At 42.5% G+C, this 144179-nt stretch overlaps 2 protein-coding genes across 8 annotated transcripts in view; both read left to right on the plus strand.

The window, feature by feature from the left end:
* Window positions 1–22104: 22104 nt before the first annotated feature.
* LOC135504302 (vitamin D3 receptor A) lies at window positions 22105–107615 on the plus strand. Of its 3 annotated transcripts, XM_064922725.1 has the most exons (10): window positions 22105–22198; window positions 22679–22820; window positions 74357–74504; window positions 79597–79727; window positions 88149–88333; window positions 88549–88648; window positions 89218–89401; window positions 97280–97434; window positions 100349–100465; window positions 100624–107615. In XM_064922725.1, exons 3-10 carry the CDS (start codon window positions 74359–74361, stop codon window positions 100875–100877), a joined length of 1272 nt encoding a protein of 423 aa, XP_064778797.1. In that variant the 5' UTR covers window positions 22105–22198; window positions 22679–22820; window positions 74357–74358; the 3' UTR covers window positions 100878–107615. The 3 variants fall into 3 exon arrangements, with proteins under 3 accessions (XP_064778797.1, XP_064778798.1, XP_064778799.1); XM_064922726.1 differs by lacking the exons at window positions 22105–22198; window positions 22679–22820 and adding an exon at window positions 31837–31892; XM_064922727.1 differs by lacking the exons at window positions 22105–22198; window positions 22679–22820 and adding an exon at window positions 60015–60126.
* A 36063-nt stretch (window positions 107616–143678) lies between these two features.
* Window positions 143679–144179, plus strand: part of LOC135504303 (histone deacetylase 7-like) — a 76631-nt gene continuing 76130 nt past the window's right edge. For 4 of the 5 annotated variants that reach the window (XM_064922733.1, XM_064922728.1, XM_064922731.1 and 1 more), the window contains exon 1: window positions 143680–143910. Coding sequence is in view for 4 of the 5 variants with exons in the window: in XM_064922728.1 (XP_064778800.1) it covers window positions 143892–143910 (19 nt within the window). In the remaining variant the exon portion in view is untranslated. Of the gene's footprint in view, window positions 143911–144179 lie in introns of all 5 variants that reach the window. The other variant, XM_064922730.1, reaches the window with a different exon arrangement.

A 144179-nucleotide genomic window follows, 5' to 3' on the forward strand; every position in this document is an offset into this window, starting at 1 on the left:
TGTCTTGACCTGCCTCCTCAGCCGACATCTTGGAATCCCATGGCTCTTACAAAGCTCTCAGACTCACAATAAGACATTCAGACAAGGGCAAACCAATTCCACAATGGACCATAAGCAGACGACAAGAAGACCAATTCTGATATTTTCTCCACTAATTGGTATTTTGACCAATCACATCAGGTCTTTTCACATCAGCTCTTTTTCAGAGCTGATCTGGTTGATCAAAAGACCAAATATTTCCTGTCTAAATGCAGCTACAGAAACACAATGTTTACATTTGCAGGATGAATGGCTTTCTGTCAGAAACCTTCAGGTCTATTCCCAATGTATACATTTATTTGTAATGAAGACTTCTATATCTATTGAATGTACTTAGACATACACTTACTATAGATTAATCACACATCAGTGAACTGCCAGCGAGTAAAAATGTCCTTAGAAAAAGCCATTCTCTCTCCAGAGAATCTCAAATTGGGATGGAGCTACATAAAGGGTTCATATTCAAATTGTGGATGGTAATTAATGATGGACTTTCTCATTCCCCCTCACTCCTCCCCCCTCCATCTCGCTCTCTATCTATCTCTCTGGACACACCTCAATAGAGCAAACAAAAACAATCCTTTTTGTGGGATTTTGGTACAGGGAACAGTTTGTGGACTTAGAATGTTAGCTGTGTCAAGTCAGGTCGAGAGCAAACACAACAGCTTTAGAGATTTATTGCAAGCCGGGCTTCAGGAATGAATGAGGAGTATTTGTGCTGCAGAGTCTCAATAGTGCTCTTGTCAAATGTACCATGCCTATGTGGCCAGCGGGGTGTGAGGATGCATATCTATTTTCATCATGGGTGAATCGGTCATGCCGATGTAACGGTCATCTGATGAGGAAGGATCGGATCAAAGTGCAGCGTGATAAGTGTTCATGATTTTTATTAACATTGAAAACTAGAACAAAATAACAAAGTGAGAAACGAAACCAAAACAGTCCTGTCAGGTGCAGAACACTAAACAGAAAACAACTACCCACAAAACACAGGTAGGCTACTAAGTATGGTTCCCAATCAGAGACAACGATAGACAGCTGTCCCTGATTGAGAACCATACCCAGCTAAAACAAAGAAATACGAAACATAGAAAAATGAACATAGAATGCCTCTAGTGCGGGGACCTGGGGACCCTCATTTCCGGCCCCGGACAGGGCACCCTCGCTGCGTGCCCCGGACTGGGCACCCTCATTGCGGGCTCCGGACTGGGCACCCTCATTGTGGGCCCCGGACTGGGCACTCTCGTTGCGGGCCCCGGACTTGAGGGCGACTCTGGAGGCTCCGGACTGGAGACCGTCGTTGGAGAGAGGAGACGCAGAGACAGCCTGGTGCGTGGGGCTGCCACAGGGCCCACCAGGCTGGGGAGACCTACAGGAGGCCTGGTCCTTAGAGGAGGCACAGGATGAACCGGTCTGTGGGGGAGCACTGGAGATCTGGTACGCAGCCTTGGCACCATTCCTCCAGGCTGAATGCCCACTTTAGCCCAGCACCTCCAGAGTGCAGGCACAGGTCGAACCGGGCTGTGGGGGAGCACTGGAGATCTAGTGCTTGACAATTGCACCTATCCACTTGGCTGAATGCCCACTTTAGCCCGGTACGGGCAGAGCGCAGGCATAGGACGCACTGAGCAGTCCCAGCACACCGGAGACACAGTACGCAGAGCTGGCGCAGGATACCCTGGGCCTAAACGAAGCACCGGAGACCAAGCTCGCTGAGCTGCCACAATCTGCCCTGGCTGGATGCCCACTCTCGCGTGGCACTTGCGAGAGCTGGCATATTGCGCACCGGGCTATGAGCACGCACTGGAGACACCGTGCGCTTTACCACATAACACGGTGTCTGACCAGTTCCACGCTTCCGGTAAGCAGGAGGGAGCCTCTCATGCCTGCTTCACTGACTTGCCTCATATCGCCGCCTCTCAGCTTTAGCTGCCTCCAGTTCCTCTTTCGGACAGCGATATTCCCCAGCCTGTCTCCAGGGTCCCTTTCCATTCAGTATCTCCTCCCAAGTCCACCAATACTGAACCCTCTGCTCCTCCAAACCACGCTGCTTGGTCCACTTGTGGTCCACTTGTGGTGGGTAGTTCTGTAATGGTCTTCTGATATGGAAGGACCGGACCAAAGCGCAGTGTTCATGATTTTTATTAACATTGAACACTAGAGCAAAATAACAAAGTGAGAAACGAAACCGAAACAGTTCTGTCAGGTGAAGAACACTAAACAGAAAACAACTACCCACAAAACACAGGTGGGAAAAGGCTACTTAAGTATGGTTCCCAATCAGAGACAACGATAGATAGCTGTCCCTGATTGAGAACCAGACCCGGCCAAAACAAAGACATACAAAACATAGAAAAATAAACATAGACTGCCCACCCAAATCACACCCTGACCAAACCAAAATAGAGACATAAAAAGCTCTCTAAGGTCATGGCGTGATAGCCGTTTCAGACCCGTTTCTATTGAGAATCAAAGGTGTAGTACAAGAAAGAACGAGACAACCATTTCACACTCATTTGAACAAATTAAGAGAATTTGCAAACACGATCATGTTTGACAGAAATGTCTACCAAGGAACTCAACTATTTATTTAACCAGGTAGGCTAGTTGAGAACGCGTTCTCATTTAAAACTGCGATCTGGCCAAGATAAAGCAGAGCAGTTCGACAAAAACAACAACACAGAGTTCACATGGGATAACCAAACGTACAGTCAACAACACAATGAAAAAAATCTATATACAGCGTGTGAAATGTAGTAATAACTATCACAAAACATTGCTGCAGTAGCAATAAGTGTAAAGGGGAGGGAACAGGGAAAAAGAAAGGCCAGTGGCCTCCAGGGGGAGGGAAAGGGACAGCTAATCTGTGACGTCTGTTACATAAGACCTACTACTTGGGCACTGCAAATTATGCCAGAACTCTGGTAGGTCGCAGTCATAAGGAGGCCACCTCCAAAGGGCCCCTGTGACATAAATAGCAACGATGGACACACAGTTAGTCAAACATTTACTCATCTCGGGCAAGAAGCTAATAGCGTTGCCTGGAGAGTTTCACAAGGCCTGTTTACTTATTTTACGAACCGCCATTTAAAGATTGGACGAGTCCACATTGCATCACTGGTTTGGCAAAGAGGCCATCTTTCTACTGTGCTGTCAACAACCAGGGTAAATAAGACAGCAGAGTGCTGTTTTATTTACTTGTGTTCGGTCAAGATGTGATGGGAGCCCTCTTATTTTACCTCTCTGTCTCATCATCCCTTGTACTTTTCAAGGGCAGTGTCGGCAGGGTTTGGCAGGGAAGGGTGTAATTTTCTAAGTATAACCCTGGCTAAGGGGGTAGTTGGACATGAGTTGCCAGCTTATGTTTGCTTTTTTAAATTGGATCCAAACACAGGCTCAGACGTACAATCCAAAATCCTCCAGTAGCAGCTCAACTCTTCCTTCCCACCTCTGTCTATTCTCTCTTTTTCTGCAGGAAGGAAGTCTCAGGAGAAATGTGAAGCTGACTACAGTGTTGAGAGGAGTAGGTGACGTCTGAAGGTCCAGCAGGATGACATGCTGTTGTCATGACTGTCCTGATCAGGTCAGGTTACAGGAGACCACAACCCTACAGATTATCTCTCAACCCCAACAGAGGAGGAGAGATCTAGGGGTCTGAAGATGTCTGTTTTTTTATTACCCCTCACACCCATGGTAAATCTTAGGCCACAGACAAATTCCTTTGTCCTGTTACTATGGAGAACCAGCCTCAGAACATTAAACATGAAATAAAGGGATTTGAAACAATGGTTTCTGTCAGCCACAATGGTGGTCATGACGATAGATGGAATATGAAAATGTATGTCATTTTTGTTTTGTTACTAAAGGTTAAATAGATGACGTCATTACGGAAACATTGTAACTTGAAGAGTTTTCCAAGTATATGTTTGATGTTTATACATTGTACGTTGTATGGAAAATATCCAAATCAAAGAGAATATTTTGGGAAAGATTAAATGTGAAGTTAGTTGTCTAAAATTGGATTTGAGTCAAATCTAGACCTTGCCCTCATAACTTGGTACGCCCAGAGTATTGCCCTAAAGGCGGTTACGCCCACTTCTGACCCAAGGGTATAAAACCTGTGAGTAAAGAATTTACAGACAAGACTACGTGACCCAAGCTGCAGCCAAGGTCTAAAAAGTCAACTAACCCAAAACGCAACGCAAGTTTGAAGACAAACCTTTTTCTACCCAAGCTACGGATGAGTAGCTGTGTCTAAGCGGGTGAATTCAAGTTGAACCACCTAGCCTCCATCTCCCATCGAATCGTGGTATCTACGCTGTTTCATTCAAACGCTATGAGCTCTGAGCTACAGAGCTGTCTGTCCTCAGAAGACCCCAGAGAAAGAGTGAGGGAACAGACTCCTAAGCCAAAAGGACACTGACATCGGGAGGATGATCAGAGAGGTGCGCTGGAGAAGTGCGTCATCGAGCAGCCTGAACGGTATACGCAGAGAATCCTCGGAGGTCCTCCCCACGTAATTACATCATTATATTCTGACCCATAAGAGCGGCAGTGGGGGGCAAGGCTAGGGTTAGAATAGCATAGCTGACAAATTCACCCAAATGTATATTTCTCTCGTGTACTTTCTTTTTCCTCTCTCTCTTTGAAATCCCCATTTTGGGTAACATGCGCCATAGTGTGTTGGCCCGTTATACTAAGTTCTAATCAATAGCCTATAATGTGTATCTATCATCAATTTAGCTTTTTAGTAAATAAATATTCAACTAAGATTGGTGCGATACGAACTCATTGGTGAGACCCGGGTCCGTGCAGATTCACGGACTATACGACGTTCAGAACGATATTTTAGAGGTAACTGGTTAATTAGCGGCTGTTGTAAAATCGATATTCTGATATTCTTTGAGTTCATTTGGGAAATAGAAACTCAATAAAAACTAGTTTTCCCATGGTGCCCCAGGTTAATGAGTTAATAATTGCTTGATTCAGTTAATCACGCAATTAGAAACTTTTAATAATTTGATGAGCAACAGTCGTCATATTAACTAATACAACGTCACGACACTGTGATGCCTCATCATAAGTCAACCCTAAGGAGAACATGGCTGACTATACCATATAATCTCATCTGCATAAATCAGGGCCGTTCAAAGAGCCGACCCTCTACAATAACAAACATAATGGTCTGCATCTAGCTTGGATACTAACTTTGTGTTATTCCACCTGTAGCCTTGATAACTACTTTAAACGCTGTTCTGTTTAACTGAGCAATACCAAGCCATCTATTCAGGACATATTCAGATGTTCCATGATCACAGTTATGAGAGGCTATGTGTAACAGTTTTCTTGAGGTGAAGGAGAGGCGGACCAAAACGTAGCGTGGTGGTTATTCATGTTTAATATATAAAGATACTATACATGAATAAACTAACAAAACAAGAAACGTGAAAACAGCCCTATCTGGTGCAAACACAGAGACAGGAACAATTACCCACAAACACACAGTGAAACCCAGGCTACCTAAGTATGATTCTCAATCAGAGACAACTAATGACAACTGACTCTGATTGAGAACCATACTAGGCCGAAACATAGAAATACCCAAATCATAGAAAAACAAACAGACTGCCTACCCCAACTCACGCCCTGACCATTCTAAATAATGACAAAACAAAGGAAATAAAGGTCAGAACGTCACAGTACAACCCCCCCCCCCCACCCCCCGGAAAACCTTCACCTATAGGGGAGGGTCTGGGCTGGGCATCTGTCCTCGGTGGCGGCTCTGGCACAGGATGCAGACCCCACTTCACCAACGTCTTAGTCCGCCTTCTTGTCCGCTTCCGTGGCCTCCTAACCACAGTGACCCTACTAAATGACCCCACTGGACTGAGGGGCAGCTCGGGACAGAGGAGCGGCAGCTCGGGACAGAGGGGCGGCAGCTCGGGACAGAGGGGCGGCAGCTCGGGACAGAGGGGCGGCAGCTCGGGACAGAGGGGCGGCAGCTCGGGACAGAGGGGCGGCAGCTCGGGACAGCGGGGCAGCAGCTCGGGACAGAGGGGCGGAAGCTCGGGACAGAGGGGCGGAAGCTCGGGACAGAGGGGCGGAAGCTCGGGACAGAGGGGCGGAAGCTCGGGACAGAGGGGCTCTGGCGCCTCTGGGCTGAGGGGCTCTGGCGCCTCTGGGCTGAGGGGCTCTGGCGCCTCTGGGCTGAGGGGCGGCACTGGCGGCCCCTGGGCTGACTGGCGGCACTGGCGGCCCCTGGGCTGACTGGCGGCACTGGCGGCCCCTGGGCTGACTGGCGGCACTGGCGGCCCCTGGGCTGACTGGCGGCACTGGCGGCCCCTGACTGACTGGCGGCCCCTGGCAGACTGGCGGCACTGGCGGCCCCTGGCAGACTGGCGGCACTGGCGGCTCCTTGCAGACTGGCGGCACTGGCGGTGCTGGGCAGACTGGCGGCACCCTGCGGCGCTGGCCAGACGGGTGGCTCAGGCGGTGCTGGGCAGATGGGTAGCTCAGATGGTGCTGGGCAGACGGGTAGCTCAGATGGCGCTGGGCAGACGGGAAGCTCCGGCAACGCTGGAGAGGAAGGCTCTGGGAGCGCTGGACTGAGTAGCTCTGGCGCCTCTGGAATGAGGGGCGGGAGCTCTGGCAGCGCCGAACAGGCGGGAGACTCCGGCAGCGCTGGAGAGGAGGAAGGCTCCGGCAGCACTGGACAGGCGGGAGCACCTGTAAAGATGAGACGGAGAGACAGCCTGGTGCGGGGGGCTGCCACCGGAGGGCTGGTGCGTGGAGGAGGTACCGGATAGACCGGACCGTGCAGGCGCACTGGAGCTCTTGAGCACCGAGCCTGCCCAACCTTACCCGGTTGAATGCTCCCGGTCGCCCTGCCAGTGCGGCGAGGTGGAATAGCCCGCACTGGGCTATGCAGGCGAACCGGGGACACCGAGCGCAAGGCTGGTGCCATGTAAGCCGGCCCAAGGAGATGCACTGGGGACCAGATGCGTAGAGCCGGCTTCATGGCACTTGGCTCGATGCTCACTCTAGCCCGGCCGATACCCGGAGCTGGTATGTACCGCACCGGGCTATGCACCCACACTGGGTGCGCTCCACCGCATAACACGGTGCCTGCCCGGTCTCTCTAGCCCCCCGGTAAGCACAGGAAGTTGGCGCAGGTCTCCTATCTGGCGTCGCCACACTTCCTGTGTGCCCCCCCTAAGAATTTTTTGGGGCTGACTCTCGGGCTTCCATCCACACCGTCGTGCTGCCTCCTCATATCTGCGCCTTTCTTTTTTCGACGCCTCCAGCTCTTCTTTGGGGCGGCGATATTCTCCAGGCTGTGCCCAGGGTCCTTTTCCGTCCAATTCGTCCTCCCATGTCCATTCCTCCTCGCGCTGCTCCTGCTGCCGCTTCTCCTGCTGCACCTTGGGGCGGCGACACTCCCCTGGTTTTGCCCAGGGTCTTTTCCCGTTGAGGATTTCTTCCCAAGTCCAGAAGTTTTTATCGCGCTGCTCCTGCTGCTGCCCGTTACCACGCCGCTTGGTCCTGTTGTGGTGGGTGATTCTGTAACAGTTTTCTTGAGGTGAAGGAGAGGCGGACCAAAACACAGCGTGGTGGTTATTCATGTTTAATATATAAACATTTACATTTAAGTCATTTAACAGACGCTCTTATCCAGAGCGACTTACAAATTGGAAAAAGACACTATACATGAATAAACTAACAAAACAAGAAATGTGAAAACTCAAAACAGCCCTATCTGGTGTAAACACAGAGACAGGAACAATCACCCACACACAGTGAAACCCATGCTACCTAAGTATGATTCTCAATCAGAGACAACTAATGACACCTGCCTCTGATTGAAAACCATACTAGGCCGAAACAAACAAACATAGACTGCCCACCCCAACTCACACCCTGACCATACTAAATAATGACAAAACAAAGGAAATAACGGTCAGAACGTGACACTATGGTGCCATGGTAACTAGAGACCATTCTTCTCAGCTGTTGCAATGTTTCTGAAAGTGCATCTGACAGGGTGATGATATCCCACTTTATTGTTTCTGTGTCACAAATCTCACTCTGTACTATAAGGGATAAAGGTATTTGGTTTACTAAACATTTGAACATGTACAGAGTATGCACCTGTTGTTTTTAGAAGATAATAAGACATAACTGCGGTTTGAGTTATAAGGGTGCCCAAGCAGGCAGGGCAATCCCATAACAAATCAGGGCACCCCCATGAGATAATGTATGCCCATTTCTTTCCACACACCCATTAGTCTGTGTGGCAAAGGTCAAATGATTGGGAAATATTAAAAGTTGGTCCAACGTTTTACGCACACCGTCTAGAATCAATGTGCAACAAATATCCTGCATAAAATAAGTCTTTATTTATTAACATTTAAATATATCCTGATATATTTAAATATATATCTTCATTTCATCTTTCACTCATCAATGTATTTTATTTCCTATGTAAAAAAGCTAGTACAAAATTACAGTATATCAACATGTGCTGCATGTGCTGCCAATGCATGTTAATATGAACACGTGCAAACAAAGTAAATTAACATTTTCAAACATATATCAATATGAACATGTGCAAACAGAGTATATATCAACCTCCACACCCAAGTGACAACCCACTGGGCATAAAATGGTTGAATCAATGTTGTTTCCACGTCATTTCAACAAACAAATTCAATTTGATGGATATTAAATCAATATGGAAAATTGATTGGATTTTCAAAAAATCATCACCGTAAAAACCTTTTTGGGAATGTTTGTCTATTTTTCACCCACATTTTTAACCTTCATCCAATGACATTGTTAAATGTTTTGTTGATTTCACATTGAATTCACATTAGTTGACACCTCAATTAAATGTAAATCAAAACTAGATGTCTGTGTCCAGTGGGAAGCGCTAATCAATTCAAAACAGAAATCACTTACACACTTGGGTCTATGACTGACATGTCTCTTTTATTTCCGCTCTCTCTTTTGTTCTCTTCGCTATACGTTTTTCCAGGGACGGTCACATGTTGTGTGTGCTCCTTAACCTCTGATCTGGGGAGGTTCTCACATGCATGGTGCTGTGCTGTGTGTCCAACCCCTCCCTTATCTCCACACAGAGCCAAGTGGGGCAGAGGTGGAGGAACAGCGAGGGCAAGGGGGTCGGGGACGTTTTTTTCCCCCCAGGGCCGGTTGTTGTGCAACACTTGACATTGATCTGGGGCTGATGAGCAATAACACTGCAGTTTACTGGTGTTAAACAGCCGTACAACATGCCTCCTTCCTTTTCACTCTCTGCTGTGCCTGGATTCTCTAGTAATACACACATTGTTGTTGTTTTCCTCTTTCTCTGGTGCATTATGAGTCGTCCCACCTCCTCTCTCTCCTCTTTTCCTTTCCTCCCACTGCTCCTCTTTTCGTCTCGCTCACTTCTCTGTATGTCTTTCACCCAACCAATAATTTTACTGCAGTTAATAAGGAACCTGCAGTATATGTAGTATTTTGCGTCAATATTACATTCCAGTGTTCCACAAAACAATTACATAATATTACAGTTTCTCTGTTGATATGGCCGAATGTGTAGTGGGTTAACAGTTGGAAGAAAATATGAATCAACACTCATGAAATGGGCTTTATGTAGAGACTGGCTGGATATACAGTTGAAGTCGGAAGTTTACGTACACTTAGGTTGGAATCATTAAAACTCGTTTTTCAACCACTCCACAAACTTCTTGTTCACAAACTATACTTTTGGCAAGTTGGTTAGGTCCAACAATTGTTTACAGACAGATTATTTCACTTTATAATTTACTGTATCACATTTCCAGTGGGTCAGAAGTTTACATACACTAAGTTGACTGTGCCTTTAAACAGCTTGAAGAATTCCAGAAAATTATGTCATGGCTTTAGAAGCTTCTGATAGGCTAATTGACATAATTTGAGTCAATTGGAGGTGTACCTGTGGATGTACTTCAAGGCCTACCTTCAAATTCAGTGCCTCTTTGCTTTCCAAAAGCCTGAGGGTACCACGTTCATCTGTACAAACAATAGTACGCAAGTATAAACACCATGGGACCAGCAGTTGTCATACCGCTCAGGAAGGAGACGCGTTCTGTCTCCTAGAGATTAACGTACTTTGGTGCGAAAAGTACAAATCAATCCCAGAACAACAGCAAAGGACCTTGTGAAGATGTTGGAGGAAACAGGTACAAAAGCATCTATCTCCACAGTAAAAACGAGTCCTATATATCGATATAACCTGAAAGGCCGCTCAGCAAGGAAGAAGCCACTGTTCCAAAACCGCCATAATAAAGCCAGACTATGGGGACAAATATCATACTTTTTGGAGAAATGTCCTCTGGTCTGATGAAACAAAAATAGAACTGTTTGGCCATAATGACCATTGTTATGTTTGGAGGAAAAAAGGGGAGGCTTGCAAGCTGAAAAACTCCATCCCAACCGTGGAGCACGGGCATGCAGCATCATGTTGTGGGGGTGCTTTGCTGCAGGAGGGACTGGTGCACTTCACTAAATAGATGGCATCATGAGGAAGGAATTACACAAACAACAACACAGTGTTGAATAAACAAACATACAGTCAATAATACAATAGATTAAGTCTATATACAGTGTGTGCAAATGAGGTAGGATAAGGGAGGTAATAAATAGGCCATAGTGGCAAAATAATTATAATTGAGCAAATAAACACTGGAGTGATAGATGTGCAGAAGATGGATGTGCAAGTACAGATACCGGGGTGCAAAGGAGCAAAATAAATAAATAAATAACAGTATGGGGATGACGTAGTTGGATGGGCTATTTACAGATGGGCTATGTACAGGTGCAGTGATCTGTGAGCTGCTCTGCCAGCTGGTGCTTAAAGCTAGTGAGGGAGATATGAGTCCCCAGCTTCAGTGATTTTTGCAGTTTTTTCCAAGGCGGCTAAAGTAGGAATTGGCTTTGGGGGTGACCAGTGAAATATACCTGCTGGAGTGCGTGATATGAGTGGGTGCTGCTATGGTGACCAGTGAGCTGAGATAAGGCGGGGCTTTACCTAGCAGAAACGTATAGATGACCTTTAGCCAGTGGGTTTGGAGATGAATATGAAGCGAGGGCCAGCCAACGAGAGCATACTGGTCACAGTGGTGAGTAGTATATGGGGCTTTGGTGACAAAACGGATGGCACTGTGATAGAATGGGGCGGCAGGGTAGCCTAGTGGTTAGAGTGTTAGACTAGGAACCGAAAGGTTGCAAGTTCAAATCCCCAAGCTGACAAGGTACAAATCTGTCATTCATGCCCCTGAACAGGCAGTTAACCCACTGTTCTGAGGCCGTCATTGAAAATAAGAATTTGATCTTAGCTGACTTGCCTAGTAAAATAAAAGAGTGCATCCAATTTGCTGAGTAGAGTGTTGGAGGCTATTTTGTAAATGACATCGCCGAAGTCAAGGAACAGTAGGATCGTCAGTTTTACGAGGGTAAGTTTGGCAGCATGAGTGAAGGATGCTTTGTTGCCAAATAGGAAGCCGATTCTAGATTTAATTTTGGATTGAAGGTGCTTAATTTGAGTCTGGAAGGAGAGTTTAGAGTCTAACCAGATACCTAGGTATTTGTAGTTGCCCACATATTCTAAGTCAGAACTGTCCAGAGTAGTGATACTGGACGGGCGGGCAGGTGTGGGCAGCAATTGGTTGAAGAGCATGCATTTAGTTTTACTTGTATTTAAGAGCAGTTGGAGGCCACGGAAGGAGAGTTGTATGGCAGTGAAGCTTGTCTGGAGGTTAGATAACACAGTGCCCAAAGAAGGGCCAGAAGTATACAGAATGGTGTTGTCTGCGTAGAGGTGGATCAGAGAATCACCAGCAGTAAGATCGACATCATTGATGTATATAGAGAAGAGAGTCGGCCCGAGAATTGAACCCTGTGGCACCCCCCATAGAGACTGCCAGAGGTCCGGACAACAGGCCCTCCGATTTGACACACTGAACTCTGTCTGAGAAGTAGTTGGTGAACCAGACGAGGCAGTCATTTGAGAAACCAAGGCTGCCGATAAGAATGTGGTGATTGACAGAGTCGAAAGCCTTGGCCAGGTCGATGAATACAGCTGCACAGTAGTCTCTTATTGATGGCGGTTATGATATCGTTTAGGACCTTGAGCATGGCTGAGGTGCACCCATGACCAGTTCGGAAACCAGATTGCATGGCGAAGAAGGGGTGGGATTCGAAATGGTTGGTGATCTGTTTGTTAACTTGGCTTTCGAAGACCTTAGAAAGGCAGGGTAGGATAAATATAGGTATGTAGCAGTTTGGGTCTAGAGTGTCTCCCCCTTTGAAGAGGGGGATGACCGCGGCAGAGAGGTTGAATAGGCTAGTAATAGGGGTTGCAACAATTTCAGCGGATAGTTTTAGCCCAGCTGATTTGTAGGGGTCCAGATTTTGCAGCTCTTTCAGAACATCAGCTGTCTGGATTTGGGTGAAGGAGAAATGGGGGAGGCTTGGGCAAGTTGCTGTGGGGGGTGCAGGGATGTTGACCAGGGTAGGGGTAGCCAGGTGGAAAGCATGGCCAGCTGTAGAAAAATGCTGACAGTGGGGGGTGACAGTGTTTCCTAGCCTCAGTGCAGTGGGTAGCTGGGAGGAGGTGCTCTTATTCTCCATGGAATTTACAGTGTCCCAGAACGTTTTGGAGTTTGTGCTTCAGGATGCAAATTTCTGTTTGAAAAGCTAGCCTTTGCTTTCCTAACTGCCTGTGTATATTGGTTCCTGACTTCCCTGAAAAGTTGCATGTCGCGGGGGCTATTTGATACTAATGCAGTATGCCACATGATGTTTTTGTGCTGGTCAAGGGCAGTCAGGTCTGGAGTAGACCAAGAGCTATATCTGTTCCTGTTTTTTTTTGAATGGGGCATGCTTATTTAAGCTGGTGAGGAAAGCACTTTTAAAGAATAACCAGGCATCCTCTACTGTCGGAAGGAGGTCAATATCCTTCCAGGATCCCCGGCCCAGGTCGATTAGAAAGGCTTGCTCGGTGAAGTGTTTTAGGGAGCGTTTTACAGTGATGAGGGGTGATCGTATGACCGCAGACCCATTACGGACGCAGGCAATGAGGCAGTGATCGCTGAGATCCTGGTTGAATACAGCAGAGCTGTATTTTGAGGGCAGGTTGGTCAGGATGATATCTATGAGGGTGCCCGTGTTTACGGATTTGTGGTTGTACCTGGTAGGTTCATTGATAATTTGTGTGAGATTGAGGGCATCAAGCTTAGATTGTAGGATGGCCGGGCTGTTAAGCATGTCCCAGTTAGTTCACCTAACAGCACAAGCTCTGAAAATAGATGGGGGTCAATCAATTCACATATGGTGTCCAGGGCACAGCTGTGGCAGAAGGTGGTCTACAGCAAGCAGCAACGGTGAGAGACTTGTTTCTGGAAAAGTGGATTTTTAAAAGTAGAAGCTCAAATTGTTTGGGCACTGACCTGGATAGTAAAACAGAACTCTGCAGGCTATCTATGCAATAGATTGCAACTCCACCCCCTTTGGCAGTTCTATCTTGTCGGAAAATGTTATAGTTCGGGATGGAAATTTCAGGGTTTTTGGTGGTCTTCCTTAGCCAGGATTCAGACACATCTAGGACATCCGGGTTGGCAGAGTGTGCTAAAGCAGTTAATAAAACAAACTTATGGAGGAGGCTTTTAATGTTAACATGCATAAAATCAAGGCTTTTACGGTTACAGAAGTCAGCAAATGAGAGCGCCTGGGAATTGGGAATAGAGCTAGGCACCGCAGGGCCTGGAGTAACCTCTAAATCACCAGAGGAACAGAGGAGGCATAGGATAAGGGTATGGCTAAAGGCTATAAGAACTGGTAGTCTAGTACATTTGGAACAGAGTAAAAGGAGCAGGTTTCTGGGCACGGTAGAATAGATTCAAGGCATAATGTTCAGACAAAGGTATGGTAGAATGTGAGTACAGCGGAGGTAAACCTATGCAGTGAATGACGATGAGAGAGATATTGTCTCTAGAAACATCATTTAAACCAGGTGAGGTCACCGCATGTGTGGGAAGTGGAACTAAAGGGTTAGCTAAGGTGTATTTAGCAGGGCTAGAGGCTCTACAGTGAAATAATCACTGACCAAAACAGCAATGGACAAGGCATATTGACACTAGGGAGAGGCATGCGTAGCCGAATGATCATAGGGGTCCCGTGAGTAGCTAGGCGGGCTGGAGACACGGCGATTCAGACAGCTAGCGGGCCGGGGCTAGCAGGTTAGCAGAAGGGTCTTAGAGGGACGTCGCGGCGGAAGAAGTCTATTGTAGCCCCCTCGTGCGGTTACGTCGGCAGACCAGTTGTGATGGATCAGCATCACTTGAGTGACTGAGGGATACAAAGTACATTGAAAGCAGGTGCTTCCACATAGGTGTGGTTCCCTGAGAAATTCCTTAGCAATTAATATCTCATCATGATTAGGGTCATGAATAAAAATGGCTCAAACCCCATATGAAGACAATGCCCCCATCCACAGTGCACAAGGGGTCACTGAATGGTTTGATGAGCATGACAACGATATGAGCCATATGCCATATGCCATATGCCTGCAGTCTCAGTCACCAGATCTTAAACCAATTGAACACTTATGGGAGATTCTGGAGAGGCGCCTGAGCATTTTCCAACACCATCCACAAAACACCAAATGATTGAATTTGGTGAATTTGGAAGAAGAATGGAAGAATGGTGTTGCATCCCTCCAATAGAGTTCCATATACTTTTCAAATGTATGCAAAAGTGCATTGAAGCTGTCCTGGCTCGTGGTGGCCCAACGCCACATTAAGACACTTGGGGGCGGTTTTTTGGACAGAGATTAATTTAAATCAGGACCAGGCTAATTCTACTTAAATTAATCCAGATTTAAAAAATGGCTTTCTGAGACTTTGCTTAACTTCAGACTAATTAGTTCTAGACTAGGGTGTCCCAGGCTAAGGTAAATAAGGACTACCCAGTTAATTTTTGTGAAGCCTAATTAGATTAAAAAAATGTGGATTGTGTGCTAACCTAAGGATGCTTCTAAAACCAGGGATGGGACATTAATACATAATCTTACTGACACTTGTGGCTGCTTTGCGTGATGTATTTGTGGTCTCTACCTTTTTGCCCTTTGTGCTGTTGTCTGTGCCTAACAATGTTTGTACCATGTTTGTGCTGCTACCATGTTGCGTTGCTGCTTTGTTGTCTTGCTGTGTTGCTACTATGCTGTGTTATGTGTTGCTGCCATGTTGTATTGTTGTCTTAGGTCTCTCTTTTATGTAGTGTTGTGGTGTCTTGTCATGATGTGTGTTTTGTCCTACATTTGTATTTTATTTTAATCCCAGCCCCCCTCCTTGGTAGGCCATCATTGTAAATACGAATGTTATTGACTGGAATTGGAGCAAGTCATCTAAACCAAACAATGGACAGAGGTAAAATAAAACTTTGAAAAAACCCTCAAAGTGAATTGTGTCAAATCACCCAATTATCGAGAACAGAATGTTTCATCAACAGAAAATAAGAAAAAGAATGCCTGGACCACCATTTGTAATGAATTGAACTCTAATAAAGTTTTTTTTTTTAATCACAAAAGGATGCTACAATAACTTCAGACAAAATGCTATATTTATTGTTGCCTCACTTTTACAAATCACTTTGAAATGTTAGTTTTCTAGCGTAATAACACAGTGGGGCCTACATGTATTTGTGACAATAACAAACTCCTGAGTGGTGCAGTGCCATAGGTGTCACTACAGACCCGGGTTCGATCCCAGGCTGTGTCGCAGCCAACCGGGAGACCCATTAAGTGTCGCACAATTGGCCCAGTGTTGTCTGGGTTCGGGGAGGGTTCTTGTCCCATCGTGCTCTAGCGACTCCTAGTGACGGGCCGGGTGACTTTGTGTCGCCAGCTGTACTGTGTTTCTTCTGAAACATTGGCGCTTCTGGGTTAAGCTTGGAGGGGTTGTGTTTTGGAGGACGCGTGGCTATCGACCTTTGCCTCTCCCGAGTCCGTACGGGAGTTGCAGCAATGGGACAAGACTAACTACCAATTAGATATCACTAAAAAGTAATACAAAAAAAAAAAAATTTTTTTTTTTTAATGTAACAAAACAATATCATACAATATCATTAAGAATAATTTCTATATTATCTTGTCTTTCTAAGGTCCTGTGGAAAAACATAAAAATCAACTAAAAGAAGACAAATGCCGTTGCTCATAGGGAGTGTTTCAAGACTGGTGGCTGACCCCCTAGTAAGACCACAGACAGGTCAGATTGGGGACCATTCCAATCCTCATTTGGTAGGAAAAATTCATTCAACATGTACCATCCCCGGACTGCAGGGAATATGTAATGTTGTAAGTCATGTCTTGCACGCCCATACTAAAACATAATGCAAGGAACTCAACTCTAGAAGAAATATTGTTCTCTAATGCAGCAATTTCATCATTTTCTAGAGGCTGATGATTACCTTAGATTGTAGGGGACAAGACAGGATGAAGGGCAAATCTGTAACGGCTTTCTTTATGTGAAGGAGAGTCGGACCAAAATGCGGCGTGGCTATTTAGAGTCATGTTTAATAAAAAAACAACTAAACACAAACACTACAAAACAAGAAACGTAACACGAAAACCGAAACTGCCTATACTGGTGCAAAGTAACACAGACAGAAACAAGGAAAATCCCCCACGACACACTCAAAGAATATGGCTGCCTAAATATGGTTCCCAATCAGAGACAACGATAAACACCTGCCTCTGATTGAGAACCACTTCAGACAGCCATAGACTAAACTAGAAAACCCCACTAAGCTACAATCCGAATACCTGTGAAAAAACCCCAAGACAAAAACACACCACATACCAAAACCCATGTCACACCCTGGCCTGACCAAATAAATGAAGAAAACACAAAATACTAAGACCAGGGCGTGACAGAACCCCCCCCCAAGGTGCGGACTCCCGGCCGCACACCAAAACCCATAGAGGAGGGTCCGGGTGGGCGTCTGTCCACGGTGGCGGCTCCGGTGCGGGATGCGGACCCCACTTCAACAAAGTCTTGGTCCATCTTCCTTGCGTCCTTAGATAGGCGACCCTCGCACCCGACCTTGGCCGAGTAGCCCTCACCAAGGACCCCACTGGACTGAGGGGCAGCTCGGGACTGAGGGGCAGCTCGGGACTGAGGGGCAGCTCGGGACTGAGGGGCAGCTCGGCACTGAGGGGAAGCTTGGCACTGAGGGGAAGCTCAGGCAGGTAGTTGGCTCTGGCAGATCCTGGCTGGCTGGCGGTTCTGGCAGATCCTGGCTGGCTGGCGGTTCTGGCAGATCCTGGCTGGCTGGCGGTTCTGGCAGATCCTGGCTGACTGGCGGGTCTGGAAGATCCTGGCTGACTGGCGGATCCTGGCAGACTGGCGGATCTGGAAGAGTCTGGCTGACTGGCGGATCCCGGCAGACTGGCGGCTCTGGCTGCTCCATGCTGACTGACGGCTCTGGCTGCTCCATGCTGACTGACGGCTCTGGCTGCTCCATGCTGACTGACGGCTCTGGCTGCTCCATGCTGACTGACGGCTCTGGCTGCTCCATGCTGACTGACGGCTCTGGCTGCTCCATGCTGACTGACGGCTCTGGCTGCTCCATGCTGACTGACGGCTCTGGCTGCTCCATGCTGACTGACGGCTCTGGCTGCTCCATGCTGACTGACGGCTCTGGCGGCTTCATGCAGACTGGCAGCTCTGGCGGCTTCTTGCAGACTGGCAGCTCTGGCGGCTCCATGCAGACTGGCAGCTCCTTGCAGACTGGCTGCTCCTTGCAGACTGGCAGCTCCTTGCAGACTGGCAGCTCCTTGCAGACTGGCAGCTCCTTGCAGACTGGCAGCTCTGGCTGCTCCTTGCAGACTAGCAGCTCTGGCTGCTCCTTGCAGACTGGCGGCGCTGAACAGGCGGGAGACTCCGGCAGCGCTGGAGAGGAGGAAGGCTCTTGCAGCGCTAAACAAGCGGGAGACTCCGGCAACGCTGGAGAGGAGGAAGGCTCTGGCTGCGCTGGAGAGGCGAGGCGCACTGTAGGCCTGATGCGTGGTGCTGGCACTGGTGGTACTGGGCCGAGGACATGCACAGGAAGCCTGGTGCGGGGACAGGAAGTTGGCGTAAGTCTCCTACCTAGCGTCGCCATACTCCATGTGAGCCACCCCCCATAAATTTTTGGGGTTGACTCTCGGGCTTCCACCCGCGTCGCCTTGCTGCCTCCTCATACCAGCGCCTCTCCGCTTTTCCACCTCCAGTTCTTCTTTGGGGCGGCGATATTCTCCAGGCTGTACCCAGGGTCCTTTACCGTCTAACTCATCCTCCCATGTCCAGTCATCCAAATAATGCAGCCTCTCCCACTGCTGCTGCTGCCTCTGTTGCTTCTCCTGCTGCCTCTGTTGCTGCTGCTGCTCTTCACCACACCGCTTGGTCCTGTTGTGGTGGGTGATTCTGTAACGGCTTTCTTTAGGTGAAGGAGAGTCGGACCAAAATGCGGCGTGGCTATTTAGATTCATGTTTAATAAAAAACAACTAAACACAAACACTACAAAACAAGAAACGTAACACGAAAACCGAAACAGCCTATACTGGTGCAAAGTAACACATAGACAGAAACAAGGACAATCACCCACGACACACTCAAAGAATATGGCTGCCTAAATATGGTTCCCAATCAGAGACAACGATAAACACCTGCCTCTGATTGAGAACCACTTCAGACAGCCATAGACTAAGCTAGAAAACCCCACTAAGCTACAATCCCAATACCTGTGAAAAAACCCCAAGACAAAAACACACCACATACCAAAACCCATGTCACACCCTGGCCTGACCAAATAAATGAAGAAAACACAAAATACTAAGACCAGGGCGTGACAAAATCACTACATGTGCAGCAGCCAGGAGGGAAGATTGTGTCTCTAACTCAGGCTGGAAGACAAAGACAGAAGCTGAGCATGCATGAAAAACTGACCATGGAATTTCATGAGCGCAAACTAATGTATTTAAAAGAAGAGCATGACATGAAGATGCACATCCTTCATGTTGAGTTGTCTACAAAGGAGGAGGAGAGAAACATGAAGCAGCAGTAGTACCAATCTTCTTCTCAAATAAGCACCAGTTCGGGGTCCCGGTATTTCCATTTGTGAATAAAAAATGTTTTGGATATTACTTGTTTCAATCACCTGAGCTGTCTTTGTTGGGAGAAGTGCTGCATAGCAAAAGCATCTCTGCAGGCGAGTCAATTTCTGTCAGTCTCTGCCTCAACCATGGGAACCATCCTCATCTTCAATGCGAGGATATGGGCAGCCATGCTGTTTGGGGTAATTGTAAAGCACTGCTGTTGGAATTATGACAATGCAGCATCTTCTTGGTAGAAAGCGCAATGTGTTTCTGAGACACTGGAAACAACTCTTTCATACACCAAACGTGCGCTCCACTACACCACAGGTGCCGATATGAGCTTGGCTGTAGCGTTGTTGCTAAGGTCCTATTAAATGAAGATGATCCTTCCCTTAAGAAAGTCAGATGAAAGCCCTGGCTCAAGCAAATAAATTATGTCAACAGCATTTTCTTTGTACATACGGAAATTGTCACACAAATTGATTTCATCAAAATCATTCAGAGGTTTGCTCCTGTCTCTATAACTGCCTTTCTGCCTGGCCTTGATGGTGCTCTGTGATAATCATTGAAGGTCCAGGCAACCAATTTTCCTCCATTGCCAAGGTCAACCTGGGAACCAACATCCATTCATGTGAAGTTTAACCTGCCTCTGGCCAGGTTTCATTTAAGGCTTCACTTAGATCTAGATTAAGGCCATTTCAGTTAGTCCAGTTTAAAAGTGCAATTTAGTCTATGGTTAGGCTTAATCTGTGTCCGCAAAACCGCCCCTTTATGTTGGTCTTTCCTTTATTTTGGCAGTTACCAGTTTTTTTTCACATAGTTGATTATGTGTTTATTACCAGGATGATTTGTGTTGTATTGTTTTTCTCTATACTTTATCTCAGAGGAAGGGTTATACGTAGATAGGTGAGAATCCTTTTCAGACAAAGCTGCTGCTTGTTAATGTTCCTCAAATAAGTGGAAATTGTCTATCAAACATTTCCCTTGGGTTAAGTGGGCTGGGAACTCACCAAAGCCGCCTACAGGCCTGTATAAAATGAAGTCAGCTTTTGTAAATAAGTCATAATGCAGCAAGAGGTCACAATAAGTGCTAGGATTTATGAATATGTCATATCATTGATAATTAAATGGTAAATTATTACTTTTATAGCGGATAGAGCCTCTATTTCAATTCATTTTAAACTTACTACATTCACCATGAGTTCAAGTTCAAGACAGCATTCATAGAGTCATGGGCCTGGTCAGTGAGCTTTTATTTGCTTTTCCAGCTGGACTCACTGTGGCTCTGGGGCTTTTTAAATAGGACAGTCTGGGATATGTGCCCTTGTGGTGAACACAGTAAAAGCAGAACAGTAAACATGATGGACTGAAAATTGCAAACGTCCTTTGTGCATCATCCTTTAATACACATTTCACTCACCATCAAGAGCACTGGGTAAACGGGAATTTCCACCAATGGAGGTGAATCCAGAGAATTTGTGGCTTGTTTATGTTCCAGTGGAGTCTGCATTCGGGAGAGAGGATGCCTAGTGTATGGAGGGGGTGTGAGCATGGGGTGGAATTTGAGAAGGAGAGAGTGTCTCCTGTTCCTCAGTTGCACTGTGTTTACACAGTGGACACACCCCTGACCCAGGAACCACCACACACCCCCATGCCTCACTTCCCCCACATACACTGATCCGCCCCTCAGACACAAAGCCACAGGGATGGCCTAGATTCCTGCACGTGCAGACGCAGGCACATAAAGGCACAGGGAAAATATTACATGCCTGTTCTGTTGCACATACGACCCACATACCTTGCCAGATGTTAATTTACATGTACACATAGCACAATGGTGCTCACGCCAGATTCACACACTCCATCATATGCTGTGTGTATGAGCATGTTGAAAGACTAGACTACTAACAATTGCCTACACATTCACACACATGTATACGCCCACACAAGGTATGCAGACAAAGCTTCATGCGGTCACTGTTACACACTGAGCCCCCTCCTCCACACTACACACATCTCGCCATCTGCAGAGTGCTTTGTGAGGAGAGTTCTGGTAGGTTCGATTTAAGAGACACACCCAGGTCGCAGGAAACCATCCGAGTGGGGCCCATGTGACTCTACAACAACACCACTTTCCAATGAGTGATGAGTGAGCATGTGTCCTACTGTTCACAATATGGCTTTGAGGAACCACTTGGTGCTATAACAAAGCGAATAGCCTACTGGTCAAAGATGTGGCTCTGGTTGAAAGGTCTGAAATTCTCTATTATTTGTAAGTGAAACCAACCTACCCAAGCTCAGCTCGCAGCCTCACACATGATCACTGACAGACAAAGAGGCCTGACAGTCATTCCTTCAGACTACCTCCAGAAAGGCATGTGCCCCAAGTTAAACTCTATATCAACAACAACACTGGGCTGCATACAAAATCAGCTTCCCTAATCTCTTGATCCCCCTCCTCTTCGGGAGTTGGCATTCGTTTTCAATGCAGAGAGGCTTTGATGCAGCCTTCGACAATGTATAATTCACAACCAGAAACACTTTACATTTTTGTATCCACATTGTTAATGTCTCTTTCTTGCGATATAATCATAGATCACTGTAGAAAAACAACAACATTCTCCAATTCTCCTTTCAGTCATTATGAGAAATCCCCAAATACACATACATAATTCCAAACTTCACAACAGCCGAATTGTTTAGCGCTTATCTGGTTTTCTATGACGTCAGGACACACCCCTACATGGCAGGGGGGCATCGTCTTCAATAAATTCCGAGGAGTTCTATTCGACCAAAAAGATGAGACTGTCATGCTCCTGTCCAATAAAAATATAGATTATTCTTACATGTTTGGCATGATTGGTTGCTTGTGGTGATATACTTACAGATATGCCTTTCTGCTGAGCTATGGGGCGGGACAACGCAGAAGTGGTGGTCGTAGCTATTTATGGGTAGATTAAAGATTTGCCTCCGTATGGATTAATGTAAGTTGTTTTACTAATAAGCTTATAATTAGGTCCTTATAACATGCAAACGTTTTAAATACATTTGATAATGATCCACTGACTTTTAGTAATATGTGTTTTGATGCGTTTGAGACTGAAAAAAAATGGTTCGCTCGCGCAGCGCTGCACGCTTTGCTGGCGCTTCGCAACTGCGCGGCGAGCTCGCGGCATTTTAGCCAGCTCGTTTGTTAATATTTTAACATGCTGACAATGTAGTTAGTTAATGTAATTTTACTGCGTTTAATTTGGAAATGTTGGTGAATAGTATTGTTATATACTTTACGAGCTACTTAATATGGCTACCTAGCTATCTTGCTACAATATTACTTGTTAGCGAGTTATACTCCTAACGTTAGCTGTTTTGTTCTGCATAATACATGTTTTGATTTATCGTCTTTAGTCATAGCTAGCCCGTTACGGTTACGTAAAGTTTGTGTGATCCATTGCCATTTCTTTCAGTTTAACACCAGAAAAGTTTCCATTGAACGAAGAATACGTTTACCAGCTACCAAACATTTGGAAAATTCTCGACTTGGCTTCAAGTTTAACAGTCCCGGAGACCCTACCCAGCAAAGTAAAGAAACGTGACATGCCACATCAGGTATGAACATAACTAGCATTATGCAAACTTGGTAAAAAGCTAACTAACGTTAGTCAAAAACTCGATTCATCCAATACAGCAGGGACTGTGATGCAGCTATTTGAGGAACGCTCTACTCTTTTCTATTATCGAGGCTGAATTGAGTTTTGATATCTGGTCGCGGGATTTTCTAGCAACAACATTCAGTGCGGTTACATGCACACAAAATAGATTATTTTGTATAGTCTGATTATTATAATAGTTAGAATAAAACGTTTACTTTGCAAGAAGAACCTAATAATCATTTTTACATGAACACATCTGAAATCAGGTTACCTGATGGTAATCTGATAAATGCAGAAAATAGTGCTGAGTGATTAGTGCTTTTTGGTTTCGGTTCGATCATTTAAAAAAAACATCAAATGCATTATGTGGGTTGAATGCTGTTACAAGACAGAATAAAACGGGTAATAAAAGTCCCATGATGGTAGTGACCGCCCATTACTGCTTATTACTTATTAACTATTTATTCACATTACTTTACTTAATTCACATTTTTCAGTTGTGTATATTATATTTGTTTTATTCACTGACTATTTCATTCCAAGTCATCTCACCTCTATAGAACTGCTGCCTATGCTATCTGACAAAATCACTATTTTGTAGTTCTTCAAAGTAAATGAGACATACTTCTGAATATCAACTATCAATCACTGAATACCAACTATCAATCGCTTAGATCATGTATTTTCAAGTAGATGCTTCCCAAAGCAACTGTTATTAGTTGTTTGAAAACCGAAAAGTAACTTGCCCGGCACTAGCAGAAAACTGGCAAAATATTCCACCACAGCGAACATGTTATTTTTGCTAAGCGTATTTGATTCGGAGTTCGTACTTATATAAAGTGTGTATGTGCAAGCTACTTCTAAGATGCATGCATTCAGTTCCGAACACAGTTCTCACGCTGAAGATGGAGATTTGCTCGGCTGGTGCTAGCACATGCGCAGATCAAATGCACCGCTGGTATGTTGATTTTAAGGTCATTACGTGTCGAAATCATTTTGAAAGATTGCTTAGAAATCCAGGTGTTTTAATCCGCGAATGCTCTCTTGATTTTGACCTTATGCAGATTAAAGCTGCAATATGTAACTCTTTGGGGACCTGAGCAAATTCATGTGGAAATGTGACTTATCGATCTGTCATTCGGGGCGGCAGGGTAGCCTAGTGGTTAGAGCAGTTGGACTAGTAACCAAAAGGTTGCAAGTTCAAATCCCTGAGCTGACAAGGTACAAATCTCTCGTTCTGCCCCTGAACAGGCAGTTAACCCACTGTTCCTAGGCTGTCAATGAAAATAAGAATTTGTTCTTAACTGACTTGCCTAGTAAAAAAAATAAAAAATTCTCATTGCAAGCAAGTCTAAGAAAAGGTACATCTGTTCTACCTTCCCGTTCTTAAGTTTTGTTTTTGCATCTTTTAGTTTCTGTTTTGTACACCAGCTTCAAAAAGCAGAAAAATACAATATTTTTGGTTATTGAAAAGATATTTAACAGCGATTTAAATGGTACAATGATTCTTTACATTTGTTTTCTCACAAACTGAAATTAGGTAAACTATTTGAATTTTAGCAACTAGGAAATGGCAGTGATTTTTCTGCCTAGTGTACCTTTAAGATAAGATAAGCAGAGTATGGTGTTTACATGACTATTGCATAATCGGTTTAATATAATTTTTATTGGGTAAACTTATTAATTGTAAACCTACTTATTGAGTTACTATCAGTCGATCCTTGTGAAAACGATTCTGTTTTTCCTGTACAACTGCGGTCCTGCTGAAATTCATATCTTTAGTAACTTTTTGCTAATACAATCACAGACTTAAAAAACAATCTGACATTTAGGTAATGTACTTTTAACTTTGCTGCTATTTCCCATAGAAACACATTGAATTACTCATTTGTACATGGCAAAACAGACAGTCAAAAAATAAATCATAAGTTTCTGACAGGTCTGTCCTAAATCGAATCAAATAGGCTTTGCAAAAATGTGGTAGAAAGTTTATTTTGATTGGCGATTTTCTTTTACATCCCATCAGGTAGCCTGCTTTTAAATGTGTCCATATAAACAAGATTATTAGGGAAATGGTTATTCTTGAAAGCATGTAGATATTTTTTTAAACCATTATATTAAAGGGAAACTCTACAACTTCATATTCACTATCTCTGCACCAAACCAATTGTCTACATATGTGAAAAGGGCACGTTTCTATCATCTGTGGTTAAAAAAAGATCGGAAAGTTCCTAAAATGCAGGATAGGATTTAAATGTAAGAAAAACAATGATTTTCAAAACCTGCCATTTGTTTCTAGCCTTACGGATGGTATTTCTTTCTTCCCAAATCACTGTGAATCTGTTTGAACATCACTGCTTTTAAAATGTTTAAACTTTTGATATCAGTTAACTTCTTTACGTTCAATTTTTTTTCTTCTGCAACTTAGAAATGTGACATTTTTTTCTTATGTAGACACTGGTTTGATGATGGATGGAGATAATGAATATGAGGTTGAAAAGTTGAGTTGCCCTTTTTAATGAGTATCCACAAACCCTAATTACTCACTAAAGTAGCTGTATGGGTACCAAAAAAAGATAAGGGAACTAAAATGTAACATTTTTTTATTTCAACCCTTTACTTTAGTGTCTGAAATATCTCCATATACTTCTATTCATTTAAAAAAAACTGGTTCCAGGGACCTTCATACGAGTCTTGTGGGCATCCTAGATCAAAGCGGAGAACACCTTTGTGAGAGTCTCTGGTTTCAATAGTGGTCATAATAGGCCAAACTGTTTTGATGCTACAGATGTTTTCGTGAGAAGACCAATTTTTGGGAAGTGTATGGTCTGACAAACACCACTGTAGCTCTGCCACCTTTCATCACAGATGCGGAAGGGCGATATTGGCGGATATAGTGGATTGAGACGCTGCTCATGCAAAAAAACACATCTCTATCTAGGTTTGCAAACAGTCTGAAACTTTCCACTAAATTACCTGGAATTTCTCCAGAAATTTTCCATGGGAATTTAAGCCCTGGAATTTTGCTTTAAATTCGTCAAAAAGTTAGCTTGTAGCAGTGAACTTCTTTTGTGGGATACGATACACATAAGGAAATCTAGGTATTGTGGCTTATTTTGGTTAAACTATCCCCAATTTAATGGAATTGCAACCCTCTGCATGCACAGTGCATTCTTCCATCACATGTGCAGCTGATTCTCAAGATCTTGCACACTAATGAGATTCTATTGAGCCCACACTACTACACTGTCTGAGCCAAGGACTACATGCTTTCTGGTAAGTTTTGGTTACAATACTGGGTGGGGTGAATATATTTTATGACATATGATTTGTTGTTAACTAGTAAATAGTAGCCTACAGCAAAGTGTGTTTAAATAATTTACAACTTGTTAACAATTTCTGCTGGTCAGTTTTTGCTACCATGTGGATTTTTAGCTTGGTTGAGCCTGCTAACTAAGTGTTAATTCACCTGTTTACATACATGTTTCATTTTAAAACATTTCTCTTATAAAGGAGTTGTTTAATCTAACTGCTTAACTATTTATCTGTACATGGAATTATATATATTTTTTACTAAGTTTTTATTTTATTTAATCTAATCTTTACAGGAAAAAGCCACAGGCACTATCTGATGTGTGGAGACATTTCACTGCAGCTAATATAGAAGGAGAAAAGCTGTGTACATTTGCTAATACTGTGCCAAATCATATGTGAAGAATGCAACAAAGATGCAGAATCATCTGGCCAAGTGCATAAAGTTCCCTCAGCACTCGCAACAAACAAGCTCTGACAAAAGTCCCTCTACTTCTATTCGAGGTGAAAATTATGAATCTGACAGCTTATTGAAAGCAACAGCTCAGGGTCCTCCTGGAATCAGAAGTTTTTTTTGACTCATTGGAGGAATGTAGTCAGAGAGATGCTGATGAATGTCTTGCTTGAGCCGTGTATGCAACTGGTTCACCTCTGATGCTCACAGGCAATGTGTGTTGAAAGAGATTTCTGAATGTTTTTCGCCCAGCATACACCCCTCCAACCAGACATGCTTTATCAACCAAGAGTTCAAGTGAAGGTCAAGCAAATCATAGAGAAAGCAGACTGAATTGCAATCATCTTCGATGGGTGGTCGAATATTCATGGGCAAGGAATAAGTAACTACATCATCTCCACCCCTCAACCAGTATTCTACAAGAGCACAGACAAGGGACAACAGACATACCAGTCTCTACATTGCAGATGAGCTGAAGGCAGTCATCAATGACCTTGGACCACATAAGGTATTTGTACTGGTGACAGACAATGCTGTGAAAATGAAGACTGCTTGGTCTAAAGTGGAGTAGTCCTACCCTCACATCACACCCATTGGCTGTGCTGCTCATGCATTGAATCTGATCCTCAAGGACATCATGGCACTGAAAACAATGGATACACTACAAGAGAGCCACGGAAATGGTTAAGTATGTGAAGGGTCATCAAGTTATAGCAGCAATCTACCTCCCCAAGAAAAGTGAGAAGAATAAGAGCACAACATGGAAGCTGCCCAGCAACACCCGTTGGGTTGTGTTGTCATCATGTTTGACAGTCTCCTTGAGGGGAAGGAGTCTCCCAAAAAATTGCCATATTACAGTCTGCCCATATGGACAGCCCCATCAAGAGGATCCTCCTGGATAATGTATTTTGGGAGAGAGTGTTAAGCAGCCTGAAACTCCTGAAACCTATAGCAGTAGCCATTGCACGGATTGAGGGAGACAATGCCATCCTGTCTGATGAGAAGAGAAGAAATCTGTACTCTCCTGCCCAGTTCACTGTTGCTCCAAGCAGAGGAAACTGCAGTTCTGAAATACATCAAAAAGTGTCTGGCGAAGTACACTTCCAAGCAAGGGCTTTGGGATGGAGATGCAATATGGGATTCGTGCCAACATATCTCATCAGCCACCTGGTGGCAGGGACTTTGTTGATCTGAGGCTCTTTCCTCTTTTGCCTCCATCATCCTCCAAATCCCACCAATGTCAGCCGCCTCAGAGCGCAACTGGTCCTTGTTTGGGAACACACACCAAAGCAAGGAACAGTCTGACCAATACTAGGGTTGAGAAATTGGTGGCCATCCGGGCAATTTTGAGGCTTTGTGAGCCTGACAACGAGCCATCCTCGACTAGTTTGAAAGATGAGGCCTCGGAGTCTGATGTTCAAGAGGTGGACATTGAGGAGGTTCAGGAAGAAGACATGGAAGTCTGAGAGGAACACAACCAAAGCTTTAGTTTCTGGACTATCATTTTACAGATGTATGTTGAAAATGTTTTTGGGAGATGCGATGGATCATTGGGGATCATTATTCCCTTATCAGTATTCCCATGTGAAGCGTCAACTCATTTAATTAAAGTTCAGTTCTTAACTAAAATTTTTTTTTCTTCTATTGGAATAATTTGCAACTATGTCTACTTATGGTAAGGTAAAAGGGTTCTGTCTCCATATGACATAAAAACCTCTACATTTAAATGGTATCTTAATATTAATTGCATATATTCCCATGGAAAGTTTCCACTTCTGAATATTCCCCAAAATGTGCAACCTATCTTAAACAGATGGATTTAAAAAATGTATATATTTCAAGTGTTAAAAGTAAGAAAAACAATGATTTTCAAAACCTGCAATGAGAGAAGGTATTTTCCCCCCCCCCCCATATTACTGCAAATATGTGTTTGAAAATGACTTACTTTTTAATGCACTTTTTGTTTTCTTCCTACAACTTACAAATGTGCCGTTTTCACACAGACACTGGTTTGATTCTGGAGATAATGAATATTAGATTGAAAGGTTGCTGAGTCGCCTTTTTAATCTGACTATCCACAATACTCATTATTGTGTGCATGTAACCCTACTCACTAAAGTAGCTATGTGGGTACTGTTACATCCTCCTGTATGTGAATCTATAGAGACATTCTCTGTTGCAGACACATTTCTAGTGACATGGCCGTGTTCATAACTTTACCAGACTATTAGCTTTTTTTTTACCTGAGTGGTTAATTTAATTTATTTATAATTTATTTCCCCCCCCAAATTCTGTTCTCTCTGTTTTGTTGCTTCAGGTTTTCACTGTCAATCACTTGTTTAATAGAAAAAACAACACTTGCTTAAACCACAGACTACTTTTGAGGCCTGGGGAAAAATGTTTTTTTTTTTTTTTTTTTGAGTAGTTCCTCTTTTAATGGAAGTGTATAGCAGCAAGAGACTGTTTCATTGGCAGTGTTTCTGTAACCCTCATGTGATTGCAGAGTTTGCTAAACAAATGGCCACTGGATTCATAGGCTAGTTTGTAGTTCACATTTAATTGAGAAGGTTTTGGGAAAGCCTTTCCGTTTGATTCAGAAGATGGTTATCGTTAGCATTGTCGCTAATGGCTACACATGTAGACATGCGTACGCACGACACACAGACGATCATTCCTGTGCTTTTGCATTTTGTCTTATGATGCATTTTATTCATGTCTTATGTTTAACTTGGGAACATTTTATGCATTTTCTTATAAGTTAATACATTTAGTTGATTTCAATAAAAGTTAAATATATTTTAAAAAATATTGTTAATTTTAATGTCTGGATTCTGTTAGCGTTCTCTGCAGCGCAGATTGTTCCTAAATGTTGTAGTCTGGCCTTATTTGTGGTCTGATGTATGGGTAAATTTGATGTTTTTTAGCACCATTATCCCATAGGCTAAATCTCGTACCTCTGTGACTCAGTGACTCCCATATTACGTTGGGAGTCACTGTATTGTTTCAGAAGCCATTACCATGCAGAGATCTTGGCTGGCATGGTTGGGCTGTTTGATGTGGTCAGATTGTGAGGCACTCCATGCTTTTCTGAGGCAGTGCTGATAAAACCCTTTACCCCTCACCTCCCCAGAGCAGAACAGAGGTTTACTTCGATAGGGAAAGAGCCAGAAGATTTAGCACTGCCAATGATCTTTGTTTACCCTCAAACTGTAGGCAAGAGTTGTTATCAAAGAGATTTTATGTGATGGTGGAGTTTGAAAATAATCATATCATTCTGCCAAGTAAGCATAGGCTACTTTGTAGTTAACATTTAATTAAGAAGGTTTTTGGGAAAGAGTTTCCATCTACCAGAAGACTTTCATTAGCATCATTGCTAATGTCTACACAGTGGTACACTCGCGCACCACACATACCCAAACGGGGAATTGTCAATGTCTCTTCAGAAAGTTGCAGGAGATACAAGTCACTGATGCATTCTGTTCATGTCTTATGATAAACTTGGGCAAATTAATACCTTTTCATTACATTTAGTTGATTCCCTAAGTGCCAATATGTTTTTGAATATTGTTGAATACGATTTTAATGTCTTGTATTCCTTCCGCGTTCTCCACATTGTGCATTTTATATGGCCCTACATAATAGGCCCCCATTCAGGCAAGTGTTCCCAGCTCATCTGAGTTCTGCCCTAGTAGCTGGTTAGTTCAAAGTGCAGTACAAACTGTCAAGCAGAAATGTTTCCAACACCATAAACAAACACGTCCAAGTATCTTGGCTATTGCTGGTCTACAGCAATTCCCTGGCTTGTGGTGTGAGTGCACGTGTTGCTGTACAGACAGTGAGCTTTCTCTTGACGGCTCCCATATGGGCAAGGCTTGTGAAATTTTGTGTACATGCTTTGAAAACAGAACTGAAGGTGTATCATTTGTGTTCCCCCAACCACACATTGCAAACAAATAACTTGCTGTGCAGGAAGGCCCCTTGCGCATTGCGTAGGACCACCCAGCTATGAGTGACACGAGGGAGATCATTCAACAAGATAAAAATTGTCAGTTTTTTTTAATGAGTGGAGACCCATGCCATTATTAATTAATACCCTTTGCCTCGCTGTCTTTCACTATTTTCCTTGAAGATGCGGGTTACGCCTAAGTATTTAACTGTTAAATCACTACACTCCAGTAGCCTTGCAGCCTGAGTAGTGGATTACTTTGAAAAGGGGGCTAATGGTTTCCACATGAGTGTAATTGCAATGGAACAAAATAAGTGTAGGTATAATTCAGGCCTTTAGAAAAATCGCTGATGTTATAGTTTTGTGATTAGGCCTTGGCCTTAGGGGCTTCGAGATCCCCAGGGGTGGCCAATGTTTGTAACAGGCAAGCCAGGCGGCTTTTTTTGACTGATCTGTACACCTTGACACTGTTAGTCTCCAAGCACGTTGACAGAAGCCACATGGCTGGTTAATCCTGTGCTAGCATTCAATGCCGACAGAGAGAACGACAAGTTGAAGTACTCCATTGAACTATTTAAGTTTTAACAAAACCGCTCTTGGAGAGGACATTGACTTTTTCAAAAGGTTTTCATAGTGTTAATTTTTTTCTAAATAGGTGACTCGATCAATTGTAAAGGCCTTGCACAGTGCATACAACATGGAATTAAAGTTACCAGAGAACAAGGATTACTTCAGATTTGTTTTACTTTTGGCTACTCGATTACACTAGTTTAACTACCATTACCTTAATGTTTTTACTGCTACAATAACATTTGCTCGTAGTGCTCATTAAGCCTTAATGGGCAGTGTTGATGTGCTGCTGTGTAAAGTGTATCCCTGGGGCTTGCAGTGCAGGAATTCACATGCTTTTGTCCTGTGCAGGGTATGATCCCTGGACTTGGAGAGAGCATAGCAGTAGGGAGGGGCTGTGTTTTGTAAAGGACTCTGGTCTGAGCTCTCCCTCTCTGACCGGTTGTCCTCACAAAGAGGCCCAGCGCAAGGGGGGTATCCACTCCTCCCTCCCGCTCTCTCGCTCCCCTCCTTCCTCTCTCCGCAGCTCATGGGTCGAGTGGATCAGGGAGGGATGGGGTGTAAACTGAGTCCACTGGATAGGATTGGTTGAGAGACAACAAGCCCCCCACTGCAGCCTCCTCCCCTTCCTGTTTGTGTCCTAGTCATGCGCACCCCAGACCCCCACCCCTCATCCTCACCACTGCCACTACTGCACAGAAGAGCTGCTGACTCCTGTGGATCTTCTGTGAATACAGAACACAGGGGTAAGCCCATGGAACAGGACTGAGCATGTTTGGCTTGAAGTGTTCTTCTCCACACTCTCTCCCTTTTCCTACCACTCCTGTCTCCTCTTCTCTCCTCCTGTTTTTGAATGGTTCTGATTTTCATTTTGGTGTCTGTCTCAGAGGTGTGTAATATGAGGTAGCTTGTTGAAATGTTTTTCTCGCTCTGGGTTTCTGTCTTTGTTTTCCTGTTGTTCTGGTCCTTGGTAGCATCTGTTTGGTTCTGTGCTATTTTTTGGGGCCATTCTGAGGTCTTCTCGGGTCAGATTTGTTTTGTGTCTGTGCTTGTCGTCTGCCAGCTATAGTATGCTTTAAACCAACACCCGCGTTCCTCTCTCTTAGGAACTCTGTCAGATCAGATGACAGATATTACCCAGTGACGCAGCACGCATTAGAGTGACTTAATGGGGTAGTTAGATATTCTTTTTTGTTTGGTTTCCTCTGGCTTGATGTATTTGTCTGATTGCAGTATGTGGGGTTCCCTGTATGGAGGTGAAAGCTGACACCACTATGCTTCAGTGACCTTTCTGCCTACACCACAGGCTACAGTTATGCTCATGCTGCGTTCCTGTGTTCACCTTTCATCCCAGGGATGTTATTGACTTAACAAAATGCTGTTGACTATTGAAATGGAGTACCTCTGGAATGCATATGGGAAACCTAAAGAGAACGGATACAATGTGATTGCAAATATTGTGCGAATGAAGGACATCTGACATTTATGCTTATTCTTTGATGCTGTTCGTTAACACAGGAAACCATGAAACCTTAGATGGTGGCTATTATCTCTATTGCATAATGTGTCTGTAATCTCATCAATATTTTTTAATGCTCAATTGCACTGTTGTAGTGCGGGGTGTTAACATTTAGATGAAATTTGGATCCTTAACGTTATGAAAGTCCTAGACTGAAATGTCCCCTCCACAAAATTAAAATCACAGTGCAGTTATCACAAACATTATTGTCCGTGTTATAGCCCAACTAGACAATAGGCTATAAAGGCCTGGGAAAAGTTGTGTAATTTAAATAAAACCAGAGCGGAAAAGGCGAACTTTAGGCTACTTTGGTGAATTTTGCGAAGCATGCAAAACAGATTACCAATGCACACCCAGCCTGCCCCTCTCTCCGTCGCACTGGCTCGCCTGGTGCGTATTCATTATGCTGATTATGTTACAAAACGTTTCTTAAATGGGTGCAAATGGGACCTTCCTGAATTTGGCCAATAGAAACTCATTTTAGATGAATGATTACACCCCTGCTCTTTCTCTTTGCTAATGATGTAAGTGTATGTTGTGTGTAGAATATCCTTGCCTATTCATTTTTGTTTTCACCTTTATTTAACAAGGTAGGCTAGTTGAGAACAAGTTCTCATTTGCAACTGCGACCTGGTCAAGATAAAGCAAAGCAGTGTGACACAGACAACAACACAGAGTTACACATGGAGTAAACAATAATCAAGCTAATAACACAAACCAGTCAATGACAGTAGAAAAAAAGAATCTATAAACAGTGTGTGCAAAGGCATGAGGAGGTAGGCAATAAATAGGCCATAGGAGCAAATAGTTGCAATTTAGCAGATTCACACTGGAGTGATAAATCAGCAGATGACGATGTGCAAAAGAGCAGAAATTTAAATCAAATAAAAACAATATGGGGATGAGGTAGGTAGATTGGGTGGGCTATTTACAGATGGACTATGTACAGCTGCAGCGATCGGTTTGCTGCTCAGATAGTTGGTGAGGGAAATAAGTCTCCAACTTCAGCTATTTATTTATTTATTATTTAATTTTTTATATTTTTAATAATTTTATTTATTTTTTTGCAATTCTTTCCAGTCACTGGCAGCAGAGAACTGGAAGAAAAGGTAGCCAAATGAGGTGTTGGCTTTAGGGATGATCAGTAAGCTATACCTGCTGGAACTTGTGCTACAGGTGCGTGTTATCGTGAACTGAGATAAGGTGGAGCTTTACCTAGCATAGACTTACAGATGACCTGGAGCCAGTGGGTCTGGCTACGAATATGTAGCGAGGGCCAGCCGACTAGAGCATACAGGTCGCAGTGGTGGGAGGTATAAGGTGATTTGGTAACAAAACAGATGGAGCTGTGATAGACTGCATCCAGTTTGCCGAGCAGAGTGGTGGAAGCTATTTTGTAGATGACATCGCCGAAGTCGAGGATCGGTAGGATAGTCAGTTTTACTAGGGTTTGGCGGTGTGAGTGAAGGAGGCTTTGTTGTGAAATAGAAAGCCGATTCTAGATTTGATTTTGGATTGGGGATGTTTAATATGAGTCTGGAATGAGAGTATACAGTCTAGCCAGACACCTAGGTATTTGTAGTTGTCCACATACTCTAGGTAAGAACCCTCCAGGGTGGTGATGCTAGTCGGCGGGCGGGCAGCGAACGGTTGAAAAGCATGCATTTGGTTTTACTAGCGTTTAAGAGCAGTTGGAGGCCACGGAAGGAGTGCTGTATGGCATTGAAGCTCGTTTGAAGGTTAGTTAGCACATTAATGCTAGGTCCTACTCTACTGAAGTTGCGATACATTGCAAGCTAAGAAATTGTGAGATTAAGCATTACATTGCAAGATACAGCTTTTGATTGCCAATTGAAGGCCTAGTACACAACTCTGACTGTCTAGCTGGGGGCCTATACTGTGCCTCTCTTTCACTCTCTTATGAAAGATACAAGTGTTTGATTAGCTGCCGTACTTCAGAGAACAGTCTCCTCCGTTCCAAAAATACTGAATCTTAGGTGTCGATTCCTAGCGGAAACTAATCTCGACTCACCACCACTACGTTGTTATCCTTTGGAAAAATAGCAGAGGAAAGGCAAGCAACAGCAACAAAGCCCTGTATGGCAGTTTAATGAGAAGGAAATGTAAACTTTGCGACGTGGAATTGAGGTAGGCCTACAATAATGTTAGTTGAGTTGCAATGCTTAACCATCTGAAAGAGACTCATGAGACCCAAGCACAGAAAGTCTGTGGCACCTTAATTGGGGAGAATGGGCTTATGGTAATGGCTGGAGCAGAATAAGTGAAATGGTGTCAAACACATGTTTGATGCAGGGGCGTAGACAGAATTCTTTGGGGGGATAGGTCTAGAAAAATTTGAATAGGCATTTTTTTCCTACTTGTTTATTACATTTATTTTGCGATGTGCACCGTATATTATTTCGTAATCCAATCGTTTTATACTAGTGCATAGTACTTGGAGCAAACTTGTTACATATACAAATAATTACTTATCCCAGCTTATTAAAATAAGACAGTTGCCAACAACATAAAACTGATCTTCAGACACTTTAATCTCGATGGGCAAATGTGCCTATATTTGATGCTACCATGTATACCACGACGGGCAGTAGTACTATAAAAAGGTACCTTGCGTCTACTAAAGGTGTCATTAGGCGTGACCTACATCACAAGGTGCAGACGGCGAGGCTTTGAGTTGACTATAGTGATGATTTCATCATAATCCAATGTATCTGTCAGTTCACACTCAAAAGACAGCAAACTGAAGTGGATCAGCCGGGCGCTTGTCATTGATGTGCGAAGACTATTTAAAAAAAGTCCTAGTTGTTGAGAAAAGTCTCATCAGGGCAGCTATCAAGTACACTCATTATGAAGGAAAAGTCACTCGTTCCCATGTTCATTTTGTTTATTCAACTGCTGAATAAAAACAGTGAATTCAGCATCCTCAATTGATATTGCACAATGATCGCATATGGTCTTCAGCTGCTCTTTAATGCCGCAGGTTTGGGATTCTTTGGAAAAGGAGACGCTTGCATGATCCCATATGTGTCTTCTTGAAATCTTGAGTTTAACTCTGTAATCTGTCTGTCTAGAATATTGTTCCAAAGTTGCCTCAGGTCACTGTCACTCTTGATGCTGGATGTTTTCCCTAATGAAGTTGTGACTACACTGACTACAGACAGTTTTCGCTGCCGTGATGCGCTCACATCCCAATTACTAATATCATGCTTAATCATCATCTCTTCAGTTAGCTTGAACTTTATCAAAGTCTCCCCCGAGTTATCTCTGAATGGAGAAAAGCTGCTTTTAAGGATTTCAATTAAACCAATACAGTCCGTCACAGATAATGTATAGCTTTGTAATCCCTTCGTAGCAAAATCACTAGTGTCAAACAATTTGCTAAACGTGACTAACAGGAATATAAACATATTTTTCTGGCTTTGTTGTAAGAGGGCATCGGCTTCTAGTTTGGTTTGTCCACAAGCGTCTGAAAAATCTGCAAGAACCTCTAAAAGCACTTTACTCACAGACCCTGATTTTGAACTCCAAAGTACATCTGTGGATATTTCTAGTTCGATACAAGTTCTATCGGGATGCAACTCTTTCTGTGCTGCTATGAATAGAGCATGTCAGTGGGATCCACTCATAAATGTGTATAGCTGGTTTATGGTGTCAAAAATAGTACTGACATGTCCCAACACTTTTGCCGCGGTGCACAGAACCAAATTCAAATGGTGGGAGTTGCAATGCACATATTCCTTTTGCTTTAGTAGGACATGTTCCCTGATATGACTGAAGCGCCATCAAAACCCACACACATATTGGGATCCAACTCTAGGGGTTGAAACACTAAGTATTTTCAGAGAAATTCCTTGTGCAGACAAATCAGCTGTTTCCATAAACCCAACAGCTCTTTCTTTAATCATTCCAGCATGAATGTATCGGATGCAGACAGCAATAAGTTCTCATTTAGATTGCTCTTTATATTCATCTGCTAGTATGGCAAAATACGCAGAAGGTGCAGAATGAACTTCATATTTTATCCTGCACAGTAACAATGATGCTGCACACTCCAGCAACTCATTCTGAATTTTGGGGCTCATAAGTGTGGCATTGCGAGGTAGCTCATTAAGCAACTCATTAAGCTCATTTTTATTTTGTATTTTTTAAAATTTTACCCCGTTTTCTCCCCAATTTCGTGATATCCAATTGTTTTTAGTAGCTACTATCTTGTCTCATCGCTACAACTCCCGTACGGGCTTGGGAGAGACGAAGGTTGAAAGTCATGCGTCCTCCGATACACAACCCAACCAAGCCGCACTGCTTCTTAACACAGCGCGCATCCAACCCGGAAGCCAGCCGCACCAATGCACATGGCAACCTTGGTTAGCGCGCACTGCGCCCGGCCTGACACAGGAGTTGCTGGTGCGCGATGAGACAAGGACATCCCTACCGGCCAAGCCCTCCCTAACCCGGGCGACGCTCGGCCAATTGTGCGTCGCCCCATGGACCTCGCGGTCGCGGCCGGTTACGACAGAGCCTGGGCGTGAACCCAGAGACTCTGATCTATTTTGTATTTCTGAGTCTTACTTTGAGATGAAATTGAAGATTTCTAAAAAGTTACCTCTTGTTGATTGCCTCTTTGGTTTCTCTATGCCCTCTGAGTGGAATATCCTGCTCTGCATACATTAGAACAATATCTATGACCACTTTAACATGTGCACTGTTTTTTTCTATAAAATCCATGTTTGCATCACCATGTATTTGGTTTAACAGTCCCACGACTTCTAGGCTCATGGGTCGCCTTGTAGGATTCAAATTTTGCAAGGGCACTAGCATGCAATTTTCTATTCTCATGTTTGCAGCAAGCATTTCTTGTGAGTTTCCAGTTTTTAAATCCATCTCGTACAAATCTGAATTTGACATTTGCCCCAGGAAAGTGACTGCAAAACTTACATCTTTTGCTTTGCTATACTCAATCCACACAAACTGGTCATACCACCTTGAAGAGAAGCAGCGTGATTTATAATACTTGAAGGGAACTTTGCTACCTTTGGTTGACAGGCTGGTTCATCAACGGCAGACATCTGTCGGTGGACCTACTGCAGGTTCACCCCCGCCCGCAGCATCAAGAACGAGAGGAGACGGTGGGGTAGGCAAGCATGCCTGGTTCAACATGGCATTTGTGGTTGTGATGACTTTTGCGGTTGTTTCTATCCTGGTGCCACCTGTTAATGTCTCATTCTGGAAGATTTCGGGAGATTGAGCCAAATTATTTTCTGGCACACACTTTTTCCTCCAGTTGTTGTTTTTCTAAAAACCCAGCGGTCAACATTTGGTTTGCCATTGCTAGAACTACTAATTTACCTTAGCTGGTGAGTCAATTTGAGTAAGCTAGCATGGTAGAGCTTGCTAGCTTATGCGCTACAAAGTTTATCCACGTGACGTTCAGGTAAACCACCGTATGAGTTTATTTTAAATGTAACCAATAGTCGGAAGCCAACTTAATCGTCGCGGACTATTGCATTATATTAAAATTACCCATAAAAAAATAAATCTCACATGCATTTCCTTTAAAGATTTAATAAAATAAATACAAATAATGTATATTGAATAATAACTTTTTTGGGGTGTAGGCCTGAGATCAAACACCCAGGCCTACCTGTGGCTACGCCGCTCGTTTGATGCCATTCGCTCTGTTCCTGCTGTTTTACTATGAGCCGTCCTCCCCTCAGCCTCCACTGGGCCCAAGCCATTACAGGCAGCAACGCAGCTGCATTGTGAATTTCTGGAGTTCTATGATTTTTTTTTTTGCATTTTAATGGACAAAGTGTCTTAAAGATTGTCAAATTGTCATATCCCTAGTTGTAGTCGTCAAGTCATACTGAATATAACAAAAGTGAATTGACTGAATGGTCTAAGATCTGAGGGACTTACTTCTTTGAGAGTGCTAGGCATGCACAGTAGTGACTGGCCAGCAGTTTGTTTACCTTCCCGCAATTGGTAATAACCCTCTTTCGGCAACCACCCGACAATATGTGATAAAGTGAAAATCTGAGGCCCGACCCTCCCCTGCAAATATAAAGAAAATGCGTTGTACAGTCAGATGGCAGAGCAAATATTTGTTTGGGGATAGGACTATCTTTGTGCTTAGAATTTCTGACATTTTGGGAGGCTACTTGTTCGCTATAGAACACATTATCACATGTTATAATACCTTTAAAACGATAACCTGCACTCCAGATTGCCAATTCAGCCAATAGATGGTATGGGCATACTTGTCCAGAACACATCCTTCAGTCTATATCGTCATGACAGAGTATGTGCCGTCAGATTAGTACCCTTAATACTGCAAAGCAGTTTTCCTCTCGGCTCCCTGCCAGCAGGTTCTTGCCCTTTGCAAGTTTCCATAGCAAACTCAGCAACTCAGTTTTGAGCTAAACACATGATCTCTCCCAGGTTCAAAATTGTGAGAATGTAACTCCTAAGTTGATAGTGCAGTGTGTTTCAGGGATTTTACAGCTAGCTACCAATGTCACATGCTGATATTGACTTTGGTTTTATTGTATGTAGCTATGTTTTCTAACTAGCTAGCCAGCCTGTACAGAGGTAGCATTGAGTTTTGTACCAAACAAATTTCCAAAACAATTTTCATGTGTTGCTTCCTACCTTATCACAATTAGGTAGGTATGGTATGTTATTACATTTTCCTTATTTAACCCCCTTTCGGTATTTTAAAGGAGTAGTTCATTATTTTACTACATGATGTTAGACTACTTTCAGGGTGAGGTGAAATATGCTTTCCATAACCAAAAATATTTAGTTAATTCAGCGGTTTAAAACTGGTGTAAAAGACGCAAAAACTAAACTTAAGAACGGGAAGCATAGAAATAGTGCACGTAACAGATCTATTACACTAATTTCTATGTGAATTTGGTCAGGTCGACATATTGAAGCTTTAAAATGGCCAAATCACCTTTAAGTAACATCAAACCAAATATGAAGTTGATTTCCAGTGATTGTGGTCATATAAGGCCCCCACCACTGCCATTTTAGATTTTTAGCCGCATATTGTAGTGGCGGTTTAAAGAACCAATCTGGAGCAGAATTTCTTCTTTCTCATAGCCTACTTTCAGGGTGAGGAACCATCTAACATGTTGTAAAATAGTAAACTACTCCTTTAATTTCCCTTAGCCAGGAATTGAAATCCTTCAATGGATCTGCACTCATAACTGTCCTGTGTGCCAGCTGGACCTGGTCAGCTTTAGGAGATGTAGGCTACAGCAGTAGTGTAATGGTGGTGCAGTAGTAGTGGATGATGTGATGGCAGGCTGCAGCACACTCCCCCATTGCAGTACCAGCCAAGAGCCAACAAAACTGTGCCTTTTTCTCCTGTACACTGCTGCTGCATTAACACAGACAATCCGTCGTTTCCCTGAGTAAGGGTGGGAGGGAGAAACGAACTAAGCCAACACCAAATAAGAGTGAGGTAATGATTTTCGGAACTGCCTCTCTCCCGCTCTCTCTCATTATTTTCCCCATATGGGCTTGGTTGTTGTTTTTCCTCCCTCACGTAGGTTTCATGTGGGAGCAACTCATGCCTGGCTGAGGAATACAGAGAAACATCCAGCTCCTCTCTGGACTGGAGGGACAATGTAGCTGTTTTCTGTTGTGCCCATTCTGTCCATAAGGCCTTGTTGTTTACACTTCTGTTGGATAGAGGTGGTGTACCAGATTTTGCAATCAGATATTCACTGTTCAAACAGATGTTTTACTGTGACCTGATTTAGCATTTTTTAAATTATGATTGGTCAATCTGATTTAATTCCTCTGTGATAATTCAGTGATAGAGAATGATTTGTCTCCATGGCAGACAGCAGTGGTTGGATCCACCAGTGTGCATGTGTAGTCTGGGGCTTGGCTGTGTGGAGCAGAGTAGCTTTCCCTGCAGGTACCTCCCACACTGTACAGTAATGAACTCTGACTCTTGCTGTGTGTGAGGTCTTTTTCTGCTGTCCTAGACAAGTGTGGTAAGTGCAGCAAGTGGGTCTTGAATTAGTGGCATCTATGTGCTTTCCCCACTTGCCCTCTTCCACGTTTTGCTATAAATCTCCTCCCCTGACTTCAGCTGTGGGCTGCATTTGCGCTGGCATAATTGTCTACTCACCCACTCGCTCGCTCACTCACTCACGCTCTTCCTCGCTGTCAGTTTCTGGAACAGCCTGTAGATTTTTTTTTTCTTAAACGGATGTAGCAGGCAGCGATGGATGAGTCATTTTCTTTGTTGTGTGTAAACCTTTTTTCCACATCTCTTTTTTTATCATTAATTGATGTCAGGGTTGCGTGGTGAAATAGATTTTTTTTCTGTTCTTTTTGTAATGGTGGAGATGTGTGGAAGGAGATTCAGGGCCGGCTGAATCCCTGAGCAGATGGAGTGGTGGTGTGTCTGTCTGCTGAAGATGTGGGTTTGGACACGTGACTCCAGGAAGGGTTAATATTAGGTGAAATCTACAAAGTGAGTGGAAAACAAAGTGCTCCAAGCCAATTAAAGACCTACTGCAAATCATCTATTTTCTAAGAATTAAAAAAATATTTAAATATGGTTTATTAGAAATATTTTCATAGTTTCTTATACTCATGATGGTTCATTTATGTCTACCCCTTTAACACTAGAACCACTAAAGCAGTCATTCTGACTGCTCATGATTATGAAACATTTTCTCTGCCCTTTTTAAAGTCATGACCCCCTCTGTCCTTGACTTTTCCTAAATATTTCAATACGCTGCTGTTTAAATGTTAATATCACAAACATAACTGGAGTTATAACAAGTTTTAGGAGGGTATGTCATTTAAAAAAAAAAGGTTTTCCTCATTGCCCCGCTTCTCAACATTAGGGCCGATCTGCGCCTTCTCCCAAGTTGCATCAACTGAACCTAAACTATACCGTCACTAATTTAATTTATGTATCTCAACAGATTAAATGAATGAAGTGAAGTATGATGGGTGAGTTGATGAGCGAGGGGAAGTGAACAATACATAGTTATGTAATCACCATTTGTGAATAAAGAACATGGCGGGCCGTTCTACTTTTTAATTTTCTAATTATAATCTCAAAATGGTATGTACCCTATCTCAGTCCACCAAATCCAAGCCGTTTTAACAGTCTACTCTGGCCTACTTGGGAGTACACAGTGAGAGCGTGCACAATTTACCATGTCAAGAAGACCAAGACGAATGGATGCACATGCTAGGTTTGCGCTGCTACAAGATCTGAAGGAAAACTACTTGGATAGTGGGAAAGAAATTAATCATGACATCTCTGATTATTCTTCTGATTCTGGGCTTCAGCCTGAAGAGCAAAAAAGCCAGAACGGTGCACACTGAACAGGGGCCCGCTCCACCACCCAAATGAAACGGTGAGAGGGGAATGGACGGCACCATTTGGATAGAACAAGCCGGTGACAATGTTACGGGACAATTATCAGCACAAAATGTCAGGCTCTACACCTCTTAAGCAAAAAACATCAGCAACGCACTCACCAGCTTTCATTGTTTATGTGAGATGGACAATGCTACAGCACATCAGGGACAACTGTGGCTGAAAAACTGTCTGGGATCTGTCTGTTGATGAGCTGGAAGCATTCATTTCAATCCTGTGTGTATGTGGAGCATTCGGTGGAAAGAGCGTGTATATGGAGAGCTTCTGATCAGATGTATTTGATACCTTTCTTTGGAGAAACAATGTCACGTGTTTGCTTCAGAGATTCCCAAATCCAAATGTAATTCCCAAATCCAAATGTGCAAAGCTGATGCAGACGTACCCAGGACGACTCAACAGTGTAATGCCCATCAAACGTGCTTCCACAAACATTTACATTTAAGTCATTTAGCAGACGCTCTTATCCAGAGCGACTTACAAATTGGAAAAGTATTGACTCAAGTGTGAATACTTGTAAATTAGATTTCTTTCATTTTCTTTCATTTTTCAATACATTTGCAAGCATTTCTAAAAACATGTTTTCACTTTGTGTGTAGATGGGTGACAATACCCCATAATGACTTTTTTTTTCATTTTGAATTCAAGCTGTAATATGTGGAATAAGAATAATTTCTAAAGGCTCTCTGTGTGCACGTTACAGCCTTGTTACGTTACAACCTTATTCTAAAATGGATTAAATAACAATTCAATATACACACAATACCCCATAATGGCAAGGGGCTGGGAAACTAGTCAGGATCGGGGGAAAGATGAATGGAGAAAAGTCCTTGATGAAAACCTGCTCCAGAGCACTCTGACTGGGTGTGATGGTTTACTTTCCAACAGGACAATGACCCTAAGCACACAGCCAAGACAACGCAGGAGTGGCTTTGGGACAAGTCTCTGAATGACCTTGAGTGGCCCAGCCAGAGCCCGGACTTGAACCCGATCAAACATCTGTGGACAGGCCAGAAAATAACTGAAGCGACGCTCCCCATCCAACCTGATAGAGCTTGAGAAGATCTGCAGAGAAGCATGGGAGAAACTCCAAATATAGGTGTGCCAAGCTTGTAGTGTCATACCCAAGTTGTAATTGCTGCCGAAGGTGCTTCAAAAAAGTACTTTGTTCAGGGTATGAATACTTATGTAAATGTGATTAGTATTTTTTATTTTCAAACATTTGTGAACACCTGTTTTTGCTTTGTCATGATGTGGTATTGTGTGTAGATTGAGGTGTAAATGTGTTTATTCAATTGTAGAGTAAGGCTGTAACATAGCAATGTAGAAAAAGTCAAGAGGTCTGAATACTTTCTGAATGCACCTTAACTGCTGAGTATACCAAACATTAGGAACACCTTCCTAATATTCAGATGCACCCCCCTTTGCCTGCAGTACATCCTCAATTTGTTGTGGCTTGGATTCTACAAGGTGTCTAAAGCATTCCACGGGCATGCTGGCCCATGTTGATTCCATTTGCCTTGATGTCCTTTGGGTTGTGGACCATTCTTGATACACACAGGAAACTGGGAAGTGTCCAAACCCAGCAGCGTTTCATTTATTGATACAAATCGGTGTGTGTGGCACCTACTACCATTCTATGTTCAAAGACACTTAAATCTTTTGTCTTGCCCATTCACCCTCTGAATGGCACACATTACACAATCCATGTCACAATTGTCACAAGGCTGCTGCTAAATGAAATATGGGAAACACTGAAGGTGCCTTGTCCTGTTCATAAAAAGATTGTGTTCAGCTCAAATGTCTTGTGACAGAAGGTCTTCAGGTGCTGGGTTCTTTAATTTTTTTTATTTTAAATTTTACCTTTGTTTAACCAGGCAAGTCTGTTAAGAACAAATTCTTATTTTCAATGACTGCCTGGGAACAGTGGGTTAACTGCCTGTTCAAGGGCAGAACGACAGATTTGTACCTTGTCAACTCGGGGGTTTGAACTCACAACCTTCCGGTTACTAGTCCAACGCTCTAACCACTAGGCTACCCTGTCGCCCCAAAGGAATATACATGAAAAAAGGGAAAAACCTGCTCTCACTGAAACATTATTTAGATTTTTTTTTTTATTTATTTATTTTTTTTTTAGCAGCAGAGGTAAGAAAAAATTGAGAGGTTTTGGCAGTATCCTTCACCAGCGTTTACGAAGGCTGCTGCCTAAATGCGCCCGTTTCTTCTGACCTCTGCTGCTAAAAAAAGACATTAAAACAAATATTTCAGGGAGTGCTGTTCATCTCAGTGCGTTCAGAACGAAGGCCAAAGGGGTGTCAAATTGGCGATGGTAGGGACTGAGGCTCGGTGGGGAGCCTGTATACATTTTGTCTCCCTGGGCCTCGAGGAGCTCTCTGCCTCTAGGGTGCTACTTTTCACCATTTTTAAACTGCCCGGAACAGCTTTTTATCTGGAGTACCAATCACAACCATTTCCTTCCAAAAAGTACATGAAGATAGAGTCCGTGGCCTTTTGCCCCTTTACCAAACCTACTGTACACGGCCAGTACGACATGGCTAGACACTCAGATATGCATAGCCTAAACATTGATCGCAATTTGGATTAACAAAAGTTTCTTAGTTAGCTGATTGGCTATAAATCATACTACTCTCACGCTTGAAGTTTTCTGGTGTGTGATATCATAGGGCAATTCCACCGTTATAGAGTGACACTGAGACTGATTGTTCACTTTAAAATCTGTCAAACAAAAACCAATGATTGCAATGTTAAAGAACCTGTAACTCTATGCACAATGCTTACTTTTAACAATTTCCACTGAGTTGTATGGCTTAACTTGGAAATCATTTTGTTAGACATTTTAAAGTGAAAGATCTGAGTCTGTCACTCTTACTGTGGAATTGCCCCATAATTACCCAGGATACCACTCACTGACCTGAATCGCTCCCTGTCGTACCGTTTTCTCAGCTGTGTTTGATATATAGGCTAATGCCTGCTGGCTTTATCTGATATAAATGCCATGGAGTAAGTATAGCGATCAGTGCTCTGATATGTACAGTGCATTCGGAAAGTTTTCAGACATTTTCCAAATTTTGTTCCCGTACAGCTTCATTCTAAAATGGATTACATCATTTTTTCACCTCAATATACACATTACCCCATAATACATTTGCAAACATTTCTAAAATGTATTCATTAAAATAATATTGAACTCACATTTACATAAGTATTCTGACCCTTTACTCAGTACTTTATTGACGTACCATTTGCAGTGATTACAGCCTCGAGTCTTCTTGGGTAAGACGCTACAAGCGTGGCACACCTTTATTTGGGGAGTTTCTCCCATGCGTCTCTGCAGATCCTCTCAAGCTGTCAGGTTGGATGAGTGAGCATCACTGCACAGCTATTTTCAGGTCTCTCCAGAGATGTTTGTTCGGATTAAGTCAGGGCTGTGGCTGGGCCACTCACATTTAGAGACTTGTCCCGAAGCCACTCCTGTGTTGTCTTGGCTGTGTGCTTAGGGTCGTTGTCCTGTAGGAAGGTGAACCTTCACCCCGGTCTAAGAACCTGCTCCAGAGCTCTCAGGACTTCATGAAGGATCTCTCTGTACTTTGCTCTGTTCATCTTTGCCTCGATCCTGACTAGTCTGCTTGTCCTTGCTGCTGAAAAACATCCCCAGAGCATGATGCCGCCACCACCATGCTTCACCGTAGGGATGATGCCAGGTTTCTTCCAGACTAGAGGTCGAACGATTTTATGATTTTTCAACGATGATACTGATTTATTGGAGGACCAAAATAAAGGCTTACTTTATTTTAAAAAATATATTTAAAAAAAGTGTGTAATAATGACAATACTCAATGAACAATTATTTTAACTTCATATAATACATAAATAACATCAATTTAGTCTCAAATAATGAAACATGTTTGGTTTAAATAAGGCAAAAACAGTGTTGGAGATGAAAGTGAGAGTGCAATATGTGCCATATGAAGAAAAAAAGCTCATGTTTAAGTTCCTTGCTCAGAACATGAGAACATTTGAAAGCTGTTGGTTCCTTTTAACACGAGTCTAAAATATTCCCAGTTAAGACGTTTTAGGTTGTAGTTATTATACAACTTCCTCTCTATACTATTTGTATTTCATATACCATTTGACTATTGGATGTTCTTATAGGCACTGTAGTATTGCCAGCCCAATCTTGGGAGTTGATGGGTTTGAATTCATAAACAGCGCTGTGCTTCCAGCATTGCGAAGAGCTGCTGGCAAACGCAGGAAGGTGCTGTTTGAATGAATGCTTACGAGCCTGCTGCTGCCTACCACCGCTCAGTCAGACTGCTATATCAAATCATAGCCTTAATATAATAAACACAGCAATACGAGCCTTAGGTCCTTAATATGGTCAAATCCGGATAACTATCATTTTGAGAACCAAACGTTTATTCTTTCAGTGAAATACAGAACCGTTATGTATTTTATCGAACGGGTGGCAAGCCTAAGTCTAAATATTGCTGTTACATTGCACAACCGTCAATGTTATGTCAGAATTATGTACAATTCTGGCAAATAACTGCTTACGCAAGAGAAGTGAAAAGATTTCAGGCACCGCATTGATTATATGCAACTCAGGACAATCTAGTTAACTGCACATGGTTGATGATATTACTAGTTTAACAAGTGATTATGTTAAGATTTTTTTTAATAAGGTAAGTTTAATGCTAGCTAGCAACTTACCATGGCTCCTTGCTGCCTGCATTCACATAACAGGTGGTCAGCCTGCCACGCAGTCTCCTCGTGGATTTCAATATAATCGGCGTCCAAAAATGACTTATGAAAATTTGAAATTCGACCCTGATTAATCGGCCATTCCGATTAATCGGTCGACCTCTACTCCAGACGTGAGTGTTGGCATTCAGGCCAAATCTTGGTTTCATCAGACCAGGAGAATCTTGTTTCATGGTCAGTCCTTTTAGGTGCCTTTTGACAAACTCCATGTGGTCTGTCATGCGCCTTTTACTGAGGAGTGGCTTCCGTCTGGCCACTTTACTATTAAGGTCTGACTAGTGGTTCCAAACTTCTTCCATTTAAGAATGATGGAGGCCACTGTGTTCTTGGGGACCTCCAATGCTGCAGACATTTTTTGGTACCCTTCCCCTGATCTGTGCCTCTACAAAATCCTGTCTCGGCGCTCTTATGGACAATTCCTTCAACCTCATTGCTTGGTTTTTGCTCTGACATGCACTGTCAACTGTGGGATCTTATTTAGACAGGTGTGTGCCTTTCCAAATCATGTCCAATCAATTGAATTTACCACAGGTGGACTCCAATCAAGTTGTAGAAACTCTATGGAAACAAGATGTACCTGAGCTCAATTTCGAGTATTATAGCAAAGGGTCTGAATACTTCTGTAAATAAGGTATTTCTGTGTCTAAACCTGTTCACTTTTTCATTATGGGGTGTTGTGTGTAGATTGTAGACTATTTAGTCCATTTTTAGAATAAGGCTGTAACAAAATGTGAGGGTCAAGGGTCTGAATGTTATCCAAAGGCACTGTAAATGTCATGTGATCTGTGGATATGGTGCATAAGGAGTAGAGGATGGAGAGTAGGAAGGAGGGGCTTTGGATGACTAAGGTGACCCACTCTGCCCTGATACCTATTGCTATGCTAGCCTGTATGCTAGTGAGGTATGGTACACTTAGTACTATCATTTGCATGACCACTTAACTTTTTTCTACACTTTCTTCCAATATATTTTCAGACTGTCGTCATCATTTAGCTAGGCAATCTCCTAGCACCCCACTCCTTCAGTCAATGGCACAAGGCAAAGAGAACCTTGGTTGATTGTCACCCTTGCCTGGCAGGGGGGGGGGGTCTACGTGCTTGGCCTCGTAGACCGGAAGACTCATCACACAGTGCTCCCATGATCAATTGTGGTGATAGTTAAGGTATTATTGCCATCATTACTTTCAACAACAGCATTTGCAGCAATTCAGATGGAATGAATTAGCCTTCCTTCACACTTTGTCTACCAGACAACGAGTCAGGTGACTGAGTCGGGAGGCAAGAATCTGCATGACTCAATGAAGGTATAGGCTGGCCTAGCTTATGCATTTGTATGGGCACTATTTGGATGTGCTGATTTGTTGTTTGTAGTCAAGCATGCCTACTATGTGGGTGCACTCTGCTGATATGTTTCTTGTGTTAAAGTACCCACATATGACTGTCTAGGCCTGAAACTGCTTTCCTCAATTTCCTTGCCAGTATCTGTTCATTCAGATGTGGACAAAATGGAGGATAAACATGTTGCCTTTTGACTGTTCCTGGTCGGAACAGAGTTGCATGGGCCTACCTGTTGAGGTTATCCTCTGCTTTTGGCCTCCCCACCACACAAAAAGACCAGCTCACCTTAGCTCACAAAATGCTATCTAAATAGGTCACATTTTCTGCTAAACAGTCTGATGTGGACAGTTATGAGGTGTCAAGTTTAAAGCTTAATCTTTTGGGATGAATTGTGTTAAGTATGTTTTGGAGGCCAGTGTTCCTGAGATCAGTATGGTTGCAATCAATGACAACATGGAGATATTGAGGGTAATTTGACAGTTGTAACTAAGGGGCTCGGGGGGTCCTGATGGTGGTGAAGCATTAGGAGAGGCGTGACCGTTTGGTTTGCTCCATGGGGGCAGCATCTGTTGTAGACTGCTGAGTGCAGCCACAACTTTGTTTGGTTAAACCCACATTTATTTGATTAACTTTCCCTTGTTTGTTTTTGTAACCACCTCTGATGTCTTGGCCCAGACGGTTACTTCAGTGCAACAAACTCTACCCCTGTCTGCCTAGGGCTGTGACAGTCATGGAATTCTGGATGACGGTGATTTGTCTGTCAAATGACCACGGTCACCAGCGGCAGGGAGCCTAGTGGTTAGTGTTGGGCCAGTAACCGAAAGGTTGCTAGGTTGAATCCCCTAGCTGACAAGGTAAAAATCTGTCATTCTGCCCCTGAACAAGGCAGTTAATCCACTGTTCCTAGGCCGTCATTGTAAATGAGAATTTGTTCTTAACTGACTTGCCTATTTAAATAAAAAATAATTAGAATAGTCCATTTTTAATAATTAGAATTGTCCTTCCCCCCCAAAACACATATTTTCGCTCCTGACTGTCAGTGTGCCCTGTTTTTGATGCATGAATTTCATGATACTCGTTTGCTACAAAACGTTGCTCAACAAGGAGCAACAAAGTTTCCTCATGTTAGAAAGTGTCTGTTACTATGGGAAATGGACCACACTGCACAGCTGCAGCAGTCTTCAGTCAACTGTTTGTTTCATACAAAAAAATTGATTTTTTCCTTCTCTCCTTTTATCAGGTGTTACATGTGAACCAGGTGTAATTTAACTGCTTTTTGGCTAAAGTTAGTCTTAAATGAAGCTCAGAAAACATAAAGATTATGTCTTTTGTTTTCATTATGGTCTTCATCATAATCGTTGGTTACACGATTATTGAAATGACCATGTAAGCCCTATGCCTGCCAAAAACAAACATCACTTGAGTTTTCATATCCTCTAGCCTCTGTCAACTAGATGTCCCATAAATTGGTGTTTTCTGCTGTTATAACTGTGATATCAGCTGCATTTCTGCACAGTAGTATTAACTAAGGGTGTGCTGAGTACTCTGACAAAATGAGTATTATAACGGATATGGAGAATTCTTCGTAATGACCAGTGATCGACAAAGTTATTTTCAGCTGTCAACACGCATCTCTTTCACCGTGTGAAGCGTTGTGTGCTCCAAACAGCTATTGGCTAGTTCTTCTGTCTGTAATGAAGCGGGCGGGGTATTGGTTGAGCCTGCTGCAGAGACTAGGACAAGCCCCTCTCATTTCCAAAGACAGGCACGCGCGACTGTTTCACTCACTCAGTCACTTATCTCAGGGCACAAGCCTCCCCTTCTCCAAAGATGATGTATGAATCTGTAGCTAGACATTGTTCAACTTAATTATTTTCTGTACACATTGCTGAAGCCATATGGTTGTTTTTTTGTCTGTCTACTTGGCGTTGTTTAGTAAGCCTACTTTTTCTCTCACTGTATAATTATTCCATTACTGACGACATCTTATGTTGTGATCCAAGCCCATGCTTACTTACAATTATTATTTATTCTCGCTTTGGCATGTTTACTGAGTGACAAATCATTTGGAAAATAAAATGACATGTAGATTGGATAAGTGTCTATGTTTCAAGTCTCTATACAGTGTATTTAGAGCCTTTTCTCACATTTTGTTATGTTACAGCCTTATTCTAAAATTGGTGAGGATTTGTATTTATTTTACAATCTGCACACACTACCCCATAATGACAAAGTGAAAACAGGTTTGTAGAAATGTATGATTTTTGCAAATGTATTAACCTCTAGCGTCGAGCAATCCCGTATCCGGGAGCGTAATCATAGCCTCAAGCTCATTAGCATAACGCAACGTTAACTATTCAAGAAAATTGCAAATGAAATGAAAGAAATATATTCACTCACAAGCTTAGCCTTTTGTTAACAACACTTTCATCTCAGATTTTCAAAATATGCTTTTCAACCATCGCTACACAAGCATTTGTGTAAGAGGTATTGATAGCTAGCATAGCATTAGCCTAGCATTCAGCAGGCAACATTTTCACAAAAACAAGAAAAGCATTCAAATAAAATCATTTACCTTTGAAGAACTTTGGATGTTTTAAATGAGGAGACTCTCAGTTAGATATCAAATGTTCAGTTTTTCCAAAAAGATTATTTGTGTCGGAGAAATCGCTTCGTTTTGTTCATCACGTTTGGCTAAGAAAACCCCCCGAAAATTCAGTCATTACAACGCCAAACTTTTTTCCAAATTAACTCCATAATATCGACAGAAACATGGCAAACGTTGTTTAGAATCAATCCTCAAGGTGTTTTTCACATATCTATTCGATGATAAATCATTCGTGGCAGTTGTGTTTCTCCTCTGAAGAAAATGGAAAAATGCACGCAGCTGGAGATTACGCCAAGCGGGCACCTGGGTAATGTAGTCTCTTATGGTCAATCTTCCAATGATATGCCTACAAATACATCACAATGCTGCAGACACCTTGGGGAAACGACAGAGTGTAGGCTCATTCCTGGCGCATTCACAGCCATATAAGGAGACATTTGAACACAGCGCCTTCAGAATCTGGGCCATTTCCTGTTTGAAATTTCATCTTGGTTTCGCCTGTAGCATCAGTTCTGTGGCACTCACAGATAATATCTTTGCAGTTTTGGAAACGTCAGAGTGTTTTCTTTCCAAAGCTGTCAATTATATGCATAGTCGAGCATCTTTTCGTGACAAAATATCTTGTTTTAAAATGGGAAAGTTTTTTTATCCAAAAATTAAAAGAGCGCCCCCTATATCGAAGAAGTTAAAAATAAACTGGAATATCACATTTACTTAAGTATTGAGACACTTTATTCAGTACTTTGCTGAAGCACCTTTGGTAGCGATTACTGCCTTGTATGACGATACAAGCTTGGCACACCTATATTTTGGGTAGTTTCTGCAGATCCTCTCAAGCTCTGTCAAGTTCGATGGGCAACATCACTGCACCGCTATTTTCAAGTCTCTACAGAGATGTTTGATCGTGTTCATGTCCGGGCTCTGGCTGGGCCACTCCATGACATTCAGAGCCTTGTCCCGAAGCCACTCCTGCGTTATGTTGGCTGTGTGATTAGGTCGTTGTCCTCTTGGAAGGTGAACCTTTGCCCAAGTCTGAGGTCCTGAGTGCTCTGGAGCAGGTTTTCATCAATGATCTCTCATCTTTCCCTCGATCTTGACTAGTCTCCCAGTCCCTACTGCTGAGGAACATCCCCACAGCATGATGCTGCCACCACCATGCTTCACCGACGGGATGTGATGCTTGGCATTCAAATAGTTCAATCTTGGTTTCATCAGACCAGGGAATGCTGTTTCTCATGGTCAGAGTCCTTTAGGTGCCTTTTGGGAAACTCCCAAGTGGGTTGTCACGTGCCTTTTTACTGAGGAGTGGCTTCCGCCTGGCCACTATCATAAAGTTGTGCTTGGTGGAGTGCTACAGAGATAGTTGTCCTTCTGGAAGGTTATCCCATCTCCACAGAGGAATTCTGGAGCTCTGTCAGTGACCAACGGATTCTTGGTCACCTCCCTGACCAAGGCCTTTCTCCCCTGATTGCTAAATTTGGCTGGGTGGCCATCTCTAGGAAGAGTATTGGTGGTTCCAAACTTCTTCCATTTTAAGAATGGATGCCACTGTTTTTTGGGGACATTCAAAGCTGCAGAATTATTTTAGGTACCCTTCCCCAGATCTGTGCTACAACACAATCCTGTCTCTGAGCCCTGGACAATTTCTTTGACCTCATGGCTTGGTTTTTGCTCTGACATGCACTGTCAACTGTGAGGTCTTGTAGACCAATTTGTGCCTTTCCAAATGTCCAATCAATTTACCACAGGTGAATTCCAAGTTGTAGAAACATCTCATCATCTCTACTCAGCAAACTGTATGCAGTCTATCACAGTGCCATCTATTTTGTCACCAAAGCCCCATATATTACCCACCACTGCGACCTGTATGCTCTCGGTGGCTGGCCCTGTACATGTACGTGGCCAAACCCACTGGCTCCATGTCATCTAAGTCTTTACTCGGTAAAGCCCCGCTTTATCTCAGCTCACTGGTCACCATAGCAACACCCACCCGTGGCACACGCTCCAGCAGGTATATTTCACTCGTCATCCCCAAAGGCAACACGTCCTTTGGTTGCCTTTCCTTCCAGTTCTCTGCTGCCAATGACTGGAATTAATTGCAAAAATCTCCAGAGCTGGAGTCTTATCTCCCTCTCCAACTTTAAGCGTCAGAGCAATCACTACCTGTACACAGCCAATCTGTAAATAGCACACCCAACTACTATCTCCATGTTGTTACTTATCCTATTGCTCTTTTTCCTGCCCGTAACTCTACCTGCACATCTATCACTCCAGTGTTAATGCTAAATTGTAATTATTTCACCTCTTTAGTTCACTTGCTGTCGATTTATCCCCCCCCCCCTGCAGCCTTGTCCCATTGCTGAAACTCCCCTATAGGCTCGGGAAAGACAAAGGTCATGAATCCTACAAAACAACGCTGCACTGCTTCTTGACACACTGCTCGCTTAACCCGAAAGCCAGACGCACCAATGTGTTTGAGGAAACTCAGTCCATCTGGCGACCGAAGTTCGATTGAAGGCGCCTGGACCACCATGAGTCGCTAGAGTGTGAATAGACGAGGAATTCCCAGCTGGTCTAACCCAGACAACCCTGGGCCATTTGTGACACAGCCTGGGATCGAACCCGGGTCTGTAGTGATGCAGTGCCTGAGACAGCTGCGCCACTCTGGAGGCCCCTAACTTTGCTTTCTTGGGTACAGGAATAATGGTGGGCATCTTGAAGCAAGTGGGGACAGCAGACTGGGATAGGGAGAAATTGAATATGTCTAAACACTCCAGCCAACTGGTCTGCACATGCTCTGAGGATGCGGCTTGGGATGCTGTCTGCGCCGGCAGCCATGCGAGGGTTATTGCACTTCAATGTCTTACTCGTATTGGTCACGGAGAACGAGAGCTCACAGTTTTCGTGAGCAGCGGTGGCCTTTTTTTTCTTTGAAGCGGGCAAAGATGTTAAGCTTGTCTGGTAACAAGGCGTCGGCGTCCGCAACTTGGCCGGCTTTCCCATTTTAATCCGTGATTGTATGGAGTCTGTCACATACTTTTTGTATCTGAGTCGATGAATTACAACTCTACTTTGGCCCTGTACTGTTTTGTCTTTTTGCTAGCCTTATGGGGGTCATAGCTGGTCTGTACACACCCACGTTCCCAGTCACTTTGTCGTGGTTAAATACGGTGGTATGTCGATACTGTTCTGAGGCAACCCGGAACATTTCTCAGTTGGTGTGATCAAAGCATATGTTCCAATTTTTCTTCCCAAGGAATGCTATTTGTCTCAGCACCTCTCCGCTCAATCACTGGATTTCTTTGTCTCTTACGCATTTGTTGTCAGTTTGATGTATATTCAAACCTCTGCACTTCAACTTCTGATTCCATGTCTCTCTTGTCTCCAAATCTAAAATGCATTCTGGCAGACCATCCCATAGGTTACTACTGGAAAGATCAGTGTAACCTTGTCACCACTCCTTTCAGTTCCAAACCGCCAAACCACTATTAGAGGAAAATAAGATTTAGAGAAAAATATGATCAATGACGGAGCTACTGTTTCAACTGTCAAGGACTCTGGGCCAACGAGAGCGATGAGGGGCCTCAAGTAGCAAAAAGCTTTCCCAGGCCCATCTCCCCATGGTAACCCAAATGCCCATCTGATGTCCATTGCATCCTGTACATCTCATGCCCTATAGCTGTACATAACCTAAATGAGGTATAATAATATTATAGCTAAGTACCTTTTAAACACACCCAAATGTACATTTAGACATTTCTAAGGTACAGCCCTATTTAAAAAAATAAAATAATAATAATATATTTATTTTAATAACACTTAATAACAAAAATGTGACAAGTCTGGACTGAACTTAATAGGTACTGAATGTACCCTGTAAGACCATAGGTATTCCAAATAAGCCAACCTCTTAAATAATACTTTTTTTTTTGTAATTTCCAAATGTTCAAAACTTGCAAACTGATATTTCTTATGGGAAGATTAATATAATCCAATGTATTCAAATAAACTGATCATTGCTGTTAATCATGAAAGTAGCAGTTATGAGAGGAGGGTGTCCAATCGTATCCACAGAGATCAATGTGGACTTAGGCTTTTGTTCTTGCCAACCAGTACACACACGCCTGACTCAATTAATCAGACTTCAATCAAGACCTGATTAGTAGAACGGTGTTGGTCTGTTGCTTGGTCAGAACACAACCCTGTATCCACACGGGCGCTCTGTGGATAAGAAGCCATGCAAAAAGACCATAACTTTAAATGAATTATCTGGAAGATGATTATTTTTTTTTTTTTACCTTTATTTAACCAGCCAAGTCAGTTAAGAACAAATTCTTATTTTCAATGACTGCTGGGAACAGTGGGTTAACTGCCTGTTCGGGGGCAGAACAACAGATTTGTACCTTGTCAGCTCAGGGGTTTGAACTCGCAACCTTCCGGTTACAAGCCCAAAGCTCTAACCACTAGGCTACCCTGCCGCCCCTAATTTTGCTGTACTGGTTTTCTTCTTAATTAGTTCAACTTGTCTTCCTAAAGCCTATTTAATGTGTATTAAAAAGGTACCGGTGCTAAATCAACAACAGAAAATCACCTGGATGAATGAAGGAAAACAATATGACGATGCCCCCACCCAAAGTGCATGAGTAGCTGCCCAATAGTCATCTCTTGTCCCTCACTTGTTTGCATTGTTGTCCCTCACTTGTCCCTCACATTTTTGTCCCTCACTCTTCTGTCCCTCTAACCTGATCATATTCTTCCCACTGCATCGACTACCTGTCCACCCAGTCTTGGATAGAGTACAGAGGTTTCACATTTTTCCTAATTGTTTCTAATCTTGGTAAAGACACAGTATTTAAGCTCATGTTCATTGAAATATTAGGGATATCATACACTATCGACATGTGTTTCAATGCAAACAGGGCTTAATAGGAGTGATTTTTATGGTGACAAATATAGAATAGCAGTCTACTCATAAAATATTTGGAAACCAATGGTTTAGGGTATAAATATACACTATGGACTACAATATTATGCAAAGTTAGTATTGAAAAATATGTATTTTGTCATTTACATTCTGTATAGAGGGAGTGCTTTTTGTGCTCCTGTACCATTTAAGCCCAACTGAGAAATGTCAAATTTACTAAATGGAATCTATGTATAACAATGCAGGTTCAAAATTACTAACAAAAAAGTAGCTGTGAATGCCTGATATGTTATGTGAATGCCTGATATGTGTGATATATGCAGGTATGAAAAACCCATATTTTCAATAGGCAGGAAGTAGTAATACATGCTCATGAAATATGCTGTCATGAGAATTTACAGTATTAGTACATGAATCTCTTAATTTTACCAAGTATGGTCACATATCTGAGAAAGTATCTGATGTGTATCTGAGGGTCGCCTTTAAGTTTGACATTTTTTATTTCATTTTTTTCATCTTTGAAATTGGCCATTACTGGGAACTTAACCAATGAACAGTAACTTAATAATAACTTCTGATTGGCTTATTATTATAATAACCAGTTATGGATATAAAAACCAGATTAATAAGTTGAAACATTAAACAGCAGATATTTGTTCCTATATTTTAGTTTTTTAAATCCCAAAATGGAAGTGGGCTTAACCCTTGTTTGGGTCTGTGGGACCTATATCCAATTATTACTAAAAGAAAAATGATACAATTCAAAAAATAATTAATCTGAGACACATTGGCCTTGGCTCATCTTCTGTGAAGATCATGCAAAATAACACCTTTTCATTGAGTGCACACTGTGCACCTCCCTGCACATTTATAATACATATGTGGTGTTCAGGTCCAATGGATCCAAAGGTAATAAAAGTGTGTGTGTGTAGGTGAAAACCCTGTGCCGGCTGTTTCGACATAGCACCAATAACCTGCCTGTCTCCCGCTTTTCTCACACTCTTTACCCTTTGTAGTGTGTGAAACTACACAATGTCTTGCGGGAACCTGCACAATGTTATTACAATATTTTATTTCGATACATTGTAAAAAAAAATGTTTAAAAAAAAAAAAAAGCTGTACATTCCCACTCTACCCCAGCCAGGCGCAAATTGAGGGAGGGACAACAAATAAATAGCTTAGCATGTGTGGCTCCTTACCACAATCAGTATGGCAAAAATAATCTCTGCCTTAGAAATATTTTCTGCAGAGAGATAAGCTGGTGTGGAAGGAGCATCTTCCACTTTGGAAGATGAAGAATTTTCCAAATATGAGGATCATGTCTCTGTCACTTCGGAGTCTGAAAGTGAGATGGAAGGAGATTGACCCTCAGCCAGCCCCAGGACCATCCCGTCAGCAGCCAGCCCGACAGTAACCAGCTCATCAACAGCCTGCAGGAGGAGAAATATGGATGTCAAAAAATTGTGAAATGTAATAGTCTTCTTGCTGAAGGAATGAGCCACCCCGCATTGCTGCCAATGTGATAAGGATACAACCAGGGTCAACGCGGATGGGGGTTACTCATGTGCAGGACATAATGTCCTTTTGAACTATTCATCCCAGACACCATTCCAAAAATCATTCTGCACTGCACTAATTTGGAGGGACGGTGTGTTTTTGGAGAGCGATGGGCCAAACTCATTTTCATGCATACTTTGGGGTTCTTGTCCTTGCTGGTGTTTTCAGATCCAATGGGGAATCTACAGAATCCCTGTGGGATGCAGAAGCTGGCAGAGAACTTTTCAGTGCAACAATGTCTCTGGAAAACCTCCACATTATTTCCAGAATTATCCTCTTCGATAACCGAGACACCAGACCAGCTCGGCGGCAGAAAGACCAGCTAGCTGCAATCAGGTCAGTGTGGGACAAGTAGGTGGACCGCCTTCCCCTTTTTTACAACCCTGGGCCCAACGTTACTGTTGATGAACAGCATATGCCATTTAGGAGCCGGTGCCCCTTCAGGCAGTACGTACTGTCTAAACCAGCAAAATATGGAATCAAGATCTGGGCTGCCTGTGATGCTGCTTCATCATATGCGTGGAACTTGCAAGTGTATACGGGAAAGCCAGATGGAGGAGCACCTGAGAAGAACCAAAGGATGCAGGTTGTCCTGGATGTGACACATTGGTAAAACCTCAAATCCAGAGGAGGCAACATATCCCAAGGACTACAGCTTCTGCAGCCATCGTGAGGTGGATGCTTGTGACCCATCTGCCCGACCCACAGAACCAACAACTCCAATACTGGAAGTAAATGTGAATGATGTTGTGTGTGTGTCTGTGTGTGTGTGTCTGACTCTCCTACCCTGGTGTGTGTGTGAGAGTAAAATTCCTCAACGAAGTGTTCATTATTCTAGTTTGCAGCCGATAGCAACAAGAAAAAGCCCTGTGACGTGTGTGTGGACCCAAGAAGGACCGGAAGACACAATACACATGCATCAGGTGCATGAAATACATTTGCAACAAACACACAGTAAAACTCTGTCCCTCTGCCTTAATTTGTGTTCAATGGGACTTAAACAAAATCATTTTCATAAAATACTGTATGTACAGTTTGTCCTTCCAATTTGTTCATTTCAATGCAATAAACATCAATAGTGATAAACCTTGTTTCATTTATATTTGTTCATGATATCATGATTTATTTCACCAATGTTTTTTCAAACAGCACTTTTATTAATAAATGTGATCTAGCAGAGTTAAATGGCAAATAGTAACCATGTAAGCTGTCTATATTGCTTGTAATTAAAGTCAACATCTAAGTTAAGTATTTTTACGTAAATTGTTATGGCTGTATTGTTTTAAAAACCCCATAATGTTGTGGGTCCGTTAGACCTGCGGACATTGGGTGAATAACAAAAACATGAACACCACACAAGGGTTAATAAATACACTTACCCTAACTCTCAACCAATTTAGCAATTGTTCAATAATCTACAGATCTAAAATGAAGGGAATTTCTTAAACTAATTTATTTTGAGTGGCTGAAGTGAAGATGAATGTGTTCCTAATCATAAATCTCCTCATGTTGCATGTAGGGCTATTACTGCCATATTAGGCACCTTTTTGTTCAACAGGCTAATATGTTACGCTTGGCACTTTTTTTTGCCTAACATGAAGATTTGGCAGGGGACAAAGCTCAGATCTTAATCTGTTCCCCTTCTTAACCAAGTTTATAATCTCAATGTTCTTGTTGAGTCCACCCCTATTCGCTGAGGGGAACTTAATGTATAGTTTCCTCAACCCCCTCACAAACTTGAGGTCTCGGTGCTGTACAGACAATGTGGCGTTTCCCAAGGTCATATGTCGCTACCAGTATGTTTAATAGAGATGCATAGCCTGATGATTCTCTTTTGAAGGGCTCATCTGCCATGTCTTGTCTTGAGGTTAAGTGCACTCCCCTACAATTTCCATCGCCTGTTTGTTTTTGTAATGCAGTACTGTAATAAAATCCAAACTTTCCTGTCAAGTGATTTTTTTTTTTATGTAGGCACCTACTCCCATTGGTCAGGTGATGTAACAACGTACTGGTCGGTGGCTCAGTGCACACGGCGAGCAGAGCTAAACTCTTCAGACATTTCAGAACATGGTTCTGCTAACCTACAACATTCCAATGTCATGTGGGCTGTTCCAGCTTATAGCCGATTGCATAGAAAAAAATCTAAATCAAAGGGGCTTATTTAGCTAGAATGTAAGTTTTACTTTGCCAAATATTGGTTGAAAGCAATCTCACCGTAACTATCGGTGCACCATAATACCGTTACGCTGCATTATGTTAATATAATGCTAACTTTGATCTGTCCACACATCCTACTTACTTACTGTGTTTATGTAATTATTTCCACACTTAAGTGAATGTCAAGTGCATACTCTTGTTTTAAAGGCTGGTATGTTAACTGTTGCGGTTTCACTACCTAGCCTTTCCTTGCTCATGGTCCTTTTTATTTTGATTAATGCAATTGCATGTCAGGATGTTATGAGAACATTTGTACTGCGTCTCCCTATGTTATGGGAACATTTGTGGGCCACATCTCATATGTTGATGGACCTCTCTCCTTTGCCCACGCCAGTCCTGGAGTTTGCACTGCTGACCCCACGAGTATGTTAAACATTAACTAACACCACTCACCTCTTTGGCATCACTACCGAACCAGTACAAAGAGAGACATTACTGCACCTGAGGGGTTGAAAGAATAAGAGAGCCACCAAAAGGAGTGTTAGGCAGAGGAGAGAGGAGAATACTCTTTTTCTCGCAGACCTTGGGGGATTTTGTCTGGAAACTGTATTTTCTAATTCAGAGGGAATGGATCCACAGACCCCTCTCTGAGTCGCTCAGGTCAGTGCACCTGTGTTTTACCTAGTTTGATGAAGTCTGACTTATCAATTCTATGTTTATAGTCATTTAAGGATTTCTTGTAGTTTCTGCCTAATAGTGCCCACTGTATGTAAGGTATTCTAGCTTTTATTTTAGGAGGTGAACACTGAGCCGTTTCTTTGGGAGCTTATCTTTGTGCATTGGACTATTAAATTAGCCTGTGTTCAATGCCTGGCCAATGAATGTGTGAACACAAGCTGTCGAAAGAAAAAGACCACATGGTGAGCACTGAGCACTCATTGACAGCTCCACTCTGTGAATGCTTAGTGAGCCCATCTAATACTTGAATGTGAGTACCTAGCCTCTTAGGTTTTAATGTGCAAGTTTTAATGTGACTTCAGGGAAAAGTGATGGTGGCCATTGTAAAATTTAGCCTTGTCGGACATTAGCTATAAGTGTGTCAGTTCAGTTCATTTTTCATGCACTGCAGCTGTCTGCTGGGCGTTTCATTGACGCTTTGGTTCTATACTGCAATTCTGTAATTGACAGAATTCCATTGATCTTTGCGTGACCTCTCAGCAGCTGAGTTGTCACACTGGTGTTGAAATCTGACTTGAAGAGACCCCACGTGGCTTTCCAGCAGAGGGGGCATTGTTCCCCACAGGAGAATCACTTAACTACAACAGGCCTATATTGATGATGAGCAGCTATTTTGTTTACTAACAGTCTTAACTAACATATGTTAACAAACAAAACGTGAAAGGGATTTGCAAGAACGGCAAAATATGAATATACTAGTCCCTTGTATTTTGCAGTTTTGCTAAATCTCTTTCAGGTGTTTTTGAAATTCCTTTCCTAACAAAATTAGCTACTTTCCTAGTTCTGCTCTAAATGAGGAGTTCAGAAATGCTGTGTCATTTGTAGAGCCCAACCGATAAATCGGTTGGCTGATATTAGCGACTGATTATTCGCCTTTCACAGAAATATTTGGATGTCTTTATTCCACCGATAAAGTATAAATATTATATACATAGAATGAACAAATGTGCTCGTTTGCGGCTCATTGAACGTCATTCAGCCCGTAAGTCCCAACGTGACTCAGTGTGCATGGTGGTTAGCTTGCGACAGCGTATTTCAATCAGTAAACAATCAAAAGTACACTTCACCAAACAAGCAGCCCTGTCATCACATGCTCACGTAGTTAACATTAGCTGACTAGCTAACCAGCAAGGTAGTGAGCCAGGCTAGTTTGCAATCTGCTACTTATGTGAGAACACTAGACTGCTGCCAAAGTTAACGCTGACTCATCATTCATACAATAATAACACGGTTACCGTCTGGGCCTGTTATGTTAGTGGGCTTATTTAGATTGCGCAGATAAATCATTCAGCCCATGCGCATCATTAGATATGAGAATGTTAGCTAGCTAAATTAGAACTAAATTAAAACCAGTGGCAGGCAAGCATTTTAATGCATTAACGTTTTCAGTCATCAGTGCATGCCATTTGCAGTTGAAATATATAGCCAGTACATTTTGTATTGAATAACAGTGTAATTTAAGGTTTCAGTCATTTTTTTGTAATGAACAGCTTGCCTGTGCTTGTCATAACACAGTACATTGTGATAACAAGCCAGAGAGAAAAGAGGGGATAGGAATCCCATTGGGCAATGAATGGATGAACGTATAACACCTCACAGCACTTTCGATCAGTCGCGTTCACGTTGTCATGCTGTGTTGCGTGATTGCAGAGCTAATTGCCAGGCAATTGCTTCTCAGTCAGGGTGAGTCAAGAAACCTGCCTATTTTCCTTAAGTACGTAATGTCACAATTCCAAAACTGCGATAGTACAGAGAACAAGTTAATTAACTCACATCTCTGAAAAATATTTGTTGTACTTCTTGTTGACAAAATTCATGCTAATGTTGTTGTTTTTTTGAGCTAGTGCCCAATTGACTCCATACAGTCCTCGAAGGAGAGCTCTCCTTGTCCCATAGTAGTCAGAATGCACTGCGCGGTCCATTGACGATGCATGGGAAACATACACAATGGCTGTTAACACAATGGAGTTTCCCATCTCTCGAAAGTATCTCCGAAACAAGCGCTCATTGCGAGGCTGCTGTAAAGTGTTTATTTACATGACATTTGACTGTTGCAAAGCGCTAATAAATCTACTCAATGCAAAGTGGTGGCATTATGAACCGCATGTTACAGGATTACACTGCATAGTTTGATCTTGTGAAAAGTGCAGTTTCAGGTTTACTTTGAGACCAAGTTCAATTAATTCGTTCCTTGTTTATTAGTGTGCTTGTGGTTCTTCAGCACAAACACTTCTACATTCTTATACATATCTATGGGAGTAGATAACTTAAAGATGTGTCTAAGAAGGTAAACTGAAGAAGTGTTTTGTATTTACTTTCAGATTTATAGAGGATAAAGTTGCTTTTTGGTGGTTTATGTAAACCACAAATAATGTTCTTTAAATAATGTAATTGTAATGTTAAGAACATTTAAATTAATGTTATCTGTGAATCCTTTGGAGCACAATTTTGAAAAATATTTGAAAGTATTTTTTTCTTTCCACACTATCGGCAGATGTCATTTGTGATTTTTGCCTCCCTAAAATCAGTATCTGACCCAAAAATCACATTTCGGTCGGGCTCTAGTCATTTCCCTTATTTGGTTTTTGCTTGTTATTTTACATATCAACAATATCTTGTTTCCCAGATGTTTAAAAGTACACTACTTTTCTTTGCATTACACAGGGATGCAGTACATGCTTGTGCTCTTGTGCAGTTATTTGACTAGTTGTTTCAGCAAGGTAGGAGGATTTGCCACATCTAAACCTTTGACCAGGTATGTTATTACTGCCCCGTGGGGAACATACAAGTCATCTCTCCTTTTACCTTATCGGTCTGCCCTCCATTCTCTCTAATTGTCAGTCAAAGCTGCCTGAGTAAGATGGCTGACATATCAGTCTTACTAGGAGTAACAAGTGGCTTGCTGCTCTATAAGGAAGTTCATCTCCCTCCAGCTCATCATGCACTGTGATAACCTGTCAGCCCGATAGGCTATACGGTTGGACGTGTCTCACGCTAGTTTAAATCCCAAAGGTTACAAACCAGTCTGTTTTTGTTAACTGCTTTATGCACTTATCAGGGATATCAGAGTTCAGGCAATCATTCCCACAGAGAGGGATTTCTTTGCTGTGGTAATCTGATTTGTGTTTTTATCTCTGTGCATCCTCTGTTGTTGCGCCTCTGAACTTTGAACTACAGCCCTCTTGATTAAGTCAAGGCAAATGGAGGATGGGCTGAAAGCATATTTTAGAGAGGGGACAGGGTGGGAGGTTAGATTTTGTGTGGTCACAACTCTTCTAATTTGTGGTCACAAGATGACACACCTTGACCCCAGTCAGAGATACCATACTTCATCCTGTCCAGTTTCGGAGACCATAAGCACTACAGTTCTTTTTTAGTTTGCTCTTAAATGTATCTATTAATGTAATGACAGTCTCTTACTGTTGAAGTAAATAAAGATTGATTAAAGGGAAAGTTGGCTTAGTTACTAATAATACATAGCTAGTAGAATTCAGATATACATTCCACCATGGTTGCAAGAGTGGGGTGTGGACAGTCGGCATCGTAAAGCACTGCTCAGCTCAGTTATGCTGCTATGCAAGTTTATGTTCCTGTTATTCATCCCTACGAGGCCTCGCCGAAGGGATTTGGGGCCCCCCATACCACAAGTTGTTTTTTTCTCTCTCCCTTCTCACTTTTGTCAGCCTGCCAACAACACGGCGGCCTATTCATTTCCAGCCAATGCCGAAAACAAGGTCCAAAGTTCAGAGTCGCTGCAGCAGTGTGGATCTGGGGAACGGGATAATGTTATTTTATTTTATTCTATTGCTTTGATGAGCAAGAGAATACTATTAGATATCCAGTTTCAGATGCCCATATGCAGGGATGCTTAGGGAAGCCTGGTGAATTCATTAGCATATTATCAGTTTGTACAGTCATCGCCAAAAGTTGAGAATGACACAAATATTAATTTCCACAAAGTTTGCTGCTTCAGTGTCTTCAGATATTTTTGTCAGATGTTACTATGGAATACTGAAGTATCATTACAAGCGTTTCATAAGTGTCAAAGGCTTTTATTGACAATTACATGAAGTTGATGCAAATAGTCAATATTTGCGGTGTTGACCCTTCTTTTTTTAATAACTCTGCAATCCGCCCTGGCATGCTGTCAATTAACTTCTGGGCCACATCCTGACTGATGGCAGCCTATTCTTGCATAATCAATGCTTGGAGTTTGTCAGAATTTGTGGGTTTTTGTTTGTCCACCCGCCTCTTGAGGATTGACCACAAGTTCTCAATGGGATTAAGGTCTGGGGAGTTTCCTGGCCATGGACCCAAAATATCAATGTTTTGTTCTCCGAGCCACTTAGTTATCACTTTTGACTTATGGCAAGGTGCTCATCATGCTGGAAAAGGCAGTGTTTGTCACCAAACTGTACCTGGATGGTTTGGGAAGTTGCTCTCGAAGGATGTGTTGGTACCATTCTTTATTCATGGCTGTGTTCTTAGGCAAAATTGTGAGTGAGCCCACTCCCTTCACTGAGAAGCAACCCCACACATGAATGGTCTCAGGATGCTTTACTGTTGGCATAACACAGGACTGATGGTAGCGCTCACCTTGTCTTCTCCGGACAAGCTTTTTTCCGGATGCCCCAAACAATCTTAAAGGGGATTCATCAGAGAAAATTACTTTACCCCAGTCCTCAGCTGTCCAATCCCTGTACCTTTTGCAGAATTTCAGTCTGTCCCACATGTTTTTCCTGGAGAGAAGTGGCTTCTTTGCTGCCCTTCTTGACACCAGGTCATCCTCCAAAAGTCTTCGCCTCACTGTGCGTGCAGATGCACTCACACCTGCCTGCTGCCATTCCTGAGCAATCTCTGTACTGGTGGTGCCCCGATCCCGCAGCTGAATCAACTTTAGGAGACGGGCCTGGCGCTTGCTGGACTTTCTTGGGCGCCCTGAAGCTTTCTTCACAACAATTGAACCGCTCTCCTTGAAGTTCTTGATGATCCGATAAATGGCTGATTTAGGTGCAATCTTACTGGCAGCAATATCCTTGCCTGTGAAGCCTTTTTTGTGCAAAGCAATGATGACGACTCGTGTTTCCTTGCAGGTAACCATGGTTGACAGAGGAAGAACAATGATTCCAAGAACCACCCTCCTTTTGAAGCTTCCAGTCTGTTATTCAAACTCAATCAGCATGACAGAGTGATCTCCAGCCTTGTCCTCGTCAAAACAAACTCCTGTGTTAACAAGAGAATCACTGACGTGATGTCAGCTGGTCCTTTTGTGGCAGGGCTGAAATGCAGTGGATATGTTTTTGGGGGATTCAGTTCATTTGCATGGCAAAGAGGGACTTTGTAATCCATCTGATCACTCTTCATAACATTCTGGAGTGTTTGCAAATTGCCATCATACAAACGGAGGCAGCAGACTTTGTGAAAATTAATATTTGTGTCATCCTCAACTTTTGGCCATTACTGTACAGCTGGGCATGTGTTGAACCCTGCTTACTGTGCTCATCGTTAAACAACTATGTCTCTGCTGCAGAAGTGCCCAGGATTGATGACTTGGCCCATATGCCTCCATGTGTTTTTTTTGGCGTGTCATGTGTGTGCATCTCACCCAGGTCTTACCCTCGCCTGCTCCTTGTCTGCCCTCAGCTCACTAAGAATAGGAGACCGCCCACCTGCTCTTTTGCTCAATTCTGCCCCTATGATTGTTGCTTCAATAACATGCACAACAAGTGAGGCAGCACGCAATGGTGCTGTGACCTGGACTTTGTTTATTGTTTTTTTTCGTGTAACTTTGGCCAGTGAAACCGCACCTTATCAGAGCGATGTGTCCATGGGGGGCGTGGTAGCCGCGTTAGCCAATCTGAACATTGTGTGTATTTTTTGGGGGGAGGCCTGGGGAAGGCTTCGTTCCGTCGTTGGGTTTTTATGTCTGTGACTAAATGCGACTCTCACATGGCCCCTTTCCTATGGCCCCCTATCTTAATGGTTTCTGGGTCGTTTGCTCTATGAGCGAGCGTCCGGTTAGATAACATCAGCGCTTTCTTCCCTCTTGTGTGATGTCCTGTAGCTGCACTGAGGTTGGTTGTTTCTCTGGTCAGGTCTGGAGCGACAATAGGAACAACGTGTAGTGACTGGTGACTAAACTAATCATCCTGATTAATAGTATAATAGTTAGGTCCCTGAGTAGCAACGTAACATTCAACCTCGCCCAGGGCTCTAGGCTGCGACCATTTAGTCGCATTTTGCGACCCTTTGACATGGCTCTGCGAGTAAAATGTTTAATTTGTCGCATCAGTGCAGGTTTCAAATTCGCTGGTCACCTCACTCAAAACCAAGGCTTGAAGTGAATTTTTTTTTGCCACTTGTTCTTTTGGACAAGTAGGAAAGATATATATTTTTTTTTATTTGTCTCAAAGCTGAAGTCTCAAACCATTTTTGCTGCATTGTATAACACAAGGAAACACTTTACAAAATACAATGCTTTACTATCCTTTTTCAATAGAACCAGACAAATGTAGGCTACACTCTGTCTATTCGGCTTGAATATGTTAAAATGAGCCGTCTCAAAATACAACATTTCCCCTTTAAGGCTCTCCTGGAGGATTTTTGGACACAGTTTGAAGCCTATAAAATATTACAATTTACAACCAATTTTTTTTATTCTTGATAAAATAATTCCTTCCAGGGCTTAATTAATGTCGTCCCGTCGTCCCTGGGACGATTACAAAAAATATATGTCTAAAACCAAAACACACTCTGGGACAGTTCTGGGATGACAGATCCAAAAATCATACAACCAAATATTGTAAAGCAATGAGGCTGATGCAACAGATCAGACCATTTAGCTTAAAATACTGACAGTTCTCAAAAGCTCACCACACGTGTGAGCGGTTTCATGTGATGAAGATATCTGTTACAGGGGAGATCTAAAGATGCATCAACTGGCATGGGTTACTAGTATGACTAGGATTATCATCATCTAGCATGGGTTACTAGTATGACTAGGATTATCATAATCTAGCATGGGTTACTAGTATGACTAGGATTATCATCATCTAGCATGGGTTACTAGTATGACTAGGATTATCATCATCTAGCATGGGTTACTAGTATGACTAGGATTATCATCATCTAGCATGGGTTACTAGTATGACTAGGATTATCATCATCTAGCATGGGTTACTAGTATGACTAGGATTATCATCATCTAGCATGGGTTACTAGTATGACTAGGATTATCATCATCTAGCATGGGTTACTAGTATGACTAGGATTATCATCATCTAGCATGGGTTACTAGTATGACTAGGATTATCATAATCTAGCATGGGTTACTAGTATGACTAGGATTATCATCATCTAGCATGGGTTACTAATATGACTAGGATTATCATCATCTAGCATGGGTTACTAGTATGACTAGGATTATCATCATCTAGCATGGGTTACTAGTATGACTAGGATTATCATCATCTAGCATGGGTTACTAGTATGACTAGGATTATCATAATCTAGCATGGGTTACTAGTATGACTAGGATTATCATCATCTAGCATGGGTTACTAGTATGACTAGGATTGTCATCATCTAGCATGGGTTACTAGTATGACTAGGATTATCATCATCTAGCATGGGTTACTAGTATGACTAGGATTATCATCATCTAGCATGGGTTACTAGTATGACTAGGATTATCATCATCTAGCATGGGTTACTAGTATGACTAGGATTATCATCATCTAGCATGGGTTACTAGTATGACTAGGATTATCATCATCTAGCATGGGTTACTAATATGACTAGGATTATCATCATCTAGCATGGGTTACTAATATGACTAGGATTATCATCATCTAGCATGGGTTACTAATATGACTAGGATTATCATCATCTAGCATGGGTTACTAGTATGACTAGGATTATCATCATCTAGCATGGGTTACTAGTATGACTAGGATTATCATCATCTAGCATGGGTTACTAATATGACTAGGATTATCATCATCTAGCATGGGTTACTAATATGACTAGGATTATCATCATCTAGCATGGGTTACTAGTATGACTAGGATTATCATCATCTAGCATGGGTTACTAGTATGACTAGGATTATCATCATCTAGCATGGGTTACTAATATGACTAGGATTATCATCATCTAGCATGGGTTACTAATATGACTAGGATTATCATCATCTAGCATGGGTTACTAGTATGACTAGGATTATCATCATCTAGCATGGGTTACTAGTATGACTAGGATTATCATCATCTAGCATGGGTTACTAATATGACTAGGATTATCATCATCTAGCATGGGTTACTAGTATGACTAGGATTATCATCATCTAGCATGGGTTACTAATATGACTAGGATTATCATCATCTAGCATGGGTTACTAATATGACTAGGATTGTGCCTTTGGCTGCTGGACAATAAAGTAACATTGATTTGAAAACCTATAGAACATGAGAGAAATGCTGGTTGCAATGACATATGAAGTTTTTTTTTTATGAATGAAGTCTTTTAGACGTTAATGTAAATTATCCTTCATTATATTTGGTCTAACATGACTGGCGTCTAGCCTATATTTATATAATTAAAAGTCTCATTAAAGTTTGGCTACATTTTCTGGCACTTCGTGTCTGCGTCTGTTTTGGACATGTAGCCATTCGGACAACTTAAATCAATGTTCTTGTCTGATTTAAAAAAAAATGTTTTACTTGTCCAGAACAACCATTAATGTTGAGCATTTGGCTTCTAAAACCATGATTTGGTCAAACCATACACCTAAATGAAAGTGCATTGATTCCTGCCATGAAAGTGCCTGCCCTGCCTCTGACTGTGCCTGCTGTGATGAGAGAGCTACTCACATTCCCTCTCCCTCCCCTGTGCAATGCATTTTGAGGAAAGAAATGCATTCTTCAAAATGCAATTGTGGGAAAAACTGTTAAAAAAATAAGTATGCTGTTAGTTGAAGAGAGGAGTGTCTTTTCTCAACTCAATATTGTGCGATTGACACAGTTTTAAAAAACAACGTTTCTGGCATGTCTTTGAGCTGTAGAGCGTGCAAATGTTTTTAGGATATTACTGCTAGATGAATCAACTACACAGCTAACTATCAGCACTATTTAAAAGTTGCCGCTCTAGCTAATGTGTTTTTTGGTTTCCACTTCCTCAGGTCTTGAATTATCCCCAAATGAATTAGCCTATTAGCTAGTGCACAAAAACATTTGGGCAAATGGATCTCTATTGAGCAAAAAGAAAATCTCAATTCTAGAGTGCTATTTTGACAGTAGAATATATCAAGAATAACCTAATTGTCAACCCAAAATGTTTGATTAAAATCACTCGTTAAGGTTGAACATGTTTGGTTAAAAAAAATCTATCATACCATCGCAGGAGTCGATTTTTCAACAACAAAAATTTGCGCTGAATGCATTTTATAAGGTGATTACTCATTTAATGGGCTGGTGCCACCAACTGAGAAAGTTAGTCTGGAGCCCTGACCTTTCTTTTCATTATCTTCTCAGTGTGAGACTCCAGGCAGGCGGTGGTTCACTGTCAGAGGTCTGTTGTGGAACATCAGATTTGTGATGGCAAGAACTCACAAAGAGAAGACTGGCACTGTACTACTTGTTAGTGGATGGTGTGTGCCAAGAGACCAGAAGACAGATGCAGTCAAAGCAGGGTGGAGGATCCATGTTTTGTCTCCTGGCCTGCATAGATTAGATGAAACTAGCTTAATATTGTTGCTTTATTGCACTTGTTCCATTTGTTTACATAAGAGCCCCCATCCAGTGAAATAGCATACATTGCTGCACCACATGTGTTGACAGTTGGGTGTTTACTGGGTCTTGTTGAGCATCTGCTGAAGGACTAAATGGCATTGACCTGACTGAGATTTGACTTCTTGCTCTATTCATTACACAGCACTGTTGGCGGGTGGATCATGTTTCGAAAGAAAGTGATTATCCCCATGTTGTGGAGAGCACAGAGAATTGTTTTATGGGACAACTGGCACTGTCCATGTCAGAATGACAATTTAAACCAAGCTACCAGCCAAGCTAACAAAAATACAGCAGATGTTGAAAGTGCACATACACTGACATAGACTATTAGGAAAGTTAGTCCTAGTTTCCATTCAGCTCTGTGTTTGGGGAGTGATGGGGCTTTAAAAGCCTGTGTTTCAATGATTGGCACAATGATGGGGAAGCCCTGGCCCAATTCTAAATCGACCCCTAAGCCCTACTCCCTATGCACTTGTGGAGATCTGAGTGGAATTGGCAGGTGTAAGAAATATGGTAATCGTTCCATCTTGCCCTCTGATAGGCTAGGGTGTAGGGGCTTGGGTTGATTTGGGATTGGTCCTCTATCTCATATGAGACAGGCAAGTAGCAACGCTGGAATAGTCTACCGTTGGGGCAGCCTGGCTTTATATTAGGCACCTCTGTCTCTATGCAATTCTTTGCCAGTCAGACCAACAACCTAATGATTGCTTCCAGGAATAGAGAGGGACTCGCTTCGCCAGTCTGCATTATATTTTCAGCTTCCAGCTAAAGAAAAACAACTTGTTTTTCTGTTCTGGCCCTGTGGTGAGCCGTGGACGAAAGAACAAAATGCTCAAACCAACCAGTGCCTTTGTCAGCAGAGAAACAGATGACAGCTATTCAATTATTCAAATCTTGGCTAAACCTTGTTGATTTCTCTAGTACAACGATGAATTATGTTATGGTCTGTGGTTGGCCTGATTTGATAGTGTGTCGCCCATGTTTATCAATCAACATCATGCGTCTGCATTGAATCTCCATGCATATGTACACACACCCCTGTTACACATGGGTCATTTACTTGCTGAATAAGAATTTTATTATTACTGTTTTTCAGTCTTATGGTTCAGAATGTGCTAGTACTGTGTATTGAGAAATGGCATGTCCTTGTTTTCTGTTTAAGGGGGTGTCTGGCATTTTGATGGGAATGCCTAATCAGTAGGGTTGGGCGACCTATATCAAATTAAGTCAAATCTATTTTTGCGCGATATTCCTAATGCCTGTAATATTTGAATGTTTTTATGAGCTTTTGTGCACTTGTTTTCGTGTTGTCTTTTTGGTCTCATCTTCTTTGCTCTTTCTGTGCTCTGTATACCTTCCCATTTACACCAGAGATCTGTATATAATGACAAGATGCTCATGTCTCTGTTTTAACAATGGGAGTCGTTGTCTAAAGGCGGGAAGGCAGGCAACAAGCTTAGGCCCAAAATGAGCCCATAGAAACGCATTGGGTTTATTTTGGACAGATTATAGCGAGAGGTGAAACCTTCTTCCTCTATGGTTTACACACAAACCAAGCCCCTGCCACTCAAAACAACAAAGATGAGCGATCACTTCTTTCTCTCTGACGAGCGATTTCAACTATTTGAATTTGAGGTTTGGCCCAACAGAATTGGTCATATGGACAAATGTTTTGAGACATTATTTTACTGTAATAGACAAGTTAACCTTTTCTATCGATAACCTATTTATGTCTCAACTCTTCAAATTGCGAGCAGAGCAGACACTACTAAAACGAGACTATTAGTGAACACTGATTCTGGAAAATAAATGCTCAGTTTGTCACTTGCATCCTTGTGGTACCACATGCTGCTAGCAGCTTTTTATCTGAAGACCGTTGTACTAGCTGTCTAGTCTGTTTTTATACATGTGCAACAATAAACACAATTATAAGGAATTGGCAACTCATTGTCATTCTGAGAAATAAGGTAGGCCACTTGATTTTAACATCTGAACAAAGTGGACAAGCTAACATGCTGTTCAAACAGTTAGGGACGGAACAAAGGGTGTGTTTCATAACAATTCTAAGTTGGCTAAACTTGAAATATAAAGAGTAGCTGGCTACTCACTAGCAGGTGGTCTTGTGCTTGAAGTTGTTTTATATACTGAGCTGAAATAAAAGATCCCAGACATTTTCCACCAAAAAAAAACGTATTTCTCTAAAATATTGTGCACAGATTTGTTTACATCCCTGTTCGTGAGCATTTCTACATTGCCAAGATAATCCATCCACCTGACAGGTGTGGCATACCAAGCGGCTGCTCATTACACAGGTGCAACTTGTGCTGGGGACAATAGAATGTAGAATAAATAGAAATAAAATGTTCAGTTTTGTCACAACACAATGCCACAAATGTCTCAAGTTGAGGGAGTGTGCAATTGGCATGATGACTGCAGGAATGTCTACTAGAGCTGTTGCCACAATTTAATGTTAATTTGTCTACCATAAGCCACCTCCAATGTTGTTTTAGACAATTTGGCACTACGTCCAACCGGCCTCACAACCGCACTGTAATTACTGGAAGCTAAAAATGTCCCGGTTCTTCCATGGCCTGCATTCTCACCAGACATGTCACGCATCGAGCATGTTTGGGATTCTCTGGATCGACGTGTACAACAGCGTGTTCCAGTTCCGGCCAATATCCAGCAACTTCGCACAGCCATTGAAGAGGAGTGGGCCAACATTCCACAGGCCACAATCAACAGCCTGATTAACTCTATACGAAGGAGATGTTTGCATGAGGCAACTCTTAAGGTATCTGTGACCGACAGGCATGTCTCTATTCCCAGTCATGTGAAATCCATCGATTTAGGGCCTAAGGACTTCATTTAAACTGACTGATTTCCTTATTTGAACTGTAACTCTAAACTCTTTGAAATTGTTAAATGTTGCGTTTTATATTTTTGTTCAGTGTAATACCCGTGTTCATTTTATATAGCCTCATGCTTATTCGTAGAAGTTACGCATGGTTCTGGTTAAATTTGTAACAAAACAAGCATTTTTATAGACTCTTAAAAACCAGATCACTGAATATTGAAAAAAAATAGCATGTTAAAATGATAAAATTATTACTGGGTCTCATGGTTGTGGAAGGCTTGGGCCTATATTTAGTGTCACAAGCCCAGAATTAATTTGATTATTGATGACTGTTTGAAATGCTGTGTATTTTACCAGTATAGCAATGTTTATTTTGAGAACAGTTAAAAAACAAGATGTATGTTGTGAATCACTCTTAAGTTAGAAAATAAGTGAGAGGTGATTTTTAGGCCATATCTCCCTGCCCTTCTAATCCGGGTGAATGGATTTATCCCACGTTTTTTGTCCCTCGTTTTACTGTTGCCTTTAACATTTGAGTTATTTATCAGATGCTCTTATCCAGAGCGATTTACAGTAGCAGTTAAGGTTACGTGCCTTGCTCAAGTGCACATCGACAGATTTTTCACCTAGTCGGCTTGGGATTCAAACCAGTGACCTTTTTGTTACTGGCCCAGCGCTCTTAACCGCTACACTACCTGCCTGGACCTGTTACCAGTTCCCTGCTCCATCCCCTAATGCAGGGATCAACTACATTCAGCCACATTTAAAAAAATGTTTTGTGCGGATGGTCAGCGGTCAGAACATGATTACAAATAATAAATGCTATAAAATTTGACTAAAACATTTCAAATCTTTCTTACATTTATATTCAATCACATCTCTAATTATGCTTGGGAATACATTGGAACAGATTATGAAAATGTAAAACCACTTGGAGCTCATTTGCTGGTGTTTGGGGAAGTTGGGGAACCCTACAGGCAGGCTAAACCCTGTCTGGCCATGTGACTCACTGACTGACTTCTCACGCCCCGTCAATCACAACCTCTTCCCGGTTCTCTTTTCTTTGGTCCAGCTTTCTGTTCTGTGTTAGATCTGCTTCATCCTCCTGGGAGGTCCCTAATTCCTATATGTAACACCATTACTAGAATATAATGTCTCTCTGCTCTTCTCTCTCCATACAATGCTAGAGGATCTTTGGCTGTCAAAGGAAATTAGTCAGAGTGAGATTGAAAAGGGGTTTGGGTGTGTTACCTCTGGTGTGCATTACTCCAGTTTATTTTTCATTGACAGGGACAAATGGCGTTAACTCACTACAGAGCCAATATCATGAACAATCATTGGACTGTTTCTTGTCTTGTGGCTTATGATGATTTCTTCAACACCTGTCTCTATAATTTGAGTTGCAACACATGCAACCTGTCTGATACAGCCTTGCTCTCACACATGGGAAGGATGGACTGCACCAGACCACTGCTAACCAAACACACCCTCTCCTCTCTCATTGCAGTGATGGAGACCATGGCTGTGAGCACGTCTGTGGTGGGGCCTGATGAGTTTGACCGCAACGCGCCGCGGATCTGTGGCGTCTGTGGAGACAAGGCCACAGGCTTCCACTTCAACGCCATGACCTGTGAGGGCTGCAAAGGCTTCTTCAGGTGGGTACTGACCAGGACAGGTACACTATGCATGGGATGGTTTTGCTGGAGGGTCCAGTTTGACTTGGAACAGAAAGGGTTATCTTGAAAGGGTTGTCTATTTCCGGTTGCTTGCCCTAATGAACACAATGTAGTGGAGTAGCCTGTGGGGCTCCAGGGCTTATTATGGCTCAATATTTCCCACACAGCGGAGGACACACTGTCCGGGAATAAAAAACAATGTAGTTTCTTAGGCAATATTGAAATGATCTGGCAGCCTCCGATTCAAGCCAAACTAAAGTGCTGTCCATATGGAAGCTTATTATCTGGAATCTTTTTAAATCTAGAGAAAGCTGGTCTTTTGAGCAGGAACGGGATAATGTATTTTTGTTTAATGACAAGGAATAGGCCGAGAGGGTGTAACTTTATTAATGTGGCCTAAAGACTGTAGGCAATAAAGGTCACAGTTATGAAAACTTAGGACACTAAAGAGGCCTTTCTACTGACTCTGAAAAACACCAAAAGAAAGATGCCCAGGGTCACTGCTCATCTGCATGAACGTGCCTTAGGCATGCTGCAAGGAGGCATGAGGACTGCAGATGTGGCCAGGGCAATAAATTGCAATGTCCGTACTGTGAGACGCCTAAGAGAAGGAGACAGGACGGACAGCTGATCGTCCTCGCAGTGGCATACCATGTGTAATAACACCTGCACAGGATCGGTACATCCGAACATCACACCTGCGGGACAGGTACAGGATGGCAACATCAACTGCCCGAGTTACACCAGGAATGCACAATCCCTCCATCAGTGCTTAGACTGTCCTCAATAGGCTGAGAGAGGCTGGACTGAGGGCTTGTAGGCCTGTTGTAAAGGCAGGTCCTCACCAGACATCACCGGCAACAACGTCGCCTATGGGCACAAACCAACCGTCGCTGGACCAGACGGTTTTGTCTCACCATGGGTGATGGTCGGATTCGCGTTTATCATCGAAAGAATGAGCGTTACACCAAGGCCTGTATTCTGGAGCGGGATCAATTTGGAGGTGGAGGGTCCGTCATGGTCTGGGGTGGTGCATCATCAGACTGGGCTTGTTGTCATTGCAAGAAATCTCAATGCTGTGCATTACAGGGAAGACATCCTCCACCCTCATGTGGTACCCTTCCTACAGGCTCATCCTGGCATGACCCTCCAGCATGACAATGCCACCAGCCATACTGCTCATTCTGTGCGTGATTTCCTGCAAGACAGGAATGTCAGTGTTCTGCCATGGCCAGCAAATAGCCCAGATCTCAATCCCATTGAGCACGTCTGGGACCTGTTGGATCGGAGCGTGAGGACTTTTGCCATTCCCCGCAGAAATGTCCGGGAACTTGCAGGTGCCTTTGTGGAAGAGAGCAGTAACCTCTCACAGCAAGAACTGGCAAATCTGTTGCAGTCCATGAGGAGGAGATGCACTGCAGTACTTAGTATCTGGTGTGGCCACCAGCTGCATTGACTGTTACTTTTTGACCCCGCCTTTGTTCAGGGACATATTATTCCATACATGTCTGTGGAACTTGTTCAGTTTGTCTGTTGTAGATTCTTATGTTCATACAAATATTTACACATGTTAAGTTTGCTGAAAATAAACGCAGATCACAGTGAGAGGATGTTTATTTTTTTGCTGAGTTTATATGGTTTAGAGAAAGTTCCTACAAGAAAGAAGGAATAATGCCAGACTTCTCAGGCATCGTGTTGTTCTCATTAAACTCAACCATTAACACTTAACACTTAAGTCAGCTGTCCTCATGTCTGTCGTTCCCAATTTGTTCTTTTGGAGAAAGGTCAGCTGACACCTGTAGGTACCCCAGTGTGTGAATATGTGGGAACAATAGGGACTCAAGTACTTATCTATGGGTGTTTTATTTACGCTTTTGCTGTGTTGATCTATTTCTGAACTTTGTGTGTGTATCTACCTATGTGTGTGTGGCTTGTTGTAAATGGGAGGCTGTATGAAAAAAAACCTTCAAAGTAGATTTATGATTTTTCAACGCCGATACCGATTATTGGATGACCAAAAAAGCCGATACCGATTAAATCTGCCGATTTTTATTTATTTATTTGTAATAATGACAATTACAACAATACTGAATGAACACTTATTTTAACTTAATACATAAATAAAATCAATTTCGCCTCAAATAAATAATTAAACATGTTTAATTTGGTTTAAATAATGCAAAAACAAAGTATTAGAGAAGAAAGTAAAAGTGCATGTAAGAAAGCTAACGTTTAAGTTCTTTGCACAGAACATGAGAACATATGAGTCTTCAATATTCCCAGGTAAGAAGTTTTAGGTTGTCGTTATTATAGTTACCCATCCACAAAAGTTGCGGCCCCTCTGTAAGGGGAACAAACACTCCAAGTCTCAGTGAGTGACGTTTGAAATGCTATTAGTGTGCACCCTGCTAACTAGCTAGCCATTTCACATCGGTTACACAAGCCTAATCTCGGGAGTTGATAGTCATAAACAGCTGCTGGCAAACACAGGAAAGTGCTGTTTGAATGAATGCTTACGAGCCTGCTGCTGCCTGCCATCGCTCAGTCGCTCTATCAAATCATAGACTTAGTTATAACATGATAACACAGAAATACGAGCCTTAGGTCATTAATTTGGTCGAATCCGGAATCTATCGTCTCGAAAACAAGACTTATTCTTTCAGTGAAATACGGAACCGTTACGTATTTTATCTAGCGGGTGGCATTCATAAGTCTAAATATTCCTGTTACAATGCACAACCTTCAATGTTATGTCATAATTACGGAAAATTCTGGCAAATTCGGCGGCCCAAACGGTGGCATATACACTGACTCTGCGTGCAATGAACGCAAGAGAAGTGACACAATTTCACCTGGTGTAACGACGTTCTTCGTTTGTCGAAAGAGAGTCGGACCGAAATGCAGCGTGTTGGTTACTCATGTTTATTAGTGAAACAAATAACGAAACTATACATGAAATAACTAATAAATACAAAACAAAAAAATGGAACGTGAAACCTATTACAGCCTGACTGGTGAACACTAACACAGAGACAGGAACAATCACCCACGAAATACAAAGTGAAAACCAGGCTACCTAAATACGGTTCCCAATCAGAGACAACGAGAATCACCTGACTCTGATTGAGAACCGCCTCAGGCAGCCAAACCTATACAACACCCCTACTCAGCCGCAATCCCAAATACTACAAACCCCAATACGAAAATACAATACATAAACCCATGTCACACCCTGGCCTAACCAAATATATAACGAAAACACAAAATACAATGACCAAGGCGTGACACCTGGTTAATATTGCCTGCTAACCTGGATTTCTTTTAGCTAAATATGCAGGTTAAAAAATATATACTTCTGTGTATTGATTTTAAGAAAGGCATTGATGTTTATGGTTAGGTTCACATTGGAGCAACGATGCGCACCGCATCGGTTACATGCAACTCAGGACACGCTAGAGAAACTAGTAATATCATCAACCATGTGTAGTTAACTGGTGATTATGATTGATTGATTGTTTTTTTATAAGATACGTTTAATGCTAGCTAACAACTTACCTTGGCTTACTGCATTATCATAACAGGCAGTCTCCTCATGGAGTGCAATGAGAGGCAGGTGGTTAGAGCGTTGGACTAGTTAACTGTAAGTTTGCAAGATTGAATCCCCGAGCTGACAAGGTACAAATCTGTCGTTCTGCCCGTTCTTAGGCCGTCATTGAAAATAAGAATGTGTTTTTAACTTCTCTAGGGTAGGGGGCAGAATTTGGAATTTTGGATGAAAAGCATGCCCAAATTAAATTGCCTTCTACTCAGGCCCAGAACATAGGATATGCATATAATTAGTGGATTTGGATAGAAAACTCTCTAAAGTTTCCAAAACTGTTAAAATAATGTCTGTGAGTATAACAGAACTGATTTGGCAGGCGAAAACCTGAGAGAAATCCATTCAGGAAGGAGTTTTTTTTCTTTTTCTATTCAATGCCATTACAGTATCCATTGACTTAGTACTCAAATTGCAGTTCCTATGCCTTCCACTAGATGTCAACAGTCTTTATAAATTGTTTCAGGCTTGTATTCTGAAACATGAGGGAGTAAGAGCAGTCTGAATGAGTGGACCCTGCAGTGTTGGATCTTTTTCATGTGTGCAACCAGAGAGTGCCTTTCTTGTTTACCTTTTATATTGACAAAGTTATTGTCCGGTTGAAATATTTTAGATTATTTAGGCTAAAAACAACCTGAGGATTGAATATTAACATTGTTTGACATGTTTCTATGAACTTTACGGATACAATTTGGATTTATGGTCTGCCTGTTATGACTGCGTTTGTGCCTGTGGATTACTGAAGAAAACACGCGAACAAAACGTAGGTTTTCGGATATAAAGAGACTTTATCGAACAAAAGGAACATTTATTGAATAAATGAATGTCTTCTGAGTGCAACCATATGAAGATCATCAAAGGTAAGTGATTAATTGTATCTCTATTTCTGACTTGTGTAACTCTTCTATTTGGCTGGTTACTGTTTGTAATGATTTGTCTGCTGCGGCTTTTGCCGTAAAGCATTTTTGAAATCTGACACCGTGGTTGGATTCACAAGAAGTTAATCTTCAAACCGATGTAAAATAGTTGAATCTTTTCTGAATTTTTATAATGAGTATTTCTGTATTTGAATTTGGCGCTCTGCAATCTCACTGGACGTTGGCCAGTGAGATTGGCTAGCGTCCCACATACCCTATAGGTTAACTGACTTGCCTAGTTAAATAAAGGTGTAAAATCGGCCAAATCGGTGTCCAAAAATACCGATTTCCGATTGCTTTGAAAACGGCCCTAATTAATCGGTCGACCTCTACTTCAAAGGGCACGCTGCGTGACTGCTCATGATATGTTTTTTCTGTGAGAGGGGTAGTGTGTCTTTCTTATTCCGTTTGTGTGTCTGCAAATGTAATCCAGTTGAGTAATAATCCCCTCTGCCTCCATTTTGCAAAAGAAATCCAGTGTTTTTAATGTCTCTGTGTATATTTGAACGTGTCAGTGAGCCAGGTTTCAATATCTCTGTCTCGCTGTCCCCACCAGACGCAGCATGAAGCGTAAGGCCAGTTTCACCTGCCCCTTCAACGGCAGCTGCACCATCACCAAGGACAACCGGCGACACTGCCAGGCCTGCCGGCTCAAACGCTGCGTGGACATCGGCATGATGAAGGAGTGTGAGTGCTCAGAGACTGATTGCTAAATGGTCATAAATACAGTAACTTCAGCACTTTAAGTGCTAGGCTCATGCTGGCTAAAGACTACATCATATAGGCCTAATGTAAAAAAGCAGTACAGTGTACATAATGTTAGTAGAATATGTTTTACTGTACATTCATGCATAGTCATTGTTGCCTGGACATGTTCTTTATGTTTTAGATATCTGTATTTTTGACCTGTTTCAGGAAACTAGGTGTATGTCGCGGGTCACTACTTCACACGAGAGCCATTTGAACATAATCTTATTTTATTAAATCAAAATGCCTTTTTGGCAGATATGCCTTCTGGAACATGTGAACTTTCATGTGCCTTAATAACGAACTTGTATGCCATCAGTAAATATGAATAAAATTACTTAATTACAAGCCTAGTTGGTTTTGCCACAGAAATAGAAAGTAACCTTCCCGCTAGCCATGATTGGCTGAGATAATGAGTGGGCTGGACATGCCGAGAGATGAGTTCGGATTAGTCTGCCATATAGCACGCTTCTGTCTATTTGAGCTGGTCAGTATGTGTAGGTAATCCTGTCTAACGCTGGTTTTAATTTAAAAAAAGTTTACATAGTAGAACTGCATAAGTGTTGCTCTCCATTTTCTGGAGGACCGAGTTTTGAAATCAGTGGAATTAGTTTATGATAGCTAAGGAGATGAAGAACACCTGTCTCCGGATTACATCTTCAAACAAAGGGCAACCTTGGAATCTCTAACAGGAAGAGGCGTCCATCCATGAGTCTAGCTAGCTACATTTTCAGATTTTAGACATTTCAAATTTTGACAGTATTTTCTTTCAAGTTAGTGTACTGTTAGCTGACTCAATAGCTAACATTACGTGTATGATCTTGTTATTCGTATCTGAGCCATTTTGCTTGGCTAGTTATAGCCTAATGTTGGCTAGCTAACACTGAACCTGGTTTGTTAGCTACTTGCAGATTCATGTAGGGTAGTAACGTCATGAGTTGGGATTATGTTTAATTGTTTACCTAGCTAGCTACATGTCTTTTAACAAAAGTCTCCACTATGCAAGTAACGATTTCAGGTGCTTTTGTAAATTCAGTCTTGCCAATGTTAGCCAGTTAGCTTGGGTGCTTGACTGCCGTTGTGAGGTCAGAATGCTCGGATCACCTCATCAAATAGTGTCCAGTGTGCGCTCTGAAAGTCCCGAGAGTGAAATGCTCTGAATTTACGAACGGACAATCTGACAGCACATTTGCAGCCACCAACGCTCTGGATAACATAAAAACAGCCTAGCTCTGCTAGGGTGAGTAATGTTCAGTGAGCTGTTCTCTCATTTGTGTCTGGAAGTCGTTAGCCAGTTAGCTTGGATGCTTGACTGCAGCTGTTAGTACAGAACGCTTGTGTCAACCCTTAGAGATGGGTCAGGCTAAAGCTTAAGAGGGTGTGAACGATGGTGAATGGGTGGACAAAGAAGAGCTCTCCAGTTGGTACCAAACCGTTCAAAGGTCATTTTCTCAAAAGTGAAGATACAAGTTTAGCAACTTTCAAAGCAGAATTACTTACCCATTGTTCCTCAAATATATTGTATGATTTACCATTTTGTAGCTCTCTGTGTCTGCTTTTATCCAATGTAAAAACACTTTCTAATTTTGCTACACAAGATTGAAACAAGGCGGTCGGTCATATTTGGGTTGCAGTCAGCCAGAAAATAGACCAGGGCTGTACTGTTTTACATTCTGTACTGTATTAGAAAATATGTGGTGGTTTCAGAATATTTAGACAAATGTACTGGCTAAGTCATATTAATCCTGCTTTATGAAATACCCTCCACTTTACTGTGCCGGAACACCAACAAATCTGCATGGTTCTGAAAATAGACATGTTGTGCATTTTGAGGTGACAAAGAGAGAAGGGGGAAGAGTGGGAGAGAAATAAAGACCAGTCCAACAATGATACTCTTTCTCCTGCCCGTTACACAATGGTCCGATACAGAGTGGTGCTGCTGCCCTGTAGCCTAGCCTGCAAACAGTCACAAGCCTAAATGAGCCCCCTGGAAAATAAAGAGGGTTCAAACCACTAAAATGGCCTCTGTCTGCACAAGTGCTATAGCTTCAGGCCATGGGGTCATGGATGAGGAGGGAGCTGCCTGGCCCTGCATTCCCCAGTCATGTGGACCTCACTCATGTAAAAAAAACTATGTGGTATGAAACATTTCAGGCAGAGGTCTGGCACAGAATGAGACTTGCGATTGGATGAGCATGGTGACTGAGCAATTGTCGAGCTGTGCTAAGCTTGATGTGGATACAATCGGAGGCGGTTATTTAAAGTGTTAAAATGTTGATCTTCTTTAAATGTTGCCTGTTGGTCCTCTTTTTTTGGACTGCTACAGTTACGGTATGTGTCTCATTTAGCACTGTATGTACACATTAATAAATCATGTTTTTGTGTGTGTTAATGACGGTTGACATTGATGACCCGTGGGTGTAGTCTTAACACTGTAATTGGTCAATCCGAGCCTCGCCCCTAAAGATTTTTTGTTGCTTCTTCAAAGCACCGCTCCCAGGCTGAGGATCCAGCCACATTGTCCGCAGTTGTTAGTGTTAGTGCCAAGACAACAGAGCAGGCCTGCCCACTCGGCGCAGCCTGCCAAATCAGTGAGCAGTACACAATTACTCATGCTCCCTTAAGCTGAAGGGTTGCCAGGAATAGCACCTCTGTTCTCATTCTGCATGGAGGTGCCTCCTACCTTATTTTCTCTGAGTATTAGAGGGATTGTAGTAGTTGTGGTGATATTAACAATATCCTGACCCAGAGTATTAACACCCTAGAGTCGATGTCCGCGCCCGAGAAAATAGTTTAAATCTTCTGTTTGGGAACATTTTGGCTTCACAGATTACAATGGCGATGGACAGAGTTAACTGAATGTTGCCATATCCTATGCAGTGGCTTGTTGTCGGCCACTCACAAGTCAAAGCGAAACTATAGTTATAGAGCCTCCCTGTGTGGCAAAGCAAGTTACAAGATTATCTAATCAATGGAAAATGGAATTAAAATGAAGGATATGCTACAACAACCAAGAGCCAACAGGTATGCTGCTACTTAATAATTTGAATAGTTGTGTTATTTGGATCTGTAGGACAAGAAGATAGCGCGCTAGCTTCTCTCAGTTTGATGCAGTCAAAACAGGTACCACATAAGTGCACTAGCGCAAGTTTGGTTGGTTGCTGTCTCTCCCTCATCCTTGCTCCTGTATCACTTGCTCACATTACTCACACCACAAGGCCCCTCCTACACCTGCTAGAGCGTCTCTCCCTCGCACTTTGTCAGCTCTGTTAATAAAGTCGCTTACAAATTCACATCGTTGCTGCTTCCCTCACTCTGACCAAGTCTCTCTTGCCTTCTCTCCTCTTTCTCTCACCTCTCTTTCTCCCCCTCTTTCTCTCTGCTGTCCTTCTTTCACTCTCTTCTCACCTTTCTCTCTACTCTTGCTCTCCTTTTCCCTCCTATATCCTTATCCCTCTGCTCTCTTACTCCTTTGCTCTCCTTTCCTCTCTCCTTTTATTTCTCCTATTTATACTTCTTTCTCTCCTCATTCGCTTGTTCTTTCTCCCGCTCCTTCCTATTTCTCACTGTACTTCTCCCGTTTCTCTCACCTTCTCTCCTCTCCCTCCTTTCTCTCGGCTCTCTCCTTGCTCTCTTCTCATCTTTCTCTCTTGCCTTCTTTCTCTCTCCTTTTCCTTTCTTTTTCTCTTTCTCTCTTGCCTTCTCCTTTCTCTCATTCCTCTCCTGTCATTCACACTCCTCTCCTTTCTTTCGCTCTCCTTACTATCTCCTCTTTCTCTCGCCTTCTCTCCTTCTTTTGTTCTTTCTTAATCCTCTCTCTCACCCTGCAGCTCAGTCCTCTGCCATGACGATCCAGGCATGAGGCTAATGAATAAATGTGAACAATTTTGTGGTAAACAGCTCGATTTTCTGGCCTCCGCTGTCTCACACTTTACCGCTTGTGCCATCCAAACAAAAAGGCACTGTGAAATACTATCCAGACAGCACAGCAGACTATTGCTGGTGAACTCTGGGAAATTACCACATGCTTGCCTGGCTGCGGCGGTGGTCCTTCTGACTATGCCATGCTAGATGGGCTATTTGGTGTCCCATGCTAGCCTGATGTCAGCCAGGCAGCAGTAATAAAATAAGATTCTATCATAGTCTGGTCCAACTCTAGTTCTGAACAGTGTTACTGTATGTTGTTGCCGTTGTTGATAATCCTTAAATATGGCAATAGATTAAATAAAATGTTTAGCCGCAGTGGACTAGTCCAAAAGCTAGCATGTAACACAAACCAGATGCTTGGTTGTGGTTAGTCAGCTCCTAAAGTGTTTTGGTTTTATCACCTACATCATGTACGTTTCCTTCAATCTGCTGTTCAGTGAAGACTATTGGCAAGTGATAAACATAATGTATTTGACCACAGCTGCTGTTAATGGCAGACAAACTTGATTTAGCAGGAATTCGATCTGTCCATGTGTGAAACAGGCAACATTTGTTTTACTGTTGCGTAATACATTTCCTGACATGGGTGGTAAAAGACATTTCCTGACATGGGTGGTAAAATACATTTCTTGACATGGGTGGTAAAAGACATTTCCTGACATGGGTGGTAAAAGACATTTCCTGACATGGGTGGTAAAAGATATTTCCTGACATGGGTGGTAAAAGACATTTCCTGACATGGGTGGTAAAATACATTTTTTGCTAATGAAGTGTGCAGGAGTTTGTAGAAAACATCAGGCATTACAAGATTGCCCTGCCATGAAGATGATTCCCATTTTGTGATGGGGGGAATTGATAGTTGCATATTGGGGTATTATTTTTGACGATATATTGTATCATTTTGACAATCACAATTTTTGCGCTAGTTGGCAGTACCTGCAACAAAACTCCCATTTTTTCCTTCATAGAGAGCCAATTTGTTTTCAGCACTTTTATTTCAATGACTGAGAGACTTGTTTTCTCATGTTGTATCTTGTCCATGTGCAGCACACATATGGTGTTTGGAACATCAAATAAAATGTTATTAGTCACATGCGTCGAATACAACCATACAGTGAAATACTTACATACGAGCTCCTAACCAACAATGCAGCTTTAAATAATACGGATAAGAAATTGAAGTAACAAGTAGTTCAAGAGCAGCAGAATCACAATAAAATAACAGTATTGAATCACAATCCACCAAGAATCGTGAGAATCGCAATATATATATCGGCACCTAAGTATAGTGATATCATGAGGTCCCTGACATTTCTCAGCCCTATTCACATTCAGGAAAAGCTTTTAGCTTTTTATTGCTATTTATTTACAGTTATTTAGCAGTTAGTCTGTCTGAGTATTTGTTTCATCATTGAAACTAAAATGAGCTTAGTTTCTATGTATTTACTGGTGTGCAGTAAAGCTGTCCCTGACTATATATGTATACACTGTCTATATCCTGGGCAACCTAGAGTAGTTTGTTCTTTCGACCAATCGCTTGATTTACATTTTTAAACATTATTGTTCCCTATATAGACACACCCTATGTGTTTTTAATAAAATAACTTATATTGTCATTGCCAACTATGTTAAAATAGCCTACATAAAGCTAACAATAATTAACCTTGCAGCCTGCAGGTAGAAAATATCCTGGTAAAAACATTGGCTACACATGGCCTGAAACATGGAACTTGGGTCTGGCCTGAAGCTGGCATGAGCAAACTTGCAACATTTGTATAAAATATTCTGGGCCCTCAGTTTCCTGCCCAGTGAGCTCTAGACATAGGCTATTTGTGCCAGGGATAAGAAGTAATCAGGTAGGCCTATTTTATGATGTTTCACCAGATAAGAGCAATACCTTTTCCTCCTTTCACGCCAAGTGGTTACCAAGAGAGCTGGTAAGATATTTCAGATATCACATCCCCAAATGGGCACACATTTGAGCGCAAGCCACATAGCCTGGGCATACTTCTATGCATAATCCGCTGCGTGTCCTTACTCAACATTGACAGGAGCACCACAAACAAAAGTCGGACTATATTGACAACTCCTAAATGGAATGAAATAAACCAACTTGCTCCTCACAAGGTGCCATCCCCGCGGCCTCCAGGCGTGGATCAGACGGATGTCTTGTGTCCCATTAAAAAATATATATACAGTACCAGTCAAAAGTTTAGACACCTACTCATTCAAGTGTTTTTCTTTATTTTGACTATTTTCTGCATTGTTGAATAATAGTGAAGACATTAAACTATGAAATAAGACACATGGAATCATGTTATATAACCAAAAAAAAGTGTTAAATAGAAATAAATGATATTTGTGATTCTTCAAAGCCACACTTTACCTTGATGACAGCTTTGCACACTCTAGGCATTCTCTCAACCAGCTTCACCTAGAATGTGTTTCCAAAAGTCTTGAAGGAGTTCCCACTCTGGTCCAACTCATCTCAAACCATCTCAATTGGGTTGAGGTTGGGTGACTGTGGAGGCCAGGTCATCTGATGCAGCACTCCATCTCTCTCCTTCTTGGTCAAATAGACCTTACATAAGATAGTCCCACTAGGTGCAAACCAGATGGGATGGCCAATCGCAGCAGAATGCTCTGGTAGCCATGCTGGTTAAGTGTGCCTTGAATTTGAAATAAATCACAGACAGTGTCACCAGCAAAGCACATCACACCTCCTCTGTGCTTCACGGTGGGAACCACACATCCGTAGATCATCCGTTCACCTCCTCTGCGTCTCACAAAGACACGGCGGTTGGAACCAAAAACCATGAAAGCCTGATTCACTCAGTCTTTTCTGAACAGTTGAGATGTGTCTTAATCATTTGCTTGGGCTACAATCTGAGGTGCAGTTAATTGACGATTTCTGGGGCTGTTAACTCTAATGAACTTGTCCTCTGCAGCAGAGGTAACTCTAAGTTTTCCTTTCCTGTGGTGGTCCTCATGAGAGCCAGTTTCATCATTGTGTCTTAAAGTAATGATGGACTGTCGTTTCTCTTTGCTTATTTGAGCTGTTCTTGCCATAATATGGACTTGGTCTTTTACCAAATAGGGTTATCTTCTGTATACCACTCCTACCTTTTCACAACACAACTGATTGGCCAAAACGCATTAATAAGGAAAGAAATTCCACAAATTTAACAAGGCACACCTGTTATTTGAAATGCATTCCAGGTGACTACCTCATGAAGCTGGTTGAATGCCAAGAGTGTGCATAGCTGTCATCAAGGCGAAGGGTGGCTACTTATGTTTTACACTTTTTTGGGTTCTGATTCTGTTTGGTATTTCCTAGTTTTGATGTGTTCACTATTATTCTACAATGTAAAAAAAAAAAAAAAAAAATTAAAGTAAAGAAACCCTTGAAGGTGTAGGTGTGTCGGTGTGTAGGTATATATATATATAAACAACTTCTCGACAAAAATAATCTTGGTCGACCAACAGCCCATCGATCAAACAATCGATCAGTCGACTAAAAGGAGTCAGCTCTATTTTGTAGTTCTTAGCCTCTGTCTGGTACAGTTCTATTTTGTAGTTGTTAGCCTCTGTCTGGTACAGTTCTATTTTGTAGTTGTTAGCCTCTGTCTGGTACAGTTCTATTTTGTAGTTGTTAGCCTCTGTCTGGTACAGTTCTATTTTGTAGTTCTTAGCCTCTGTCTGGTACAGTTCTATTTTGTAGTTGTTAGCCTCTGTCTGGTACAGTTCTATTTTGTAGTTGTTAGCCTCTGTCTGGTACAGCTCTATTTTGTAGTTGTTAGCCTCTGTCTGGTACAGTTCTATTTTGTAGTTGTTAGCCTTTGTCTGGTACAGTTCTATTTTGTAGTTGTTAGCCTCTGTCTGGTACAGTTCTATTTTGATTTGATTCATCCATTGCTTTGTGCATCATCTTCTAGTTTTGGGGTATCAACTCATTCCATGGAGGGCTGCAGGTTTTTGTTTTTTCCTTTCAATTAAGACCTAGACATCCAGGTAAGGGGATTTCTTTATTAATTATTGACCTTAATTCATCAATCAAGTACAGGGGAGGAGCAAAAACCCGAGGACACTCTGCCCTCTGTGGAATGAGTTTGACACATGGTGTATTGGCATGTAAAATTATTCTTGTCTGACCGATTAGTTTGAGAAACAGCACGGCTCAGATTACACTGCAGCACTCGTGGTGCTTATGGTATTCTCCTTGGAAGATTATTAGCCTACACATTCTAGAGTCTCGCATAGCTAGCTGCTGTTTGTGTGAAGAAAACAGCAAGTGACAGTCACTTAACGAACACGGTTGTCAGTAGATCTGAGGCTCCTGTGTGAGGCAATCAAGCTAGCTGTGTTCTTCTTTCTCTCGCTCTCCCCCACCGCTCCTCTTCTCACCCGTCTCCCCCTCGCCTCTCTCTGCCCCAGTCATCCTGACAGATGAGGAGGTGCAGAGGAAGAAGGACCTGATCCAGAAGAGGAAGGAGGAAGAGGCGGCGCGGGAGGCCTTGAGACCTAGGCTGAACGACGAGCAGAGCCAGGTCATCGCCTCATTGGTGGAGGCCCACCACAAGACCTATGATGACTCCTACTCTGACTTCTCACGCTTCAGGGTCAGTACTGGTCAAACGAGCCGAGCCGCTCACATCCTCACTTTTTTTGCAATATTGTTTTTATATACTAAACCGCAGATATTGCATGATGTTAATGTAATGTTTTACCATTCTCATTTCAAGTGATTATGGGTCTGTTTTATTAATCACTTTTATGTGCACGTTCCAAGACAAATCAAAATATGTTGCATCATGTTAATTGTATGTGTTTGCAGCCCCCAGTGCGAGAGGGCCCAGTAACACGCAGTGCCAGTCGTGCAGCCTCCCTTCACTCTCTGTCAGATGCCTCCTCAGACTCCTTCAACCACTCACCAGGTGAGGGACACATGCTCACGCACATATAGCACTCATACACACCGTATACATGCACCACAATCACATTTTCCATTAGCAAGATGTGTTGGCATTAAACGTCTCAAAGGTCTCCTTACAGTGATAGGGTAAAACCAAAGGCCATAACTTGGCTGTGGAAACATTCACAATCACACCACGCGAGGTTTGTTACACAGCTGCTATGTACCATACATTTGCTTTTATAAAATGCCTGCCTTTGGTGTCTTTTTTAAAAATCTCTCAAACATAGTGTCCAGGTGTACCAAGGTTCTTTAACAACACGTGTGTCCCTGCTTTACTTCTACACCACATAATGGCATAATGGGTAGTACCTTTCATTGTAAACCTGTTGCTTCTTTTAGTAACCATTTCTTTACATTCCCCATGAGCTATTATATTTCTGCTCACTCTGTCTCTCTCTAACTCTCTCTTTCTCACTCTCTCTCTCTCGCGCTCTTTCTCACTCTCTCTGTGTCTCTCGCTCTGTCTCTCACGCTCTGTGTTTCTGTATCGCTCTCTCGCCCTCTGTCTATCTCTCTCTGTGTATGTAGAGTCTGTGGACACCAAGCTGATGAATTTCAGCAGTCTGTTAATGATGTACCAGGACAGTGCAGGCAGCCCAGACTCCAGTGAGGACGATGGCTCCAAGCTCTCTATGCTGCCCCACCTGGCTGACCTGGTCAGCTACAGCATCCAGAAGGTCATCGGCTTCGCTAAGATGATTCCTGGCTTCAGGTGGGACTCTAGCATACCGTGTGCCTCCTAAAGGTGTGGGGTGGAGTTGCCCTTAGATTCTGGTCTTGGGTCAGTTTTGTTTTTCCTCCCACTAATGTTAAAGGTTAGGATTGGGGAAGGGGACGCTGATCCTATATCTGTACGTAGTGGAAACTTTGCCCAGGAGCCTTAATATAGTACATTAAAAGGATTGTGTAGGACACATGATTGCTCCACCATATATCTTTAATTAGGCCATTACACAACAACCTTTCAATCTGAAATTGGATCTTAGTTAGGCTTCTACTGTCCATTAAGCTTGTAATAGTTATTTGTGGGTGGATGACTTCGGTAATTGCATAGCTACATGCTTTGGTGCAGTGTGTTATTATGTATGTAAGGCATTTAATAAAGACCTATGGCTCAGTGGTATTCCTGGAATACACTGGAACAGAGTGGGTGCAACACCAGTTCAGTAAAGGTTCCCTATCCATCTGCTCCCCAGATGCACAGTGCATTCAAGAAGTATTCACACATCACTTATTCTACACGTTGTTACAGCCTCAATTCAAAATGGATTAAGTATATATTTTTTTCACCCATCTACACACAATAATACCCCATAATGACAAATTGAAAACATGTTTTTAGAAATTTTTGCTAATGTATCTATCTAATTTCCATAAGTATTTACACACCTCAGTCAATAGTTTCCAGAAGCATCTTTTTCAGAGATGACATCTGAGTCGTTCTGGGTACCTTTCTAAGAGCTTTCCACACCTGGATTATTCAACATTTGCCCATTTACTATTTTCCTATTTATTCAAGCTTGTCAAGTTGGTTGTGGATCATTGCGAGACAAACAGGTCTTGCTATAGATTTTCATGTCAAAACTTTAATTTGGCTACTCAAGAACATTCACTGTCTCATTGGTAAGAAACTCCAGTGTAGATTTGGCTTTGTTTTAGGTTATTGTCCTGCTGAAAGGTGAATTCATCTCCCAGTATCTGTTGGAAGGCAGACTGAACCAGGTTTTCCTTTAGGATTTTGCCTGTACTTAGGTCTGTTCCATTTATTATTTTTATTCTTAAAAAATACGACTCCCCAGTCCTTAATGATGACAAGCATAACATGATGCAGCCACCACTTGAAAATGTGTTAACACTTTGTAATCAGGACAAAAAGTATTTCTTTAGTGCCTTGTTGCAAACAGGATGCATGTTTTGGAATATATGTATTTTGTACAGGCTCTCTTCTTTTCGCTCTGTCAATTAGGCTAGTATTATTTGCTAACTATGTTGTTGAACCATCCTCAGTTTTCTCCTATCACAGCCATTAAACTTTGTAACTGTTTTAAAGTCACCATTGGCCTCATGGTGAAATCCCTGAGCGGCTTCCTTCGTCTCCGGCAACTGAGTTATTTTTGTAGTGACTTGGTATATTTCTACACCATCTAAAGTGGAAATCTAATTAGCATTATAATAAATATCCCAAACAAAATCTGTCTAAACTAGAGTTATGTTTTTTTGCATGAGCTGCGTCTCAATCCACCGCATCTGCAAATGGCGGCCTTTCACATCTGCGGTGGAAGGTGGCCAAGCTACAGCGGTGTTTGTCCCGAAAATCAGTCTTCTCATGAAAACATCCGAACGGTTTGGCCTGCGTGTCACAAACACAATGGTGTTCTCCATTTTGCTCTACAACCCCCACAAGCGTCACGGGACTCTGCCAACTTCTGTATGTAGCGTCCGAACAGTTCGGGCTACACACTAATATGACCCCTCTTATGGAAAGGTGAGACTCCCACCAACACGTACGTTGGGTATTTTGCTCTAGGATGCTCACAAGACTCGTCTGAAGGTAGCCCGGTAACAGTTTAAAAGAAGTTAGTGCTTTGTTAAATATGGTTCAATATTTAAAAAAAATACAAAACATTGCTGATCATACTTATAAAAGGAAACTATAGAACACTTTAAAACAACATTTTGATTACATTTTGTGCTGTTTGTTCGTGTATGAATCCGTTAAATTATTATATCAAAATATATTTTATATTTGAGATTCTTTAAAGTAGCAACACTTTGCCTTGATGGCTTTGCACACTCTTGGCATTCTCTCAACCATCTTCATAAGTGTGAATTTGTGCTCACCTGGAATGCATTTCAATTAACAGGTGTGCCTTGTTAAAAGTGAATTTGTGGAATTTCTTTCCTTAATGCGTTTGAGCCAATTAGTTGTGTTGTGATAAAGTATGGGGGTATACAGAAGACAGCCCTACTTGGTAAAAGACCAAGTCCATATTATGGCAAGAACAGCTCAAATAAGTAAAGAGAAACGACAGCCCACAAGGCTGTAATGTAACAATGCGAAAAAAAGTCAAGGGCTCTGAATACTTTCCCAAGGGTTTTTTACGCACATCCCAAACTTGATTAGTTTAATACAGTTTTGATGATTTAAGACTTATTTCAAAGAGGTGTCACGAGCCAAACCCTTATCAATAGTCTTGACTACTTGAGTCCAACGCAATGGATATACTGCTTTCTCAGGAATGGGCCAAAATCTCTTAATTTGCGTGAAGAAAAGACGGAGAAAAGGGGGGGGGGGATTTTGGGCTGCCTTCTGAGACTTCGTAGGCGAGTGAGTAAACTCCCACTGTCATCTGTTCTATTGGCCACCGTGCAATCATTGGAAAATAAAATGGATGACCTATGATCAAGATTATACTACCAACGGAACATTTAAAAACTGTAATATCTTATGTTTCACCGAGTTTTGACTGAACTACGACATGGATAATATAGAGCTGGCAGGATTTTCCATGCATGGGCAGGACAGAGAAGCTAGGTCTGGTAAGATGAGGGGTGGGGGTGTGTGTCTTTTTGTCAATAACAGCTGGTGCGCAATGTCTAATATTAACCTGTCTAGGACTGCGGTTCCGCTAGCGAAACCCCAGTCCTAGACAGCCAACAGCCAATGAAACCCAGTCATAGACATCAAATAGCCAATGAAATTGCAGGGCGCCAAATTCAATCAACAGAAATTTCATAATTCAATTTTCTCAAACATACAAGTATTAGGCACCATTTTAAAGATAAAATTCTCCTTAATCCAACCATGGTGTCCAATTTCAAAAAAGCTTTTCGGCGAAAGCAGCACATATCATTGTTAGGTCACAGAAAGCATACAGTGAATTTTCCAAGCAAAGCAAGGAGTCACAAAAAGCAGAAATATTGATAAAATGAATCACTAACCTTTGATATTCTTCATGAGATGACACTCCCGGGACAACATGTTACACAATGCATGTATGTTTTGTTCGATCAAGTTCATATTTATATCCAAAAACGTCAGTTTACATTTGGCTTTGCCTCCAAAACATCCCGTGAATTTAAAAACCTCAGTTTACATTTGGCTTTGCCTCCAAAACATCCCGTGAATTTGCACAGAGCCACGTCAAATCACAGAAATGCTCATGATAAACATTAATAAATGATACAAGTGTTATTCACAGATTTAAATATATACTTCTCCTTAATGCAACTGCTGTGTTAGATTATTTTTTTTACTTTACGGAAAAAGCAAACCATGCAATAATCTGAGTATGGTGCTCAGACGACATACACAACCCAAGAATATATCCGCCATGTTGGAGTCAACATAAGTCAGAAATAGCATTATCAATATTCACTTACCTTTGATCTTCGTCAGAATGCACTCCCAGGAATCCCAGTTCCACAATAAATGTTTGATTCGTTCCATAAAGTCCATCATTTATGTCCAAATTCCTCCTTTTGTTAGGGCGTTTAGTAAACAAATCGAAACTCACGAGGCGCGGGCAAGTCCAGCAGAAATGTCGGACGAAAATTCCAAAAAGTTATATTACTGGTCATAGAAACAAATCAAACGATGTATAGAATCAATCTTTAGGATTTTTAAAATCATAAATGTTCAATAATGTCCCACCTGGAGAATTCATTTCTCTGTAGAAAAGCATTGGAATGAGAGGTAACTTTCTTATGACCGCACATCACGAGACCGAGGCTGCTGGCAGACCTCTGACTCATTCCCCTCCCATTCAGTCCCCCTTCACAGTAGAAGCCTGAAACAACGTTCTAAAGACTGTTGACATCTAGTGGAAGCCACAGGATGTGCAAGATGACCCAAATCCCACTGTATTTTCAATAGGGTTAGAGTTGAAAACCTACAAACCTCAGATTTCCCACTTCCTGGTTGGATTTTTTCTCAGGTTTTTGCCTGCCATATTAGTTCTGTTATACTCACAGACATCATTCAAACAGTTTTAGAAACTTCAGAGTGTTTTCTATCCAATATGACTAATAATGCATATATTAGCATCTGGGACTGAGTAGGAGGCAGTTTACTCTTGGCACGCTTTTGATCCAAATGTGAAAATGCTGCCCTCTATGCATAAGAAGTTTTAAAGGAGTCTCGAGATATTTCTCGCCTGAGGTAGAGTACCTTATGATAAGCTGTAGACCACACTATCTACCAAGAGCATTCTCATCTATATTATTCGTAGCTGTCTATTTACCTCCACAAACCGATGCTGGCACTAAGACTGCACTCAACCAGCTGTATAAGGCCATAAGCAAACAAGGAAATGCTCATCCAGAGGTGGCGCTCCTAGTGGCGGGGACTTTAATGCAGGGAAACTTACTTCTGTTTTACCTAATTTCTACCAGCATGTGCAACCAGAGGGGGAAAAGACTCTAGACCAACTTTACTCCACACACAGAGATGCGTACAAAGCTCTCTCCCGCCCTCCATTTGGCAAATCTGACAATAATTATATCCTCTTGATTCCTGCTTACATGCAAATACTAAAGCAGGAAGTACCAGTGACTGGCTCAATACGGAAGTGGTCAGATGACGTGGATGCTACGCGACAGGACTATTTTGCTAGCACAGGCTGGAATATGTTCCGGGATTCATCAAAGGGCATTGAGGAGTATACCACCTCAGTCATCGGCTTCATCAATAAGTGCATTGACAACGTTGTCCCCACAGTGACTGTACGTACATATCCCAACCAGAAGCCATGGATTACAGGCAACATCCGCATCGAGCTCAAGGAGCGGGACACTTATCCAGATAAGAGGTTAAAACCTCTTGATACTCCCCATCCCGGATCCGGGATCGTGAATAAAGCCTCAGGCTCATTAGCATAACGCAACGTTAACGATTTCTGAAAATCGCAAATAAAATGAAAATAATGCGCCTGCTCTCAAGCTTAGCCTTTTCTTAACAACACTGTCATCTAAGATTTTCAAAATATGCTTTTGAACCATAGCAAATCAATCATTTGTGTAAGAGTATTGCAAGCTAGCTTAGCATTTTGCGTAGCATTTAGCACGCAACATTTTCACAAAAACCAGATAACCAAATAAATAAAATCATTTACCTTTGAAGAGCTTCGGATGTTTTCAATGAGGAGACTCTCAGTTACATAGCAAATGTTCAGTTTTTCCTGAAAGAATCTTTGTGTAGGAGAAATCGCTCCGTTTTGTACATCACATTTGGCTACCGAAACTAACCGAAAATTCAGTCACCAAAACGTCAAAACTTTTTCCGAATTAACTCCATAATATCGACCGAAACATGGCAAACGTTGTTCAGAATCAATCCTCAAAGTGTTTTTTCACATATCTCTTCATTGATATGCAGTTCGTGGAAGCCTGCTTTCCCCTCAGAATCGCATGGAAAAATACCAGCAGCTGAAAATGACGCACCAATTTCGACGGAGGACACCGGGCGGACACCTGGAAAATGTAGTCCCTTATGGTCAATCTTCCAATGATATGCCTACAAATACGTCACAATGCTGCAGACACCTTGGGGAAACGATAGATAGGGCAGGCTCATTCCTCTCGCATTCACAGCCATATAAGGAGACAATGGAAAACAGCCTCAAAAATCCTGCTCATTTCCTGGTTGCCGTTTCATCTTGGTTTTGCCTGTAGCTCCCGTTCTAGGGCACCCACAGACAATATCTTTGCAGTTCTGGAAAATTCAGAGTGTTTTCTTTCCAAAGCTATCAATTATATGCGTAGTCGAGCATCTTTTTGTGACAAAATATCTTGTTTAAAACGGGAACGTTTTTCATCCAAAAATGAAATTGCGCCCCCAGAGTTTCAAGAGGTTAAAGAAATCCTGCTCGGCCCTCCGATGAACCATCAAACAAGCAAAGCATCAATACAGGATTAAGATTGAATACAGGATTAACGATTGATGCTCGTTGGATGTGGCAGGGCTTAAACTGTTACGGACTACAAAGGGAAACCCAGCCACGAGCTGCCCAGTGATGCGAGTACCAGACAAGCTAAATTACTTTTATGCTCGCTTCGAGGCAAGCAACACTGAAGCATGCATGAGAGCACCAGTGGTTCTGAACGACTAAGTGATAGCGCTCTCGGTAGCCGAGGTGAGCAAGACCTTTAAACAGGTCAACATTCACAAAGCCTCGGGGCCAGACGTATTACCAGGACTTGTACTCTAAGCATGCGCGGACAAACTGGCAAAGTGTCTTCACTGACATTTTCAACCTCTCCCTGACTGTAATATCTACATGTTTCAAGCAGACAACCATAGTCACTGTGCCCAAGAACACTAAGGTAACCTGCCTAAATGATTACCGCCCTGTCGCACTTACGTCAGTAGCCATGAAGTGCTTTGAAAGGCTGGTCATGGCTCATATCAACAGCATCCTCCCGAATACCCTAGACCCACTCCAAATTGTATCGGGGCACCCTGTGTATAGCCCTGTTGTTATTTTTGTAACTTTTTATTATTTTTTTACTCATATTTATTTGGTAAATATTTTCTTAACTCTTTCTTGAACTGCACTGTTGGTTAAAGCTTTGTAAGTAAGCATTTCCCGGTAAGGTCTACACATGTTCTATTCAACACAGGTGACGGTTTGATTTCCATTGGGCAGGACAAAAACAACTGCCTTTATTGAGAGGAGGAGGCTATATGCTTGTTTTTTAAGCAAATGAAACGAAATGGGTAAGAAATGTTATTCAGACTTTGGTCTTAGAAAGCATTCAGGTAAATGGCTGAATCCTGTATTTGTGACGAAGGGTTAGATCACCGGTGTAAACAGATCTCCATTTCTAGCCATGTCAGTCAGTGTTGCATGTATTCAGGATTCCCTTTGTGTCGGAGGATCTGTTTAGAATAACCTGGCTGGCTGTGTGTTAGCCACACTAACAAAGGCTGTCAGGCTCATGATGACTCATCATAAGAAGGGAATAGGCACAGAGGCAGAGCGGATAGAGTTTCCCGTTAGTTTGGTGTTCGTACCGGTGTGTGAATATGGAAGGTTGGATGAGGTAAAACCTGTGTGCTCATGCCTCCAATAGCAACATTTAAGTGAAGCACACGCTGCAGTGCACCATGGAACGCTGTTGTCCCGGTAACCATAAAATAATTGTACTACCTGTCCTTTCCGGTCTCCCCCTCCCTTAGAAAATTCTAGAAAACAGTGCTCATTCAATTCGTTCATCTGTGTATACAAAAAATAGAAATGAGCAAAAGATGAAAATTAAATATTTGTCAGAGAATGACAGAGGCAATTCCAGTTTCAAGGTTAAGAACTACTTCATTTAGTTTAGAAATAGAAGAATGACATCGCCCAATGTGCTGTAAGATTCCAGCCTTTGATTGTTGTTATACCGATTCCCTCATCTTTTGGTACCAATGAAACACTGTCTCTGCCATCAAATCTGGAATGAATTTCACATTGGGAGAAATAGGTTGCTATTGCCACAGTTTCTCATCAGGTAAAGTAAAAGAAGATAAGGCCCTCTGTGTATGATGGGGTGAGGGCACCCTGTCAATCTGCATGTTTGGCTCAATACATGTATTGTGTGTTTCCAGAGGGCTGACTGCTGAGGACCAGATCGCCCTGCTGAAATCCAGTGCCATCGAGATCATCATGCTGCGTTCCAACCAGTCCTTCAACCTAGAGGACATGTCCTGGAGCTGTGGTGGTGGTCCTGACTTCAAGTATTGCGTCAACGACGTCACCAAGGGTGAAATACATGTACACACACACACACTCTACACACTGTACGTACACTCCCCGACGCATGTTTAAATTTGGCTCGATACTCCATCTTTTTGGTTTTGAGATCAAATGTTTCATTTAAAGCAACTGTGCAAGAATGCCACCTTTTTATTTTAGGGTATTTTCATATCTGTTTTACTGTTTAGAAATGGAAGCACTATGTACAGTGCATTTGGAAAGTATTCAGACTCTGACTTTTTCCACATTTTGTTAAGTTATACTTATTCTAAAATGGATTAAATAGTTTCCTCAATCTACACACACTACCCCTTAATGACAAAGCAACAACTGGTTTTTAGAAATGTTTGCAAATGTATAATAAAAAAATATGAAATATAACATTTACATAAGTATTCAGACCCTTTACTCAGTACTTTGTTGAAGCACCTTTGGCAGCAATGACAGTCTCCAGTCTTATTGGGTATGACGCTACAAGCATGGCACACCTGTATTTGGGGAGTTTCTCCCATGCTTCTCTGCCAATCCTCTCAAGCGCTGTCAGGTTGGATGGGGAGCGTCGCGGCACAGCTATTTTCAGTTCTCTCCAGAGATGTTCGATCAGGTTCAAGTCCGGGCTCTGGCTGGGCCACTCTAGGACATTAAGACTTGTCCCGAAGCTACTCCTGCGTTGTCTTGGTTGTGTGTTTAGGGTCGTTGTCCTCTTGGAAGGGGAACCTTTGCCCCAGTTTGTTTCTGAGCACTCTGGAGCAGGTATTCATCAAGGATCTCTCTCTACTTTACTCCGTTCATCTTTGCCTCGATCCTAACTAGTCTCCCAGTCCCTGCCGCTGAAAAACACCCCCACAGCATGATGCTGCTGCCACCACCATGCTTCACTGTAGGGCTGGTGCCAGGTTTCCTCCAGATGTGACGCTTGGTATTCAGCCCAAAGAGTTCAATCTTGGTTTCATCAGACCAGATAATTTTGTTTCTCATGGTGAGAGTCCTTTAGGTGCCTTTTGGCAAACTCCCAGCATGTGCCTTTAACTGAGGAGTGGCTTCTGTCTGGCCACTCAACCATAAAGGCCTGATTTTGGTGGAGTGCTGCAGAGATGGTTGTCCTTCTGGAAAATTCTCCCATGTCCACAGAGGAACTCTGGAGCTCTCTCAGAGTGACCATCGGGTTCTTGGTCACCTCCCTTACCAAGGCCCTTCTCCCCCAATTGCTCAGTTTGGCTAGGTAGCCAGCTGTAGGAAGAGTCTTGGTGGTGCCAAACTTCTTCCATTTAAGAATGATGGAGGCCACTGTGTTCTTGGGGACCTTCAATCCTGCAGAAATGTGTTGGTACCCTTCCCCAGATCTGTGCTTCTACACAATCCTGTCTCGGAGTACTACAGACAATTCCTTCAACCTCATGGCTTTGTTTTTACTCTGACATGCACTGTCAACTGTGGGATCTTATATAGACAGGTGTGTGCCTTTCCAAATCATGTCCAATCAATTGAATGTACCGCAGGTGGACTCCCAAGTTGTAGAAACATCAAGGATGATCAATGGGAACAGGATGCACCTGAGCTCAATTTTGAATCTCATAGCAAATGGTCTGAATACTTTTGTAAATAAAGGTATTTCTGTTTTTTATTTTTAATACATTTACAAACCTCTTCGCTTTTTCATTATGGGGTATTGTGTGTATGTCGATTGACGAGGTGGAAAAAAATATTTTTTTACATTTTAGAATACGGCTGTAACAAAACAGAAGAATTCGTAAGTATTTGAACAAATTCACTTATAGTGTATTAAATTAGTCAAGAGTTTTAGTATTTGGTCCCATATTCATAGCACACAATTACATCAAGCTTGTGACTCTACAAACGTGTTGAATGCATTTGCTGTTCGTTTTGGTTGTGCCCAATATAAAAATGAATGGCAAATAAGGAATGATCATTTTGGAGTCACTTTTATTGCAAATAAGAATAGAAGATGTTTCTGAATGCTTCTACATTAAAGATGCACTATACAGAAATTGCTCCACAATTTCTTTGTTGCTAAAATTCTAATAGTTTTTCCAAATTTTGGTTTGTGATGAAAGAAGCATAGTGTATCATTGTACCATGTAAACCGCTGTGAATTATATTTTCCGCAGTTTAAAACTGGTGTACAAACCCGAAAGTAAAAGACGCAGAAACAAAGCTTAAGAACGGGAAATGGAAATGTCGCACATAAAACAGATCTACCGCTTCTTAGACTTGCGTTCAATGAGAATGACAGATCTATAACACACTTTTCTAAGTTGAATTTAGTCTGGTCGCCCAAAAACTGACATATTGCAGCTTTAATGTAGATGCTACCTTGATTAGGAATAGTTGAGCAATAAGGCTAAGAGCTTTCAGGCACAACGCAACGCGGATGAGTGAGAATGTTAGAGGGACAAAGACCTTACACCCCTCCTGTTATTGGTAATGGTGAGAGGTTAGCATTTTAGGGGGGAGATTATCTTTATTATTTTGGAGTATAATCATCATTATTCAAGATTCATTCATGGTTATCCCTAGTCATGGCAGCATCCACATTAATGTAGAAATGTTCAGAAACATTAATTTCATTTTTCAATAAAAGTGACTCCAAAATGACACTTATTCACCATTCAGTTCCTATTGGGCAAAGCATAATACAAAGCACAACCAAAACAAACTGCAAATGCATTCACGTTTGTAGAGTCACAAGCTTGATTTAGACATTGTGTGCTTGGAATACGGGACCAAACACTACGCTTTTGACTACTTTAATACACTAAGTGAATTTGTTCAAGTACTTAGTGTACCTGGAGTATCGAGACAAATGTAAACATTTTAGCTTCACTGTCCAAATAAATATGGAGGACCGTGTAAAACCACAATGAGCACACACTTAACCCACTGTCGGCCCCTCCCTGTAGCGGGTCACACTCTGGACCTGTTGGAGCCACTGGTGAAGTTCCAGGTGGGCCTGAAGAAACTCAAGCTCCATGAGGAGGAACACGTGCTGCTCATGGCCATCTGCCTGCTGTCTCCAGGTATCTGCCCGCTTGCTGTCATGTGTACTTGTTAGTGTGCTTTGCATGCTTTTGTACATGTTTGTGCGCACATGTACAGCATCTGTTTGTATGGTATTTTTGTGTGCATTCCCCTCTCTCCACCCCTCCTTTTAAGGGCCTCTCTCTCCTCCCTGTAGATCGACCTGGGGTGCAGGATCACGCTAAGATCGAGGTTCTCCAGGACCGTCTGTCGGAGGTGCTCCAGGCCTACATCAGAGTGAACCACCCAGGAGGGCGGCTGCTCTACGCCAGGATGATCCAGAAGCTGGCCGACCTGCGCAGCCTCAACGAGGAGCACTCCAAGCAGTACCGCTCGCTGTCCTTCCAGCCAGAGCACAGCATGCAGCTCACCCCACTGGTGCTGGAGGTGTTTGGGAGCGAGGTGTCATAGCAGCCCCTCTGACCCCTCCCCATGAGGGACCCCCAAGATGGCGTTGAGTTGCTGGATTGAGGGTTCAGCGATGGAAGGGTATCTGAGGGGGGATAGCCGAATGGACCTGACAGTGTCACTGTCATAGAAGGTTTTGGGGGGGGGTTAATTAGGGGATTATGGGTAAAGAGAGTGAGGGGCTTTGATAAGGTTGGAATTTCCCATTGATAAGAAAAAGGGAATTTCAAACAGAATGTATTTATAAATATATATACATACATACATAAGCTAATATCTATATTTAAAAAAAGGTTGTTTCGATTAAAACAAATGGATGAGTAATCTAATGTATATTATAGGATATGTAGGCCCTATTTGTGTGCATATGAATGTGTGTATGTGTTGACATGGTGTTTCAAATGTAAAAAATGTAATGCATGCATACAAGCATACACGCACAGACACACCCCGAGTAGAGTGTGAGGGGCCTTCTATTTTTGATGTTTGTATATTGAATGACCACAAGAGGGTGTTGTGCACAGGCTCTGACTGAGTGTTTAGTAGTGGTACTAACATCTGTGTTTCAGTGACAGTTAATGGATTGGTTAAAGTGTAGGCTACATGGGATATTATGTGTGGGAAACTATTTGGATCTGTTGCCCCTTCAAAATATATACATTTGCCACTCAAGAAGCTCTTGCCTTCATAAGAGGAAAGAGCAACATGTTTTTAGTTCATTTTCATTATGGATTATTAGCTAGCTAAAATAACATGAGCTAATCTGACTTAGTAAGGTGGCCAACGGCCATGCCTCAAGGAGAAGTTTGCCGTTACTAAATACATATGTACAGTTGAAGTCGGAAGTTTACATACACCTTAGCCAAATACATTTAACTCAGTTTTTCACAATCCCAGTAAAAAGTCCCGGTTTTAGGTCAGTTAGGATCACCACTTTATTTTAAGAATGTGAAATGTAAGAGAATGATTTCTTTCAGCTTTTATTTCTTTCATCACATTCCCAGTGGGTCAGAAGTTATATACTCAATTAGTATTTGGTAGCATTGCTTTTAAATTGTTTAACTTGGGTCAAACGTTTTGGGTAGCTTTCCACAAGCTTCCCACAATAAGTTGGGTGTATTTTGGCCCATTCCTCCTGACAGCTGGTGTAAATGAGTCAGGTTTGTAGGCCTCCTTGCTCTCACACGCTTTTTCAGTTCTGCCCACACATTTTCTATAGGATTGAGGTCAGGGCTTTGCGATGGCCACTCCAATACCTTGACTTTGTTGTCCTTAAGCCATTTTGCCACAACTTTGGAAGTATGCTTGGGGTCATTGTCCATTTGGAAGACCCATTTGCGACCAAGCTTTAACTTCCTAACTGATGTCTTGAGATGTTGCTTCAATATATCCACGTAATTTTCCATCTTCATGATGCCATCTATTTAGTGAAGTGCACCAGTCCCTCCTGCAGCAAAGCACCCCCACAACATGATGCTGCCACCCCCGTGCTTCACGGTTGGGATGGTATTCTTCGGCTTGCAAGCCTCCCCCTTTTTCTCCAAACATAACAATGGTCATTATGTCCAGACAGTTCTATTTTTGTTTCATCATACCAGAGGATATTTCTAAAAAGTACGATCTTTGTCCCCATGTGCAGTTGCAAACTGTAGTCTGGCTTTTTTTATGGCAGTTTTGGAGCAGTGGCTTCTCCCTTGCTGAGCGGCCTTTCAGGTTATGTCGATATAGGCCTCGTTTTACTATGGATATAGTTACTTTTGTACCTGTTTCCTCCAGCATCTTCACAAGGTCCTTTGCTGTTGTTCTGGGATTGATTTGCACTTTACGCACCAAAGTACGTTAATCTCTAGGAGACTGAAGGCGTCTCCTTCCTGAGCGGTATGATGGCTGCATGGTCCCATGGTGTTCATACTTGCGTACTATTGTTTGTACAGATGAACGTGGTACCTTCAGGCATTTGGAAATTTCTCCCAAATATGAACCAGACTTGTGGAGGTCTACAATTCTTTTCTGAGGTCTTGGCTAATTTCTTTAGATTTTTCCCATGATGTCAAGCAAAGAGGCACTGAGTTTGAAGGTAGGCCTTGAAATACATCCACAGGTACACCTCCAATTGACTCAAATGATGTCAATTAGCCCATCAGAAGCTTCTAAAGCCATGACATAATTTTCTCTTTAAAGGCATAGTCAACTTAGTGTATGTAAACTTCTGACCCACTGGAATTGTGATGCAGTGAATTATAAGTAAAATAATCTGTCTGTAAACAATTGTTGGAAAAATGACTTGTCATGCACAAAGTAGATGTCCTAACAGACTTGCCAGAACTATAGTTTAAAAAGAAATTTGTGGAGTGGTTGAAAAAGAGTTTTCATGACTCCAACCTAAGTGTATGTAAACTTCCCACTTCAACTGTGTGCAAGCCTACAAAAAAAAACAGTTGTCCTCTTTAGTCAAACCTGTCTCATGACTGTAGTAATTACTCAAACTTTTTAATCTAATCTGAAGATGCTTTTACCGCTAGATCAGATCAAATTCTAATCATGAAATGAAATACAATCACATTCACTCCCACCAGTTTGTTTGAGAGCCGTTTGGTTTTGCTTAGTAGGTCGAAGGGTCAGCATATCACAGTTGTGTTCTGCAGGTCTGGCTCTCCCTCTTGTGGTCATTGCCTGTAAATACCACTCATTTCTGTACATAAGGAAGAAGATGGCAAATACTAAGATAATTCAGTTGAGAAGTATGCTCTGGAGATATATGCAAAAATGAGATGGACTATTTTCTTATGTTGTACCTCTCTTTGAGGTCTCAATAAGCTTTGACAACTATATATCTATACTTGTTTTGATGCAAACTCATTACTTTGGACTGGTTTGATTTTAATCAAGATTGTTTCCTAAAATCAGCGTTCATTCAGCTGCGTCAAGACCTTCTCACATACCAAGGAGACGTTCTGACTCAACCTGCTGCTCTGTAAAGCTGCTCTGTAAAGCTGCTCTGTAAAGCTACCACACCATTGGAACCAGGAAAAAGACAACAATCATGCGCTTTACTACTAACACTGCCTCAACTCAAACTGACAAGGATACAGGCCAATCAATCAGTCACCGTAGCGACGGGCATGCCTCTCTTCAACAAGCCAACCAACGCCTCTTTTTCTGCAATAGAACAGCAGCCAGCCTCGCAGGACTCTTCATAGCTTTAACGCGACCGCAGCCATTCAGGCCCAACTCGATGGTTGTAGTGCACCAAGGGCTGATGGGACTGAATTCGTGTGTAGTGGCTTTGAATATGTCACTCTGATTGATAGGTGACGTCCCTTACCTAGGAAGTGACTGACACTGAACTGATCTAGCGAGGAGCACTTGGGGAGTTGGACTCGGGAGTGAACCCTGAGACTGTATAGCAAATTTAAAGATGAATTTTAGAATAAGAATCATAGAATACCGGTGTGCAGAGCGTATATTAATATGTCCTCCTCCCGGCCCAAAGTGGTTTTCTCACACTGCAGCCCTTGTCCAGACCCCATTGTGTGTAAGCCAGGTCATGTGGAGACAGCTGGCTTTTTTTTAACCTATCACGTATGCATAAACCAATGTAAAGGAATGTAGGGAAGATGGGGTCAGGGGCTCTAATGGGAGGAACTCCTCCAAGAGCTATCTGCCTGCTGCCAAGCTGGCTCAGAAAGACACACCCCAAAAACTGCACCCCTCTCTCCCGACGCAGGTCAGCAACTTCACCTCGGTAGCCTTACAAAACTCTCAGTTCAACATTTAACAGATACCTCATTGAAACTGAAAACGTTCATAATAGCATAGAAGGGAACCAAACGTAACACAGTGACACACACACACACATATGCATACATCCACACACACGCCATGACTTTCTCTTCGGCAACCTCTGCAGTGTTCTGTTTTTCGTCAAGTTCTTTGTTTGAAGTGAAACTGCCAAGAGAGATGCGTTGCAGACCCAGTATAGAGGGATCCCATTGTTTTCACACACAGGGTGTCGGTCTGTTTTTCTTTATCACAGCAAGACAATCATGTGTACAAGAGGCAGGCTGCAACATTTCACACAGAAAACTATGAGTCATAGTGCGTCTGACTCCATGGTTCCCGCTGCCACTGTGTCCAGTCCTGCTCAGTATTGTTATTGAGAGGAATAGGTGATGCTGAGGAATGACTAATAATATGTATGTCATGCAGTCACCACAGCTGATTTGAGGCAGTGTCTCTGTGATCAGTGCCTTGTCAGGTTTACCGACATGAAATAACCTGACTTGGCAAAAATATTACATAGAAGTAAAAAATGTCTTGTTTCAGTGTAATATTAAGCTCTGTAAATGGTTGCAGACAGATCCCTGATGAGGCACTGCTCACAGCGGCCCAGCATACGTTTTTGGTGGCTCTGTTGTATTCCTCTGGTGACGTGTGAAGCCAGCAGAATTCTGAATAGAGTTGCAAAAAACTTTTATTGAAAGTTCCTGGAATTTTGCAACCCTAATCCTGAATCCCAGTTCGAGTTGATTGTATACAGAGTTGTGCCGCCAGGCGCTGTGTTAACCAAAACAAACTACCTCTCCCACCCGCACATGTATTTTTGGCATGATTGTTTCATCTATTTTAACACTAATTCATTTTATTTATTCCTTTTACTTCTCAAATGCTGGATGATTTACCTCAACACATCTCAAAATAAGCCTACAGATCAAGAGGGGGCTGTCGCCACTCCACGTCTCTTAGTGTTGGGGGGGGGGTTGAAATGGCTCCTCTTTTTATTAAGTGTCGCCTTCAATGCATTGATGCTAACAACTTGGTTTGGACAGCTTGTAGCTGGGATATTATGACATTGCTTCCTCAATCTCGAGGCCTCAGTTAGCGTCAGTTAGCAATCATACACAGTTAGTAGGTGTATGATGTAGTGTCAAGATTTATGAAAGGTTTTATGAAATGGTTATGTTGGGATCCTGTCTTGATGTTTTAGTTGTCTCTGTCTTGTGTCTTTGCCATTGCTTGCTCAGGCTGCTCTCAGCAAAGTGTTCTACTGCACCTCTTACTCATAGCTCATCGCTCTGGAATCCAGGTCTTTAAAGTAACACGCTGACGTACAGGACACAGCCCTATGGTGGCACAGTGCTTTACCAACAAAGCATGCTGTTTAAATGTTTCTGTAAAGGACTCAAGGAAGATGTGTGTGGGTATAATCATACTTTCAACCCCCCCTTCCTATGTCTTTATTTTCTTCTTGAAAGGCAAAGTTTTTATTTGGCTCGAGAGCGATGAGAAAATATATGATGGAAATTGTATATCTCTGAGGAGGAAAGCCTCTTTTAGTCTGTAGTCATATTGGTCACTTTTGGAATCTTTTTGTTTTTCTGTGATCATTATCTTCTACCTCTTAATATGCGCTTGCTTACACACATGTCACAAACAAACACAGAACTACAATATGTCCACACTTTCACCAGCAGTTTTTGCCAATGATATACTCATGTTTCTGTCTCTGTGCTCTGACTTACGTCTGAATTCTATTACTGATGATCACTATAGCAAATCTGTAATGATTTAGGCATTGCAGGGTCATTTAACAGTTTGTCTTTTAACATTGAATGCACATTTTAGCTCCGTTACCTTGGTGTGCCTAGAACCCAGAGCCTTATTTTAGGACAATATCAGGGGTTTAATGAAACCAATTACTTTTTTCCCCCCTGTTTTAAGACCTAGTTCAAGTGGCTTTTCACAACTACATTCCTTTTATTGTCAAATCAATCTTTAGTGGTTTCGAGAATAACCATCGGCTCACCCCTTCTGGGAAGCACATGTCAAATGATGATCCACCGGACGTAAATATGCTTCACTTCTTTAAAGCTATCGGGCTCTCTTTAGACAGATCCCTTAAAACATAGGTGATGCTTTAGGGACGTACATAACATGTATATAGACACCATGTCACACCTGACCGTTTTTATTTAATACTATAGACCATCATAGTGCATTGCTCTGCAGAGAGGATGTGGTTCAGTATATTTGTGTGAAATATAACAAATGGCCATTCTTCCTCATATTTATGTTAAGTGCCATGCTATGCTAACGTAGTTGTTATTAGAGCCTATGTATACTTCTGCCAAATACAGTTGGTACGCTGTATGTGGCGAAAGTGTCACTGGAATGGAAGGCTGTGTGAACTGTTCTGAATCTTTACTCCTATTGGATGCCAGTAAATAGGTGTTAGCAAGCACTAGTGGTCGAGTTCTCCTTTTGTATGTTTGTTTCTAATCCTAACCGTTTTCCTTGATGCGTTCTCAAAGGACAATATGTTACTATTGAGTTTATGAAGTAGCATCTGAATTGATCTTGTGAAAACAATGCAACATAAACTGGTAAAGTCTTGGACTAGTTGGACGTGGAATTTTGTTGACTGTGACTTCTGCTAACCATACCATTTCTCATTAGTAATCAATCATTGTAATTGATCTCAAAGTCCCAAGATAAGTACTTTTATACATGCACACCATGTAATTCTCAAGACTCGATGCTTCAAACTGTCTTTCAACATAGCCTTGTCATTGATCTAATTGATAGTATTATCATTGTCTTTGTTCAATCACCGCCCGTTCTGTATCTTTTACGTTTCTTTTATTCTTAAGTTGATCCATTGTACATTGATTTATGTGCATTGTATGTAGTATATAATGTTTTGGAAAATCACAAATAAACCGCTGTACATAATAATGCAAAGATCATGTGTATTTTCCTATTTTCTCAAGAAGAAACATACTAGATTTGTTACCCTCAAGGAGGGCCTGTATAAGTCTTGAACATTTGAATTGATTTGTATACATGGCACAAAAGCTCTTGCTGTTTCTTGATGCCTTCTTCACCAAAATAGTTGCTCTTGTTTTGTCCCATTTTGCCAGTAGAGAGAGCTAGTCTCCTGCTTAGTCAACTTCTTTCTCTGTCAACTGGCCCACCTCCCCAGTCATTTTGGGACTAATGTGAATCATGCATATATGAATGGGTTCTAGGGATCAGCGAGAGGCCGAGTGGGGAAATCAAATTAGGGTTTTGTTTGTCAGTGCACATACGTAGTTGGTTGGTGGTTGTGATCATATGGCTTGCCTTCTGAAAGTTTAACGTGTGAGATTTGTAAGTGCAATTCAGTGTGTGTGGGTGTGTTTTTAAATCGCCCTTACTTTACACATTCAAATTGTGCCCCATTATTGCTGAGCAGATGCATTCACAAGGAGGAGGAGGCCGGCTGTTTGGCTTCTTTTATGAAAGTCATCCAAACATCATTAGGCCAATCTCTGCAATGTGACTGTCGAGAATGACTTCGATGTACAGGAGTCTGTACTTCCTGCGAGAGGCAGAGAGATGGTTGAAGAAAAGGAGAGACAATTCTGGGATATTTCTTCTGAGATGCAAAAGAGAAAATAATTCCTTAGTCTCGACTTGTTGGCATCGTAGGCTTGTGGGGTTAGGTCTCAGCACAGCGTCTGTGGCTGTGAGGTCCAATCCATGAGAGGCAGACTCAGCCACAGATGTCACATTTGTAGGCCGGCCCGAATGTTGTTACCTCTTTGCTTCTCTGTTGAGCTAAGGCTAGTTTCTCTTGTCTGCAGCCCTCTGGGAAGTCCCTGCTGCCAGTGGAGACAATCCTAGGCGGCATCTTCCCAGGTGTTGACGATGATGGCAAAGGACTTGAGGTCTTGCTTGCAGACATCTTTATAGTGTAGCTGTGGGTGGTCAGTTGGTCTCGTTCCAGCAGACAAGTCTGTATAGAGAATATTAATTCCGACGAACGTGGCCCAGCCTGCGAAGTCGTCGCTGCCTCCGAGGGAAGATACTGGGTAGCTGTGCTCTCTCCAAGTGATGTCCAGTATTCGCCTCAGGCGGTGCAGGTGGAAGTTGTTTTGCCTTCGCTCTTGTGAGTATATGGTGTCCAGGTTTTGCTGCCATACAGGAGCGAGCTGGTGACACAAGCTTTGTACACCTGTACCTTTGTGTGTTCTGTGGTTGTTCCATACCCTGTATGACAGTTTACCAAAGGTGGAGACTGCTTTTCCGATGTGGCTGTTGGTGATGGTGGACCCAAGGTAAGTGAAGTTGCTGGCGAGGTGGGAGGCAGCACATCTTGTTTAACTCCACCTCAGATTTGAAAGGGGTCTGAAGTGGACATGTCGAACTGGATGGTGCCTTGTTGCATGTTGGTGTGGAAGGACTGAAGTCTATGGGTTGGCAATCTCGTTTTTATGAGTGCCTTGAAAACATAGCCAGATGCTATGAAACACAGTGTTGATTGCTAATTATCTGTGTGCGTCATGATTGCCTCATGAAGGACTCACTCGGAAGTGTTTATAAAATCACATTCCTGCGTATTGCTTAACCAACCGCTAACAGTCAAGTTATTGATTCAGCCCCCTTCTGAGATGATTAGTCATATCCTGCTCTGCTCAGAGATTCAGATGTTCCTTCCTGGAACATCGCTGAGTATAACAGAATAAATACAGTGCATTCGGAAAGTATTCAGATCCCTTGACTTTTTCCATGTTGTTATGTTACAGCCTTATTCTAAAATGTATTATTGTTTTTCCCCTCATCAATTTACACACAATACCCCATAATGTCAAATCAAAAACAGGTTTTTAGACGTTTTTGCAAAAAAAATTAATCTCACCACATTACATAAGTATTCAGACCCTTTACTCAGTACTTTGCTGAAGCACCTTAGGCAGCGATTACAGCCTCCAGTCTTCTTGGCTATGACGCTACAAGCTTGTATCCTGAGCTGTCTGGGGCAGGTTTTCATCAAGGATCTTTCTGTACTTTGCTCCATACATCTTTCCCCAATTCTGACTAGTCTCCCAGTCCCTGCCGCTGAAAAACATCCCCACAGCATGATGCTGCTGCCACCACAATGCTTCACTGTAGGGCCGGTGCCAGGTTTCCTCCAGATGTGACACTTGGTATTCAGGCCAAAGAGTTCAATCTTGTTTTCATCAGAACAGAGAATCTTGTTTCTCATGGTGAGAGTCCTTTTTAGGTGCCTTTTGGCAAACTCCAAGCAGGCTGTCATGTGCCTTTAACTTAGGAGTGGCTTCTGTCTGTTCACTGCCATAAAGGCCTATTTGGTGGAGTGCTGCAGAAATGGTTCTCCTTCTGGAATGTTCTCCCATGTCCACAGAGGAATTCTGGAGCTCTGTCAGAGTGACCATCGGGTTCTTGGTCACCTCTCTGACCAAAGCCCTTTTCCGATTGCTCATTTTGGCCCGACAGCCAGCTCTAAGAAGAGTCTTGGTGGTTCCAAACTTCTTCCATTTAAGTATTATGGAGGCCACTGTGTTCTTGAGGAGCTTCAATGCTGCGGACATTTTTGGTACCTTGCCCATATCTGTGCCTCGACACAATCCTGTCTCTGAACTCTACGGACAATTCTTTCGACCTCATGGCTTGGTTTTTGCTCTGACATGCACTGTCAACTGTGGGACCTTTTTATATAGACAGGTGTGTGCCTTTCCAAATCATGTTCAATTAATGTAATTTCCAGGTGGAATCCAATCAAGTTGAAGAAACATGTCATCTTTTTCATTATTGGGTATTGTGTGTAGATTGATTAGGGGGGGGTAATTGTATCCCATTTTAGAATAAGGCTCTAACGTAACAAAAAGGGGAAGGGGTCTGAATACTTTCTGAATGCACTGTATGTCCAACATAGCTCCGCTGGACTACACATGAAGTGGTTTTCCAGGGGAGTCTGCCTTGCAGTGCGCCAAAATACCCCTGAGGAGAATCTGGCGTGAAGGGGTTAAAGCCTATGGCCCCCCTTCTGATCGCTCCTCTTACAGTGGTTCAGATGGGCTAGTTGGAGTTTCACAGGGCAAGTTTGGTAGCTCTGAGGAGGGAGGTTGTCCTTGACCTTGAGCTGTGGAGAGCAGAATGGGAGGAGAGCGAGAGGGGCGCTGGGTGGTTCAGTTCAGCTAAGGAGTAGAGGGGGGCTCGAGGCGGTGGCGTGGCGGTTTGGTCTAGACTGCTTTGGGAGAAGGAGTTGGTTCAGGGAGAAAAAATGCCTACTGTAACAGTGCTGACGCACGATTTGAAACATGAAGGGAGGGCAAATGGAATCCCTGGCAGGAATCTCTAATCCCAGTGACTGGGTCATGGAGCCACTGGCGACCGCGTGAATGTGCTTTGCAACCCACATGAGGGGAGGAGAATCTAGCACTCTGATAGCCAACAACTAACAATTACCTATTCATTATTTGACTTGATCTAAGTGCTCCAGGAAAAGGGGATAGCATCTAGCACTTGTTGAAAGTTTGATAACTATCAATTACTTATTTTCTTCTGTCTACATTATATGCCAGGGACCGTCGACCCAGAATGTTGTGTTCCATGGAGGGTTTATTAAACTGTAGCATGATGGGTGAACAGAGCAGCACGAGCTGGGGAGACCGACTCCAGACCAACAAGCCTGCCTCTCCTGAGACGCATGGTTTCAGCAGCGGAAAGTAATGGACCTTTTAGTTTCCTTCCCCACAGCACAGAAGCCACCGTCCGGCTTTCCTATCTGTAACTAGGGAGGACAGGACGTGGCCTGCTGGAAGTGTCTGCTTGAAAAACCAGTTCCAAAAAGCATTCCCTTGAAGGGAAGATATTGGTAACCAGCAAATCAAATCAAATATATTTATATAGCCCTTCGTACATCAGCTGATATCTCAAAGTGCTGTACAGAAACCCAGCCTAAAACATCAAACAGCAGGCAATGCAGGTGTAGAAGCACGGTGGCTAGGAAAAACTCCCTAGAAAGGCCAAAACCTAGGAAGAAACCTAGAGAGGAACCAGGCTATGTGGGGTGGCCAGTCCTCTTCTGGCTGTGCCGGGTGGAGATTATAACAGAACATGGCCAAGATGTTCAAATGTACATAAATGACCAGCATGGTCGAATAATAATAAGGCAGAACAGTTGAAACTGGAGCAGCAGCACGGCCAGGTGGACTGGGGACAGCAAGGAGTCATCATGTTAGTCCTGGGGCATGGTCCTAGGGCTCAGGTCCTCCGAGAGAGAGAAAGAGAGAGAGAAGGAGAGAATTAGAGAACGCACACTTAGATTCACACAGGACACTGAATTGGACAGGAGAAGTACTCCAGATATAACAAACTGACCCTAGCCCCCCGACACATAAACTACTGCAGCATAAATACTGGAGGCTGAGACAGGAGGGGTCAGTAGACACTGTGGCCCCATCCGAGGACACCCCCGGACAGGGCCAAACAGGAAGGATATAACCCCACCCACTTTGCCAAAGCACAGCCCCCACACCACTAGAGGGATATCTTCAACCACCAACTTACCATCCTGAGACAAGGCTGAGTATAGCCCACAAAGATCTCCGCCATGGCACAACCCAAGGGGGGGCGCCAACCCAGACAGGATGACCACATCAGTGAATCAACCCACTCAGGTGACGCACCCCTTCCAGGGACGGCATGAGAGAGCCCCAGTAAGCCAGTGACTCAGCCCCTGTAATAGGGTTAGAGGCAGAGAATCCCAGTGGAAAGAGGGGAACCGGCCAGGCAGAGACAGCAAGGGTTCGTTGCTCCAGAGCCTTTCCGTTCATCTTCCCACTCCTGGGCCAGACTACACTCAATCATATGACCCACTGAAGAGATGAGTCTTCAGTAAAGACAAAGGTTGAGACCGAGTTTGCGTCTCTGACATGGGTAGGCAGACCGTTCCATAAAAATGGAGCTCTATAGGAGAAAGCCCTGCCTCCAGCTATTTGCTTAGAAATTCTAGGGACAATTAGGAGGCCTGCGTCTTGTGACCGTAGCGTACGTGTAGGTATGTACAGCAGGACCAAATCAGAGAGATAGGCAGGAGCAAGCCCATGTAATGCTTTGTAGTTCAGCAGTAATACCTTGAAATCAGCCCTTGCTTTGACAGGAAGCCAGTGTAGGGAGGCTAGCACTGGAGTAATATGATCAAATTTTCTGGTTCTAGTCAGGATTCTAGCAGCCGTATTTAGCACTAACTGAAGTTTATTTAGTGCTTTATCCGGGTAGCCGGAAAGTAGAGCATTGCAGTAGTCTAACCAAGAATTGACAAAAGCATGGATTAATTTTTCTGCATCATTTTTGGACAGAAAGTTTCTGATTTTTGCAATGTTACGTAGATGGAAAAAAGCTGTCCTTGAAATGGTCTTGATATGTTCTTCAAAAGAGAGATCAGGGTCCAGAGTAATGCCGAGGTCCTTCACAGTTTTATTTGAGACGACTGTACAACCATTAAGATTAATTGTCAGATTCAACAGAAGATCTCTTTGTTTCTTGGGACCTAGAACAAGCATCTCTGTTTTGTCCGAGTTTAAAAGTAGAAAGTTTGCAGCCATCCACTTCCTTATGTCTGAAACACATGTTTCTAGCAAGGGCAATTTTGGGGCTTCACCATGTTTCATTGAAATGTACAGCTGTGTGTCATCCGCATAGCAGTGAAAGTTATCATTATGTTTTCGAATAACATCCCCAAGAGGTAAAATATATAGTGAAAACAATAGTGGTCCTAAAACGGAACATTGAGGAACACCGAAATTTACAGTTGATTTGCCAGAGGACAAACCATTCACAGAGACAAACTGATATCTTTCCGACAGATAAGATCTAAACCAGGCCAGAACTTGTCCATGTAGACCAATTTGGGTTTCCAATCTCTCCAAAAGAATGTGGTGATCAATGGTATCAAAAGCAGCACTAAGGTCTAGGAGCACGAGGACAGATGCAGAGCCTCGGTCCGATGCCATTAAAATGTTATTTACCACCTTCACAAGTGCCGTCTCAGTGCTATGATAGGGTCTAAAAGCAGACTGAAGCATTTCGTATACATTGTTTGTCTTCAGGAAGGCAGTGAGTTGCTGCGCAACAGCCTTTTCTAAAAAAAGATTGAGAGGAATGGAAGATTCCATATAGGCCGATAGTTTTTTATATTTTCTGGGTCAAGGTTTGGCTTTTTCAAGAGAGGCTTTATTACTGCCACTTTTATCCGGTGGATAGAGAGCCGTTTATTATGTTCAACATAGGAGGGCCAAGCACAGGAAGCAGCTCTTTCAGTAGTTTAGTTGGAATAGGGTCCAGTATGCAGCTTGAAGGTTTAGAGGCCATGATTATTTTCATTATTGTGTCAAGAGATATAGTACTAAAACACTTGAGCGTCTCTCTTGATCCTAGGTCCTGGCAGAGTTGTGCAGACTCAAGACAACTGAGCTTTGAAGGAATACGCAGATTTAAAGAGGAGTCCGTAATTTGCTTTCTAATAATCATCATTTTTTCCTCAAAGAAGTTCATGAATTTATCACTGCTAAAGTGAAAGTCATCCTCTCTTGGGGAATGCTGCTTTTTAGTTAGCTTTGCGACAGTATCAAAAGGGAATTTCGGATTGTTCTTATTTTCCTCAATTAAGTTAGAAAATAGGATGATCAAGCAGCAGTAAGGGCTCTTCGGTACTGCACGGTACTGTCTTTCCAAGCTAGTCGGAAGACTTCCAGTTTGGTGTGGCGCCATTTCCGTTCCAATTTTCTGGAAGCTTGCTTCAGAGCTCGGGTATTTTCTGTGTACCAGGGAGCTAGTTTCTTATGAGAAATGTTTTTAGTTTTTAGGGGTGCAACTGCATCTAGGGTATTGCGCAAGGTTAAATTGAGTTCCTCGGTTAGGTGGTTAACTGATTTTTGTCCTCTGGCGTCCTTGGGTAGACAGAGGGAATCTGGAAGGACATCAATAGGAATAGGAATTCAGGGAACTCAGTGAGGAACGCTGTATATGGCCCAGGAGGCCTGTAAACAGTAGCTATAAAAAGTGATTGAGTAGGCTGCATAGATTTCATGACTAGAAGCTCAAAAGACGAAAACGTCTTTTTTTTTTTTTTGTAAATTGAAATTTGCTATCGTAAATGTTAGCAACACCTCCGCCTTTGCGGGATGCACGGGGGATATGGTCACTTGTGTAGCCAGGAGGTGAGGCCTCATTTAACACAGTAAATTCATCAGGCTTAAGTCATGTTTCAGTCAGGCCAATCACATCAAGATTATGATCAGTGATTAGTTCATTGACTATAATTGCCTTTGAAGTAAGGGATCTAACATTAAGTAGCCTTATTTTGAAATGTGAGGTATCATGATCTCATTCAATAATGACAGGAATGGGGGTGGTCTTTATCCTAGTGAGATTGCTAAGGCGTACACCGCCATGTTTAGTTTTGCCCAACCTAGGTCGAGGCACAGACACGGTCTCAATGGTGATAGCTGAGCTGACTACACTGACTGTGCTAGTGGCAGACTCCACTATGCTGGCAGGCTGGCTAACAGCCTGCTGCCTGGACTGCACCCTATTTCATTGTGGAGCTAGAAGAGTTAGAGCCCTGTCTATGTTGGTAGATAAGATGAGAGCACCCCTCCAGCTTGGATGCAGTCCGTCACTCCTCAGCAGGTCAGGCTTGGTCTTGTTTGTGGGTGAGTCCCAGAAAGAGGGCCAATTATCTACAAATTCTATCTTTTGGGAGGGACAGAAAACAGTTTTCAACCAGCGATTGAGTTGTGAGACTCTGCTGTAGAGCTCATCACTCCTCCTAACTGGGAGGGGGCCAGAGACAATTACTCGATGCCGACACATCTTTCTACCTGATTTACACGCAGAAGCTATGTTGCGCTTGGTGATCTCTGACTGTTTCATCCTAACATCGTTGGTGCCGACGTGGATAAAAATATCTCTATACTCTCTACAATTGCCAGTTTTAGCTTTAGCGAGCACCATCTTCAATTTAGCCTTAACGTCGGTAGCCCTGCCCCCCGGTAAACAGTGTATGATCGCTGGATGATTCGTTTTAAGTCTAATACTGCGGGTAATGGAGTCGCCAATGACAAAAGTTTTCAATTTTCAATTTGTCAGAGCTAATGGTGGGACGCTTCGGCGTCTCAGACCCCGTAACGGGAGGAGTAGAGACCAGAGAAGACTCGGCCTCTGACTCCGACTCGCTGCTTAATGGGGAAAACCGGTTGAAAGTTTCTGTCGGCTGAATGAGAGAGACCGGTTGAGTGTTCCTACAGCAATTCCTTCCAGAAACCGTGAGAAAGTTGTCCGGCTGCGGGGACTGTGCCAGGGGATTTATACTACTATCTGTACTTACTGGTGGCACAGACGCTGTTTCATCCTTTCCTACAATGAAATTACCCTTGCCTAACGATTGTGTCTGAAGCTGGGCTTGTAGCACAGCTATCCTCGCCGTAAGGCGAGTACAGCGACTGCAATTAGAAGGCATCATGTTAATGTTACTACTTAGCTTCGATTGTTGGAGGTCCTGACGAATCGTGTCCAGATAAAGCGTCCGGAGTGAAAAAGTTGGGGGGGAAAAAATATATATACAGTGCCTTGTGAAAGTATTCGGCCCCCTTGAACTTTGCGACCTTTTGCCACATTTCAGGCTTCAAACATAAAGATATAAAACTGTATTTTTGTGAAGAATCAACAACAAGTGGGACACAATCATGAAGTGGAACGACATTTATTGGATATTTCAAACTTTTTTAACAAATCAAAAACTGAAAAATTGGGCGTGCAAAATTATTCAGCCCCTTTACTTTCAGTGCAGCAAACTCTCTCCAGAAGTTCAGTGAGGATCTCTGAATGATCCAATGTTGACCTAAATGACTAATGATGATAAATACAATCCACCTGTGTGTAATCAAGTCTCCGTATAAATGCACCTGCACTGTGATAGTCTCAGAGGTCCGTTAAAAGTGCAGAGAGCATCATGAAGAACAAGGAACACACCAGGCAGGTCCGAGATACTGTTGTGAAGAAGTCTAAAGCCGGATTTGGATACAAAAAGATTTCCCAAGCTTTAAACATCCCAAGGAGCACTGTGCAAGCGATAATATTGAAATGGAAGGAGTATCAGACCACTGCAAATCTACCAAGACCTGGCCGTCCCTCTAAACTTTCAGCTCATACAAGGAGAAGACTGATCAGAGATGCAGCCAAGAGGCCCATGATCACTCTGGATGAACTGCAGAGATCTACAGCTGAGGTGGGAGACTCTGTCCATAGGACAACAATCAGTCGTATATTGCACAAATCTGGCCTTTATGGAAGAGTAGCAAGAAGAAAGCCATTTCTTAAAGATATCCATAAAAAGTGTTGTTTAAAGTTTGCCACAAGCCACCTGGGAGACACACCAAACATGTGGAAGAAGGTGCTCTGGTCAGATGAAACCAAAATTGAACCTTTTGGCAACAATGCAAAACGTTATGTTTGGCGTAAAAGCAACACAGCTCATCACCCTGAACAACCATACCCACTGTCAAACATGGTGGTGGCAGCATCATGGTTTGGGCCTGCTTTTCTTCAGCAGGGACAGGGAAGATGGTTAAAATTGATGGGAAGATGGATGGAGCCAAATACAGGACCATTCTGGAAGAAAACCTGATGGAGTCTGCAAAAGACCTGAGACTGGGATGGAGATTTGTCTTCCAACAAGACAATGATCCAAAACATAAAGCAAAATCTACAATGGAATGGTTCAAAAATAAACATATCCAGGTGTTAGAATGGCCAAGTCAAAGTCCAGACCTGAATCCAATCGAGAATCTGTGGAAAGAACTGAAAACTGCTGTTCACAAATGCTCTCCATCCAACCTCACTGAGCTCGAGCTGTTTTGCAAGGAGGAATGGGAAAAAATGTCAGTCTCTTGATGTGCAAAACTGATAAAGACATACCCCAAGCGACTTACAGCTGTAATCGCAGCAAAAGGTGACTTTGGTAAGGTAATTTGGCACGCCCAATTTTTCTGTTTTTGATTTGTTAAAAAAGTTTGAAATATCCAATAAATGTCGTTCCACTTCATGATTGTGTCCTACTTGTTGTTGATTCTTCACAAAAAAATACAGTTTTATATCTTTATGTTTGAAGCCTGAAATGTGGCAAAAGGTCGCAAAGTTCAAGGGGGCCGAATACTTTCGCAAGGCACTGTATATATAAACGGTAATTTAAAAAGTAAAAACCGTAAAGTTGTCAGGTAGCAGAATAGGTTGGCAACAAAATGCACAGCACAGCAACTCGAAAACAGGTTTGCAAGTGTAATGGATGTGAAACGGCTAGCTTAGTTAGCGGTGTGCGCTAAATAGCGTTTCAATCGGTGACGTCACTTGCTCTGAGACCTTGAAGTAGTAGTTCCCCTTGCTCTGCAAGGGCCGCGGCTTTTGTGGAGCGATGGGTAACGACGCTTCGTGGGTGACTGTTGTTGATGTGTGCAGAAGGTCCCTGGTTCGCGCCCGGTATGGGCGAGGGGACGGTTTAAAATTATACTGTTACATAAGTACTATCTACCATTATCAACACTTCCTCACTTTACTATTGTGTGTGTGTGTGTGTGATCCATCTTGACACAATATACGGTTGAAGTCGGAAGATTACATACACCTTAGCCAAATACATTTAAACTCAGTTTTTCACAATTCCTGACATTTAATCCTAGTAAACATTCCCTGTCTTAGGTCAGTTAGGATCACCACTTTATTTCAAGTATGTCAAATGTCAGAATAATAGAAGAGAGAATTATTTATTTGAGCTTTTATTTCTTTCATCACATTCCCAGTGGGTCAGACGTTTACATACACTCAATTAGTATTTGGTAGCATTGCCTTGAAATTGGTTAACTTGGGTCAAACGTTTCAGTTAGCCTTCCACAAGCTTCCCACAATACGTTGGCTGAATTTTGGCCCATTCCTCCTGACAGAGCTGGTGTAACTGAGTCAGGTTTGTAGGCCTCCTTGCTCGCACACATTTTTTTAGTTCTGACCACACATTTTCTATAGGATTGAGGTCAGGGCTTTGTGATGGCCACTCCAATACCTTGACTTTGTTTTCCTTAAACCATTTTGCCACAACTTTAGAAGTTTGCTTGGGGTCATTGTCCATTTGGAAGACCCATTTGCGACCAAGCTTTAACTTCATGACTGATGTCAGGAAGCGGCCTTTCAGGTTATGTCGATATAGGCCTCGTTTTACTGTGGATATAGATACTTTTGTACCTGTTTCCTCCAGTATCTTCACAAGGTCCTTTGCTGTTGTTCTGGGATTGATATGCACTTTTCGCACCAAAGTACGTTAATCTCTAGGAGACAGAATGCGTCTCCTTCCTGAGCGGTATGACGTTCAGTGGGTGAATGGGCAAGACAACAGTTTTGGAGAGTATTCAAACCCCTTCACTTTTTTCTCATTTTGTTATGTTACTGCCGTATTCTAAAATGGATAAAGTAGTTTTTTCCCCCCTCGTCAATCTACACGTAATTCCCCATAATACTCCTTTTTTTGTGCAAATGTATTCAGATCCTTTACTCAGTACTTTGTTGAAGCAGCGATTACAGCCTCAAGTCTTCTTGGGTATGATGCTACAAGCTTGGGACACCTGTATTTGGGGAGATTCTCCCGTTCTTCTCTGCAGATCCTCTCAAGCTCTGTCAGGTTGAATGGGAAGCGTCACTGCACAGCTATTTTCAGGTCTCTCCAGAGATGTTCGATCTGATTAAAGTCCGGGATCTGGCTGGGCCACTCAAGGACATTCAGAGACTTGTTCCACAGCTTGAGACTGTAGGCGGATTGTGGCCTACCCTGTTCATAACTAAACTGCTAATGTATGAGAAATTCTAGGTCTCGATTACACCCCCACCCTTAACCGTACTCACAGAAGCTTACAGTCCACATCGAAGAATGGGGAGCCGCCCAGACCCATTGTAGTCAAATTCCACTACCTTCTTGGGAGAGAGGATGTCCTCTGTAAGGCATCACAATATACTAGTTTGAATAGTGTTTTATTTACAGTACATGGCACAATTATTTTTACCAACTAGCTGCGGCTGGATAGCCTCGGTGCTTGGTGGCACGGTACTAATTAGCCTAGTCGTTGGAAGGCTTGACTGTAACTCCATGATGGCCCAAGTTGGACCATCCTTATTTTCAAATGTATAAACCTAATGAACACATTTAGATACATTTGCTGACCAGTAGTAGTGTAAAAAATTGGGGGATTAAAGATATACCGTTCTCATTAATGGATTTTACTTATTCCAAATTAAGTTGGAAATATAGCTGTCCAGTTGTTTTGAACATTGACTTGGGAAATGGGAATAATTTGTAATATGTGCAATAACCTAGGTAGTACAGTCATCTTAACAAAATTAATGTGACCTGCTAATGAAAATGTGAAGAGACGACAACCTTGTGAAATCCTTCTTAGTGCGCGCCAGGTGTGTTTTGAAGTTATGTTTAAAGAGCCTTAAATGACCTTGTGACCTTTATCCCCAAATAAGTAGACCTGATGCTCCACCTTAAATGGGAAATTGGCATAATGGGGAGGAGCACACTTTTTGTTAGGTTTAACTTATAACCAGAGAATGTCCAATAGATGATAGGGCATGGACTCCACAGGGTTAGAGATGTAGAAAAGAAGATTGTCTGCATATAAGGACACCTTGTGAGTTCAGTAGCCCCTTAGTATTCCCTTAATCCTCGAGTCCACGTGCAGGCTGATAGCAAGAGGCTCGTATTGCGTCAGACAACAACATTGACGAATACGCTGATTCGGTGTGCGAGTTCATTAGAACGTGCGTTGAAGATGCCGTTCCCATAGCAACGATTAAAACATTCCCAAACCAGAAACCGTGGATTGATGGCAGCATTCGCATGAAACTGAAAACACGAACCACTGCTTTTAATCAGGGCAAGGTGACCGAATACAAACAGTGCAGCTATTCCCTCCGCAAGGCTATCAAACAAGCTAAGCGTCAGCATAGAGACAAAGTAGAATCTCAATTCAATGGCTCAGACACAAGAGGTATGTGGCAGGGTCTACAGTCAATCACAAACTACAAAAAGAAAACCAGCCCAGTCACGGACCAAGATGTCTTGCTCCCAGGCAGACTAAAAAACTTTTTTGCCCGCTTTGAGGACAATACAGTGCCACTGACACGGCCTGCAACGAAAACATGCGGACTCTTCTTCACTGCAGCCGAGGTGAGTAAAACATTTAAACGTGTTAACCCTCGCAAGGCTGCAGGCCCAGGCGGCATCCCCAGCCGCGCCCTCAGAACATGCGCAGACCAGCTGGCTGGTGTGTTTACGGACATATTCAATCAATCCCTATCTCAGTCTGCTGTTCCCACATGCTTCAAGAGGGCCACCATTGCTCCTGTTCCCAAGAAAGCTAAGGTAACTGAGCTAAACGACTACCGCCCCGTAGCACTCACTTCCGTCATCATGAAGTGCTTTGAGAGACTAGTCAAGGACCATATCACCTCCACCCTACCTGACACCCTAGACCCACTCCAATTTGCTTACCGCCCAAATAGGTCCACAGACGATGCAATCTCAACCACACTGCACACTGCCCTAACCCACCTGGACAAGAGGAATACCTATGTGAGAATGCTGTTCATCGACTACAGCTCGGCATTTAACACCATAGTACCCGCCAAGCTCGTCATCAAGCTCGAGACCCTGGGTCTCGACCCCGCCCTGTGCAACTGGGTACTGGACTTCCTGACGGGCCGCCCCCAGGTGGTGAGGGTAGGCAACAACATCTCCACCCCGCTGATCCTCAACACTGGAGCCCCACAAGGGTGCGTTCTGAGCCCTCTCCTGTACTCCCTGTTCACCCATGACTGCGTGGCCACGCACGCCTCCAACTCAATCATCAAGTTTGCGGATGACACCACAGTGGTAGGCTTGATTACCAACAACGACGAGACGGCCTACAGGAAGGAGGTGAGGGCCCTCGGAGTGTGGTGTCAGGAAAATAACCTCACACTCAACGTCAACAAAACTAAGGAGATGATTGTGGACTTCAGGAAACAGCAGAGGGAACATCCCCATATCCACATCGATGGAACAGTAGTGGAGAGGGTAGTAAGTTTTAAGTTCATCTGCATACACATCACAGACAAACAGAATTGGTCCACCCACACAGACAGCATCGTGAAGAAGGCGCAGCAGCGCCTCTTCAACCTCAGGAGGCTGAAGAAATTTGGCTTGTCACCAAAAGCACTCACAAACTTCTACAGATGCACAACCGAGAGCATCCTGGCGGGCTGTATCACCGCCTGGTACGGTAACTGCTCCGCCCACAACCGTAAGGCTCTCCAGAGGGTAGTGAGGACTGCACAACGCATCACCGGGGGCAAACTACCTGCCCTCCAGGACACCTACACCACCCGATGTTACAGGAAGGCCATAAAGATCATCAAGGACAACAACCACCCGAGCTACTGCCTGTTCACCCCGCTATTATCCAGAAGGCGAGGTCAGTACAGGTGCATCAAAGCTGGGACAGAAGCTGTTTTTCAGTCTCTCTATCTCAAGGCCATCAGACTGTTAAACAGCAACCACTAACATTGAGTGGCTGCTGCAAACACACTGACTCAACTCCAGCCACATTAATAATGGGAATTGATGGGAAATGATGTAAAATATATCACTAGCCACTTTAAACAATGCTACCTAATATAATGTTCACATACCCTACATTATTCATCTCATATTTATACGAATATACTGTACTCTATATCATCCACTGCATCTTTATGTAATACATGTATCACTAGCCACTTTAACTATGCCACTTTGTTTACATACTCATCTCATATGTATATACTGTACTTGATACCATCTACTGTATCTTGCCTATGCTGCTCTGTACCATCACTCATTCATATATCTTTATGTACATATTCTTTTTCCCCTTACACTTGTGTATAAGACAGTAGTTTTGGAATTGTTAGTTAGATTACTTGTTGGTTATTACTGCATTGTCGGAACTAGAAGCACAAGCATTTCGCTACACTCGCATTAACATCTGCTAACCATGTGTATGTGACAAATAAAATTTGATTTGATTTGAATTGCCATATCAAATAGGAAAGGGGATAAACAGCAACTCTGCCTGGTCCCCCTTGTGGAGAGGGAACAGAAGCCACTGGGGACGAGTACAAAATCTTAATCCAGGAAAGGAATGACGTGTCAAACCCAAATCTCTCTAGTACCGTAAATACATATTCCCACTCAACCCGGTTGTAAGCCTTCTCAGCATCGAGAGATGACAACCTCTGGCTGTCGAGTTGAGTGGGCAGAATAAACAACAAATAGCTGGCGCATATTATAGAAAGATTACCTACCTGAGACAAATCAGGTTTAATTTTATTAGGTATCACTGTCTCTAAATGGTGCGAATGGACCTTGTGAGAATTACATAATCACAGCACAAAAGGCTTATAGGGCGGTATGAGACACAGTCTAGGGGATTCTTGTCCTTTTAAGCAAAACCAAAATAGTCGCCTGGGTAAGTGTCTGGGGCAGTGTCTGACTAGATAGGAATTCATTGCACATTGGGGATAGGGGATAGTTTAGAGGAGAAATTCTTTATAAAATTCAATAGGGAAGCCATCAGGCCCAGGAGCTTCACTGCTCTGCATGGACTGGATTACCAGAGTAGCTTCATCACTTATTGAGGCATCCATGTTAGTTTGTTCATCTGAATTGAGACCAGGGATGTCCAAATTGTAAAGAGCAGAGTAGAATTACTTAAGTTGATTTGATTGATTTCTTTGGGATTGGTAGAAGTTAAATCAGCTGCAACACAGATTTCAGGTATGGTGATGCTAGCAGCGGATTGTCGATGCTGGTGAGAACTTGCCAGCTTTCCCTCCGTGCTCATAAAATGGCTGCCTCGACTTAAACAAATGCTGCTCCATTGAAAGATTGTCAAATTCCAATTGGTGTAGCAGGCTCTCTTTGTAGAGTTCAAGAGTCGAAGAAGAGGCATACCTGTTGTCCACATCTAGAATGAGTTGAGATAGCTCTGATAAGCTTTTAGTGCGCTTTTGTTTTTGTCATGCGCTGTGTATGAAATTATTTGGCCCCTTAGATATGCTTTTAATGATTCCCACACAGTAGAGTGAGACATGTCAGGGGTGCAGTTGATCTGTAAAAAGACATCAATGTGAGTTATGTATTTTTTAAAGGCACTACAGGATAGTAGTAGTGGGTCAAGTCGCCAAGTGCGTTGTTACACAGTACTGTCCGGAAATCGGATATCTAGCAGGACAGGGCTACGGTCTGAGATAATGATGCTGTGATATTGGCTATTAGTTAGAAGATGAATAATTATACTTTCCAGCAGGAAAAAGTCCATTCTGAGTTTGAGCGGTGGACTGTGTAGCAGTGGGATTGCTCCTCCTCCATGGATCAGACAAATTATAGGATTCTAGAAATGAGTTGATTACTGAACCTGATTTTGAAATAACATTGTTGGGCTTCAGTCTGGATCTGTCGAGACTCGGATGTAATACACAATTGAAATCTCCACCCAGTATCAAATGATGAGAGATCAGGTCGGGAAGTGTTGCAATGTGGTCTGAGAAAAATTGAGCGTCATCTCTATTAGGACCATAGAGGTTAGCCAGAATAACCTGTGTGCTAAACAATTTCCCCATCTGCCATTAGTATCTGAAATGACTTTGGAGGAGACACACAACATGCCTTTTCTGATAAGGATGGCTGCCCCTCTGACTTTAGCACCAAAGTTGGAGTGAAGTATTTGGTCGACCCATCCTCTCTTCAGTTTATCATGGTCGCTGGACTGGAGATGGGTCTCTTGGAGAAAAACAATGTCCGGATTTAAAGACTTAAGATGAGCACACACGCGTCTATGCTTGACCACATGGTTAATTCCTTTTCAGTCCCAGGTGATAAAGCAAGTGGTCCCTGGAGTATGTGAATTAGTCATAGAAATCGTACTAACATGCATTTGTAATCACATGGACAGTGTGCTGAAAAGGTCAGAGTAATGAAAAATAAATACCCAGAAAATACCCAGAAAACCTTGGACCCCTGTGCTGGCCTTGCTGCATCTACCTCTCCTAGACTGAACAAAATACTACCATGTTAAACCGAGCCTCAGTAGAGCTCTATCCAACTGTGTTCTCTAATGTATCTTATGCATATTTGAAGGATAATAACAATATACACTAGCGGTCGAAGGTTTTAGAACATCCTACTCATTCAAGGGTTTTTATTTTATTTTAACAATTTTCTAATAATAATAATATAATAATAACAGTGAAGACATCAAAACTATGAAATAGCACATATGGAATCATGTAGTAACCAAAATGTATATTTATATTATAATTTATATTTGCGATTCTTCAAATAGCCACACGGTTTTGCCTTCATGACAGCTTTGCACACCTTTGGCATTTTCTCACCTGAAATGCGTTTCAATTGACAGGTGTGCCTTGTTAAAAGTTATTTGTGGAATTTCTTTCCTTAATGCATTTGAGCCAATTAGTTGTGTTGTGACAAGGAAGGGGTTGTATACAGAAGATAGCCCTATTTGGTAAAAGGCCAAGTCCGTATTATGGCAAGAACAGCACACTTGCACATCATCATCTGCACATCTATCACTCCAGTGTTAATGCTAAATTGTAATTATTTCACCTATGCCCTATTTATTGCCTTACCTCCCTACATTTGCACACACTGTACATAGATTTTTCTATTGTGTTATTGACTGTACGTTTGTTTGAAACTCTTGTTTTTTTGTCACACTGCTTTGTTTTATCTTGGCCAGGTCGCACTTGGAAATGAGAACTTGTTCTCAACTGGCCTACCTGGTTAAATAAAGGTGAAAAAATAAATAAACAGCAAAGGAAGACCCAGAGTTACTTCTGCTGCAGAGGATGAGTTCATTAGAGTTACCAGCTTCAGAAATTGCAGCCCAAATAAATGCTTCACAGAGTTCAAGTAACACACAGCAAATGTTTAGTGGAGACTGTGTGAATCAGGCCTCCATGGTTGAATTGCTGCAAAGAAACCACTACTAAAGGACACCAATAAGAAGAAGAGACTTGCTTGGGCCAAGAAACATGAGCATTGTACATTAGACCGGTAGAAATGTGTCCTTTGGTCTGGAGTCCAAATTTTGGGTTCCAACTGCCGTGTCTTTGTGAGACGTGGTGTGGGTGAACGGATGATCTCTGCATGTGTATTTCCTACCGTAAAGCATGGAGGATGAGGTGTGGGGGTGCTTTGCTGGTGACACTGCGATGTATTTAGAATTCAAGGCACACTTAACCAGCGTGGCTACCACAGCATTCTGCATCGATTCGCCATCCCATCTGGTTTGTGCTTAGTGGGACTATCATTTGTTTTTCAACTGGACATTGATCCAGCACACCTCCAGGCTGTATAAGGACTATTTTACCAAGAAAGAAAGTGATGGAGTGCTGCATCAGATGACCTGGCCTCCACAATCCCCCAACCTCTACCAAATTGAGATGGTTTGAGATGAGTCGGGCACCAGACTGAAGGAAAAGCAGCGAATAAGTGCTCAGCATATGTGGGAACTCCTTCAAGCCTGTTGGAAAAACATACCAGGTGAAGCTGGTTAAGTGAATACTAATAATGTGTAAAGCTGTCATCAAGGCAAAGGGTGGACATTTGAAGAATCTCAAATAAACAAATAAATATTTTATAACACTTTTTTTGTTTACTACATGATTCCATATGTGTTACTTCATAGTTTTGATGTCTTCACTATTATGTATGTCCCCCCGACCAACCCCATCCACGTGGGATACAATAATTGGAAACCAAACCCAGTATAATTTCACATTTGTATAAATGTAATCCTCGGTCAAACATCCTAACAAGCCAGAACACCAAAAAATGACTGGCAAATGCTTGGTAATTAATACCTGTCCTGCAGTATTAATTACCGTCTGTACAACCTAAGCACTAAGGTGGACCAACCAGTCAAATAGTAAAGAATAATACAGGTGGTCCTTTGGGAGTATAAACGTGTTAGTATTGAACATGCTCTCACAGTATGTTAGTAGGGTATCCTATTAAGACATGGACAGAGAGAGCTCAGTGTCTATCCGTAGGTAGCTTGGCACCCATGTTTTGAATCCCACTGTCAAGAACTCCCTTATAATCTGGTCCCAATTCCCAAAATCACTTTAGCTTTAAACAAGCAAACTGCTTCTCTCCATTAACATCTAATCTTTTTAAATGTTTAATTTCACCTTTATTTAACCTTTATTTAACTCGTTGAGAACAAGTTCTCATTTACAACTGCAACCTGGCCAAGATAAAGCAAAGCAGTGCGACACAAACAACAGAGTTACACATGGAATAAACAAGCGTACAGTCAATAACACAACAGAAAAAAAGGAAAGTGTGTATATATACAGTGTGTGCAAATGGCGTGAGGTGGTAAGGCAAAACAATTAGCCAATCTCTTCCCAGCATCGCAGATTGACAAGGCATTCCATTTCTGACATAGGAATGGTCTGGTGTTTTTTTGTGACACATTTGTCTCATTCAATGCTCTGAGGGTTGACCATAATATTCCCAATACCCACTTTTTTAGATACCTGCAAACTCTCAGCTTTGCCCAAAAACATTTTCCCTTAATTTCTACTCGAGCCCCCAAATAAATAAATCAAATCACTAAGTGTCCAGTCGCGAGGTGCTTAGATCTTAACCCATATCTGAATGGCACTATCTCCAGATTATACGACATAATACAGAACATTAATCCTGGACATGGATGGCGAGCTGCCCGACGATGATTGGTAACAACGTATTGAGCTTATCCACATCTCATCATTTTGGAAAAGCATGGGCTCATTCAGTTAAACATTTTGCCATGTCTCCATTACTCTAATGACAGATAGGCAAAAATATATCAAAATAATGACCAAGTGTTTGACATGACACCAGTGTCCAGTGACTGTGGGACACATTTTGGTCATGCCAATCTTTGAGTGGCTTCTGGGACCCCATTTTGAGGCATTCTCACATATGTGTAATACAACTGTTAGCCTCAACCCATTCACTGCCATTTTTGGGGTACATCCCCTAGACCAGAATACTACCACGCATCAGGTGAATGTGATAGAATTTACCTCGCTGCTAGCTCGCCGTCTTGTCCTCTTTCACTGGGAGTCTATAAATAAAAAAATCTATAAATAAAGTACAAAAAAATGTAACAAATAAAAATAGAGATGATGGCCACTGTGGTCTTGGGGACCTTCAATGCTACAGAAATATTTTGGTACCCTTTTCCAGATCTGTGCCTCGACACAATCCTGTCTCGGTGCTCTACGGACAATTCCTTCGAACTCATGGCTTGGTTTTTGCTCTGACATGCACTGTCCACTGTGGGACCTTATACAGACAGGTGTGTGCCTTTCCAAATCATGTTCAATCAATTGAATGTACCACAGATGGACTCCAATCAAGTTGTACAAACAACTCAAGGATGATCAATGGAAATAGGATGCACCTGAGTTCAATTTTGAGTCTCATAGCAAAATGTCTGAATACTTATGTAAATAATATATTTCTGTTTAAAAATCTTTTTAGTAAAAACAAAACAAATTTAAACCTGTTATTGCTTTGTCATTATCGGGTATTTTGTGTAGATTGATGAGGGAAAAATGTGTTTAATCCATTTTTAGATTAAGGCTGTAATGTAACGACGTGGAAAAAATGTAAGGGATTTGAATAAGTGCCCTACAATGAGGTATGATAGTAGGTGCCAGGTGCACCAGTTTGTGTCAAGAACTGCAATGCTGCTGGGTTTTTCACGCTCAACAGTATTTGTGCGTGCGTGCACACTCTGGAGCAAGTCCAGGGGCGGTTATTTCTAACCCTGCTGTCAGGGCCTGGCTACAGTCAGACCGTGGGAATGTGGTTAAGGATTTCTGTGGTATTTTTAATGTTTGTTATTAAATACTCCCACATGGGGCCATGACCAAACCCTCTGCCCCCCTCTCTTGCTCTCTCTTTCTCTTCCTCCCCTACATATTTTTCTTTCCCGGGGAGGAAAAGCTCCCTGGATCCGATAACAGCGTGGCTCACGTTACCGTGGAGATCCGGGAAGAGCAGCTGACAACTGTTACTGCAGCTGGAGAAGTGAAGCATCCATTGTCACTGCCAAGAGGCACACTATACTTTATACCAGCCCCACCCTGCACACCAGCTACAATATACAGGTAACTGCCAAAATAAAGGAAACACCATCATAAAATCTCTTAAATGGCTTTGAGCCGCCAGACGAGCTTCAATGCGCCTTGGTATAGATTCTACAAGTGTTTGGAAATTCCATAATTTTGTATTTTGTTGATGGTGGTGGTGGTGGAAAACGCTTTCTCAGGCTTAAGTTTTACATTGGTTTGAGATCTGGTGACAGACAGGCACACACCCTATGCTCCTTTTGAGACCCCTCTTTCAAAGTCAGAGATCTCTTCTAGCCAGGACAGTAAAAAATAATAGGCAACTAGATATTTTTTATACATGACCCTAAGCATGAAAGGATGTTAATTGTTTAAGTAACTCAGGAACAAACACCTGCTTTCAATATACTTTGAATCCCCCACTTGCTTAAGGGGTTCATTTATTTTGGCAGTTGCTACATGTAGCTGCTATATCACTGGCTTGCACTGGGAGGAATTTGTCAAAAAATGTATCTGTTTGTGATACCAAAGCTGGCCAGTTTCAGTTATTTCAGCGAGACATTTCCCACATTACCCAGTGGGATTCCCAGTTAGATATGGACCAACAGGTGATACGGTGTCCATTAGCCAACGCTAAGCAGACAGAATTGAACATACCTCAGCAGCCTATTTAGCCAGTGAGCGCCAACCCTCCTCTGATGAACACAGTTTTGCATGTGTAATTTAACATCACTTCTGTTTCTGTCTTTTGCATTACACTGTCTTATGATACTCATAGGATCCTACATTCATCCTTGGCATTTGTTAGTTTTGAAATGCATGTATACCATAGATATTCTGGGTGATCTATGCTTTGCGACGTATTCATCCTCTTTGGCTCTGTGGACACTCAATGCCAGCCATTAATATACTTAATCATCCACTACTTTCCCCCCCAACGTTTCCCCTCAACTATCTATTTTTAAGGATGCACGCAAGAGAGCATTCACAGAGACAGAAAAAACGTCTTTTCCACACAAGCAGCCAAATTTATCCTTGTGGTTTTCCGTGTGTTTATTTTCATTTCTGGAGGGACAACATATCTGCGGGGAAACCAAAAGCTGAGGGCTGGTGCTTTCCCTCTATGGAGTGTAACGCTGGTAAAAATAGGACGTCTTTTTTAGGGTCTGGAATTGGGATTGAAATGTGTATCCCAGGGGTTTTCTCAGATTGCATGATGGGGAATCATACTTTTCTCACTCCACAGAAATGGTTAAAAAAACACTCACCCTCTAGACAATAGAAACTGGAACATTGTAATTGTCCATTTGAAATCCCAATGATTTATCATATAACTGTCACGTAACTTTTCTATGTAACAGCAGCTCTTTTTCCTCAATTCCACTGCTCTTCATACCAGCTGATTACATGTTGACGGCTGTAACTGTAAGAAGTATGTGTGGGTTGAGAGGAATTCTGTCATTGGAAAATCCTCCTCTGCTGTGACTTTTGGTTTGAATTATGTTAACTTCTTCGGGATCAAATCAAAGTTTAATTGTCACACGTGCTGAATACAACAGGTGTAAACCTAACATGGAAATGCTTACTTACAGGCTCTAACCAATGGTGCCCCCAAAAAATGTGTGTGTGTGTAGGTAAGTAAAGAAATAAAACAACAGTGGAAAGACATTTGAAAAAAGAGTAGCAAGGCTATATACAGACACCTGTTAGTCAGGCTTATTGAGGTAGTGTGTACATGTAGGTATCGTTAAAGTGACTGTGCATATATGATGAACAGAGAGTAGCAGAAGCGTAAAAAGAAGGGTTGGCGGGTGGTGGGAAACAGATAGCCCGGAAGGGAAGGGATCAGTGTCCCTTCCACGGGACGGTTGAGCTAACGTAGGTAACAAGAACATTTCCCAGGACATAGATATCTGATATTGGCAGAAAGCTTTAAAATCTTGTTAATCTAACTACACTATCCAAATTACAGTAGCTATTACAGTGATACCATGCTATTGTTTGAGGAGAGTGCACAATTTTGAACAAAGTTATTAATAAACAAATTAGGCATATTTGGGCAGTCTTGATACAAAATGTTGACCCAAAATGCAATGGTTCATTGGATCAGTCTAACACTTTGCACATACACTGCTGCCATCTTGTGGCCAAACTGTATACTGCACCTGGGCTAGAATAATACATTATGGCCTTTCTCTTGCTTTTCAAATATGATGGTACAAAAAATACAAAATAATGTTTTTTTGTGTGTATTTTACCAGATCTATTGTGTTATATTCTCCTACATTCCTTTCACATTTCCATAAACTTAAGTGTTTCGTTTCAAATGGTACCAAGAATATGCATATCCTTGCTTCAGGGCCTGAGCTACAGGCAGTTAGATTTGAGAATGTCGTTTCAGGCGCAAATTGAAAAAAAGCGGCGGATCCTTATTCATTTCAGGAATCCATGGCCACTACCTCAAGGGACACATTAAGCACAGCAGCACACCAAATACCAACAGACCCTGGATAACTGGCAGTCTTGGACTGGCCTACTGTACCATGTTTACCTCTGAGTTAACAAAGGAGAATTCTATAGGAATCAAAGGCCCATTCCACTCTAAGTTATCCATAATTAGAATGTCTGTAGTCTGTGTGTATGCCAGTGTCTGTCAGTGTGTCCATCTGTCTGTCAGTGTGTCTGTCTCCTCTCTGTCCAGCTCCAAATTGCAGACCAGCCTCCACAGCCTGTCATCATTTCACTGCAGCAGCTGGGAGATGGAGTGGAGAGAAGTGGCTGTCTTCGCTGGATTGGTGACTGGATCTTCTGGTGAGTCAAGTCTCTCTGCTGCTCCTGGATGAGACAAAGACCTGGCTGGGGATAACAGGTTCGTATTGGCTTAGTGTCACATCTAGAGGCTTGTCTCTGTTAGTGACAGTTTCCTCAATGACTTGTCATCTCCTTCAGAGATCATAGTATTCGGCAGCAGTCAGGGTGCAGACGGTTGGCCGGTCTTCTGTAGGGGCCGGCCAGATAGTGTAACTGTGACTAATAGAAAACATAGAATCATGCAGCGTGCACAAACAAAGATGTGCCTGTGTGTCTCCAGAGCTGGGAATGGCCCAGATGATTGGCTGCAAGAGGAAATAATTTCCACAGTTGCTGCTCCATTTCATATAGAGGGGTTTTGTATGTGTGCACATTTTGATCCGCATGTCCTCATTGTTTCCAGTTGTAGGCCTTTACAGTGCCTTGCAAAATAATTTATACCCCTGGGATTTCTTCACATTTTATTGTGTTACAAAGTTGGATTACTCAAAATATTCAAAGGTCAAAGTGGTTGATTAATACAAATTTGATTACTAAAATTTACCTTGTTATTTGTTGCATACATATTCAGCCCCTTTGTTCAGGCAAGCCTACATTAGTTCAGGAGTCAAATTTGGCTCAACAAATCACATAAGTTACATGGACTCACTCTGTGGGAAATAATAGGGGTTGACATTATTTTTCTAATGACTAACCTTTCCTCTGTCCCCCACGCATACAACATCTGTAAGGTCCCTCAGTCAAGTACTGAATTTCAAGCACAGATTCAACTACGAAGAACAGGGTGAGCCTCATGAAGAAGGGCAGTGATTGGTAGATGGGTAACAATAACAAATCAGACATTGAATATCTCTTTAAGCATGGTCAAGTTAATAAGGATGCTCTGGATTATGTATTAAACCACCCAGACAGCTCAAAGATAGTCGTACATCTGACCTGAGCTGCAGGACAGTAATGCAACTGTTTAGGGATGTTACCATGAGGCCATTAAAACAGATACAGAGTTCAATGGCTGTAAGAAAACTGAGAATGGATCAACAACATTGTAGTGACTCCACAATAATGACTTAAATGACAGTGAAAATAATACAAATATACAGAGGAAAAATTCCAAAACACTATTTTGTATGCGACAAGGCACCAAAGTAATAATGCTTAAGGATACACTTTTAGGTTTAAACGCATCACTGAGTAACTGCCCCCTTATTTTCAAGCGTGGTGATGGCTGCATCATGGTATGGGTATGCTTGACATCAGCAATTACAGGGGAGTTTTTCCAGGATAAAAGGAAACAAGATGGAGCTAAGTACAGGCAAAATCCTAGAGAAAAACCTAGTTCAGTCTGCTTTACACCAAACACTGGGAGAGGAATCCACCTTTCAGCAGGACAATAACCTACAACACAAGGATAAATGTACACTGGAGTTGCTTACCAAAAAAAGACAGTGACTGTTCCTGAGTGGCCAAGTTACAGTTTGACTAAAATCTGTTAGAATTTCTATGGTAAGACTTTAAAATTGCTGTTTCGTAATGATCCCCAACATCTTGACAGAGCTTGAAGAATTATGAAAAGAATAATGGACTAATATTGCACAATGCAGGTGTGTAAAGCTCTTAGAGACTTACCCAAGAAGACTCACAGCTTTTATAACATGAACACCCCTGCACCAACTATTTTAGTTATTTAATTCCTATTAATCTTAATTCCTATTAAAATGCTAAAAATGTTCTTCCACTTTGACATTACAGAGTATTTTGTGGAGATTGTTTGCCCAAAAAAACAACTTTTTTAATCCCATTTTGGTCAACTGGAAGAAAAAAAAAGTGTTCATATTTTTATAGGGGATATGGTATACATGGATACCTCTCAAAGGGGCTAGGAAATATTATCGAAGGTGCCTTAAGAATATCAGCCACCTTCAGTCTATGAGTAGAAGTGTAAAATAAGGTTATAGACTATAGTAGAGCAGCCAGATGTATTTGACGACTAGATGGTGGTGCTATTACTGCTGGGTCTGAAGATGAGGGTGTAGCCCCCAGACATGTTACAGTATGGAGGACTGCAGTCATGACGGTAGGCTGCAGCAGCCACAGAGTCAGGGCTGTGCTGTCTTACAGGAAATGACTTCACAAGGTGCTGGGACCTCCACCCCTCTCTGGGGTTGGTCTCTCTGGTCTCTCTGGTCCCTCTCTCTCTCTTGGGCCGCATCCTTCAGTTCAGCCTCAGACAGCCTAAAGTGGGTTATTTATTTTAGTTCGCCTGTGAGAGTTAAAAAAGGAATGTTTCAGCAACATAAAAAGTTTCCTGTTTTGATGACCCCTCTGAAAACATTCACTCTGCAGAAAAGCCCCTGAAAAAAAGAGCGGTGATGGTCTGCAATTTTTTATTTATTTATCCAATTGAATCAAATCACATTTTATTTGTCACAGGCTTTGTAAGCAACAGGTGTAGAATAACAGTGAAATACTTACAGCCCTTCACAACAATGCCGAGAGAAAAATGGTAAAAACATAACACAAGGAATAAATACACAATGAGTAACAATAACTTGGTTACATACATAAGGTACAGGGGTACAGGTAATTGAGGTAGAGAGCCTATGTACATATAGGTAGGGGTAAAGTGACTCGGCAACATGATAGATAATAAGCATTAGTAGGAGCGTGTGATGAGTCAAAATAGTTACGTGCTAAAGGGGGTCAATGCAGATAGTCCGGGTAGCTTTTTGATGAACTATTTAGCAATCATATGGGTTGTGGCTATTGACGCTTTGCTTATTAGATGGCTCATCGGAGGTCGTAGCGGGATTTCTTACAAGTGTCTGGATTAGTGTCTTGCTCCTTAAGTGGCAGCTCTAGCCTTTAGCTCAGTGTGGAAACAGAAACCGTCCTGTACCATGTGTACTGTGTTTCTTAAAATTCCTGTATCTTTGCATGTGACAGGTTCGTTTGATTACTTCATCAGTAGTGCCTCTATGCAGTTGCAGAATTGGTGATGTGAGACAGTGTGGGGGTGTGAGACAGTGTGTAGTTCCTCAGTCTCTGTCTGCAGCTTCACACCATCAAAGCTGTCTAAACCCCCCCCACCAGCCAAGCCCTGTGGGACCCTGCTGCTGCTAACCTAGCGAATGGGGAACTGACTGTATCTGGGCAGAGCCTTGGCCCCTGGCTCTCTCCCTCCTCTGGGTCTGTCCACCCCTCACATTCCTCCCTCCTCCTGCCTGAGCTCTGCAGCTGCTCCTCTTACTCATGCTGCTGCACAAGAGAGAGAATTTGGTTTGGGGGGCAGTTGTTATAATATGTATGCTTAATAAACTATATACAAAAGTATGTGGACACCCCTTCAAATTAGTGGATTTCGCTAATTCAGCCACACCCGTTGCTGACAGGTGTTTACAATCAAGCGCACAGTCATGCAATCTCCAAAGACAAACATTGGAAGTAGAATGGCCTTACTGAAGAGCTCAGTGACTTTCAACATGCCACCATCATAGGGTGCCACCTTTCCTACAAGTTAGTTGGTCAAATGCTCAGCCGCAAAGTGGTAGGCCACACAAGCTCACAGAATGGGACTGACTTTGCTGAAGCACAATGCACGTAAAAATCATCTGTCCTCGGTTGCAACACTCACTATCGAGTTCCAAACTGCCTCTGGAAGCAACATCAGCACAAGAACCGTTCGTCAGTCGCTTCATGAAATGGGTTTCAATGGCCGAGCAGCCACACACATGGCTAAGACCACCATGCGCAATGCCAAGCGTAGGCTGGAGTGGTGTAAAGCTTGCCGCCATTGGACTCCGGAGCAGTGGAAACGCATTCTCTGGAGTGATGAATCACGCTTCACCATCTGGCAGTCCAAAGGACAAATATGGGTTTGGTGGATGCCAGGACAACGCTAAAGTTTGGTTCAGGCTAGGCCCCTTAGTTCCAGTGAAGGGAAATGTGAACTCTACAGCATTCAATGATATTCTAGTTAATTCTGTGTTTCCAACTTTGTTTCTACAGTTTGGGAAGGAACATTACTGTTACAGCATGACAATGCCCCCGTGCACAAAGTGAGGTCCATACAGATATGGTTTGTCAAGATCGGTGTGGAAGAACTTGAGTGGCCTGCACAGAGCCCTGACCTCAACCCCATCGAACACCTTTTGGATGAATTGGAACGCCGACTGCAAGCCAGGCTTTCTTGCCCAACATCAGTGCCCGACTTCACTAATGCTCTTGCGGCTGAATGGAAGCAAATCCCCACAGCAATGTTCCAACATCTAGTGGAAAGCCTTCCCATAAGAGTGGAGGCTGTTATAGCAGCAAAGGGGGGACCAACTCCATATTAATGCCCATGATTTTGCCATGAGATGTTTGACGAGCAGGTGTCCACATACTTTTGGTAATGTAGTGTATGTAGGTGGCACTGTGCATTATCATTTGTGTGTGTTCATGCTTATGGCATTTACCAACTGTGTTAATCTGCCAAATCTCTTCAAGCACCATGTTTGCATGATGTTATAATTATTTTGCAAGATAAATGTTTACTTGGCTGAGGATCTGAAATAGCTGTGTCTCTGACAGACAGGCCACAGCTGACTGGAACAGCAATCCCCCATCACACACCCCAACCCACGCACACACACGTACAATCCCTCACCCAGTCTCTCACACAAATACCTTACTGTGTCTAAAGCACATTTGTCTCTACCAAACCAGAGCCTTTTCTGATGGCTTTCTAAAACCCCTCCATGTTCCTCCTCTACATTTACGGCTGGACCGACCGGACGGTGGGGAGAACACTATCCAATCAGCGTCTCTGCCCTGAGACAACTGGCTCTGCTGGCCCCTGGAAGATCCAGCCTCTGGTTCCTTGCTGCCATTTTCCTTCCTCTTCCTCGCTCTCTCCATGGGAATTTCAGTAACAGGGGGAAATGATTTTCCTCCTGACCAGAAGTAATACACCAATGTCTACTGGGATGAAATAATGAAGCTAATGTGCACAGACGTAATAACAATAAAGGTCCATGAATAGTCTGTTAGATACGTCAATATTAGGAGGACAGTAGGACATAGAGTATGCACAGGGTGTGTGTGTTCACATCTTCGGTATAGGTGTGTGTGTGCGTGCATGCGTGCTGGAGAGAGTATTATGTGTGGCGAGAGAAACCATGCTCTAGTTTAGCACTACTCTGTAGGGAAGAGAAAAACATGACCCACTGAGCAAAAACTGGTGGATGTTTCCACATCATTTCAACCCCAAATATCCATGTGATGGCGTTGAATCAACATTGCAAAAAGTATTCAACGTAAGGCCATTGTATATTTTTTTCATTACATTTTTTTCACCCAACTTATAACCTAAATCCAATGACATGGTGAAATGTTTTGTTGATTTCACATTGAATTCACATTAGTTGATAACTGAAGCAAATGGAAATCAAAACTAGACATTGAAGTGATTTCTGTGCCCAGTGGTGAACTTTGTGGTGCACTGCTCCCCAGCCTGGTCTCATAGACGAGACGTAACATAGTAAAAGTGAATCCATGACACTCAAATTAGCATGATATTTTACGTTTGGGGTGGTTGCATAAGAGAGAGAGTTTTGTTTTTAACTTAAGTAACCATCTCATCACAGACAACTTTAGGATTGTAGCTCATTAGCAACGTAAACTACTTTGTACTTATTAGCTACTTTGGAACTACTTGGCATGTTAACTAACCCTTCCCCTAACTCTTTAACCTCTAAACTTAACCTCAGCCCCTAACCCTTTAACCTCTAAACTTAACCTCAGCCCCTAACCCCTAGTTCACATTAGCCACCTAGCTAGAATTGGTCACATATAGTCTTGGGCCACAACTGGCAGTACATTTAGCAAATTCGTAACATATACGAAATGGGTGATGCACATACACAATTGAAGACATACTGAAAGATATCATACTAAATGGAATGTCTCACATTTGTATGTCACGGGTCACTACTTCACAGGAGAGCCATTTGAACGTTAAATTAATCAAAAAATCTAAATACAGTTTTTGCCAGAAATGTCTTCTGGGAGCTCGTAAATTCACTCTGGCGATCTACTCCGATATCAGAGCACTCTCATGTGTGTGTCCCAGAGTGCAGAATAACTGACAAATGTACAAATGCTCAGCACCCGTTGAATATGGCCAGTGTCAGTAAATGTTGGCAAAAAGCGTAAATTGTTGCCAGCAGCACAGTTGCAGTCACCAACACTCTGGATAACATAAAAACAGCCTGCTTGGGTGAGAAACGGTCAGTGTGCAGTTCTCTCACTGTTAGCTAGTTAGCTTGAGTACTTGACTGTTAGAACAGAATGCTCAGATCAAATATTGTTGGCGCTGCGGTCCAAGACACTGCATCTCAGTGCAAGAGGCATCACTACAGACCCTGGTTTGATCCCGGGCTGTATCATAACCGGCCGTGATTAGGAGTCCTATAGGGCGGTGCACAATTGGCCCACCATCATCCGGGTTAGGGGATGGTTTGGCCGGGGTAGGCCGTCATTGTAAAATAAGAATTTGTTCTTAATTAACTGACTTGCCTAATTAAATAAAGAATTAAAAAATATATATTTAAAATATGGGTGGGGCTAAAGCTTAAGAGGGTGTGAATGATGTTGAATGGGTATAGACAGAGAGGAGCACTCCAGTAGGTACCAAATATTCAAAGGCCATTTTCTCAAAAAGTGAAGTTGTAAGTTTATTAACATTCAAAGCGGAATTACTTTCCTATTGTTCCTCAAATGCAGTATATGATATACCATTTTGTAGCTCTGTGTCTCTGCTTTTATCCAATGTTGTTACATAAGACTGAATCAAGGCAGTTGGTCACATTTACTGAATTATACGAAATACTCTGAGGCCAGGTTGCACTCCCTGAGAGGCCAGAGTCAGTACTTAACCCCTGGGACCAGTCAACATGGAGTCATTCATCACATAATACCAGACCCAAACCCTCCGACTCGTCTGTCTGAGAGCGCTCTCCCAATAGCCAATCTCTTTCGCCTAAAATGACATACCCAAATCTAACTGCCTGTAGCACAGGACCTGAAGCAAGGATATGCATATTCTTCATCTAATTTGAAAGGAAACACCGTGAAGTTTGTGGAAATGTGAAACTAATGTAGGAGAATAACACACATTTGATCTGGTAAAATATGATGCAAAGAAAAAAACATGCGAATTTGTTATATATATTTTAATCATCTTTGAAATGCAAGAGAAGGCCCAGAATGTATTTTTCCAGTTTAGTCGCAATTTAGATGTTGGCCGCTAGATGGTAGTAGTGTATGTTCAAAGTTTTAGACTGATCTAATGAACCATTGCATTTCTGTTCAAAATGTTGTATCAAGTTTGCCCAAATGTGCCTAACTGGTTTATTGATACATTTTCAAGTACATAACTGTGCACTCTCCTCAAATAATCACATGATATTATTTCACTGCAATATCTACTGTAAATGGGACATTGCAGTTAGATTAACAAGAATTTAAGCTTTCTGCCCATGTCAGATGTGTCTATGTCCTGGGAAATGTTGTTGTTACTTACAACCTCATGCTAATCACATTAGGGCACGTTAGCTCAACGGTCCGTGGGGGGGTGGGGGGGTGTCACCGATCCCGAAGAGTCCCAACCCCTTCACATAATGTGCACCCTAACTTCTTACATATTACTTTTGAACTTCATTAATAAGGGAATATTCTAATCTGCGCATCCATTGATGCAATTTCTCTCTCTTACTACTGGAAACCAAGGTAACCTTACTCTATAATTGATACAGTGAATAATGTTGAGAAACCAGAGTATTGCCACATACATACATCTAAAAGTAGGTCAAGATAAAAAGTGTTTCTAAGTCTTTTCCATAAACATGCTGATGTAATGGTGACCTACAAAAGCAGATGGGGTTGGGGCCCTCTACAGTCGCCTGGCTGTTCCGCCCCAAATGCCTGTTGGCTGTACCGGAGAAAAAAAGAGCACCAGCCCTTTAAAATCGCCTTCTCAACACACCTTTATGTTCTGTTCACTTTTTTTTCTGTTCTTAATAATGTTTTTGAGTTTGAGTTCTGGCCGTGTCAAAATTAAAACGGGATTAAAACTATTTCCCAACTAATTCCTCCTCCGTGAAACAAAGCGATAGAATACATTTTTTTATCATTTTTCTTTCTTTCCAACAGCAGGTAGATATGTTCCACTTGGTGGAACAGAAAGAGTAGGCTCTCTGAGTGAGCAGCAGCAGCCCAGGGTCTCTGTCTCCACGGAATCCATTATGAATCTCAGATTCATCACTAAGGTCAGGGGGTCAAAGGGTTATGTCTGCTCTTCCATCACAACCACGACCAGCATTAATTAGCATTATCCACCATGGCCTCTCAACTCAACTTTCTCAACTCTCAGGACCAGACCAAGCCGATTGGACCTGTGCTCAACCATGGTTTGACCATGTGATCCAGTTGAGGATGACAGAGGGGACATGATGTACCAGATTTTAACCCATCTGGAGATGTTAAACATCCTCTTGTGTGACTGATATTGGTGTTTAATACATGGTGCAGAAGCATCCAAAACATGCTGTTAAACCCACCACTATGTCCTTGAGCTGAGAGCTTTGTCTGCTGCAATCGTCAGATATGGTCTTAAAGATGGGCCTCAGAGATTTTAACCCAGGCCCAGGCAAGCATCTGCAGCCTAGGCAATAGGGAGGGAGGGATTGGACATGGAGGACGAGAGAAGAGCATGCATTCTTGCTCTGTTCTGGTTGCATGTGAAGCTGAAGGCTACACAGCGTTACTGTGGTTCTGTGTGCTGTAGTGAGTCAGACCTGTTTCCCAACAGCACCACATACACAGCCGGACCAGACCACACAGACACCAGGACCCCGCTGGGACTCTCTGCCCACCTCTCACAGAATCTCTCCCTCTTCCTCTCGCTATGTGTGTATTAATCCCACTGGACTGTTTCCTCTGTCATTCTATGTCCTCAGTTCCCCATGTTTTTCTTTCCACCATATTGTTATTTAAATGTTGAAGATTCTTTGTCAGTATGCGGAAGAGGAAGCGACAAATTATACTAGAAATGAAATAGGAGTCTGCAGCTGAATGCACAGTGATCCAAAAACAATCTGAGTATTGTTATCATAGGGGTAGATTTATTTGACTGGTTGTAAGGGTTGTGTACAGGCCAGTATTAAACAAGATGAAAGCCTAAATGAAGCAGGAGAAAGGGAGGTTGACTTGGTTCCAGCCCAGAGAAGGAATTCCTCTTTCCCAAAGGGGAGTCGTCACATTTTCTTTTTTTTTATGTTGCATTTTACAAAGGGATTGTAACGGAGCTCGTTTCAGGATACAGTGAGGGGAATGTAAAATAAGACATCCCCCTAGCCACTGTCATACAGTTTAGTTTTATAAATCCATGGTTCACTAATTTGTGTGATGAAAATAAAGCTGATAGACAAAGTAACAAATAGAGCAACAGTCCGTCAGTGAAACATTCCATTCATACTCTAAGGCTTCCAAAAGGGTTCTTTAGTTGTCCCCATAGGAGAACCCTTTTTGGTTCCATATCGAACCCTCTGTGTAAACGGTTCTACATGGTACTCAAAAGGTTTCTTCAAAGGATTCTCCTATGGGGACAACTGATGAACCCTTTTAGGTTCTGGATAGCACCTTTTTTTATTTCCTAAAAGTGTATGGGTTCCGCTCCACAGATCCCCCCCCAGTCTCACTGAGATCAGTACCTTTCCTTAGTGGCTTTCTACTTCTACACTCATTTAACTGTGGCCTTTAGTATCGTGTCAACATCCACCTAGACTAGAATGATATATATTCCACACCATGTTCTCTAACAGACAGATCTACAGTATCATGAAATCTAGATTCAGAAAATAATATTTTCACATTACATCCCCTACACTCAGATTCAAAGATGAAGTTATTTTTCAAATACTGTACATTCCCCATCAACCACACGGTTGCATGGTTCCAATTTTTGGAAGTAAACATTGCGTAAGAAGATCATGTATATTCATTCCACATCTCTTTCAAAGCGGTGTACATTGTAAGCAGGGCTACAGGGAGTCTAGACTTAGTGCCTCCTCTCTCCTGTCAGTTGGAGAGCAGCGTTGGATTTAAGGCTTAGCAGAGAGGTTGGTAAACTTAACAGAGAGGAGAGGACACAGATCAATCACTGCAAACATCACACATCCACATCTGTAGGTGTTTGTGAGTGTCCATGTTACGTACCCACTTTAGTAGGACCTCAGCCATGTATTTAGTCTTGTTAATGATAAACACGTTCACTGTGTTTGCCACGCTGCTCTGCCGACAGTGACGCACAGCATTGTTTTATTTTTCCAGAATGAAATTCATCTGGCTTGAACAGTCTTCATAACCTGCAGCCAATTTATCATGTCGTATTACAGTAATGAATGTGAAGGGCTTGGACTGGTTTCGTTAATGGAACTCTGCTCTCTAGTTTGATCCACAAGACTGCAGACTAATTAGTCAAACTGACCCAGTCAACAGTTTACTAACAATTAGCTAATCATCCCATCTACTATCAACTCTCCACAGTGTGAGACGGGCAGCGCCACCAGAGACATGTTAATCCCATCTACTATCAGCTCTCCACAGTGTGAGACAGGCAGTGCCACAAGAGACATGTTAATCCCATCTACTATCAGCTCTCCACAGTGTGAGACGGGCAGCGCCACAAGAGACATGTTAATCCCATCTACTATCAGCTCTCCACAGCGTGAGACGGGCAGCGCCACAACAGACATGTTAATCCCATCTACTATCAGCTCTCCACAGTGTGAGATGGGCAGCGCCACAAGAGACATGTTAATCCCATCTACTATCAGCTCTCCACAGTGTGAGATGGGCAGCGTCACAAGAGACATGTTAATCCCATCTACTATCAGCTCTCCACAGTGTGAGATGGGCAGCGCCACAAGAGACATGTTAATCCCATCTACTATCAGCTCTCCACAGTGTGAGATGGGCAGCGTCACAAGAGACATGTTAATCCCATCTACTATCAGCTCTCCACAGTGTGAGATGGGCAGCGCCACAAGAGACATGTTAATCCCATCTACTATCAGCTCTCCAGAGTGTGTGACGGGCAGCACCACAAGAGACATGTTAATCCCATCTACTATCAGCTCTCCACAGTGTGAGACGGGCAGCGCCACAAGAGACATGTTAATCCATGTCCCCTGGTTCACCTTTCCCCCTGGAGAAGAAATTGAATTAGGGTGAAATCCATCCCCTTGTGTGTGCAGTCAGACTGGGGACAGACTACTGCCTGTTGTGGCCCAGCAGCAAAGGCTAAACAGGGAGTACTGGGGGAGCTACTGTTATCACAAGATATGATTTGTGTGTGTGTGTGTGTGTGTGTGTGTGCATTCCTAGCAGTGAAACAGTAATGTTGGTATACAGTAGGACAAACAGCAGGGCTAAACATCTCTTATCTTTACCATTGTTGTTTTGTATATCATTGTTTGCAGTCGAGGCATAGTTTGTTTTCTATGTGGATGTCATTCTTTTTGCCCTTTTTAAATGATTTTTGCATCTGTGTGTTGCCTCCTGATATAGTGTTTCCTGCCATTGTCTTTAGTAGACTGCCTCCGGCCCTCTCCGAGCAGTGCAGGTCCCTCCTACCTTAACCCCCCTCGCCGCAGCTCCGCTCTCTCACACACACACACACACACACACACACACACACACACACACACACACACACACACACACACACACACACACACACACACACACACACACACACACACACACACACACACACACACACACATCGCTACCCACACTCTAATCTTCTCTTCCTCTACTATCCGCTTCAGCTTCTGAGGCAACTCTGACATAAGCTGCCCCAGAGTCAGCAATAAGGGGGGGGGGGAGCAACTGCGTACAGGCTGGGCATACGTGTGACTGTGTGTGAGAGTCCACCAGTCAGCTCAGTGGTTCATCTCTTTCTCCCACTTCCTCACTCTCTCCCTCTGTGCCTTTTGTTCCCGCCCCTCACTTTCTCCCTGCTAGCCTGGATAGAGGGAGCTGACCTGCATGCTGTGGACTGGATATGGCGTAGAGACACCCTGACGCTAACCTAACTGGATGTTCACCCTACGAGCTGGTAAGAGCCTGCTTCAGCTCTACTCTAACTGTGATAGTATGCACTGGGAAAAAAGGATTGCAAAAGGGTTCTTCGGCTGTCCCCCTTTTGGATTTCATGTAGAATCCTCTGTGGAAAGGGTTCTATATGGAACACAAAAGGGTTCTACCTGCAACCAAAAAAAGGTTATTCTCCTATGGGTACAGCCGATGAACCCTTTAAGTTTCTAGATAGCACCTTTTTTCCCCCCACGATTTTGAAAGGAGAAAGTCTGTATGTAGAAATGCCTT

The sequence above is a fragment of the Oncorhynchus masou genome, chromosome 18 (assembly GCF_036934945.1).
Source record: "Oncorhynchus masou masou isolate Uvic2021 chromosome 18, UVic_Omas_1.1, whole genome shotgun sequence".
Classification (NCBI taxonomy): domain Eukaryota; kingdom Metazoa; phylum Chordata; class Actinopteri; order Salmoniformes; family Salmonidae; genus Oncorhynchus; species Oncorhynchus masou.

Bases quoted from the DNA above. Each gene is read 5' to 3' on its own strand.
- LOC135504302 (XM_064922725.1), top strand. From the start codon at position 74,359: ATGGAGACCATGGCTGTGAGCACGTCTGTGGTGGGGCCTGATGAGTTT. The intron at 79,728-88,148 runs GTGAGTGCTCAG...TCTCTGCCCCAG, and splicing joins CATCGGCATGATGAAGGAGT to TCATCCTGACAGATGAGGAG. The intron at 89,402-97,279 runs GTGGGACTCTAG...GTGTGTTTCCAG, and splicing joins AAGATGATTCCTGGCTTCAG to AGGGCTGACTGCTGAGGACC.